We start from the raw sequence: 140,643 nt of genomic DNA on the forward strand, positions 1-140,643 counted from the left end.
CCTACTGGGTTTGGCCAGGGATTTGAAATCCATGTGCTGGGGAAGTTCAGTTCTTTGTGAACCTGTAAAACATGGCTTTGAAAAATGAGCCCATTATGCTTAGTTTAAATTCATTTTCCTGACTTCAATAGCTGTGCTTGGTGATCAGAAAAGGTTGAAACCACTAATTTAGTGTTTGATACCACACCAGTGGTTGTAGGATTCTCTTTAGCTCACGTGCTTTGGGACAGCTCTAGGTCTGGTTACACCCCTGTGTAACATTAAAGTTGTAATTCCACAGTGGGGGAGAGCTTGGAGCAGTCAAACTGAATCCAGCAGGCCAGAGAGGGAGCACTGGCCTTGCCCAGCAGTGGCCAGAAGGCAGGGAAGGGGAGGAAAGCCTGATTTAGGTTGGAATTCCTTCTTTTGTGGCATTCCAAAAGGTAACTGAGTCAGGAGGGAGGAATTTGAGGCCAGCGTGTGCTTTGTGTGCACCTGGACTGTGCACAAGTGACCTGTGCTGATGACTGGGGGTCTGCTGGGGCTTTCAGGACACTTCTCTGCAGCCAAAAACCAAGGTGTAAATAACTGTAGTACTGAGGGGTGGGTATTTGTGCTGATATGGGGTCTCTTGGCTAGAAAACTGGTTCAGGCTGCTCTGAAAAGAGCATGAGTACAGCAGGAAAAATGTCTGTCCCAGGACTGTCATCTTGGCAAATTTAACAATTCACTTAGAATTCTTTTTTTCTTAAATGTTTATCCATAAGGAAAATTTGCTTTTGGCAGTGTGAAAGGAGGTAAACAGGTACAATACCTATCCCAGGAGAAGAGAGGCCCTCATCGCCTCTCCCGTGAGCTGTAGTTAGACTGGCTGGTGTTTGGGGAGAGATCACCTCGGTAAAAGGCACCCTGATAACTTCTACTCCTCGATTCCATAGTGTTCGTTATAGTTTGCCTGTGTTGATAGAGGAGGAAATGTTTCCCTACGTGTGTTGCCTGCCAGCCACTAAAAACAGACTTAAATCTTCTCATGTAAACGACATTCTCCTGATTTTTCCCAACCTCACTGAGAAAATTGGACTTGGAGAAGAGATATGATCCTAATTCTTTCCCTGCTCCATACTGCATCTGTACCACTTGATGGTTCCACCAGGACCTCTGATGGGGTGAATGAGAGAAATAAGTTATTTTGCTGAGACAGTTGGATCTAAGTTATTTCGCTGTGGATTTGAACTCCTTTGTAGTAAAGCTTATGAGTCTTTTAGACTAGAACAGAAAACCATGGGAAAACGGTCTGGCTTGAAGGTTTTTTTCCCAGACTAGAGCTAGCTACAGAAAAGTGGATGGTCAAGGGCTTTGTGGGGTCTGGTCTTCCAGTTATGAAAGAAAGATTTGAAGCTGAAAGCTTTGCGTCTAATCACGGCAGAGGATTCAAGTGGAATTTGGGAAGAGTTTGATGGACCTTGGAGATGCGACAATTTCCAAGGTGTGAGCTCGTGTAAACAAGGAAGCAGATGGAGTCTCTCAGCTTCAAACTAGAAGTACTGTCATGAAGGTTTTGTACCACTGAGTAACTGGTGATGGAAAAGTAGCATCAGGGCTGTTAAAAAATGGAAGAGCCATCCTTCCCTTAGAAAAAAACCTGAGGCAAAGAGGTGGCCTGGTTGGTTCTGGGTTTGGAAGTGAACTTTCCAAGACTTCTGAAGAAAGGGGAGGGGTTTTTCCCCATTGTCTAGAATTCTATCATCTCATTAAGAAGAGTTGTCTGAACTCAGCGGCCTGTCAGTTCTCTGAGGGAGAAGTGGGCAGGAGTGGAAGACATTGTTTTATTTGGCCTCTAATCAATGACTGTGCCTTTGGTTTTGTTTAAAGCCACAAGGGGAGCTGCTGTCTCCAGTGAAACAAGACTCCTTCCTCAGTGCTGGGAGGTTGGGCTGCTCTTCCCCAGCTCTGTGTTTCCAACAGTGGAAGGTTTGTGTGTGCTCTTCCCTTAGGGCAGATTCTTCCTGTAGGCAGCTTCTGTCTGTGCGAGCTGTGGTGGCTTTGGGATGGATGGAGAGATCCTCAAGGGATCCTGGCCAGAGGAGGCCAGGAAGGGCCAGGAAGTATTCCAAGAGTGATGAGAGTGACAGCTGGACTGAGAGCATCACAGAGTCAGACCTAAAGACAGTCAGAATTTACCCGTGAGATTTTTTACCATGAAATTTTGCAGCTTCGGTGAAACCCACAGAGAAAGCCAAGAAGTTAATCAATGAAAGAAGATGTTCTGGACACAAGGAGAGGTTGTTCTTGTTATGGGATGTTAAGCGTGTACAAGGAAGAACTTGCAGATAATATGCAACAACTATATTTTTGCTTGTATAGCTAATTGTTTTACTGCTTGAATGGTCATTGCTTGTTAGACAGCCTTGTCATTGTTTGCTAAGCAGCCAATCTCAATAAGCCACAGCAACTATGAAGAGGTGTAAGAGTAGCAGTAGAGAAAATAAAAGAACTTTTACGGCTTTGGATTACAACAAGTGTCGTGCTGTTACGTCAGTCTCGACAAAGTGACACAAGAACTGGAGCATTACACAGGTAGGCTGGGAGAGCTGGGAATGTTCAGCCTGGAGAAGGCTCCAGGGAGCCCTTAGAGCCCTTTCCAGGGCCTAAAGGGGCTCCAAGAGAGCTGGAAAGGGACTTTGGGCAAGAGCCTGGAGTGACAGGGGGAATGGCTTCCCACTGCCAGAGGGTGGGTTTAGACGGGATATTGGGAAACTCCTGTTCCCATTGGAAACTCTTGTTCCTAGTTCTGTGAGCTACAAAATTTCACTTTAACCAGCTGATATTTTCACGTTAGATCAAAATCCAGAGGGGGGAAGGTAAAGACGGATTAGTCCAATTCTTCCAATTATAATGGAAGGCGTCCATGGCCATAGCCGGGCAACTGGAACTACAGCATCTTTAAAATACCTACCAAGACAAGCTGCTCTGGGATTCTGTGATTCCCAAGCTGAGAGAAAAACTACAATTCTACGCAAGTTCTCAGCTGCTGAGCAAACATCGCAGCATCAAAGAAGTTTTAGGACTCCAGTTTATCCTTCTATAGTCACCACACCAACTGCTCAATCCCAAGTTCAGCATCTTTATTGCCACTGCAGACTCTGGAATTGGTGTCTTTGTCCTACTGCTGACCTTCGGTGTGCCCAGCAAGACCTTTAACTCCACAATGTGAAACTGGACCTTCATGGAAGGGACCTTTCCCGCCTGATCTCCCCTAGTTTGTCTCTGCACAAAACACAGCACAGAAAAGAATGGCAGGATGGGGCCTGTGTGCTCCAGGGCTCAGGTTTTGCTCCACTTCAGCTCCACAGAGACACAAATAAGGTGAAGAAGCTGAAATGTTTATTAATGGAAAGCAAAGCAGAGGGATGAGCTGGGAGCAGGAGAAGGGAACAGGCAGGGTCTGAGGGCTGCAGGGAGGGAGCAATAGAGAGGGAGGGAGAGGCCAGGAGCCACCAGAGTTTCCAGGCAGGCTCAGGTATGCCCAGCATCAGCTGTGCCTGGAGCTCCAGCTGGTCTCCTCTTGCATGGGATCTGGTGCTGTCCTGGTTGTCTCAATCCAGAAGATGAACTTAGTAGCTCAGCTCTTTCATTTAACATGACTTGAACAATCAGGTTTGTGTTAGAAGGGCTGTCATCTGTGCTCAGGGCTTGAAGGGCTGGAACAGAGAACAGACCCAGGGTCATTGTGAGGAAACCCCCTGAAAAGACCGTCCCCACAGCACTCCTGCCATGGCCTGGAGAGAGCAGGAGACAACAAGATCAGCTGGAAGGTGCTGGCCACAAATCCCCCACAGACCCCTGAAATGTCTCTGTGCTCTGCCCATGCTGCCCCTCATCCACACAAAGGAGCAGAACCCTCTGCAGCCAGGGCAGGGATTGCAGCTGCCCCTGCCAGCCCACTGGCCTCACTCACCCTCACAGATGAGCTGCAGCTCTTCTGGCTGCCCTTTCATGAGCATCCCAGTGATCCCTGGAAACACAGAGCCTGTCATGGCCCCTAGCCCGGATCCTGCTGCAGTGGGGCAGGGAGGGACCAGGACCCCGGATGGCTGGCTCACCAATGGACCTGATAGCGGCCTCTCGAAGGGGCTCCTGTCGGCTCTCCAGGTATGGCAGGGCCTGCCGCAGGTGCTCGGCTGCTCGGCTCCTGTCCTCTGCCAGCTGCAGAGAGCGCCAGGAGGGAAGGGTTGGCGCGGGCTCAGCCCCTTGGCCGGGCGCTCCCTTTGCCCGGCCCTGGCCTCCCCTCCCGCACAGCCCCAAGGCCCGGCCAGCAGCCGCTGTCACCGGGCTCTGGAGAGGGCAGAGGGTCGGGCGCTACGCAGCTGGGCCAGCACTCCATCGGCTCCTGGCTCAAGGCCAGAGGAGCCTGGAGAAGAGCCCGCGTGGCCCAGGGAAGGGAGCAGCGTGTGGGGCACAGGCTGGCGCCCCTGGGTGCAGCATTGGACGGGGAGCACAGCTGCCGGCCCTGCACACTGAGCGCTGGGGGCAGGGGGCTTCTCCAGGCTGGGGCTGGGGCTTCCAAGCTTTCCTTACCAGACGCTCGCAGAAGCTCCATAAGTCCTCCATCTTCAGCAGCTGCTTGAGATCCCTTCTCTTCAGAAACCTTACTGCACAAAGCAGCGTTTCCCGAGAAGCCTGGAGAGCAGCAGAGACCCAGAGATGGCACCGCAGCCCAGGGCACAGGACGCGCGTCCCTGTGCCAAGGCCAGGAGGAGACTGCAGCCCGTGAGGTGCCAGGGCAGGAAGACACTCAAGCTCCCTCCCGGGGGGACACCAGCAGCCCAAGAGTCCTCACCTCTGCCACACGCCGGTTCTCATCGTGGCAGTGGAAGAGCAGTGGGAGCAGGCTCTGCCTCACATGCCTCTTCAGGGGTTTTTTTCCCTTTTCCACTACCAATTCCATCACTTCTTGGAAGAGCTGAATGGAGAGCAACTGCACAAGGCTGTTGTCCTGTTGGAAAGGAAAAAACTCAGCACTGCATTCTCCAGGCCCCCTGTGCACAGGCCCGAAAATGCACAGGGCACCACATTTCCAGGCAGCAGCCCAGTGTCAGTGGCTGGGGGCACAGAGCCTTACATTGTTGAAGAGTGGCCGGAGTGCCTCAGCCAGCCTTGGGGCCGTGGGGCTGGATATTAGGATATCTTTGTTCAGGAGTACATTCAGGAACACTGAGAGGGTCATCCTGACCACCTCTCCATCTGCATTCCTCAGTAGCTCCATGAGGCTTTCAGACAGGCTGCACATTTTTTTGGCCTGTGTGGAACACAAGGCTGTGCTATGCATCCATGAACGGCTGCACCGCCAACACTGCTCCAATAGTGTAACCCCACCCTGCTGCCATGGAGCCCAGAGGCCAAAGGCCTGTCCCGAAGCACTCAGGCAGCTGACCAGCGACACAGGAGAGCTGGGAGCAGCTGCCACAACTCCCAAAGCCCAGCTAGCTCCAAGTGATTGAGTTCCCCAGCCCCGATGCTGCCAGTATGGCTTCAGCCACTGCCTCCTTCTCACCATCGAGGGGTTCTTGCTGAGCACCATGAGGCCTCTGATTGCCAGGCGATGCATCTCCCTGGACTCGCTCTGCAAGTGCCTTGTCATGATCTCCAGGACACTGTCACCCCATTCACTCAAGTCCAGGCACTCGAGGACCTGAAAGGCACAGAGCAGTGACAAGGGAGCCATCAGGCAGGAGCCCGGAAGCGCCCAGGGCTGGGCCCAGGCAGCAGCGCAGGGCGCGGGCACCGTCCCAGGCAGCTGCGGCTACAGGAGGGCAGAGAGCTGGGAGGCAGCTCAGCGAGGCAGCGCTGGCCATCAGGCTCACCTCCACAAGGAATGCTGTGGCAGGCAGATCCCAGCGTGGCTCCTCCCTGCTGAGCAGCCCAAGCAGGTGGAGTGCAATGCAGGAACACAAGGGTATGGAGACACGGTGCATCTCCCTGGCAGGGGGAAAGAGGCACCATCAGCCCTGAGATGGGTGGGCAAACCTCTCCCATGACTGACTCACAGAGGTCTGGTCTTTCCCCACCACCCTGCGAGGGGACATGGGTACTTTAGGAGGCAGCTGTTCCCAGGCACTCTCTTCTCCTGGCCTTTTCCAGTCTGCTCAGCCGTCCCTTGGTGACAAGGCCCTCTGGCCCATGACCACGGCGACTCTGTGGGGTGTCCCGGGCACAAAGAGGAGGAGCAGTGGGGAGAAGGGGCTCTCACCTGGCCAGCAGACCCACGGCATAGTGGTGGGTGTCAGCACAGAGCAGCGTGTCCCAGGCACGCTTGCGCTCCATTGCCACCAGTAAATCCAGACACTGCAATCGGCGGAGCAGGGCCTTCAGGGTCTGCACTGCAAACCTGTGTGCAGAGGAAAGCCCAGGTCACGCTGGGAGCCCAGGCCTCAGCCCTGGGGACATGGGAGTGACAGGAGGACTGGGATGGAGCACCTGTTGATGCTGGTGGGAAGGCCATGTTCCTTCTGACATCTCCTCCAGAAAGTACTGATCTCCTCTGGCATCTGCTCTGTACTGATGAAAACTTGGAAGAGCAGAGCCACGAGGAGATGGGGGGAATATTCCATAAATGGCTCTGGGCACCAGGGCAGGCGGAGAATCTCCCAAACCACCCTGGTTCCCTGCAAAGGACAAACCACCCAGAGACAGCGCTCAGTGCTGAGTGGCAGGGCCTGAGCGTGCAAGAGAGACGCCAGGGGAGATGCAGGGTAGCACCAGGCCTGGTGTCCCTGAACCTGCCTCCAACCCAGGTTTCAGCCCAGATCCTGAGGCAGGGAGATGCAGTGGGGGAAGGAGGATGGGGAGCTGCTGGAGCAGCAACCCAGGGGTGAGCAAAGGCCAGTTCCAGAAACTCACAGCCAGCGCAAAGACATCCTTATTGTCCCCATCAGAGGTGTACATTTTGTGCAGTGGCCAGTCCTGCATCACAAGGAGCAGTGTTGGCAGCACCTTGTCCAGTGTTTCTCCTGATGAGGCTATGGTCTTCCACATGATTGCAGCAGCTCTGCAGGACCAGAGATGTGTGTCGGACGGTCTCAGCCAGAGCACTATGGCCTGGGCAGCCACAGGGGCCCAGGTGACAGAGCCACAGTGCTCTGAGGGGTAGGGAAGGAGCATAGCAGCAGGCTTAGGGGCTGACATCCCAGAGCTGGGAAACAGAGGGTCTGGTGGCTCCTGGAACTCTCTGCCTGTCTAGCAGACCCCATTGGACTGGCTGTACAGAGTGATGGGCCCTAAAGGCTGGTTAAACCTAAGCCCTCAAGGCAGGTGGGCCCTGTACCTGTCACATGATGGGGCACAGCGCAGGAGGGTCACTGCAACGTCAGTGGGGTGTGCATCAGTCAGCCTCAGGATGTCCATGAACAGCCTGTCATCTGGAGGCACTTTGGACACAAGCCTCTGGTGGATGTTCCTAACAAAGCCTGGCACCTGGAGAAGGCACAGAGAGATTTGGAGAGCTGTCAGAGCAGGCACTTCCCCAGCTTCCCCTGAGAAGCGCTTCCCTTCCCACCACACTGGGCTGGCCTCAAAGGCTGAGGAGGCCCAGTGGACCTGGCTTGGGGCCCCACACGATTCCTGGGGGGACTCAGCCCTGGGCACAGGCTGCTTACTTGACTCGGACTGGACACAACTCTCTCCCCAAAAAGATCCAGGCTGGGAGCAGAAGCTATGCTCTGAGTGGACATGGGGTCAGACTCTGCCGCAGCCCTGGTCAGCATGGTGATCATCTCTCGACACCTAGTGCCTGTAAGGTTTGTAAACATCTGCAAAAGAAGGAACAATAGGGAAGAGAGGGATGATCCATTGAGTGCTCCAGCCATGATTCTTGGCTGAGAAGGTGGGGATGGCTCTCAGTACCTGGCCTATAAAGCGCCAGCACCTATGGGCAAAGTTCTGCTCTTGTGTCCGATCCATGGCTGCATCTGGCAAAGAGCAAGCACAGCCAGAGCTGAGGAGCTGCAGGAGAGGCCAGAGAACACAGCCCAGCCCTGCGCCCCCCAGGCAGGGACAGCCCTGGAATAGCCAGGGGTTGGAGCACGGGTTCAGGGGGTTCAGTCCCAGTGCCTCTTCTGTCCTTTCCAGGGGAATGTCCACAGGGGATGGGATGGGATGGGATGGGATGGGATGGGATGGGATGGGATGGGATGGGATGGGATGGGATGGGGCCAAGCTGGCTGCAGGCACCAGCCCTGTGGCCCAGCTCTGTCACTCACCCTTCTGCAGCAGTTGGAACTGCTCCATCTCATTACGTTGCTGAGGTGGGGCAGCACCAGGGCCTTTTTCCACCTTCTTGGGTATGCTGGGGGGTCTCTGTTCCATGTCAATGTCTGGATTTATGGCTACTTGCCAGAGAGATGTCTTAGAAAAGTTCTGGGTGAGCAAGTGCTACAGCAGTGCCTTGAAGGGACCTACAACAGAGAAGCCTTGGCAAGGTTGCAGGACAGTAAGTCCTGCAGTCTGTCCTCGAGGGCTCCTGCCACAGTGACAGGAGACATTTTGTAAAGGCTCTCGGTCAGCAAGTCCTGCAGACTGCCCTCCAGGGCACCTGCAAAAGAAAAACCTTGGGAAGGCTATGGGTCACCACGACCCACAGTCTGGCCTCAAGGTCACCTGCAACAGTAACACCCTGGAAAAGCTCCAGGTCAGCAAGGAATGAGTTGGCTGTGTGGGGGCTCCTCACGGCACCGCTCTGTCCCGTCCTGTCCTGTTGTGTGCTCCAAGCACTGTGGCGTGGCTGCATTTCTGCCAGCCCCTATGTCAGCATGTGTCACAAAGGGCCCTGGGACACCCTGTCCCATTCCGTCCCATGGTGACCATGCTGCACCACGTCACAAAGAGCCCTTGCACACACTGGCACGTGCCCTGGCAACACCCCCTCCCCACCCAAGCTTCCCCAGCTTGCAAGGAAGATGTTCCCTCGAGTGTCTAAGACAGCCGTTGAGGAATTTCAGGAACAGTTAAAACAATAAGCAGATGCTCCTATGGTCTGCCTGCTCAGGGCAGCAGAAGGAGCCCCCACAGCTGCCGACGCAGCTGCAGCAGGAAGGGCACAAGGCCTTCCACAGAAGCCGAACATGCATTGGGGTCTGTGCTCCTTCCTGCAGGCGGCTGTTGGCAGGAGCACCTGGAGCAATTGATGGCAACACTTGGTATCTGTCAGAAGGCAGAAGCTGTTGCTCCTTCCTGGAATGATTTTTGCTTGGAAGTGATTATCTGCAGCACAAAACCACCATCCACTGTTGACTCTCAGAGGACAATTAGATTCTTACAGAGATACTGTCAAGTTTCCTTGTGTTCTTCTGACTGGTTTTCTTACTTTCTGGAAAAAAACATCAGCCCAGTCTCTGATGCTCAATGCTCCACTTGCTGCCTACCTGGCTGCGGCCAGCAGCTCATGCCCAAACACAACTGGGTGCCTGCTGGGCAAGGGAATGGACAGGCATGAGCAGTGATTTTCCCTGGTGAACAAGGGAGGTACCTGGGGAGGTGCAGAGGATAGGGATAACTCTGTGATGTGAGAACCTGCTCTGTGTCTCTAATTATGGTGCCAGCACCATGAAGAAGCAGCCAAGACAAGCACTGGTAGCAGACATGTCCTGCCACTTTCTGCTGTTCGAAGGACATGGAAAACACCTGTTCCCACGGCTCCAGAAGACTCAATCCAGGCACAACAGAGGGCTGTCCAGTGGTAGGGAACGGCCTCCAGCAAGACCAGAGCAGAATCCTCTACCAGCAGAGCCTGAGCTTGTGACCTGGGCCATCTGTTCAGCAGACACCAAAGTGCTTACTTCCCTCCAGCCCTGAACCTCAGCCACGAGTCCCTGCTTTTCTTCAGCATTTTCTTCTGCTGCTTATTCCTTTGTTCTGAGGAAATTCTGCATTTAGAGTTTAGAAGCTCATGCATGTGTCTTTAAGGTGCCTGAATGGAGGAGAGGGTCAGCAGCTGCAGCGCAGGGCTCGTGTCCCACCAAAGTCTCTAGCGATGGCACCAATGCCGGTGCCTTGGGACACCTGACTGTGGAAGGTGAGTCTGCCCTCAAGCACGGCCATTGAAGTCAGTCAGGGGCACAGGCTGCAGCTGAAGCTGCCAAACATCGCTGTGAGGCTGGCAAGGCAAGAGAAAGCCATTGTGGCCAATTCTGCTGGAGTCTTTTGCCAAGCCACGTGCAGCTGTGCCCACAGAACTCCTGTTTGGCACCCCAGCTGGTGCAGATGCCTCGTTGAGCTGGTGCCGGTGCTCAGGCTCCTGCTGTTCCTGTGCACACTCTGCTGCTGTTTCTCTGGTGTCCAGAGCTGCTTTGGCAGCAGCAAGAGCAGCCCTGCTTGAGGAGACATCGCCGTCCTCCCCATGGTGGCAGCAGCTGTGTGGGCCCAGAGCTTTGTGTCGGGGGGCCGCGGTCACAGCACCGTGGCCTTGGCAGCCACGGGGGCCCGTGCTAGCCATCAGCCCTGCCTCTGCCAACTGCCCCTTATTGGCAGCAGCCAGGGGCCGTGCCCTGGCAGGGCCCCCCTGCCCTCCTTGTCCCCAGCCAATCCAGCCTGGGCACCTCGGGGTGGTCCCCACCTCCTGCTGAGGCCTGGCCTCGAGGGCTTCTGCCACAGGCGTGGGAGACGCTTTGGGAAAGCGCCAGAGCAGCCGGATGGCAGGAACGAGGTGGCTGCCTGGGGGCTGCTTCTGGCTTCTGACACCCAGTTGGTCAGACTTTCCCACCACCTTGGCCCCTCAGGCTCTCCCCCAGCTCAGCCAAGCTGCCTGACAGCAGCACAGCCCCAATGGAGCTCCAGGCGAGCCAGATCAAGAGGCACCTCGGAGCCCTCAGCAATGATGCCAGCAACACATGGGCAGGAGGATACAGACGGCGGTTCCTGCCTGGGACAGGGCTTGTGGCCATCTCCAAGCACCAGTCCCACAGGGATCCCCGCAGCTCCGGCCCCTGCCCACCCGCTCTGTCGGCACCGTTAAGGCTTCAGCACAACCACCAAAGGCCAAGGGGCTTCTGGCCATTTTCCCTTCAACACTGCACGCCCAGGCAACCTGTTGAGCACAAGCACCTCTTCCAGGGCGCTCCCTATGCCCTGCAGACACTGGGCACCAAAAGAAAACTCCTGGGAGTCTGCATATTATAACATATTCTATATTTACAAACTAAAGAAAAATGAAAAGAAGAAAAGAACAATCGTAAAGAAAAGGAAAATCCCCGCTGGCTCAGGTGGCCCCATCAGACAGAGCCTCCCAGATCAGTTCTCTGCAGAGCTCATGCAGCACAGCAAGCCACAGCCTGACAGCCGAGGCCGTGTCTTCCATGCCCTGCGGAGTTGATCCTGCAGCCTCCGGAATATGGAGTATCGAGACGTCTCTAGTGACCGGAGAACGTACAGTGTTTGAAGTGCCAGGCTTCTGATGGCAGGGCTGATGTCCTCTGACAGGTGTTCAAGGGCTGCAAGAGAGAGGAACAGAGCCATGCTCAGATTCCGGATCTGCAGGGAGCCAAGGAGCGCCCCCTGCCACAGCCATCCCAGCTCGCTCTTGCCATGGCCAGGAGGGAGCAGGGACAAACGGGATCAGCCTGAAGTTGCTGGCCACCAATGCCCCACGTGCCCCTGAAAAATCTCTCTGCTCTGTCCAAGGCACCCCTCGCCCACACAGGGAGCAGAGCCCTCCACAGCCGGGGCAGGGATTGCAGCATTGCAGCTCCCTCTGAAAACTCCTGTTGACGCCTCGCTGCCGTCACTCACCTCCACAGATGAACTTGAATTCTGCCGGCTGCCTTCTAAAGCGCCGCCCGGCGATCCCTGGGAACACAGAGCCTGTCACGGCCCCAGCGGCACAGCTCCCTCCCAGCAGCGCTGCCAGCCCTGCGGCCACACGCTCTCCTCCCCCCGGCAGGGCTCAGCCCGGGTCCTTGCAGCATCCTGACATCCGAGGGCAGGCGGGGCTGCACGGCCGGGGCAGCAGCCGGGGCCGGGGCTGAGCTGCGGTGGGGCGGGGAGGGGGCCCGGCCTCGTGGCTCACCAATGAACCTGACGGCCGCCTCTCACAGGGGCTCCTGTGGGCTGTACAAGTATGGCAGGGCATACAACAAAGGAAGATGCAGCTGGCACTGAAGAAAAGCAGGGAGTGGCTGCAGATGTTCAGGGGTGGAGGGAACGCTTGGTTGTGTGTAGAGGAGATGGCCCGGTTCACAAGCTCTGGCTTTGCTGCTAGAGGATCCTGCTTTGCTCTTGCTGGAGGCCATTCCCTACCAATGTATGGCCCTCCATTGTTCCTGCATCACGTCTGCTGGACCTGTGGCAACAAGTGTGTTCCATGTCCATGTGACAGCAGAAAAGGGAAGGACATGCCTGCTTCCAGGGCCTGTCTTGGCTGCTCCTTCAGGGTGCTGGCACCATCATCAGAGACACAGAACAGCTTCTCCTCCCAGAGCTATCCCTATCCTCTGCGCTTCCTCAGGTGTCTCCTTGGATGTTCCCTGGGGAACCTCCCTGTTTTAAGCCACCCATTGCCCTGCTCAGCAGGGACGCAGTTGTGTTTGGACGTGAGCTGCCACAGCCAGACACACAGCAACTGGAATGTTGAATATCAGAGGCTGAGCCGATTCTTTTATTTCCAGAATGCAAGAAAGACAGAAAAGTACAAGGAAACTTCACAGTGTCTCAGTAGAATCTCTTTGTCCTGCGAAACTCAGCAGCTGATGCTGTTCTGGTGCTACTGCTAATCCCTTCCATGATAAAATTCATTCCAGGAAGGAGCAATATCTCGTGTCAGATGCCAAGTGTTGCCCCCAGTTGCTCCAGGTGCTCCTGCCAACAGCCCCCTGTAGGAAGGAGCACAGCCCCCAATGCATCTTGGCTTTGGCTGCCCTCTGGCACAGAAGCCCCCCGGGGACACAGGTCTCTGGGGCAGGAGACGGGCACCAGCGCTGCCAGGGCTCAGGGGGTGGCAGGTCTGCTTCGGAGGGGACTCTGCCACACCTGCTGATTTCAGTGCTCCCCGGGGCCCCGGGGTCAGAGCAGCATTCGCGCCCTGACCCACATGTTCCTTGTCTGTGTCACAGCCCCGGCTTTAGGATGGCCACCAGCCGGGACGTGTCCCAGGGAGGCCGTGCCAACTTCTGTGGAAGACTGTGGGGTATGCCCAGCCCCTGCCCTGGAGGGAGACCTGCTGATAAGGAGATTGCATAACCTCCCAGCAAGACCCCCTTGGAAAAGCCAGCACTTCTCAATGAAGGTAAGAGAAAACAAGAACCATGATCCTCTGAGAAAGAAGGTACCCTGCTGCAGTCTGTTGTGCTCAGCTTCAAGGCTGCTAAGAGAAGAAGGTACTGTAAGAACCCCTTCTCTTTTGACGCGTCCTTCTGTGTGAGCTCTACCTCGTCGGACTCTGCAACACTGAAGGTGTACAAAAGGGTTTTTCTCCACGTAGTGTGAAGGAGTCCAACCACTGAACGTTCCTTTTGGAAGCAGCAACAGCATTCTCAGCTGCCTCTGATCGTGAACGAGCTTTTGCTGGACTTCTGCAATTCGGTACACTGCACACACAAGCCCGGTGCTCTGCGGCTTCCTTCTTCACCTTTTGTAACACATCGCGCTTTCCTTCTCCCGGAGGCAAATCGTCGTCTACTTCTCGCACAGAACACTGTGCTGGCAGCATGCTGCCTCTGCCAAAAGACGCCGGTGTCATGCACTTTCCTTCGCAGAGCTATGTACCACCACATTCTGCCTCTCTTGCATTCTGAATCAAAAGGGAAAGCTGCTCGCCTACGTCTCGCACAGAGAACTATGCCAGGACAACAAGCTGGACGGGAGCTTGCTTGTGGAAACTTGTATTTGCACCACAGTCATGGGGCAGCCCTGGTTCCTTTACAACCTGCAAAGCGCCGTCAGCTCGTGCTGCTCTCTACACGGCCCTTCTCAGCTCCAAGTACCACCGCCCCCATTACAGCCTCGCAAGGAGCAAAGATCCGGATAGACGTCTCACACAGAGAGAAATGTGTGCCAGGGCAAGAGCGTGTTCTTCATTACCCCCTCTCATTGCCCAGATTGTGGTGCTCTGTTGAAAGCCTGCCACTTTGAAAGGACTAATACAGCAAGTGCGTCTCTCTTGGCACATTTGCCTGAGTGGCAGCTAGATGGACAGTTCAGACCCTGTGAATCTGAAAGCATATGATTGCACACAGAGCTGAGGAAGAAGCGTGCACAGCACACTGTGGATGTGTGCAGCATTTGCGCTGAAGAGTGGCAAAGTTGAATGTTTCAGCAGAAGCAGCGCGCCAGGGCTCTTCGCTGCTGGCCATGCATTCTGCGCGAGAAGTAGATGATGATTCGCCTCCGGGAGAAGGAAAGTGCAACTTGTTACATAAAGCGAAGAAGGAAGCTGCAGAGCACTGGGCTTGTGTGCGCAGCGTACAGGTGGCAAGAAGAGCGTGCTTGCAACTTGCTTGCCTGCCGAATACACGGTAGCAGCCGCAAGAGAAAAGTTCAACGACAGCTTCTTGTGCTCCTACCCATTGGTTGTCCAGCGCCCCCTGGGAAAACAATGCGCTTAAACTTTTCCTCATCAGTCTGGGACTGTAGGACCGAATCTTTGCAATCAAGAGACAAGAGAGTTGTCATTAACACTTAAAGCAGGTTTCTGTGTGTGCTTGAATTATTTGTGCAGTTCAGAAGCTGTACATTCCTGGACTTACCTTCCTATTCCCAGCCTTGCCTACAATGTCTGGGTCTTCTCTCACCTAACATTCCGCTTGCTTTCCCCCCACTGGTCTTGCCTTCCCTACATCTCCCTTGACTTGCCTAGAATTGCCTACACTTCGATTGCATTGCCTTGCCTGCATGAAAGGCAAGGCAAGGCATAGCAAAGAGCAATAGGCAAGTCAAAGCAAAGCAAGGGAGTAGTAGGCAGGGCAGTGCAAGGGAGATGTAGGCAAGGGAGAGGTAGGCAGGGGAAGGTAAGATGTGGCCAAATGGCTCAGAGTGCCTTTCCTTGGGAAGCAAAGGATATAGTGCCAGTGTTGGTGGAGCAGATGTTAAGTTACCGTGGGGAGGAGTAGCCCAGTAAGACATTTCTGTCTTGGCACGTTCTGTGTAGGAGCAATTGTTAGATGTATTGGATCCTGGAGGCAGTATCTGACTTTTGGTTGGTAAGTACCTGAACAAGGATGGCAATGCTTTCCCATGGGAAGGAAAGCACTTAGCCCCAGTGTGCAGATAAGAAGCCGCCTCGTGGAAGTCAAAGGTGGCAGCAACTTTCTGACCTGACATACCTGGTGGGGAAGCACTGCCTCAGTTTGTACAGTTATAGAGTCAGTCTCCATCTTTTGAAAGTGGTCTCCTGAGAGGTTCAATTTGGCATGTGGCTTCCACTTTGGAAGAGGTGGCCTTCAGAAATTCTGGCAGTCCACTTCTTTTGGACAAGGTAAGCAGCTATGCTCAGTCTTGACGTGCAGCTGATAGAGTGACCAGGGCAGGTAATGACCAGTTACGGTGTTCTGGCACCTTTGTATGGGTTCAGTCCCTGGATGTTTTTTCTTTTGGAGGAGGGGATTCCATTTCTTTTGAGATGGGGTCATAGTTCTTCTCTTTGATGGGTGTAGTTCAATGGATGCAGCTGAAGTTGTAAGCAGCAACAGCTTTCTCAGCTGGCACTTCAGGGAGCTTTGTTTTTACTGGATGTTTTCAGGTTTGTAACTGGAGTCTGCGAGACTGCAAAGACTTCTTAGCACTAAGGAGTTCGTGTTGTCGTTTGGGTGTGGTGCAAGTAAGAGTTTGTATGTGGAAGGGGAACACCAGCAAAATCTTTTTTTCCTGACTCAAATGATTTCAGAGCCAGGGACGTTTTCAGCTTGGCTCTGTCCGTGGGGTGCTTTCGAGCAGGGCTTGGTGCCATTTCCTTCTTTTGAGAGTCGACAGCGCCATCGAGTGGTTGTCTTGATGCGTGGGAAGCGCCCGGCCAAGGGGCTGAGCCCGCGCCAACCCTTCCCTCCTGGCGCTCTCTGCAGCTGGCAGAGGACAGGAGCCGAGTGACCGAGCACTTGCGCCGGGCCCTGCCGTACCTGTACAGCCCACAGGAGCCCCTGCGAGAGGCGGCCGTCAGGGGCCCCTTCCCACCCTGCCACAGCTCGGCCCCGGCCCCGGCTGCTGCCCCGGCAGCGGGATCCGGGCCCGGGGCCGTGGAGCCCCGCCTGCCCTCGGGCGTCAGGATGCGGCAAGGACCCGGGCTGAGCCCTGCCGGGGGGAGGAGAGCCACGGGGCTGGCAGCGCTGCTGGGAGGGACCTGTGCCGCTGGGGCCGTGACAGGCTCTGTGTTCCCAGGGATCGCCGGGCGGCGCTTGAGGGGGCAGCAGGAAGAGCTCGAGCTGATCTACAAAGGTGAATGAGGACCGCGGGCTGTCAGCAGGGGCTGGCGGGGGGAGCTGCAATCCCTGCCCCGGCTGCGGAGGGCTCTGCTCCCTGTGTGGGCGAGGGGTGCCTTGGGCAGAGCCCAGAGATTTTTCAGGGGCACGTGGGGCATTTGTGGCCAGCAACTTCAGGCTGATCCCGTTTGTCCCTGCTCCCTCCTGGCCATGGCAAGAGCGGGCTGAGATGGCCCTGGCAGGGGGCGCTCCTCGGCTCCCTGCGGATCCCGGATCTGACCATGGCTCTGTTCCACTCTGTCCCAGCCCTTGAAGATGCAGCAGAGGACATCAGCCTCGCCATCGGTAGCCTGGAACAAGAAATGTTGCACCTTCTCAGGCCAGTAGAGAGGGCTCTGATCTCCATCTTCTGGAACCTGCGAAATCAGCTCCTTGGTGCATGGAAGACACAGCCTCAACTGCGGGGCCGTGGCTGGCTGTGCTGTTGGAGATCTGCCGAGAGCTGAGGTCTCTACTCTGTCTTCTGGGCCCACCTGGGCCAGCAGGGATTTTTCTTTTCTTTAAGATTGTTCTTTTCTTCTTTTCATTTTTCTTTAGTATGTAAATATAGAATGTGTTGTATAATACACAGAGTCCCAGGAGCTTTCTTTTGGTGCCCAGTGTCTGCAGGGCACAGGGGAAGAGGGGAGAAAGGGTGCTTGCATTTAGCAAATTGCTTGGGTGTGCAGGGTGGAAGGGGAAATGGCCAGAAGCCCCTTGGCCTTTGGTGGTTGTGCTGAAGCCTTAACAGTGCCGACAGAGTGGGTGGGCAGGGGCCAGAGCTGCGGGGATCCCTGCGGGACTGGTGCCAGGAGATGGCCACAAGCCCTGTCCCAGGCCAGAGACACCATCTGTGTCCTCCTGCCCGTGTGTTGCTGGCGGCATTGCTGAGGGCTCCGAGGTGCCTCTTGCTCCGGCTCCTCTGGAGCTCCATTGGGGCTGTGCCGCTGCCGGGCGGCTTGGCCGGGGTGGGGGAGAGCCTGAAGGGCCGGGGCAGTGGGAGGCCGTGAAGGGATGAGGTGCTGCAGAGTCCCTGATGGGACAAGGCAGTGGGAAGGCACAAGGGGGATGTTGAGGGAGTGGGTGGCAGGAGACTCCAAGGGGACAGAAGGCTGGGGTGGTGGGAAGGCCTGAGGAATTGGGTGTCAAGAGGCCCCCAGGCAGCCGCCTCGTTCCTGCTGCCCGGCTGCTCTGGCGCTTTCCCGAAGCGTCTCCCAGGCCTGCGGCAGAAGCCCTGGAGGCTGGGCCTCGGAAGGAGGGTGGGGGCACTCCCGAGGCCCTGAGGATGGGCTGGCTGGGAACAAGGAGGCCAAGGCCCCCTGCTGGGGCACGGGACAAGCTTGTGGGAAGTCAGATAACCTGAGATTTTACCCCCAAAATGTTCTTTCTGTCCCCTAAAGTTTACCTCAGGTTTTGTCACAAAATTTTCTCTGGGCTCTCTACAAATTACCTCAGACTTTTCCTCAAAAGCAATTTTATTCCCTAGAGATCACCTCAAATTTTCCCGCCAAAACGTCCACCACATGTGCTCCACAGATTACCTCTGATTTCATTCTCCCAGTCCAGTGATTACCTCAACTTTAACCCCCAATTATTCATTCTGTTCCCTACAGGTGACACCAGGTAATTCCAGCATTCCTCCGCTATGAAGTTCTCTCCCTTTAAGCTCCTTCAGGTTTACCTTCCACAAACTGAAACACCCTCTAGTCCTGTGCAAACACTGCCCCATCGCCCTCTGTGTGGCTCAGGGCAGGGCTGCCCCAGGGCCTCTCCCACACCGCTTATGGAAGCCTGCCCGGCGCCTCGCCGAGAGGGGTGGACACAGCGGGTTCGAGTTCCCGCCCCGTGGCTGAGGGGACGGCGGGGTGGGAAACCACCCCCCTTCGGCACGGAGGAGGCGGCGCCAGCGCAGTGGGGAACCGCCCACCCCTCCCGTGTCCCTCAGGGCGCGCCCACGTCCCTTCAGCGGCCCTCGCGTACCTTCAGCGACCGGCACGTCCGCTCAGCGACACACGGCATGCCCGTCTCCCCCTCAAGTGACCCTCATGTTCCCTCAGTGACTCCGACATACCCTCAGGAACAAGCCAGACACCCGCATCCCCTCAGTGACCCCCACGTCGCCTCAGTGGCATGCAGGGCACCCGCACGCCCTTCAGAGACCTTCATGACATCTTTAGTAGTTATATTTTCAAAAATTAGTTGGCTGCAGAAATATTAATTGCTCCCTGGTATTTAATGCTTCACGCTGCTTCTGTGGTAAATCACTACAGCAAATGGGTTCAGCCTTGATCTGATGGAGCAGCAGAACTGAAGAAGCAGCAGATGCTGAGTAAAAGTAGGGACTCCTGTGGCTGAGGTTCAAGGCTGGAGGGAAGCACTTTGTTGTGTGTAGAGGAGATGGCCCGGTTCACAAGCTCAGGCTTTGCTGCTAGAGGATCCTGCTTTGCTCTTGCTGGAGGCCATTCCCTACCAATGCATGGCCCTCCATTGTTCCTGCATCACGTCTGCTGGACCTGTGGCAACAAGTGTGTTCCATGTCCATGTGACAGCAGAAAAGGGCAGGACATGCCTGCTTCCAGGGCCTGTCTTGGCTGCTCCTTCAGGGTGCTGGCACCATCATCAGAGACACAGAACAGCTTCTCCTCCCAGAGCTATCCCTATCCTCTGCGCTTCCTCAGGTGTCTCCTTGGATGTTCCCTGGGGAACCTCCCTGTTTTAAGCCACCCATTGCCCTGCTCAGCAGGGACGCAGTTGTGTTTGGACGTGAGCTGCCACAGCCAGACACACAGCAACTGGAATGTTGAATATCAGAGGCTGAGCCGATTCTTTTATTTCCAGAATGCAAGAAAGACAGAAAAGTACAAGGAAACTTCACAGTGTCTCAGTAGAATCTCTTTGTCCTGCGAAACTCAGCAGCTGATGCTGTTCTGGTGCTACTGCTAATCCCTTCCATGATAAAATTCATTCCAGGAAGGAGCAACATCTCGTGTCAGATGCCAAGTGTTGCCCCCAGTTGCTCCAGGTGCTCCTGCCAACAGCCCCCTGTAGGAAGGAGCACAGCCCCCAGTGCATCTTGGCTTTGGCTGCCCTCTGGCACAGAAGCCCCCCGGGGGCACAGGTCTCTGGGGCAGGAGACGGGCACCAGCGCTGCCGGGGCTCAGGGGGTGGCAGGTCTGCTTCGGAGGGGACTCTGCCACACCTGCTGATTTCAGTGCTCCCCGGGGCCCTGGGGTCAGAGCAGCATTCGCGCCCCGACCCACACGTTCCCTGTCTGTGTCACAGCCCCGGCTTTAGGATGGCCACCAGCTGGGACGTGTCCCAAGGAAGCCATGCCAGCTTCTGTGGAAGACCTTGCGCCCTTCTTGCCACAGCTGTGTTGGCGGCTGGGGGGGCTCCGGGTGCTGCCCTGAGCCCACAGAGCAGGGGAGCGTTTGCTTATGGCTGGAGCCAATGCTAAAGTCCCTGTCGGGCTGCCTTAGACACTTGGGGCAAGGGATTCCTTCCAACCTGGGCCACTTGGGGTGGGCTGGGGGCAGCCCCAGGGCAGGTGGCAGTGTGTGCAAGGGCCCTTTGTGACATGGTGCAGCATGGTCACCATGGGATGGAACGGGACAGGGTGTCCCAGGGCCCTTTGTGACACGTGCTGACATAGGGGCTGTGGCAACGCGGCCACGCCACAGTGCTCGGAGCACGCGACGGGACAGGACAGGAAAGAGCGGTGTCGTGAGGAGCCCCTGCACAGCGCACTTGTTCTTTGCTGACCCGTAGCTTTTCCAAGGTGTTACTGTTGCAGGTGACCTCGACGCCAGACCACAGGACTTGGTGACCTGTGGCCTTCCCGAGGCTTCTCTTCCGTAGGTGCCCTCGAGGGCAGACCGTGGCACTTGGTGACAACAATCCTTGACGAGGAGTCTCCTGTCTTTGTGGCAGGAGCCCTCTGAGACCGGACTGCAGGACTTGCTGACCTGTAGCCTTCCTGAGGTTTCTCTGTCACCGGGGGCTTCAAGGCACAACTGCATAACTTGCTGACCCAGAGCTTTCTGAGGCATCTCTCCTGCAAGTACCCACAAATCCAGTCAGAGACATGGAGCAGAGACCCCCGACCATGCCCAAGCTGGCCTGGGTGAATGAGGAGGAAGAAGGCCCTGGAGCTGTCCCAGAACAGCAGCCTGCAGAGGTGGAGCAGGCCCAGCCGCTGCAGGAGGGTGAGTGACAGAGCTGGGCCACAGGGTTGTTCCAGCAGACGGCTTGGCCCCGCCCCGCCCCGCCCCATCCCATCCCATCCCATCCCATCCCATCCCATCCCATCTCATCCCATCTCCTGGGAAAACGCCCATGGACAGGACAGGAGAGGAGCCAGGCCAGACCCCCCCACAGCAGTCGTGCTCCATCCCCTGGCTATCCCGGGGCTGACCCTGCCTGGGGAGCGCAGGGCTGGACTGCGTTCTCCAGCCTCTCCCGCAGCCCTCAGCTCTGGCTATGCTCGCTCTTTGCCAGATGCAGCTGTGGACCGGACACAAGAGCAGGACCCCACCCGTGGCCGCTTCCGCAGAACAGCGCAGGTACCTGCAGCCATCCCCACCTGGGCTGGGCCTGATGTCGCTGCTCAGCCGAGCACCGCACTGACAGCACCCCTTGGAACATCCCTCTCCTCTTGCCCTTTTCCTACAGATGGTTTCCAAATTCATCAAGAGAATTCGGGAGGAAGAGACCAGCATCATGGGCACTGGGGTCAGAGCATACTCCCACATCTTCAAAACCAAGACCAGTGCTGCCCTGCTGGATATGCTTGTGGAGGAGGGCATTTCCAGTCCAGAGAAAGTAAGTAGCCTGTGGCCAGGGCTCAAGCCCCCCAGGAGTCACTTGGCCACCCAAGCCACGCCTGCTGGTCACTTTAAGCCTTTGAGGCCATCACAGTGTGCTGGGAAGGGAAGCACTTCCCTGGGAAGTTGGGGACATTACTCCCTCTGGCAGCTTTGCAACTCTCCCTGTGCCTTCTCCAGGTGCCTGCCATGGTGAGGTACATCCACCAGTGGCTCCTGTCCAATGAGTACAATCCTGAGTACAATCTGTCCAGGACCCTGCTGGATCTGACCGAGGCCTACCCCACTGATGTGGTGATGACTCTGCTGCGTGTGGCCCCATCATGTGACAGGTATGGGGCCCACCTGCCCAGACGGCCCAGGGCTCACCAGCCCAATCACCCTGTGGAGCCTGTCCCAGGTGCCTGACAAACGCAGAGTTCCAGGGCCCTCTGTCTCCTCCCATTTCCCAGCCCTGGCATGTCAGCCCCTGAGCCTGCTGCCATGCTCCCTCTCTGCCCCTCAGGGGCCAGTTCCCACAGGGGTGGGCTGCCTGTGTGCTGCTGGTGAGGAGCAGTGCGCAGAGGCAAGGCTGACAGCGAGCTCAGGTCCCCGCTGCTGCCCAGGCCATGGTGCTGTGGCCAAGATCTCCCCTGAGACAGAGCTCTGACCCCACAGAGCTGCTATGACCATGTGGAAGACACTCATGTGCTCATTCAGGACTGCAAAGACAGTCATGCTGCTACTCCTCGATGTGCTGGGGAGCTGGCCAGAGCACAGCACGCGCACCTCCGATGGGGATGCCACAGATGTCTTTGCCCTGGCTGTGAGTTTCTGGAACTGGCCTTTGCTTGCCCCTAGGTTTCCGCTCCAGCAGCTCCCCATCCTCCTTCCCCCACTGCATCTCCCTGCCTCAGGTGCTGGGCTGAAACCTGGGCTAGGGGCAGGTTCAGGGACACCAGGCCCTGTGCTCCCCCTGCGTCTCCCCTGGCCTCCCCTTCCATGCTCTGGACCTGCCACATGGACACCTTGACACTGAGTGCTGTCTTGAGGTGGTTTGTCCTTTGCAGGCAACTGTGGTGATGTGGAAGATCCTCCAGGTGCCCTGTGTCCCACATGTAGTGACAGTGTATTTGCCCCGCCTCTTTGTGAATCTGCTCTTCCAAGTGTTCTTCAGCACAGTGGAGATGCCAGAGGAGATCAATAACTTGTGGAGAGTATGCCAGGAGCAACACGGCCTTGCCACCGACCCCAACAGGTGCTCCATGCCAGTCCTCCTGTCCCTCCCATGTCCCCAGGGCAGGAGCCAGTGCTCTCAGCCTGACCTGGGCTTTGCTCTGCACACAGGTTTGCAGTGCAGACCCTGAAGGCCCTGCTCTGCCAACTGGACTATGAGGATGTGGTGGTGGCCATGGAAAACAAGTGTGGCTGGGACATGCTGCTTTGCGCTGACACCCAGCATAACGCCATGGGTCTGCTGGCCAGGTGAGATCCCCTTCTCCCCACTGGCCTCGACATTTGTGCCCTGTGCCCCGGGTGCCCCACAAAGTCCCCGTGGTCGTGGGCCAGAGGGCCTCGTCACTGGGGGACGGCTGAACAGACTGCAAAAGGCCGGGAGAGCAGGGTGCCCAGGAGCAGACACCTGCCAAAGGGCCCAGGTCCCCTTGCAGGCTGGTAGGGAAAGACCAGACCTGTGTGAGTCTGTCCCAGGAGAGGTTTGCCCCCCCTGGCTCATGGCCTTGGTTCCTTTTTCCTCTTGCCAGGGAAATGTCCTGTGTCTCCATACCCATGTGTTCCCGGATCGCACTCCACCTGCTCAGGCTGCTCAGCAGGGAGAAGCCACGCTGGGATCTGCCTGCCACAGCATTCCTTGTGGAGGTGAGCCTGATGGCCAGCACTGCCTCGCTGAGCTGCCTCCCAGCTCTCTGCCCTCCCGTAGCCGCAGCTGCCTGGGATGGTGCCCGCGCCCTGCGCTGCTGTCTGGGCCCAGCCCTGGGCGCTTCCGGGCTCCTGTCACTGCCCTGTGCCTTTCAGGTCCTCGAGTGCCTGGACTTGAGTAAAAGAGGTGCTAACAGAGTCCTGAAAATCTTGTCAAGGCACCTGCGGAGTGAGTGCAGGGAGAGGCATCGCCTGGCACTCAGAGGCCTCCTCGAGCTCGTTGATTATCCCTCGATGGTGAGAAGGGGGCAGCAGCTGAAGCTGCGCTGGCAGCGTGGGGCTGGAGAATGCAGTCCCTTGGGCTTGCCTGGGCTTTGGGCACTGAGGCAGCTGCTTCCAGCTCTCCTGCCTCCCGGTTCAGCTGCCCGAGTGCTTCAGGACAGGGCTTGGCCTCTGGGCCCTGCACCTGCAGGGTAGGGGTTCACAGCCTTGTGTTCCGCACAGACCAAAAGGATGTCGAGACTGACTAAAAGGCTCATGGAGCTCCTGTGGGACACAGACGGAAACATAGCTTTGATGACGGTCATGGTACTCAGCTCTTTAATCTTGGACAAGAACATGCTGATATCCAGCCCCATCGCCCTGCAGCTGGCTGAGGTGCTCCTACCACTCCTTGACAATGTAAGGCTCTGTGCCCCCAGCCACTGCCACTGGCTGCTACCCGGAGATTTGTGCCCTGTGGATTTTCAGGCCTGCGCCCAGGTGAGCCCCAAGCAGCTGATGCTGATGTCTTTTTTTGTCTTTTCATACAGGATGATAGCCAGGTGCAGCTACTCTCCATATTGCTCTTCCGAGAATTGGTGACTTTTCTAATGGAAAAGGAAAAAAAGGTCCTGAGGAGGATTGTGAGCCAGAGCCTGCTCCCACTCTTTTTCCACTGCCATGATAAGAATCGGCGCGTGGCATGGGTGAGGACGCGTGGGCTGCTGGAGTCGCCCTGTGAGGGGGCTCGGCTGCCTCCTGCCTTGGTGTCTCGCAGGCTGCAGCCTCCTCCTGGCCTTGGCACAGGGACACAGGTCCTGTGCCCTGGGCTGTGGTGCCATTTCTCAAGCTCTGCTGCTCTCCAGGCCTCCCGGGAAACGCTGCTTAGTGTGGCCAAGTTCCTGAAGAGCAGCGATCTCGAAAATCTGGTTAAGAACAAGAAGCTGTGGATGTTTGGCGAGTGGCTGGTAAGGATGGCCTGGAAGCCCAAGCTGCAGCCTGGAGAAGCCCCCTGACCCTGCTTCCCAGTGTGTGGAGCTGGCACCTGTGCCCCTGTCCAGTGCTGCAGCCAGGGGCCACGCGGGCTCTTCTCCATGCTCCTCTGGCGCCGAGCCGGGCGCCGATGGAGCGCCAGCCAGCTGGGCTGTGGGGCGGGGCGGCACCGCAGCTCCCCGGGCAGCACCCGGCCCTCCACCCTCTCCAGAGCCCGGTGACAGCGGCTGCTGGCCGGGCCTTGGGGCTGTGCGGGAGGGGGAGGCCAGGGCCGGGCGAAGGGAGCGCCCGGCCAAGGGGCTGAGCCCGCGCCAACCCTTCCCTCCTGGCGCTCTCTGCAGCTGGCAGAGGACAGGAGCCAAGCGGCCGAGCACTTGCGCCGGGCCCTGCCGTACCTGTACAGCCCACAGGAGCCCCTGCGAGAGGCGGCCGTCAGGTTCATTGGTGAGCCACGAGGCCGGGGCCCCTCCCTGCCCCACCGCAGCTCGGCCCCGGCCCCGGCTGCTGCCCCGGCAGCGGGATCCGGGCCCGGGGCCGTGGAGCCCCGCCTGCCCTCGGGCGTCAGGATGCGGCAAGGACCCGGGCTGAGCCCTGCCGGGGGGAGGAGAGCCACGGGGCTGGCAGCGCTGCTGGGAGGGAGCTGTGCCGCTGGGGCCGTGACAGGCTCTGTGTTCCCAGGGATCGCCGGGCGGCGCTTGAGGGGGCAGCAGGAAGAGCTCGAGCTGATCTACAAAGGTGAATGAGGACCGCGGGCTGTCAGCAGGGGCTGGCGGGGGGAGCTGCAATCCCTGCCCCGGCTGCGGAGGGCTCTGCTCCCTGTGTGGGCGAGGGGTGCCTTGGGCAGAGCCCAGAGATTTTTCAGGGGCACGTGGGGCATTTGTGGCCAGCAACTTCAGGCTGATCCCGTTTGTCCCTGCTCCCTCCTGGCCATGGCAAGAGCGGGCTGAGATGGCCCTGGCAGGGGGGGTCTCCTCGGCTCCCTGTGGATCTGGAATCTGAGCATGGCTCTGTTCCTCTCTCTTGCAGCCCTTGAAGACATGGCAGAAGACGTCAGCCCTGAGGTCTCAAACCTGGCATGTCAAACATTCTACATCCTCCAGGCAGCAGAGAGAGCTCGATTTTCCGTCTTCCGGAGGCTGCAATACCGACTCAGCTGGGCATGGAAGACAAGGCCTCGTCGGTCGGCTCTTGGCTGGCTCCGCTGCTGGAGATCTGCCGAGAGCTGATCTGGGAGGTTCTGTCTGCTGGGGCCAGCTGAGCCAGCGGGGACTTTTCTTTAAGATTGTTCTTTTCTCTTCTCTTCGCTTTTCTATTTTTCCTTTAGCATGTAAATATAGAATGTGTTATAATACGCAGCGTCCCAGGAGCTTTCTTTTGGTGCCCAGTGTCTGCAGGGCACAAGGGAAGAGGGGAGAAAGGGTGCTTGCATTTAGCAAGTTGCTTGGGTGTGCAGGGTGGAAGGGGAAATGGCCAGAAGCCCCTTGGCCTTTGGTGGTTGTGCTGAAGCCTTAACGGTGCCGACAGAGTGGGTGGGCAGGGGCCGGAGCTGCGGGGATCCCTGCGGGACTGGTGCCGGGAGATGGCCACAAGCCCTGTCCCAGGTCGGAGCCACCATCTGTGTCCTGCCCGTGTGTTGCTGGCGGCATTGCTGAGGGCTCCGAGGTGCCTCTCTGTCCAGCTCCTCTGGAGCTCCATTGGGGCTGTGCTGCTGCCGGGCGGCTTGGCCGGGGTGGGGGAGAGCCTGAAGGGCCGGGGCAGTGGGAGGCCGTGAAGGGATGAGGTGCTGCAGAGTCCCTGATGGGACAAGGCAGTGGGAAGGCACAAGGGGGATGTTGAGGGAGTGGGTGGCAGGAGGCTCCAAGGGGACAGGAGTCATAGCTTTTCCGAGGCGTTATTTCTGCAGGTGCCCTCAAGGGCAGGCCATCAGACTTGGTGGCCCAGAGCTTTTCCGAGGCACATCCCATCCCTGCAACCGGTGCCCTCGAGGGCAGACCGTGGCACTTGGTGACAACAATCCTTGACGAGGAGTCTCCTGTCTTTGTGGCAGGAGCCCCCTGAGACCAGACTGCAGGACTTGCTGACCTGTAGCCTTCCTGAGGTTTCTCTGTTACAGGGGCCTTCAAGGCACAACTGCACGACTTGTTAACTAAGACCTTTCCTGAGGCATCTCTCTTGAAGGTGCCCTCGAGGCCAGACTATGGGATGGCGGGCAGATTCCTTGGCCTGTTCAAAGAGTTCAGGGGGAAAAAAATGAAAGGCCTTGGAGCTGCCCCAGCACAACCGCCCGAAGAGCTGGAGCAGTTCCAGCCACTGCAGGAGGGCGAGTGACAGAGCTGGGCCACAGGGCTGATGGTGGCAGCCAGCTTGGCGCCGTACAATCCCACCTGCTGGGGACATGCCCATGGACAGGACAGAAAAGGGGCCAGGCCAGACCCCTCCGCAGCAGCCAGACCCCCTGGCTATGCCAGGGCTGTCCCTGCCTGGGGAGCGCAGGGCTGGACTGGAGAGGCGTTCGCCGTCCTCTCCCGCAGCCCTCAGCTCTGGCTATGCTCGCTCTTTGCCAGATGCAGCTGTGGACCGGACACAAGAGCAGGACCCCACCCGTGGCCGCTTCCGCAGAACAGCGCAGGTACCTGCAGCCATCCCCACCTGGGCTGGGCCTGATGTCGCTGCTCAGCCGAGCACTGTGCTTGGAGCACCCCATGGAACATCCTTCTCCTCTTGCCCTTTTCCTACAGATGGTTTCCAAATTCATCAAGAGAATTCGGGAGGAAGAGACCAGCATCATGGGCACTGGGGTCAGAGCATACTCCCACATCTTCAAAACCAAGACCAGTGCTGCCCTGCTGGATATGCTTGTGGAGGAGGGCATTTCCAGTCCAGAGAAAGTAAGTAGCCTGTGGCCAGGGCTCAAGCCCCCCAGGAGTCACTTGGCCACCCAAGCCACGCCTGCTGGTCACTTTAAGCCTTTGAGGCCATCACAGTGTGCTGGGAAGGGAAGCACTTCCCTGGGAAGTTGGGGACATTACTCCCTCTGGCAGCTTTGCAACTCTCCCTGTGCCTTCTCCAGGTGCCTGCCATGGTGAGGTACATCCACCAGTGGCTCCTGTCCAATGAGTACAATCCTGAGTACAATCTGTCCAGGACCCTGCTGGATCTGACCGAGGCCTACCCCACTGATGTGGTGATGACTCTGCTGCGTGTGGCCCCATCATGTGACAGGTATGGGGCCCACCTGCCCAGACGGCCCAGGGCTCACCAGCCCAATCACCCTGTGGAGCCTGTCCCAGGTGCCTGACAAACGCAGAGTTCCAGGGCCCTCTGTCTCCTCCCATTTCCCAGCCCTGGCATGTCAGCCCCTGAGCCTGCTGCCATGCTCCCTCCCGGCCCCTCAGGGCACCGGGGCTCTGTCACCTGGGCCCCCACAGCTGCACAGGGCATGGGACTGTGACTGAGACGCCCCTGACACTGAGCTCTGATCCCACAGAGCTGCTGCAATGATGTGGAGAACCATTGGCTCATCGGGACCAACAGTGGAGAAGGTGCTGCCGACACTGCTCTGTGTGATGGAGCACTGGCCACTGTACAGCATGTGCACCTCTGATTGGGACAACAAGGACATTTTTGCCCTGGCTGTGAGTTTCTGGAACTGGCCTTTGCTCACCCCCAGGTTGCCTCTCCAGCAGCACTCCATCCTCTTTGCCTCAGGCTCTGGGCTGAATCCTGGGCTAGGGGAAGGCTCAGGGGGCACCAGGCCCAGTGGTCCTCCTGCGTCTCCCTTCAGGCCCTGCCACATGGACAGCTTGGCACTGCGAGCATTCTTGGTCTGCTTCTTCTGCAGGCAACTCTGGTGCTCTGGGTGATTGTCCAGGTGCCTCGATGCCACGAGGCGACGATCCTTTATTCAGCCCACCTCTTTGTGGCTCTGCTGTTCCAAATTGTCATCACCACCCAGCAGATGCCAGAGGAAGTTGTTAACTTCTGGAGAGCATACCAGGAGGAGCATCGCCTTCCCACCAACTCCAACAGGTCCCAGTCCTTCTCTCCTTCCCATGCCCTTGTGACCAGCAGCAGTGCTCCCAATGTGACCTGGGCTTTGGTCTGCACATAGGTTTGCAGTGCAGGCCGTGAAGGCTCTGCTCTGTGGTATAACAGAGAGCTGGTGGCAATGGAGCCCAAGCGTGTCTGGGACATGCTGCTGTGTACTGACACCCAGCACTATGCAGTGGGTCTGCTGGCTAGGTGAGACTCCCTTCTCCTGAACTGCCCCTGGCATTTGTGCCCTGTGTCCGAGGTGCCCCACACAGTCAGTGGTCATGGGCCAGAGGGCCTTGTCACTGAGGGACAGCCAAGGTCACAGGAAAAGGCTGGGAGAGAAGGGTGCCCAGGAGCAGCCACCTCCCAGAGCACCCACATCCCCTCCAGGGATGCTGGGGAAAGACCAGACCTCTGTGAGTCTGTCCTGGGAGATGTTTGCTCCCCTACCTGAGGGTCTTGGTGCCTTTTTCCCTCTGCCAGAGAGATGCACCGGGTCTCCCTCCCCCTGTGTTCTGGGATTGCACTCCACCTGCTCAGGCTGCTCAGCAGGGAGGAGCGACACTGGGATCTGCCTGCCACGGCATTCCTTGTGGAGGTGAGCCTGATGGCCAGCGCTGCCTCGCTGAGCTGCCTCCCAGCTCTCTGCCCTCCCGTAGCCGCAGCTGCCTGGGACGGTGCCCGCGCCCTGCGCTGCTGTCTGGGCCCAGCCCTGGGCGCTTCCAGGCTCCTGTCACTGCCCTGTGCCTTTCAGGTCCTCGAGTGCCTGGACCTGAGTGACTGCGGTGACAGCATTCTGGAGATGATGTCAAGGTACCTGCAGAGCGAGTGCAGGGAGAGATGTCACCTGGCACTCAGAAGCCTCATGGTGCTCAGCAAGGATCCCTCAATGGTGATGTGAAAAACGAGTTCACTTTTGTAAAATTTAAAAAAACATTTAATAAAAGGGACAATTAGGAGATAATAGCAAAAAGGGTATTACGGCCAGGTGCTTTGGCAGAGAGCCAAAGGCACACCTCTACATCCGAGAGATCGTCTTTAAAAGTACGTCTCTTATTGCATATTCATCACAATTATGCATGATTCATAAATTCTTTGGAGTTTCTGTGTATCATCCCATCAGCCTTATCTTCCTCCTTGGCTCCATTATGTCTCTGCTCCCTCCATAAATTCTTCTCTCTGGTTTCTGGTTGTCTTCTTCTCTGATAAGATACTCCAAGAATGTGAAGATTTTCTCTGCCTATCTTTTCTAAATTGACTACATGAACAATAGACATCCTATATCATGTATTACATTACAGAACCTAGGTAAAGTTTTTCTAACATTATGGAACATGCGAAAAGCCAACATCACAATACATTCATAACAATATCTTTTTTTCTTTTTTTTACAGATCATTTGGCTTGAGCAGTATCCCTTGTTTTCTAGCCTTTATTATTTGCTCATTTTTCTCCCAAATCAATCTTGCTTCTTTGAAGGGGTCTTTGAGATCATTTTGCATCTTCAGCATCATGATTTTTGTGCCGTTCCAGATGTAGCCAATTTTGGTTCCACAGGCATTGGTACTATTTGCATGCCTTGGACTATGGTAGATATTAATCGAATAAAATGGGATCAGGCAAGGGAGAAATATCAAGCCCACAGTGGCACATAAAAGGAAAAAACCTACCTTCTTCCACCATTCTATTCCCAATACATTATCCCACCAGCTAAGTTTTAGTGCGGATTCCCACTTTTGGACCAGTACATGGGCTATTTTTCTGATATTTTTGGCTATATCTAGGATGGCATCCCTATGGTCATCTATCTTCAAACAACAATCTGATGTATTAAATTTTCCACAAACACCTCCTTCTTCAGCCAATAGATAATCTAAAGGCAACCTATTTTGATACACCGCAGCTCTTGTTTGGCTTTGTTGGCTAGCTAGTAATTCCAATGCCTGACCAGTTTGGTTCGTTATTATTTCTACAACTGCTTGGAGTCTTATAATCCGATTCAGCATGTAAATTGGGGTTCGATACCCACAACTCCCATCTTGTGCCCAGGTGGCTGGCCCATACGTTTCAATTATGCGCTCAGCGGGCCATTCCTCATCTCTCCATTTTTGAGATCCTCCAATCAATTCTCTTTTATTTCTTTTTAAATCCTCATACACTGGTATTCCTACTTGATCTCCGTCTGGCTCTGGTAAAAGAAAGAATCCTGGGTGTATGATTCCCAGGGTACAACTCCCTTTCCACCAAGAGGGGAGCTTTGCATATGCCCTTTTCCACATATCCAAATTAGACCGTCTGGTGCCTTCCAGTAATCAAATTTTTGTTGATTTATATTTTCCCAAAATTTTTATATATCTGGGATCCCAAAACAAGGATTTTTGTTTGTATCATTGCATTGAAAGAGTTTGATCTTATTACTGTACTTACAATTCTCTTCCTTTGTTTTTCTCCGAGTCCAATACAGAGCTGGTTTCTCAGGAACTCACCATGCAAAAGTTCCATTACTGACTGTATAACTCTTACAGGGAGTATTTCCTACTTCGTTGAGGAAATTGTTCCCGGTACACCAGAGACACTCCTCTCCTATCACTGTTGAACTCAGTACCCACCCTTCTGGTCTGTTTTCTCCCCTTATCTTTGTCCGATTTCACTTAAGGAGTTCTACTGGGCCTAAGCTATTGCCTTTCCATGGCCATTCCTCTGTCATCAGAGGCCCTCCACAGACCCAACAGTTGGTTACATTAAGCTCCTTACCTATCCTTTCCCCTAATTCCACAAACAGGTTTTCTCCAAATTTGAGATATCCTTTTCATTTTCTAATTGTCGTTTGAGTTTCACATACATGTCTTGACTTGGGGTCGATACAGAATTAGATTGCAGTGCTAGATTTGCCTTCTTGTTTACCAGTTGTTCTTTTACTAAGCCTGAGACTTTACTCCCAACAATATATGTGAAACAAATCCATCTTTCCCCTTTTGGACATTTACTTCCCAACCTGCTACCACTTGTTCCTAAGTTTTCTACAATCAAGTATTTTTTTCCATTTTGCATACAGTTTCCTAATTTGGATGGGTTATAACAGTGACTGTTGACATGGGTATGCGCAATGAAAATGGAACCTCGGTGGTTTTCCATATACAGCTTTTGGTAATACCTATGGTATGGCTTTGTCGGTATCCCCAGAGGGAAGAGACAAAAGAGGAGTGACAGATAAAGGAATAACAGAAGTCCGATATGGCTTATACCTCCACCTTCCATGCCTATGGGGTTGCTACCCACAGCAGGGGTATATGATCTTCTTGGTGGCAAATACAGTGGTCAATTCGGTCTTGCCCTCTATTTCCTCGTCACTTCCTCTTTGCTAATTTCTAAGCAAGTTGCTTTTGACCCTTCTTAATTGTAGCTTCCCACTGTTCCTCAGGTATCTCCCATTCAACAGGCACTAGTAATTCCCATCCACAAAGCAGGGTTACTATTTCAGCTGTTTTTGCTCTACCTGGATGGGGAATAGATCTGGCATTCGACACTTCATGCAATGAGAGTGTCATTTTAGTGAACTACAATACCAATATTTTTTACAGTCTAGACCTTTACATTTAACCCAGCTAGCATGTCCAGTACTGGGATGAATCAGACAGGGTATATGGTATGACACTGTTAAAAGTGACAATTCCTCCTCTTTTTTAAATAAGTCACAGGCTAAGGCCAGAATATGAGGACTCTCTGACCGAAATAGTCCTGATCCTCCCGTTTGGAGTGGAAGTATTCCTCCCCAAGGGGGGTATTGGAGGTGTCTCAGGACCTGTCCAGGCAACACTTGAAACCACTGATATAAGCTTGGCCTTATTTCCCAATCAGGTGTGATTCTTGGTGCATCCCTTGGATCATTTGGGTCTTCCCAGTGCATTACCACACAGTTCCTGCTTAAGAGTCAACTTGGTATCACCAGGCTTAGATGTTATAGTCCACTCCTTAGGTTCTTCCACAGGTCCTTTGATTCTGCTGGCGTGGAGCCACCCTTGCTCCTTGGTCCGGATCACTGCCTCAGTTGTCAGTAGTACCTGGAAAAGACCTTCCCATTATGGAGTTAAAGATTGCTTTTTCCATGTTTTTACTTTGTACCCACTCCCCTGGATGTATATTATGGATTTTAAAGTCTAAATGTGTGGTTTGAGAGATTATCCCTTTCAACCGCTAATCTTCAAGGGTCCTTGCAATTGCGCTGACATACCCTTTAACACTCATTTCCCCTACTTCATAGGTAGCAGTTTCATGTTGAGTGGTCAGAAAAGGTAACCCAAACATCATTTCGCAAGGTGACACTCCCAGGTCTGACCTGGGTTGTGTCCGCACCCTCAATAAAGCCAGAGGTAGGCATTTTACCCACGACATTTGAGTTTCAATTATTAATTTAGTTAAGGTTCTCTTTAAAGTTTGGTTCATCCTCTCTGCCCATCCTGAATTCTGTGGATGCCATGGGGTATGTAGTTCCCATTTTATTCCCAAGGCTTGAGTTAGTTGATGCAGAACTTTTGATGTAAAGTGTGTCCCTCTGTCTGAGTCTATCTTATTAGTCATTCCATACCCAGGAATAATTTGTTCTAAGAGGATTTTACATACTACATTGGCTGTGACTCTGACAGTGGGAACAGCTTCCACCTAATGGGTAAGATGGTCTGTTATTACTAACAAGAATTTCCACCTCTGTACTTGGGGAATTTCAGTAAAGTCCACTTGGATGCTTTGAAATGGTTGGAGAGCTAACTCGTGACCTCTTGAAGTTGTTTTTCTCATCACCTTTTTATTTACTTTTTGGCAAACTATACATCTCTCCTGACATAAACTTTTTGAGCCTCTTTTAATAAATCATTTAATGATCTCTCTTGCCAGTCTTCCAATTTTTCTAGTTTCTTCCTAATATCTGGCCAAGCATGAGTGACAAAATTGACTCTTAGTAGAGCCTGCCCAGCTACTGTCTCGGGATCTATCCCAGAAAATTGTTTCATATTTCTCCTAAGTCTCCCTAACCATTCAGTTGGAGACTCTTCCTTTCCCTGCTGTCCTTCAAAAGCCCTTTTTAAATTCTGCCCTCTAGGTGCTGCCTCTTTTACTCCTTTGATTATTAAATTACGATAATCATTCATATTCCTTTGCCCAGCCTCTTCATTGTGATTCCAAGCAGGGGGTGTCAATGACATCTTCTGGTCCCCTGGTGGTCCCTGATGGTTTTCTCTTTCCCAGATTCTCATACCCACAACTCTAATCATTTCTCGTTCTTCTTGAGAAAATAATATCTTCATTATGGCTTGCATCTCTTCCCAAGTGAAAATGTTTGGACCTAAAAATTGATCTAATTGTTCAGCTGTACCTATAGGATCGTCCAATAGTCCTTTGATCGCTTCCTAAAATTTCTAACTTCTGCAGAAGTGAGGGAGATGTTTACAAATCCTGTTCCCCCAGCTCCCATTGGAACTTCCCTTAAAGGGAACAAACGGACCTCCCCATTCCAATTCTTGTGTCCTTTTTCTGTTATGATACTTCTTTCTTGTTTTGGGGAGGGGGGGGTCGGGAGAGGGCTGTTCTGTAACTGAGCTCCTTGTACTTTGGTATGTTGCTTCCTCCCTAAGAGGAACAGCAGAAGTGGTTGTTGCCAGGGGAACGGTGACACAGGCGAGGGGGTGGGGGTAGGGGGTAGGAGTCCTCTCCAAAGCTGATTCCTCCAGGAGTGGGGGGGCGTAGGCAGGGACTGCCACCGGAACCGCCAAGGGACAAGTTCTTCCGGCGGATACCAGACCCCAGCGTGGACTCTCTGCACGTGGCCCACAGCAGTCATGGCAGCAGGACTCCGTGCCACCAGTGGACCCAGCGCAGCCGGGTTCAGTGGAGCCGCGGCAGACAACGCAGCGGGGGCAGGAGCTGGTGAAATGGCCGCGGACATTGGAACCGGGGCCGGAGCCAGGATCAGGGCCGCCACAGGGGCCGGGGAAGGGGCAAGGGAGGAGGGAACCCCAAAAGCGGTGGGCTGGGCTGCCATGGAACAGATACCCGGACTAGGGACGGGCAGGATACCGAAAGCGGCGGGCTGGGCTGCCGCGGAACAGATACTCAGACTAGGGATGGGCAGGACACTGAAAGTGGCGGGCTGGGCTGCTGCGGAACAGATACCCGGGCTAGGGACGGGCAGGACACTGAAAGCGGCAGGCTGGGCTGCTACTGGACCTGCGGGAGCTGGAGGGGGAGGCGGGAACGCCGGGGCCACTGGCAGAGCAGTGGCAGACAACGCAGCGGGGGCAGAGGTTGGTGGAACGGCTGCAGACATCGGAACCAGGGCCAGAGCCGGGACTGGGGCTGGAGCCAGGACCGGGGCCAGGGTAGGGGTAGGGGTGGGGGGAACCCCAAAAGCAGCGGGCTGGGCTGCCACAGAACCCGCGGGGGCTGACGGGGGCGGCAGGAACACTGGGGCCACCGGCAGAGCCGCTGCCGCTGGGACAAGTGGTGGAGCTGCAGGTGGTGCCATAAGAGCCAGGATGAGCAGGACTGTGGGCCCCGAGACTGGCGGTGCAGCTGTGAGTGGCGCAACAGGAGCCTGGGCCTGGGGTGGGGGGGCAAGCGGGAATTGAGGGGGCAATGCTTCCAGGGGGTCCCAGCCCTTCTCTTTCTTGTTTCCCCTTTTCTCCTTTTCTGGGTGTTGGGTTTCCTCCCCCCTGGCGTGGGGTCCTGGGAGAGGGGACCCTGGAGTAGAGGCATGGCCTACAGGGTTTCCCTATTCCCTGGTCAATCCTGTTCCCCATTGGTTGTTTTGTGTCCCCCTGCCGGGGGAGGACCCTGGTTGTCCCGTGATTGCTCAGTTCTTCAGCAGTCCCCTGGCCATGTGGCTGGAAAATAAAGATCTCTGAAACTTCTATCAAGAATCGGTCCACAGGCTTCACTGTCTGATGCATGTTGCAGGAGACCCCACTGCAACATCTGGGGTCTCTGACGACTTAAAACTTCTTACCCCCTTAGGCTCTATGTTTCCCACCCAGCATGAAGCATACATGCCTTCTTCTGTGTTAAAGGGTTCTTTTGAATTTATGAATACTTGTAAAGCCTGACAGATCCAAACTTCAAAAGAGCCATATCTAGGCAAATAAACACGGTCAGATCTTGTTTCTTTCTCAGCCCAATCAAACATACAAAACTGTATCATTTTGACTTTGCTCTTTTTTTCTTTTACTTGGATTACTATTCCAGTTAGCTAACATAACTCCCAGAGGGCTTTCCTGAGGTATCTCTGCTGGCATGCCTCTATTCCATTTTTTATTTCCTGATTCTTGCTTCCTGGTTTTATGTCCCATTTTCTCAGAATCTTATCTACCCTTCCCAGGCTTTTGTTTCCCACTTTTTTTTTTTTTTTAAACAATCCGGACCCCAACTTCCATTTCCCCTTTCCTCACATAAAACACAGAAGTTCCCTCCTCTTAATACAATATGCCTCCTTCCAGAAAATAAAGTTATACTTCAGGGTTTAACATTTCTATTACATACATTTTCATTCATTCTCACTCACTCCTTTTTATTGTTCCAACATCTCTTTCTCAAGCACTATCAGTCACAACAACACAAGATTAAGGTACCTTTTAATTTCAAATTGTTGGCTAATATCCACCCGTGGGCCCAACGCTCCAGGTTTCTTGGATTCAATCCTCAACTTGGCAGAATTAAGCCCGAATTTCTTTGATTCAATTCTCAATTCAGCAGTCTTAAAACCCAAATTTCTTTGATTGAATTCTCAATTTGGCAGAATTAAGCCCAAATTTCTTGGATTCTATCCTCAATTTGGCCATCTTAAAACCCAAATTTCTTGGATTCAATCCTCAACCTGGCAAGTCTTTAGGGGCCCTCTTACTTTTTGTCTCATTTCCTCATGGTTTGTACTAGGAAACTCTTGGCTCCCTTTCTTCAAGGGATCCAATCCCTCCCCTAAAACCCAGTCCCAGTTAAACTGGGGGTTCTTTCACTCCTTGTATCTTTCGCTTTGCTTCTTTACTGACTGCTTCCCTCGTGAAAGAGCAGAACTGCAGCTTCAGAAGCTCCTCACTCGCTTTGCAGGTCTGGGGGTAACCAGCCCGCGTCTCATACACACATATTCATCCCCTGTATCCGCTCCCCACCCCAAGAAGAAGAGAAAAAAAATACTCACTTTTCTCCGAGTCTTTGTGCACAAGATTTTTTATGTGGCTAACTATCACGGTATCTTAGAGAGCCTTTATCTTCCCTTTCTTTTTGCTTTATTATCTCCTCTCGTCCTCCGGGTGTTTGACCTGCAAACCCTCAGACCCATGTTGGGAAACAAAGCGAGGCTGCCAAAAGCGGGCGAGGGTGCCTCCCAGCTCTGGGTTCCCTGGGAGATCTCAGAGGCGGGGTCTTTTTCCCCGTATGGGCCACCAATTGTGAAAAACAAGGTTCACTTTTGTAAAGTTTAAAAAAATGTTTAATAAAAGGGACAATTAGGAGATAATAGCAAAAAGGGTATTACGGCCAGGTGCTTTGGCAGAGAGCCAAAGGCACACCTCTACATCCAAAAGATCGTCTTTAAAAGTACGTCTCTTATTGCATATTCATCACAATTATGCATGATTCATAAATTCTTTGGAGTTTCTGTGTATCATCCCATCAGCCTTATCTTCCTCCTTGGCTCCATTATGTCTCTGCTCCCTCCATAAATTCTTCTCTCTGGTTTCTGGTTGTCTTCTTCTCTGATAAGATACTCCAAGAATGTGAAGATTTTCTCTGCCTATCTTTTCTAAATTGACTACATGAACAATAGACATCCTATATCATGTATTACATTACAGAACCTAGGTAAAGTTTTTCTAACATTATGGAACATGCGAAAAGCCAACATCACAATACATTCATAACAGTGAGAAGGGGGCAGTGGCTGAAGCTGCGCTGGGGAAAACAGCCTCTTGGGCTTGGCTGGGCTTCAGGAGCTGAGGCAGCTGCTCCCAGCTCTCCTGCCTCCTGGCTCAGCTGCCTGAGTGTTTCGGGACAGGCCTTTGGCCTCTGGGTCCTGCGGCAGCAGGGTGGGCCTGCAGGGCCAGGGTGGTGTTGGTGGTGCAGCCGTTCATGGTTTCACAGCACAGCCTTGTGTTCCATACAGGTGTCACGATCCGCTAATACAAGCGAGGGTCATGATGGTTCGTTTATAGATCTCAGAGTGCAAAAGGACACAAGGGATTTCAGTCTTAATCAGAACTGAGCACCTTTATTAAGTGCCCACAACACAGTAATGCGATAGAGGAGAGAAAGAGATAGAGAAAACAAAATAAAAGGGTAGAGAGGAAGAAAAGCAGGGGGAATAGCTACCAACGGATGAGACAAAGTCCTCTTGGTCTTCTGCCAATAGATTTGCCTTCTTTCCGTGGGGTGATATCGTCTTGGTTAATTTAGAAAGTCCCTTTATAGTCCTTTTCAAAAGCAAGGGGCAACTGGCCAAGAGGTGGGGAAATCTCCAACCATCGTTATGAGGCCTGTTGTTTTGGGAAATGGGTACAGGACAAGTGTACAGGACAGGTCATTCCTTTTCGCTTCAGCGCAGTCCTTCCCGCCTTGGCAGCAAGAACAGCGCAGTCCACTGTGACCTGCACTAATTTCCTCAGGAATGTGTACCAGTTCCCAGGGGTACACCTGCAGGCAGCACTTGGCAGACATCCCACCTCAGCCAGGCCAGGACTCCTGTGTTCAGTCTCTGTCCTTGGCGATAATCATGAGGCAGATGAGGGATCTTCAGACTGTCTCTTACACCACCCCGTGACTCACGATTGTTGTCTAGAGAGCTCTATCAGCACGATTTCGTAGTGTTGTTGCAAAGTGTTCAGGACTCATCAATGCTGGTAGCACATCTCAGAAAACAGAGAAAAGAAGAAATAAAGAGAGAAAGCAAAGAAAAAAAGAAGAAAAAAAGAAGGAATAAGTAGTTTTATCTCGGTAAACAGAGAAAAGAAGAAAAGAAAAAAAAAAGAAAAAGAAAAGGAAAAGAAAAAAGAAAAGAAAAGAAAAGAAAAAAGAAAAGAAAAGAAAAGAAAAGAAAAGAAAAGAAAAGAGAAAAGAAAAGAAAAGAAAAGAAAAGAAAAGAAAAGAAAAGAAAAAAGAAAAGAAGGAATAAGTAATTTTAATCAAAATACACCTCTAATTTCTTATCACGTCTTATTTCAATACTCATGTAGTTCGTCTCGTGTCAATAACCTTAGGGGTGTCCACAGTGGATGGGATATTGACCAAATTGTGGACATCTATTACAGATGTCAATTGTGTTAACCGTTTCATCATTCTCCAATTCATGATGTATAAGATTGCTGATAAAACAAAGCCAATCAAAACTAAAATCAAGAGAACAAATATGGGATGACACAATTTGTTCAGGACACCTGTAGCAGTAGCTGACCACCCAGGAAAAGTATCCCATCACCCGTGTTCAGCATCTTTCTTTACTCTTTCTAGAACACGATGTATTTCTTTCACATTGTGATGAACAGATACCAAGGTTTTCTGTTGGTGTTTCTTGATCTTTTCCAAAACTTCGATTAAATCTTGGTGAAGCAACAATTGCTTTACCAAAGTAAGGTTCATCCCAATGGAGGCAGGCAATAGTTGGTGGATCAGTGTGTAACTGGATTGTAAAAGGTGGTAAGAAGTAACTGGGGCTAAATAAGAGAAATCACATCCTGTGGTTTTAGTAAAGTTAGAAACACAAAAATGTGAATGATTTTTAGTATCTACTACTACATTTTCTATAAATACCTTATCACAAGCAGTTCTTAAGCATGCACATCCAGTGCCTATATACACAAGCACTGTTTCAGGAATCTTGTTAGGATGAATTTCAAAATGACATATTTAGTTCTGTGTCTAAACAAATGTCTTGAGCTCTAATTGCATTACTTTCACAGATGAAGCCTTGTTGTTCTCGAACAATACAAGTTTCCAAATTAACAGTTTGCCACTTCTCACCAATTTGATGGGCCCATTCTCTGTGCTCGAACAGCTAGAGAATAGCTCCATCATGATTCAGCCCTAATGCAACGATAGGGAATATCGAATGCACTAAAGCATTATGTATGGTTAGTACAAAGGCTGTGGCTCTGTTTGTGATGGGATTGTAGGTAAAATCCCCTAAGTTCCACCAGGATTGGAATTCTCTTTCAAAATCAGTGGCACTGTCCCAGATGATTTTCTGAATTTCAGTAGGAGAAGTGCCTTCTTTGCCTTCTTGTATAATTGAGGCAGCAACTGACTGCATCCACAGTTGAGCCTGGATGCAGCTGAGAGCCAAAGAAATGTTGTTTTGTGTAGCACCGAGTGTGTCAATTATCAATTTGTGGTCATTCACATTTACCTTTTCCCAATTTGGTGATATGTTCGATAACAACCACTGATGGTTTCCCAAGGCTAATAAGGACGACTGCAGTGGTGGTTGTATTTTAGTCAAATCTCTAGTTGTGGCAGCCAATTTATTCATTAGTACTTCTAAATCAATACTATTTAAAATTCCCAATCCTGTTCCCACAACACTGGTTATGTCTCTTTGCATTCGTTTCTTAGAAGGGTTCCGCTTTCGCAACCAGGTTGTCCATCCCTCAAAGGAAGTTTGCAGAAAAGGTGAACAAGCTGGCTGAATTTCTGAGACATTGTTTTGCATCAGCAATTTGACTTGCTTAAGGGACCATGCTGGATTGAACAATATTTGTTGTTGGCCTGTTTTCCTGATTATATATGGTCCAATTTCAAAAATTCTCGGGCTCAGCATAACCAGTGGTTGGGTGTTAAGTATTACAACATCAACTTCGAGTTCCCCTCAGTATTTTGTATTGTTTTTACCACATATGTCTTTATGGGAAAATTGTAGAGCAGTTAATTTTAGCCAACAATCTTGATTTTGAATTTCAGTAAACAAAACACAGCTGTGAGGTCCAATGCTATAACTGTGTATAGGTTTGGTACCATAAAGGAAGGGAAAACATTATTCTTGTCATCTAACATAAGGGGGGTGCTTATACCATGGTATGTGACTACTGCTCTCAGTATGGGCTTTGCTACGGCCTTTATTTTGAATTTATAAGTTAAACCTTTCAGACTTGGCTGATCTGCTGGGTTATTTTGCCAATTGCAGGTTACATAGGTTGGTTTGGTTAAGGTAAAGTTACACCAGCAGTCGGTTTGTTCGTTTTTGCAAAGCTTCGTGATTTCAACATTTTTGGTACTGGGGTCTAAGGTGTAGTTACCGACATTCTTCTGACGACAACACAGGATGAAGGGGGTTTGTTTGTCACACACACACTCCGTTGTAGGGCAGAGTTTGGCTGTAATGTTGGGGTGCAAATCACTTTTCCCATCTGGTTTTAGAAAATTTCCAGCTATTGCAATGGTGGAAGCTTTCTCGTAGAGAGATCTTTCTACTTTTCTGCATCCTACCTTAATTTTTTCACTGATTGTTCCATTTAGGATTCTAGTCCAATCCTTCAAGTCCCATGCCCATTCACTTGGACGGTATACCTCAGAGTTGTACAGTACTACAGTCGCTAGGTTTGGGTGACGATCTCTGGGATAGGATCCTAGCGCACTAGTGTACCTAATGGTAGCTTCAGACCATGGCCACTCAGCTGGTTTTTGGCCATGGTGTTGTGGTAGGATGCAGATAAGTATTACTCGTCTTATCATGGTTTATGTGGTCTTCATGTCCCTCGGAGTTCTTCTGTGAAAAGTAAACACAACAGAGTCTGCCACCAAGAGGCAGAAAATTAAAATGATGGAATTATCCAGCATGTATGCATCCAATGCTCTCTCCCTAGGGCATCAGAGGCTACCCATGCATATTTATTCAGAGGGCTTTTTAGCACTTGTGGTACTCCTCCTCCAGTAGGGAGGTCTACCAAAACAGGTTGCCCAGGGTAGCGTGCAGGATTCTTAGAATCATTTGGTCCCCGTAGTGAGGGAATTATGCTTGGAGCTGTTGGGCAAAAGGCAGTGATTTTGGGACACGCGTTTACCCCCCACCTATCATTCACACCTTTCACAGCTTCCCATAGCTGAACATCCCAATTTCCCTCCTGTGTTTTCAAAAGTCATTTCAAGAGACCATTGGTCCTTTCTACAATGCCGTTAGCTTGAGGGTAGTAAGGGGTGTGAAAAGTCCATTTAATCCCTTCGCTTTTTGCCCAATCCTGTACAACTTTGGCAGTAAAGTGAGACCCATTATCAGATTGAATTTCTTGTGGTTGTGGGAAAGTTCCAAACCATCCCTGCAATGCTTTAACAGTATTATCTCCTGTAGCTCTTTTAAATGCATCGGCCTGGACTAACCCAGATGTAATCTCTACTCCTACCAGCACAAAGTGTTCACCTCCTGACTTTTTAAAGGGGCCGATATAATCTACCTGCTACGCATCCCACAAGCCTTTATCCTTTCTTAAATGCAGAGGATCATCTTCCAAAGGGTGTCTGTCATAGGTTAGCAAGCATAGTCCCGGAAGGGACGTCCTTGCTAAGGGGTGCTTACAGTTTCCTCTGGGAACTGATAGAACCTATCAGCTGGCCAGTTTGAATATGGACAATTCTCTAAGCCACTTAAAGTTGTGATCACCTCTGTGATCCACATTTAAGAATAGGCAAACTCCCCCTCCAAGCTCTCTCTCGTTTCCGGCGCTGGGACAGGTGGCTGCGGGCCCCGTGTGGGGGTCAGCGGGCCCGGCCAGGCCCTGCTCGGGCCAGGCCGGGCCGGGCCACGGCCATCCTGAAGCCATGGACCTGTTCCAGCCATGGACCTCCCCCCCACTGCCTTGCCGTGGGCAGCCGGAGCGGCTCGGCTCTCTCCCCTCTCCACTGCGATAAGAAAAATTCAACATTCCAGCTGCAAAGCTGCAAGGCCGAGGTGAGAGTAACCCTTTTATTGCTGTGAAGAGCTGAAAACCTGAGGGAAGAGAGAGAGGAGATGCTTAAAGCTGAAATTCTGTTGTGAAGCTATGATATATCAGAGTATCCTGTTGTAATTTCATGAAGATACGGGGGGTGGAGTGTTCAACTCGTAAGCAAAAGCACCTGCGTTGAGATAGGCAGATGCTGACGCAGCTGTAATTTCATGAGAAGTTTGGACAGGGAGAGATGAACCAGATGAGGACTTTTGCTCCAAACGGGAAAGGAGAAAACCTCAGTCCGTAGAGATGAACCAGATGAGGACTTTTGCTCCAAATGGGAAAGGAGAAAACCTCAGTTCCTAGAGATGCTCCCAGAGATAGTCCTAAAGATGAAGATGATGAAGACCCTTTGCTCCCAGGGAAGGAGAAGGGCCTCTGTTTTTGTTTCTGAACGGCTCAACCTTAAAATTGTACCCCAAAAAACTTCAAGAGTGGACCCTCGAAAGCAGTTGCGGGAAAAGCTGCAAGTTGGGGGAAAGGACTCACACGCAGGCAGAGAGACTCCTCTTCCTAAATGGACTGAACAATATTTGGAAGTGGGCGGCTGTCTCGTTGTGATAATGTTTTCATAGCATGAGCAAGAAGAGACTTCTCTTTCTAAATGGACTGAACAAGGTTATTATGGAAGTGGTAAACAGACTGAACATCTTAAGGGTTGTCTTTTCACATTGTCAGTGGGAGAAGGGAGGAAGGTGGGGGGAGGAGGAGAGTTCTGAAGGTGGTATAATTTTTTTTTTCTTCTTTTAGGTCTGTTAATAAACTTCTTTATATTCTTTCAAGTTTGGTGCCTGTTTTGCATTTCTCCTAATTCTTATCTCACAGCAGATAAACAGTAATGAGTATTTTGGACCAAACCACTACACTAAATTGGTGTTTCCGCCCGGTTACAAACCGAACCCGCGACAGTGTCTTTCTAGCCGTCTGCAGCATTGCTCACAGGCTGATATGCATGTTTTACACATTTCTCTGGTAACAGGCCAACCATGAGCAAGGGCTTCTTTGTACAAATCTTTTGCACCTGTGTGTTGTCTTTTTACATGCAACCATTCTAGGAAGTGCTCCCAGTCCTCTGTAATTTGATCTTTCTTCACAGGACTTAGTCTTGCTAACTCATCAGCTTTATTGTTCCACTCTCCTGCTGGATTTCCATCTGTCTGGTGAGAGGCTACCCACCCCACAGCAAAATTCCCTTGACTTGCAATATTTAGAATTTCTTGCCACTTTGCCATACTGGGATTCTGTTAACTTCCCAGTCATTTTGCTGCCGAAAAGGAAGCCACTCAGTACATCCCTTAAAAACAGCATAGGAATTGGTGTAGGTACAGACAAGAGAACTATTCTGCGCCTCACGTTGGAAAACACTCCAAACAGCTATCAGCTCGCCAACTTGGGCGCTGCCTTCCCCCTCTGTGACAATTCATTATCCTGGGGAAGTGTGGAGGGCTACAGCCTTATATTTCCACACCTTTCGCTTGGCTGAAGCATCTGTAACCAAGAATTTGCTGACTGTTTGGGGGAAAAAGGAGGGGCTACTTTAATGACTGAGGCAGGTTTGTCTTGGCTGCAACCCAAGTTTTCAGTTTCTTGGATTGCCAGATCTTTTACAGCTCCTTCAGTTATTGAGAAGACGCTACAATAATGTTCAATCTGAGCATACCACTTTCTTACTGAGGCCCTCTGGGCCACCCTGTCAGGTGAGGGCGTCCCAGTAGAGACTGTCTTAATAACTTTGAAAGGGCCTCTCAAAACAATTGGTTGTTATCATGCAATACTCTCCACTCCTAGGAGAGCTAAGCTAACCACAAACAATCCTTTTGCCCAGGCAGTGCATCTTTTTTCAGCATCTTTGAAGCCATGGGAGTAAAAACCAACAGGCCTCGTCGGACCCTCAGGACCACGCTGCCATATGTGTCCTGACAACCCTGAGGAGGCAAACCCCCATTCCACCTGGAAAGGATCTGTAGGATGAATAGGGCCCAGGGCTTGGTGAGCTGTTGCTTCAAAAACCAACAATTGCAATGCTTCTTCCTGAGAAGCAGTCCATTCCCATTTTATCCCTTTTCTCAACAAGTTATAAAGAGGCCTAGCAATTATGGAAGAATATGGGATATGTTTTCTCCAGAACACTAATAAGCCTAAAGCATGTTGGAGATCTTTTTTGGATTCAGGCATTTTAATCTGATCTAAAGAGGTTAGGGTATCAGGCAGGATACATGTCATACCTCCCTTCCACCAAATTCCCAAAAATTTCACTTCATGTGAAGGCTTTTGGATTTTTTCTGAGGGAATTTGCAAATCAAGGCTTTCTAAGTGGGAGATTATTTTCTGTTGGGTATCTCTCACTTCTTCTATTTCATCTCCTCCCACAAGGATATCGTCAATGTATTGATAAGCAGCTACATTGTCAGCTTTGGGTATTTTTTCTAACTCTTGGGCTAAAGCGTGATGAGCCAGGGTAGGGGAATGTTTGTAGCCTTGTGGAAGCCTAGTAAAAGTGTATTGCTGACCTTCCCATGTGAAAGCAAAACGGTCCATATCTTCTGGCTGTAAAGGTAGCATAAAAAACATGTCTTTGACATCTGTAGTTGCCATGATTGAATGAGCCTTTTCTTGAATCAATGTTATTAATTCGGCCAGGTTTGGGACTGCTGCTGTAAGAGGGTCTGTGTTGGCATTTAGCCTGCAAAAATCTATTGTCAGCCTCCACTTCCCATTAGGCATTGGCACTGGCCATACCGGAGAACTGAAAGGAGAATGAGTATTAACTCACTGCTCCTTGTTCTCACAGCTCCTGTATCACTGGTTTGATACCCTCTTTGGCACCCAGGGGGAGGGGGTATTGTTTCACGTTAATTACTTTGCTGAATGGTAGGGAGGGTGCAGCTTGGAGCAGTCTGATGTTAAAACGTGGCATGCCAAAAGACCACAGAAGACGCTCCGAGTCCTCCCACTGCCTCCCAGCAAGGGCATTCATCCCTAATAAATTGGTTGGAATATCTCCAATCACCAGATTAACAGAAAGTTGGTTTTCCTCTCCAGGCAAAGTGAGTTTGACTAAGGCCACATTCATAGATTCTGTTGTTCCCAAGGCATTTAAAACACAGTATCAGTTCTTTGTTGGAACAATTCCACACCTCTGGGCATCTTTCTTAGCACAGAAATTTATGCCCCAGTGTCAATCAGAAAAGTTACAAGTGCCTGTTTAGGGCCTGTAATAGCTGTGATCATTATATCTCCTGTTTTATTTTTAGTGAGCATTCTCAGGTATACCCACGCTCCGTTTCTTCTCCCACCTGTAAGAAACGGAGAACCTAGTTTCCCTGGTTTTGAGGAAGAAGCTGTTTTGGCCCATTGCTCGGACCTTGAGGGAGAAGTGGCTTTGACTCACTGCCCAGATTCTGAGGGAGGAGGGGTGCACTGGGTTGAACTGATGGGTTTGGTAGAATGGGTTTTTGGCAGTGCCAGTTAGACACTACCTTGCTCAATTTATCAAGGGGTAAGCCATCCATCACATCTCTGGGGACCCCCTTTTTGATACCTAATAACCACCAATGCTGACGGTTAGAGATCTGTTTTACATTCTCTGGTTTTTCACTATGAGGAGTCCTAATGTACCTCACACTTTTTGTTTTTTCTGATTTTTCCTCTGGGATTTTTATAGGCCCATATTTTCTACTGTTATTAATCAGATCTTCTGCAACCTCACTCCATGTCCAAACTTTGCGATCACCAGCAGGTGAATTTGATTGTGAACCTGGCGGCTGAGAGGGGGTTGAAAATGGAGTAAACCCAGGATCAGTAGATCAAGTTTGGTCACTCGGGTTTCCTAGGAATCTATCCAGCCTCTCTACGGGACAAAACAAAAATCCAAAGCTACAAACTCAAATCACTCCGCCGGTCGCCAAAGTGACGCCGGACATAGTTTCAAACAGCTCCTCTCGCTCCTTTAAACACAGATTTAACATCTTGCAAACACACAATTACCACTTTTTCACTAATACCTTAACCAAATTTCACCACCACCATTCACACAACTTAAAGCTCATGCACACTACTTAATTCTTTTCTTGCAACCCACTCTCTAGACACAAAAAAAATCTCTTCACTCTCTCAAGCACAAAAATCCTTTCGCCAACTCCACTAAACACAAACTTTTATAACTTTTTCACACAAATAGGTGGCTAATCCGCTCCAAATACACACAAATCAAAACACATACACTACAGACTCTCACAAACTAAACACACACACGCACAACGCGCTGCTAATTCACAGTTCCAAATAACCCTTTTGGCATAACCCAGCCACCATACCCATACAGCGCTTGAGCAGCCTAGGGGGTCCGTACTCTTTGACCCAAAGAGTCCCGTGTAGACCTCTGGCACTTCTCTAACGAATGCACACAGCACTCAAAATAGAGTTAGTCTCTCTCTCTGTTCACCACTCGTATCCCAAACTACAAGCCAATGCTGCTTTAATGCTCCAACCGGACCAGAGCCAACAGTGCTCCCGCTGCTACCGCCCGTACTCCTCCGGTGTGCAGCCGTGCGGTCCTCGCTCCCCTCTACGGGAACGAACCAAGCCGGAGTTCTTGCAGCCGCTCGAACTCCGGAGCCACGCGCGCCGCACGGCCACCCACACTGCGTGCCCGGCTCTCCTCCACGAGAGACCAAGGCAGCGCCCCTGTACCTCGTTCTCCTCCCTGGGAAACAGCGGCAGCTCTACTCCCATTACGGGAGATGAACCTTTTGAGCCGTTACCCACTCTGTTAAAAAATTACTATATTTTCGCGGATACTTACAACCGAATTCTCCCAGGCTTCTGCTTCACACGGGGCGTCCCACTGTGTCTTACAAGCTGCCTTCTTTAAGGTACCCCTTTAATTTTAAAACATACCTCTTTGTCCGTGGTTCTGGCAGGTCCTCATCTCTCCCCGGGATGTCAGCGGATCAAGGAGCCCTCTCTCCTCAAAAATGAGGGGCGGGCACCTGAGGGGAGTCCCCGGACCTCTGGCCCCTCGGCCAGATAGAGCAGGGTCCCACCAGAGTCGCCAAAATGATTTACCAAAATATGAATATCGATCTAATATCGATATCCAACTGAGACAGACAAAAACTCTCTAACAGTTTAGAGTTAGAAAGTGTATGTTTTATTTGGTGCCAGGCACTGCGTGGGATAGCTCCCTAAGATGCAGGGCCCCGATACAAGCAAATGCGACACCTTTTATTTCCAAATATTATGAATATCCAAAATATAAATGCATATTCATAACATTAATACCTCCCATTCTCTGCTTCGTATGGAAATGAGCTTAAATGTCATTAAGCATGTGTAGTGTGTGTCCTGAATTGAGTTGGTGGTCTTGAATTGGGTCAGTGGTCCCAAAAAGGATGAAGTATGCTCATCTTCCTCATTTTGACCTTTTCGCCTTTCTGAACTTTAACAATCCTAATTACTTTAGTGACCTCTAAGTTTCCTCTTGCATGACTTTTGAACGGGTTCCCACCAAGGGAGGAAATTGGTAATTGTCCTTGTTCCCTACACCAACTTATCAATGTTTCTGCTCCTCATTCTAAGCACAGCTAAGCAAACATACAAATGACAGATCATCAGTTATTTGGTAATCAGTAACTAACATCTTCAAACCCATTTCAGGTCCAGCTCTCTTAACTATTTTAATTAACTCTAGCTGGGCCCAAATTCCTTCTTATTCTAACTAATTTCAACACAGCTAGCCTATAACTAAAATCTTTATGTTTCTTCTAAATCTATGTTTCATAGGTTCAGACATGCAGCCCCAGGCCCTCTACAAACACAAGCTGCCCACTGCCTCTTCACCTGCCTCAACTCCTGCCTGCGGTCACGGCAGCAAAACCAGGCTGTTCCCAGACAGAGACCAGAGCCCTGTTCCCGCAGGATGCTCTTGTGAACCCCTTCCAGGACTCTCGGCTGTGCACACAGCACTTTTCATGCCCACTCTGAGCAGTCTTTGGAACAAGAGCACAGCAAACCAGTGCAGGACATCTACACCCACCACAGAAAATCTTATCTCTTCTATCAGCTGGTGTGGTAATTCCAGGCATTCTGCCCCTCACATGAATGGGTGAGTCAACCCAGGCCAGACAGGAATCTGCTAAAGGAGTTATCTCTGACACCAGAGAGATGGGATACAACAAACATCCCCGCTGACAAGGAACAACTTGCCTTGAGAAAATGATGTGGGGAGGTAAGCTGGAATTCCTGACTGACAGACACTTCACTTTACAAACTATAAAAGCTACACAAACTCTCACAGAGGCAGAAGTCTCCTACACACACCCTGGAAACATGTAGGGCTTCTCCCCAAAGTTTGGACGCGTCTTTGTGGGTGCTTTTAAGGAAATTGAGGGAAAGGACTCGATGTGTACTCCATCATCAATTAGGTGGAAAGTCACATTAACTCCTGCTCTATACTATTTCTTTGCTACCTGTAACAGAGCTACCTTCCATTGTGCACTGTATTTCTTATCAACGAGTAGTTCTTTTTGTTTAAAGTCTTACGTCTATTAATCTTCTGCCTATTAAAAAAATAATTCACTTTGTAATAGACCTAATCGGCCATTCTTAAGAACTTGTGAACGAGACACATTTGGGGTGCAGGCCGCCTCAAACAGAGCTACTGCCAGAAATCTGAGCCAAAGGCAGGACTTGTCTAAACTCGTCTCCATCCGTAACACAGACCCCAAACATAGGCGCAGGAAGAACAAGCAGGGGCTCTTTTGCAGCCATGCCCAAGAGAGTCTGGAAGGGTGCCCTCCCTCTGGTCTCACTTTGTTGGGTTTCTGACTGGCTCTGAGGCAGTGATGCCTTAGGTTTTAACTTTCATATTTTTCAAATCCTGTACTGCCTCGCGTGTAACTCTGAAGTTTCTTGTAGCCTGTTAACTTCTGCTCTCTCATGCTAGGCAGACATAACAAAGCCTCTCCAGGCCTGCTCTCCAAGGACACTCAGACCATCCTAGGCCCAAAAGTATAAACCAAAAGCTTCTAAAGGGGGGGCAAGCTTAGGGAAATTACATCATTAACTGAAGCTTTACCTGGAGAATTTATGCTGATATGCAAATGAACCAAACTTATAAAAGTGTGAAGAACTCTTGACCTGTCGTCCATCTTGGGGTCCATCTTGGCAGTAGCCTCTAGCTCCCCAGGGTGTACCTCTGAAGGCCTTTCAAATAAATACCTACCTTTATTCCCTTATTCTTGTCTAGTTTCTGTTTTTAGGTGGCCTCTCAAGGCATCATCAGGGGCTGCAATTCCTCAGTGTTGGGGACCAGAACCACACCCAGGATCCTGGCACTGCCTGACAGTGCTCTGAACACCGGGATGGTCACACATCCAAGTCTCAGTCACTGTGCTGCTGCTTCGTTTGCTCTTACGCACACTCAAAGCTCACTGTTAAGCCCAGATGGTCTCTGGTTCTGCCTTCTTCCTGATCCTGTGCAGGGATGGAGCACTGCTGTGCTTTCAGGAAGTTATTATTGAAAACTTCCAGCATTCCAAGCTCCTTTGCCCTCTGTGGAGGCTTGCTGTGGAATCCCTCACAGCTGCCTCCAGAGCATACTCGAGTTGGCTCTTCTAAAATCCAGAGCCTTCAGGGTGCTCAGCAATACCTCTAACTCCACAGTGCTGTGGAACTGGACCTTCAGGACAGGGACCATTCCAGCCTGAGCTGCCCTCGTTCCTCTGTGTCTCTGCACAAAACACGGCACGGAAGAGAACGGCAGGAGGGGCCTGTGTGTCCCAGGGCTCAGGTTTTGTGCGGCTTCAGCCCCACAGAGATGCAGGTCAAGTGAAGAAGCCAAACTGCTTATTAAGGAAGGTGAAGCGAAGGGATGAGCTGGGAGGGAAAAAAGGGGATGGGCAGGGTCTGGGGGCTGGAGGGATGGAGCTGTCAAAAGGGAAGGAAAAGGCAGGAGCTATGGGAGCTTTCCATGGGCTCAGCTGTGACCAGCATCAGCTGTGCCTAGAGGTCCAGCTGTTCTACTCTAGTCTCCAGGTGGTCTCATCTTCCATGCTATCTGGAGGTCTTAAAGGGACTCTGGTTCTTCTGAGCCAGCAGATGAACATAGTTCTGCAGCTCTTTTGTTGACTATCTGTTGAACTACTATGTTTGTCTGGGAAGGGCTGTTGTCTCTCCTCAGGGCTTGAAGGGCTGGAAGAGACAGGAATAGAGCCACGGTCAGAGCCTGGATGTACAGGAATCCAAGGAGACCTTCCTGCCAGGGCCATCTCACCCAGCTCTTGCCATGGCCAGAAGACATCAGGGGCCAAGTGGATCAGCTGGTCCAGGAATGTGCTGGCCACGAACCCCCTCCCCTGCCCCGTGTCCCTGAAATCTCTCTGTGCTCTGCCCAAGGCACCCCGTGTCCACACATGGAGCAAAGACCCCCATAGCCAGGGCAGGGATTGCAGCTCCCTACCCAAATACAGCAGCCCCCACTGACAGCCCGCTGCACTCACTCACGCTCAACTGAGGACCTGGAGCTTTTCCTTCTGCCCCAACATAAGCACCCCGGCGATCCCTGGGAACACAGAGCCTGTCACGGCCCCAGCGGCACAGCTCCCTCCCAGCAGCGCTGCCAGCCCCGTGGCTCTCCTCCCACCGGCAGGGCTCAGCCCGGGTCCTTGCCGCATCCTGACGCCCGAGGGCAGGCGGGGCTCCACGGCCCCGGGCCCGGATCCCGCTGCCGGGGCAGCAGGCGGGGCCGGGGCCGAGCTGCGGCGGGGCGGGGAGGGGCCCCGGCCTCGTGGCTCACCCATGAACCTGACGGCTGCCTCTCGCAGGGGCTCCTGCGGGTTCTCCAGGTACGGCAGGGCCAGGCGCAGGTGCTCGGCCGCTTGGCTCCTGTCCTCTGCCAGCTGGAGAGAGCGCCAGGAGGGACGGGTTGGCGCGGGCTCAGCCCCTTGGCCGGGCGCTCCCTTCGCCCGGCCCTGGCCTCCCCTGCCCGCACAGCCCCGAGACCCGGCCAGCAGCCGCTGTCACCGGGCTCTGGAGAGGGTGGAGGGCCGGGTGCTGCCCGGGGAGCTGCGGTGCCGCCCCGCCCCACAGCCCAGCTGGGCCAGGGCTCCATCGGCGCCCGGCTCGGGGCCAGAGGAGGGTGGAGAAGAGCCCGCGCGGCCCAGGGAAGGGAGCAGCGTGTGGGGCTCAGGCTGGCACCTCTGGGTGCAGCACTGGGCAGGGGCACAGCTGCCAGCTCCACACACTGGGCACCAGGGGCAGGGGGCTTCCCCAGGCTGCAGGTTGGGCTTCTCCCGTCCGTCCTTACCAGGCACTTGGCAAACTTCAACATCTTCTCCGTCTTCACCAGCTGCTTGAGATTTCTCCTCTTCAGGAACTCGGCTGCACAAAGCAGCGTTTCCCGAGAAGCCTGGAGAGCATCAGAGACCCAGAGATGGCACCGCAGCCTAGGGCGCAGGACCCGCGTCTCTGTGCCAAGGCCAGGAGGAGGCTGCAGCCCGCGAGGCGCCAGGGCAGGAGGCAGCCGAGGCCCCCTCCCAGGAGGACACATCAGCCCAGGAGTCCTCACCTCTGCCACGCGCTGGTTCTCATCATGGCAGTGGAATAAAAGTGGGGGTAGGCTCTGGCACACAATTGTCTTCAGGGGCTTTTTTCCCTTTTCCACTACCATCACCTTGCAGAAGAGGTGCATGGAGAGCATCTGCACGTGGCTGTTGTCCTGGAGGAAAGAAAAAACCTCAGCACCAACTTCTCCAGTCCATGTGGGCAACAGCCTAAAAATCCACAGGGCACAAAGTGTCCAGGCAGCAGAGAGAGTCAGTGGCTGGGGGCACAGAGCCTTACATTATCAAAGAGTGGCAGGAGCACCTCAGCCAGTTCTGGGGTGGTGGTGCTGGATATCAGGATGCCTTTGTTCTTGAGCGCATTCATGAACACAGAGAGGGACATCCCGACCACCTCTCCATCTGCATCGCCCAGCAGCTCCACAAGCCGTTGAGACAGGCTGCACATTCGTCTGGCGTGTTGTAAGAGATGGTCCAAAGATCCCTCATCTGCCTCACGATCATCACCGAGGACAGAGACTGAACACAGGAGTCCTGGCCCAGCTGAGGTGGGATGTCTGCCAAGTGTTGCCTGCAGGTGTGCCCCCTGGAAACTGGTATGCATTCCTGAGGAAATCAGTGCAGGTGTTCCGGTTTGATCAAATTTAGAAATATATCCTCTGAGAGAAAGCATAACCACCCCTCCCCCCACCAGGTTTGGGAAAAAAAAAATTTTCCTCGAAGGAAAGTGAAAGTGAAAGAGATAAAAGGTATTTATTTAACAAACACACGGGGAAAGGATAATAATGCTAAATAATAATATTTGGCTATGGAGAAAAAACCTGGGAAAGTGTTAGAGTCCTCCCTTTGGTCTCCTCAGAGCTGGGGCTTGTCCCAGGGCCAGGCCCTCTGTGCTCGGTGGAAAGTCCTCCCAATGTGTTCTGATATTGAAGCAGTCCAGCAGAAAAGGCAGAAAATCTGAAATTCCAGGGAAGGAAAAAAGTCCAACTCTCAGTCTCTCTCCGGAGAAAAGGAAACTGAAAAACTGGCCAAAAGCTGACTGGAAAGCAGCAAGCCGGGTGCTTCCTCGCTCTCCTGCAACAGTTGAAAAAAAAATCTCTATCTCTGTATGTCCTTGAACAAGCTTCAAACTGCTTTGAAGAAGTTTTGCTCAAGTTTTCCTCCCCTCCTTTCAGGCTCAATTTAAAGGCATAAAAAGGCACAAAATTAATTCCTGGGCATAGGCAGCGATATGGGATACACATCATAAAGTAACCCCCAAGAGAGCAGGTCACGGTGGACTGCGCCGTTCTTGCTGCCAAGGCGGGAAGGACTGCGCTGAAGCGAAAAGGAATGACCTGTCCTGTACACTTGTCCTGTACCCGTTTCCCAAAACAACAGGCCTCATAATGATGGTTGGAGATTTCCCCACCTCTTGGCCAGTTGCCCCTCGCTTTTGAAAAGGACTATAAAGGGACTTTCTAAATTAACCAAGACGAGATCTCCCCACAGAAAGAAGGCAAATCTATTGGCAGAAGACCACGAGGACTTTGTCTCATCCGTTGGTAGCTATTCCCCCTGCTTTTCTTCCTCTCTACCCTTTTACTTTGTTTTCTTTCTCTCTCTCTCTTTCTCTGCTCTATCGCATTTCTGTGTTGTGGGCACTTAATAAAGGTGCACTGTTCTGAATGAACCATCATGACCCTCGCTTTTATTAGCAGATCGTGACATTAAACTGGCGTCACGGACAGAATGTCTGACAGACTGAAGGGGTTGCAAGGTTGTGTGTAGTCTGTAATAGGGAAAGGACGTTTCGCTCCAGCTGCACCTAGCCCGACACCCCAAAAAGGGTGGGCGGCGTCTAGAACGCAAGGGGGGTGCCTCGAATTTCCTGCAAACTGCACACGCCTAGGTGAAAAGCACCCCATACTCAGCTGAGGGCTCTGTCTTCAGATTTTTCCCAAAAGATCTCTTAGTGTAAAAGGGAGAACCGTTTTTTGGTGTGTGTGTGTGTGAATTTGGACTGCTTGGTGTAGTGAAGAGACAACAATACGCAATTTAAGGAGTACCTCCCAGGCAGATTTTGGTCTCTTCACCCACCCAGGGAAGCAAAGGGAGACAAAGCGAAGCTGTGTGTGTTGCAGTGTGTAATTAAGTTTTACCTCCCTGTGGTGGTTTTGATCCCTTCATAAAATGACTGAGAACCCTAGTGCGAAAGATAAAGCTGCATTTTATGCTCTGCTAGCAAAACATAATGCTGGGCCCTCTCCAGGAGGAGAAGAATGGGCTCAAAAAAACTGGTTTAATTTGGAGTGTGTGACTGCTAGAGTATGTTCTTTACAACATGAGACAAAATTTAAATTTGGCCGAGATAAGGCCATAATGTGCTCTGTTTTAGGAGCATGCCTTTTGGCAGCTATACATCACCGTTTTAAGCGGTGTAGTAAAGAGAAAGCAATCATAGATTCCCTTCAAAACCTAGTGGAAATTTTACAGAAACAATTAGATGAAGAAAGGAATGAAAATCATTTGCTGCGGGCTGCTTTGAGGGAGGAATAGTTTAAGAATTCAAAGAATGCTGACTCACCAAAAGAGACAGAGGAAAAGGAAACTCCTCACATTAACCAAGTATACCCCCAGAAAGAACTAGTGCTAGTGAAAAATTGTGGGGAAAACTGCTGCCCTCCTATGAGACCTCTAATTAAAACAGGATATAATTATATCAATGATGAAGATTTTGAATTGCATATCACCACTAAACAAATACCATACACTGCTACTGAATTGACTAAGTTAAAAAAGGAGTACAGGCGGCTCCCCCATGAATCTGAGACGGAATATGTCTTCCGAGTGTCTCTCACTGGAGGAGACCAAATTCAATTAACGGAACAGGAGGCCACTGGATATTGGGGACATGGAGTTTTCTTAACAACAGGAGACAAACGTGGCACATGGTCCCTGACTCAGCATGCAGCTTTCTGGGCCGGGGGACTCAATCCTTTAGAAAGGGGAGACCCTTTAGCTACAGTTGCTACCCCCGAACAACTTCTAGAAAGCGTCCACAAAGCCACCTGTCTGCAAATGATCCATGAAAGGAAATTGACTCCTGGATATGAATCCCCAATGCAATTACCTGTGAAGCCTGAACTGATGATCCCTTTAATTTGAGGCCTTCCAGAATCACTCAAAGCTACAGCAATTGTCCTTCAAAAAACCATAGCGACTGTAGGTCCCGTAGAGAGGCTGGACAGATTCCTGTGAAACCCGAGTGACCGAACTGGATCTACCGATCCTAGGTTTACTCCATTTTCAACCCCCTCTCAGCCGCCAGGTTCACAATCAAATTCACCTGCTGGTGATCGCAAAGTTTGGACATGGAGTGAGGTTGCAGAAGATCTGATTAATTACAGTAGAAAATATGGGCCTATAAAAATCCCAGAGGAAAAATCAGAAAAAACAAAAAGTGTCAGGTACATTCGGACTCCTCATAGTGAAAAACCAGAGACTGTAAAACAGATCTCTAACCGTCAGCATTGGTGGTTATTAGGTATCAAGAAGGGGGTCCCCAGAGATGTGATGGATGGCTTACCCCTTGATAAATTGAGCAAGGTAGTGTTTAACTGGCACTGCCGAAAACCCATTCTACCAAACCCATCAGTTCAACCCAGTGCACCCCTCCTCCCTCAGAATCTGGGCAGTGAGTCAAAGCCACTTCTCCCTCAAGGTCCGGGCAATGGGCCAAAACAGCTTCTTCCTCAAAACCAGGGAAACTAGGTTCTCCGTTTCTTACAGGTGGGAGAAGAAACGGAGCGTGGGTATACCTGAGAATGCTCACTAAAAATAAAACAGGAGATATAATGATCACAGCTATTACAGGCCCTAAACAGGTACTTGTAACTTTTCTGATTGACACTGGGGCACAAATTTCTGTGCTGACAAAGAAAGATGCCCAGAGGTGTGGAATTGTTCCAACAAAGAACCGATGTTGTGTTTTAAATGCCTTGGGAACAACAGAATCTATGAATGTGGCCTTAGTCAAACTCACTTTGCCTGGAGAGGAAAACCAACTTTCTATTAATCTGGTGATTGGAGATATTCCAACCAATTTATTAGGGATGAATGCCCTTGCTGGGAGGCAGTGGGAGGACTCGGAGCGTCTTCTGTGGTCTTTTGGCATGCCACGTTTTAACATCAGACTGCTCCAAGCTGCACCCTCCCTACCATTCAGCAAAGTAATTAACGTGAAAAAATACCCCCTCCCCCTGGGTGCCAAAGAGGGTATCAAACCAGTGATACAGGAGCTGTGAGAACAAGGAGCAGTGAGTTAATACTCATTCTCCTTTCAGTTCTCCGGTATGGCCAGTGCCAATGCCTAATGGGAAGTGGAGGCTGACAATAGATTTTTGCAGGCTAAATGCCAACACAGACCCTCTTACAGCAGCAGTCCCAAACCTGGCCGAATTAATAACATTGATTCAAGAAAAGGCTCATTCAATCATGGCAACTACAGATGTCAAAGACATGTTTTTTATGCTACCTTTACAGCCAGAAGATATGGACCGTTTTGCTTTCACATGGGAAGGTCAGCAATACACTTTTACTAGGCTTCCCCAAGGCTACAAACATTCCCCTACCCTGGCTCATCACGCTTTAGCCCAAGAGTTAGAAAAAATACCCAAAGCTGACAATGTAGCTGCTTATCAATACATTGACGATATCCTTGTGGGAGGAGATGAAATAGAAGAAGTGAGAGATACCCAACAGAAAATAATCTCCCACTTAGAAAGCCTTGATTTGCAAATTCCCTCAGAAAAAATCCAAAAGCCTTCACATGAAGTGAAATTTTTGGGAATTTGGTGGAAGGGAGGTATGACATGTATCCTGCCTGATACCCTAACCTCTTTAGATCAGATTAAAATGCCTGAATCCAAAAAAGATCTCCAACATGCTTTAGGCTTATTAGTGTTCTGGAGAAAACACATCCCATATGTTTCCATAATTGCCAGACCTCTTTATAACTTGTTGAGAAAAGGGATAAAATGGGAATGGACTGCTTCTCAGGAAGAAGCATTGCAATTGTTGGTTTTTGAAGCAACAGCTCACCAAGCCCTGGGCCCTATTCATCCTACAGATCCTTTCCAGGTGGAATGGGGGTTTGCCTCCTCAGGGTTGTCAGGACACATATGGCAGCGTGGTCCTGAGGGTCCGACGAGGCCTGTTGGTTTTTACTCCCATGGCTTCAAAGATGCTGAAAAAAGATACACTCCCTGGGCAAAAGGATTGTTTGTGGTTAGCTTAGCTCTCCTAGGAGTGGAGAAGATTACATGACAACAACCAATTGTTTTGAGAGGCCCTTTCAAAGTTATTAAGACAGTCTCTACTGGGACGCCCCCACCTGACAGGGTGGCCCAGAGGGCCTCAGTAAGGAAGTGGTATGCTCAGATTGAACATTATTGTAGCGTCTTCTCAATAACTGAAGGAGCTGTAAAAGATCTGGCAATCCAAGAAACTGAAAACTTGGGTTGCAGCCAAGACAAACCTGCCTCAGTCATTAAAGTAGCCCCTCCTTTTTCCCCCAAACAGTCAGCAAATTCTTGGTTTACGGATGCTTCTGCCAAGCGAGAAGGAAAGGTGTGGAAATATAAGGCTGCAGCCCTCCACACTTCCCCAGGATAATGAATTGTCACAGAGGGGGAAGGCAGCGCCCAAGTTGGCGAGCTGATAGCTGTGTGGAGTGTTTTCCAACGTGAGGCACAGAATAGTTCTCTTGTCTGTATCTACACCGATCCCTACGCTGTGTTTAAGGGATGCACTGAGTGGCTTTCATTTCAGCAGCAAAATGATTGGGAAGTTAACAGAATCCCAGTATGGCAAAGGAAAAGTGGCAAGAAATTCTAAATATTGCAAGTCAAGGGAATTTTGCTGTGGGGTGGGTAGCCTCTCACCAGACAGATGGAAATCCAGCAGGAGAGTGGAACAATAAAGCTGATGAGTTAGCAAGACTAAGTCCTGTGAAAAAAGATCAAATTACAGAGGACTGGGAGCACTTCTTAGAATGGTTGCATGTAAAAAGACAACACACAGGTGCAAAAGATTTGTACAAAGAAGCCCTTGCTCATGGTTGGCCTGTTACCAGAGAAATGTGTAAAACATGCATATCAGCCTGTGAACAATGCCGCAGACGGCTAGAAAGACACCCTTTGGAAGATGATCCTCTGCATTTAAGAAAGAGTAAAGGCTTATGGGACGCGTGGCAGGTAGATCATATCAGCCCCTTTAAAAAGTCAGGAGGTGAACACTTTGTGCTGGTATGAGTAGAGATTACATCTGGGTTAGTCCAGGCCGATGCATTTAAAAGAGCTACAGGAGATAATACTGTTAAAGCATTGCAGGGATGGTTTGGAACTTTCCCACAACCACAAGAAATTCAATCTGATAATGGGTTTCACTTTACTGCCAAAGTTGTACAGGATTGGGCAAAAAGCAAAGGGATTAAATGGACTTTTCACACCCCTTACTACCCTCAAGCTAACGGCATTGTAGAAAGGACCAATGGTCTCTTGAAATGACTTTTGAAAACACAGGAGGGAAATTGGGATGTTCAGCTATGGGAAGCTGTGAAAAGTGTGAATGATAGGTGGGGGGTAAACGCGTGTCCCAAAATCACTGCCTTTTGCCCAACAGCTCCAAGCATAATTCCCTCACTACGGGGACCAAATGATTCTAAGAATCCTGCACGCTACCCTGGGCAACCTGTTTTGGTAGACCTCCCTACTGGAGGAGGAGTACCACAAGTGCTAAAAAGCCCTCTGAATAAATATGCATGGGTAGCCTCTGATGCCCTAGGGAGAGAGCATTGGATGCATACATGCTGGATAATTCCATCATTTTAATTTTCTGCCTCTTGGTGGCAGACTCTGTTGTGTTTACTTTTCACAGACGAACTCCGAGGGACATGAAGACCACATAAACCATGATAAGACGAGTAATACTTATCTGCATCCTACCACAACACCATGGCCAAAAACCAGCTGGGTGGCCATGGTCTGAAGCTACCATTAGGTACACTAGTGCGCTAGGATCCTATCCCAGAGATCGTCACCCAAACCTAGCGACTGTAGTACTGTACAACTCTGAGGTATACCATCCAAGTGAACGGGCATGGGACTTGAAGGATTGGGCTCGAATCGTAAATGGAACAATTGGTGAAAAAATTAAGGTAGGATGCAGAAAAGTAGAAAGATCTCTCTACGAGAAAACTTCCACCATTGCAATAGCTGGGAATTTTCTAAAACCAGATGGGAAAAGCAATTTGCAGCCCAACATTACAGCCAAACTCTGCCCTACAACAAAGTGGATGTGTGAAAAATAAACCCCCTTCACCCTGTGTTGTTGTCAGAAGAATGTCGGTAACTACACCTTAGACCCCAGTACCAACAATTGGCAAAATAACCCAGCAGATCAGCCAAGTCTGAAAGGTTTAACTTATAAATTCAAAATAAAGGCCGTAGCAAAGCCCATACTGAGAGCAGTAGTCACATACCATGGTATAAGCAGCCCCTTGTGTTAGATAACAAGAATAATGTTTTCCCTTCCTTTATGGTACCAAACCTATACACAGTTATAGCATTGGACCTCACAGCTGTGTTTTGTTTACTGAAATTCAAAATCAAGATTGTTGGCTAAAATTAACTGCTCTACAATTTTCCCATAAAGACATATGTGGTAAAAACAATACAAAATACTGAGGGGAACTCGAAGTTGATGTTGTAATACTTAACACCCAACCACCGGTTATGCTGAGCCCGAGAATTTTTGAAATTGGACCATATATAATCAGGAAAACAGGCCAACAACAAATATTGTTCAATTCAGCATGGTCCCTTAAACAAGTCAAATTGCTGATGCAAAACAATGTCTCAGAAATTCAGCCTGCTTGTTCACCTTTTCTGCAAACTTCCTTTGAGGGGTGGACAACCTGGTTGCAAAAGCGACATAAGAGACATAACCGGTGTTGTGGGAATAGGATTGGGAATCTTAAATAGTATTGATTCAGAAGTACTAATGAATAAATTGGCTGCCACAACTAGAGATTTGACTAAAATACAACCACCACTGCAGTCGTCCTTATTAGCCTTGGGAGCCCATCAGTGGTTGTTATCGAACATATCACCAAATTGGGAAAAGGTAAATGTGAATGACCACAAATTGATAATTGATGCACTCGGTGCTACACAAAACAACATTTCTTTGGCTCTCAGCTGCATCCAGGCTCAACTGTGGATGCAGTCAGTTGCTGCCTCAATTATAAGAGAAGGTGAAGAAGGCACTTCTCCTACTGAAATTCAGAAAATCATCTGGGACAGTGCCACTGATTTTGAAAGAGAATTCCAATCCTGGTGGAACTTAGTGGATTTTGCCTACGATCCCATCACAAACAGAGCCACAGCCTTTGTACTAACCATACATAATGCTTTAGTGCATTCGATATTCCCTATCGTTGCATTAGGGCTGAATCATGATGGAGCTATTCTCTAGCTGTTCGAGCACAGAGAATGGGCCCATCAAATTGGTGAGAAGTGGCAAACTGTTAATTTGGAAACTTGTATTGTCCGAGAACGACAAGGCTTCATCTGTGAAAGTAATGCAATTAGAGCTCAAGACATTTGTTTAGACACAGAACTAAGTATCTGTCACTTTGAAATTCATCCTAACAAGATTCCTGAAACAGTGCTTGTGTATATAGGCACTGGATGTGCATGCTTAAGAACTGCTTGTGATAAAGTATTTATAGAAAATGTAGTAGTAGATACTAAAAATCATTCAAATTTTTGTGTTTGTAACTTTACTAAAATCACAGGATGTGATTTCTCTTATTTAGGCCGAGTTACTTCCTATCACCTTTTACAATCCAGTTACACACTGATCCACCAACTATTGCCTCCCTCCGTTGGGGTGAACCTTACGTTGGTAAAGCAACTGTTGCTTCACCAAGGTTTAATTGAAATTTTGGAAAAGATCAAGAAATACCAACAGAAAACCTTGGTAACTGTTCATCACAATGTGAAAGAAATACATCGTGTTCTAGAAAGAGTAAAGAAAGATGCTGAACACGGGTGGTGGGATACTCTTTTGGGGTGGTCAGCTACTGCTACAGGTGTCCTGAACAAATTGTGTCATCCCATCTTTGTTCTCTTGATTTTAGTTTTGATTGGCTTTGTTTTACCAGCAATCTTATACATCATGAATTGGAGAATGATGAAACGGTTAACACAATTGACATCTGTAGTAGATGTCCACAATTTGGTCAATATCCCATCCTCTGTGGACATACCCAAGGTTATTGACACGAGACGAACTACACGAGTATTGAAATAAGATGTGATAAGAAATTACATGTGTATTTGGATTAAAAAATTACATGTATATTTTGATTTAAAAATTACTTATTCCTTCTTTTTCCTTCTTTTTCTTTTTCTTTTCTTTTTCTTCCTTTCTTATTTTCTCTACCCTTTTCAGGGATATGCTACCAACATTGATGAGTCCTGAAGACTTCACAACAACACTACGAAATCGTGCTGATGGAGGTCTCTTGACGACAATCATGAGTCACGGGGTGCTGTAAGAGATGGTCTGAAGATCCCTCATCTGCCTCACGATCATCACTGAGGACAGAGATTGAACACAGGAGTCCTGGCCTGACTGAGGTGGGATGTCTGCCAAATGTTGCCTGCAGGTGTGCCCGTTGGGAACCGGTACGCCTTCCTGAGGAAAATTAGTGCAGGACACAATGGACTGTGTCGTTCTTGTTGCCAAAGCAGGAAGGACTGCGCTGAAGCGGAAAAGAATGACCTGTCCTGTATGACCTGTCCGGTACACCTGTCCTGTACCTGTTTTCCCAAAGCAGCGGGCCTCATAACAACGGCTGTAGGTTTCCCCCACCTCTTGGCCAGTTGCCCCTCGCTTCTGAAAAGGACTATAAAGGGACTTTCTGAAATAACTGAGATCGAGATCTCCCCACAGAAAGAAGACAAATCTATTGGCAGAAGACCACGAGGACTTCGTCTCATCCATTGGTAGCTATTCCCCCCCTTTCTTCCTCTCTACCCTTTTACTTTGTTTTTATCTCTCTTTCTCTCCTCTATTGCATTACCGTGTTGTGGGCACTTAATAAAGGTGCACTGTTCTGATTAAAACTGAAATCCCTTGTGTTCTTCTACACTCAGATCGATAAACGAACCATCACGACCCCTGCTTGTATTAGCGGATCGTGACAGATGGCCTCCAGCTGGAACGTCTCCTAAGGAGGCTGTGCCAGCTTCTGTGAAAGACCCCGAGCCCTTCCTGTGGTGGCTGTGGTGGCAGCCGTGGGGGCTCCGGGTGCTGCCCTGAGCCCGCAGAGCAGGGGAGCGCTTGCTTATGGCTGGAGCCAATGCTAAAATCGCTGTTGGTCTGTCTTAGACACTTGGGGCAGGGGATTCCTTCCAACCTGGGCCACTTGGGGTGGGCTGGGGGCAGCCCCAGGGCAGGTGGCAGTGTGTGCAAGGGCCCTTTGTGACATGGTGCAGCATGGTCACCATGGGATTGAACAGGACAGGGTGTCCCAGGGCCCTTTGTGACACGTGCTGACATAGGGGCTGTGGCAACGCGGCCACGCCACAGTGCTCGGAGCACGCGACGGGACAGGACGGGACAGAGTGGTGCTGTGAGGAGCCCCTGCAGAGTGCACTCGTTCCTTGCTGACCCGGAGCTTTTCCGAGGCGTTATTCCTGCAGGTGACCTCGGGGCCAGACCACAGGACTTGTTTACTTGTGGCCTTCCTGAGGCTTCTCTTTTGCAGGTGCCATCAAGGCACAACTGCACGACTTGTTCATTCAGAGCTTTCCTGAGGCATCTCTCTTGAAGGTGCCCTCGAGGCCAGACTTTGGCATGGCGGGCAGATTCCTCGGCCTGTTCAAAGTGTTCAGGGGCAAAAAGAGGGAAGGCCCTGGAGCTGCCTCAGCACACCAGCCTGAAGAGCTGAAGCAGTTCCAGCAGCCACGGGATGGTGAGTGGCAGAGCTGGGCCACAGGGCTGATGGCTGCAGCCAGCTTGGCCCCATCCCATCCTATCTCCTGGGGAGACATGCCCATGGACAGGATGGAAGAGGGGCCGGGCAAATCCCCCCGCAGCAGCTGTGCTCCATCCCCATGGCATCCCGGGGCTCTCCCTGCCTGGGCAGTGCAGGGCTGGGCTGCATTCTCCAGCCTCTCCCGCAGCCCCTCAGCTCTGGCTGCGCTCGCTCTTTGCCAGATGCAGCCATGGACCGGACACAAGAGCACAATCTGCCCTGCAGCCGCTTCCGGAGAACAGCGCAGGTACCTGCAGCCATCCCCACCTGGGCTGGGTCTGCTGTCACTGCTCAGCCGAGCACTGCACTTGGAGCGCCCCATGGAACATCCCTCTCCTCCCTGTCCTTTGTTCTCCTGCAGATGTTCCGGAAGTTTGTGCGCGTTCGGCGTAGAAAGACCAGCACGACAGCAACTGAGGGCACAGCTGAGCCTGACTCTGGGCTGACCGAGCTCCAGGCAGAGCCTGATGTCAACACAGATTCACCTGAGTGCTCAGAAGACTCTGACAGTGCAATGAATGATCAAATGGTGAAGACACTCATGGTACTGACTGAGGACCTGGTCATCACAAACACCGACATCGGAGACACTCAGGGCATTGCAATTCCTGACACCACGCCCACTCCCACTGGGATTCATGCTCCCAGTCTGGGTTTTTTTGAGGAGAGTGCTGTTTCTTCTCAGCAGCAGGTAAGCAGCCTGGGGCCAGGGCTGGAGGCCTCCAAGGATCGTGTGCCCCCTCAAGCCATGGCTGCTGGGCCCCCTCAGACTTTGAGGCCAGCACATTGCAGTGGGAAGGGAAGCACTTCTTGGGGGAAGCTGGGGAAGTTGCTCCCTTGGACAGTGCTCCAAGTCTTCCCCATGCCTCCTCCAGGTGCCAGCCATGGTGAGGAACATGCACCAGAGACTCGGGTCCCATGTCACTGTGGATGCCAGGCTGTCCATTAACATTCTGAGGCTGGCTGAGGAACACCCTGTTGATGTGGTGCTGACCCTCCTGCGCTGTGCCCCATCGTGTGACAGGTACAGGGCCCACCTGCCTTGAGAGCTCAGGGCTCACCAGCCCTTAGGGCCCATCGCCCTGTGCAGCCTGTCCAATGGGGTCTGCCAGACAGGCGGAGAGCTCCAGGACCCTCGCGCCCCTCTGTTTCCTGAGCCTGCTGCCATGCTCCCTCCCGGCCCCTCAGGGCACCGGGGCTCTGTCACCTGGGCCCCCACAGCTGCACAGGGCATGGGACTGTGACTGAGACGCCCCTGACACTGAGCTCTGATCCCACAGAGCTGCTGCAATGATGTGGAGAATCATAGGCTCGTCAGGACCAACACTGGAGAAGGTGCTGCCAACACTGGTCCGTGTAATGGAGCACTGGCCTCTGCACAGCATGTGCACCTCTGATGGGGACAACAAGGATGTTTTTGCCCTGGCTGTGAGTTTCTGGAACTGGCCTTTGTTCACCCCCAGGTCGCCTCTCCAGCAGCACTCCATCCTCTCCCTGCCTTAGGCGCTGGGCTGAAACCTGGGCTAGGGGCAGGCTCAGGGGGCACCAGGCCCGGTGCTCCCCCTGCATCTCCCCTTGGGTTCTGCCACATGGACAGATCAGCACTGAGCACATCCTTGGGCTGCTTCTTTTGCAGGCAACTCTGGTGCTTTGGATGATTTTGCTTGACTGCCACAAGGCAATAATCCTTTATTCTGGGCGCCTGTTTGTGGCTCTGCTCTTCCAAGTTGTCATCACCACCCAGCAGATGCCAGAGGAAGTTGATCACTTCTGGAGAGCATGCCGGGAGGAACACCGCCTTCCCACCAACCCCAACAGGTCCCAGTCCTCCTGTCCTTCCCATGCCCTTGTGGTCAGCGCCAGTGCTCCCAGTGTGACCTGGGCTTTTCTCTGCACATAGGGTTGCAGTGCAGGCCATGAAGGCTCTGCTCTGTCGACTGCGATGTGACAGTGAGGTGATGGCTATGGAGCGCAAGAATGGCTGGGACATGCTGCTGTGTGCTGACACCCAGCACGATGCAGTGGCTCTGCTGGCCAGGTGAGAGCCCTTTCTCCCCGCTGCCCCCGGCATTTGTGCCCTGTGCCCGAGGTGCCCCACACAGTCCCTGTGGCCATGGGCCAGAGGGCCTCATCACTGAGGGACAGCCAAGGACACTGGAAAAGGCTGGCAGAGGAGGGTGACCAGAAGGAGCCACCTCCCAAAGCACCCACATCCCCTGCAGGGATGCTGGGGAAAGACCGGACCTCTGTGAGTCACTCATGGGACATGTTTGCACCCCCACCTCAGGATCTTAGTGCCTTTTTCCTCCTGACAGGGAAATGCACCGTATCTTTATCCCCTTGTCTCCCCTCATGGCATTCCACCTATTCAAGCGGCTCAGCAGGGAGGAGCCACGCTGGGATCTGCCCTTCCTGGCTTTCCTTGTGGAGGTGAGCCTGATGGCCAGCGCTGCCTCGCTGAGCTGCCTCCCAGCTCTCTGCCCTCCCGTAGCCGCAGCTGCCTGGGACGGTGCCCGCGCCCTGCGCTGCTGCCTGGGCCCAGCCCTGGGCGCTTCCGGGCTCCTGTCACTGCCCTGTGCCTTTCAGGTCCTCAGGTGCCTGGACTTGAGTAAACACGGTAACAGCGTCTTGGAGATCATGTCTAGGTACCTGCAGAGCGAGTGCAGGGAGAGGCATCTTCTGGCACTCAGAGGCCTCGTGGTGCTCAGCAAGGATCCCGTGTTGGTGAGAAGGAAGCAGTGGCTGAAGCTGCACTGGGGAAAGTAGCCACATGGGCTTGATTGAGCTTCAGGAGCTGAGGCAGCTGCTCCCAGCTCTCCTGCCTCCTGGCTCAGCTGCCTAAGTGCTTCAGGACAGGCCTTTGGCCTCTGGGCCCTGTGGCAGCAGGGTGGGGTTGGCAGGGCCAGGATGGTGTAGGCAGTGCAGCCGTTCATGGCTTCACAGCACAGCCTTGTGTTCCATGCAGGCCAGAAGAATGTGCAGCCTGTCCCGACGGCTTGTGGAGCTGCTGGGTGATGCAGATGGATATGCCATCAGCATGACCCTCTCTGTGCTCACGAATATGCTCGAGAACGAGTACATCGTGATATCCAGCACCACTGCCCCGAAGCTGGCTGAGGCACTCCTGCCACTCTTTGATAATGTAAGGCTGTGTCCGCAGCCTTACAAAGTTTCTGCCCGGGAACTTTGTGCCCTGTGGATTTTCAAGCGTTCTCCCAGCTTTGCCTTGAGAAGTTGATGCTGAGGTCTTTTCCTTTTCTCCAGGACGACAGCCATGTGCAGCTGCTCTCCATTGACCTCTTCTTCAAGGTGATGGACTTGGTAGTGGATGAGGGAATAAAGCCCCTGAAGAGAATTGTGAGCCAGAGTCTGCTCCCACTCCTCTTTCACTGCCATGATGAGAACCGGAACGTGGCAGAGGTGAGATTTTGCGTGATGCTGCTGCATCCCTGGGAGGTGGCTCAGCTGCCTCCTGCCCTGGTGCCTCCAGGGCTGCAGCCTCCTCCTGGCCTTGGCACAGGGACATGAGTCCCATGTCCTGTGCTGCGGTGCCATCTCCCGGTCTCGGTTGCTCTGCAGTCCTCTCGTGAAATGCTGATTTGTGTGACCCGGTTCCTGAAGAAGAGGAAACTCAAGCAGCTGGTGAAGAAGGAGAAGATGTTGAAATTCGGCAAATGCCTGGTAAGGACAGCCTGGAAGCCCCAGCCGCAGCCTGGAGAAGCCCCCTGACTTCGGTGACCAGCTGGCAGCTGTGCCCCTGCCCACCCGGCGCCAGCGGCTGCTGGCCGGGCCTTGGGGCTGTGCGGGAGGGGAGGCCAGGGCTCGGCGCAGGGAGCGCCCGGCCAAGGGGCCGAGCCCGCGCCAACCCTTCCCTCCTGGCGCTCTCTGCAGCTGGCAGAGGACAGGAGCCGAGCGGCCGAGCACTTGCGCCGGGCCCTGCCGTACCTGTACAGCCCACAGGAGCCCCTGCGAGAGGCGGCCGTCAGGTTCATTGGTGAGCCACGAGGCCGGGGCCCCTCCCTGCCCCACCGCAGCTCGGCCCCGGCCCCGGCTGCTGCCCCGGCAGCGGGATCCGGGCCCGGGGCCATGGAGCCCCGCCTGCCCTCGGGCGTCAGGATGCGGCAAGGACCCGGGCTGAGCCCTGCCGGGGGGAGGAGAGCCACGGGGCTGGCAGCGCTGCTGGGAGGGAGCTGTGCCGCTGGGGCCGTGACAGGCTCTGTGTTCCCAGGGAATGCCAGGGTGTTCTTGAGGGGGCAGAAGGAAGAGCTCCAGGTCCTCAGTGAGGGTGAGTGAGTGCAGCGGGCTGTCAGTGGGGGCTGGGTGGGGTGAGCTGCAATGCCTGGGCATGAGGCTCCAATCCCTGCGCCAGCTGTGGAGGGCTTCCTTCCCTGTGTGGACTCGGGGTGGCGTGGGCAGAGCACAGAGGGGTTTCAGGGACACGGTGTGGATTTGTGACCAGCACCTTCGGGCTGATCCCGTTTGTCCCTCCTCTCTTGTGGCAAGAGCAGGCTGAGATGGCCCTGGCAGGAAGGTCTGCTTGGATTGCCACAGATCCGGGCTCTGACCATGGCTCTGTTCCTGTCTCTTCCAGCCATTCAAGCTTCGAAGAACGACGCCGGGCCATTCTGCTCTAACCGGAAAATTCAAGCCCACTTTGCCCAAAGAGCTGAAGAATTAGGGTCATCTTCTGGATCCAGTGAAACAGTGTCCCAAGAGCAGCACCAGTAGACAGTGAAGAGGACACCAGCTCCAAATGCTGCTGGAGCTCCAGGCACAGCTGATGCTGGGCACAGCTGAGCCTGTGGGAAGCTCGAGTGGCTTTAGCCCTCTCCCTCCCTGTAGATAGCTCCATCCCTCCAGCCCCCTTAGACCCTGCCCATCCCCTTTTATCCCTCCCAGCTCATCCCTTTGTTTCGCCTTTTATTAATAAACAGTTTGGCTTCTTCACTTGACCTGTGTCTCTGTGGAGCTGAAGCGGCGCAAAACCTGAGCCCTGGGACACACAGGCCCCTCCTGCCATTCTCTTCTGTGCCGTGTTTTGTGCAAAGACACAGAGGAACGAGGGCAGCTCTGGCTGGAAGGGCCCCTGTCCCGAAGGTCCGGTTCCACAACACTGTGGAGTTCAAGGTCTTGCTGAGCACCCCGAAGGCCAGTAGTGGGACAAGGACCCTGCGTGTCAGGGACCGAAGTCGGGTCTAAGGCCCTGCCATATTTGGTCCACTGTTGTGCATGGCGACAAGATAATGAAGAACAAACGATGAAGGAAACCTTCTTGTTTAACGGGTGGGAATTTGACCCTTAAGAGAAACAATGGATTGGTCAGTTGGTGGGAAGTTACCCTGTGAAAGAGGAACAATACACAATGGAGCTGTTGTTGGCGTGGAGCTGGTATCATAAGCCATTGTGGCCTCATCTCACGTGCTGGCCACGTGTGAGATGATGTCGTAATTGGAAAAATTCCACACCAGAGGAGGAGGTATCAGTCCTGGGTATGGGGTGGATGGGCGAGAAGGACAAAACGCACACCCTTTGGATGCAGGGGATACCCTGAAGGTGCAGGGCCTGCCTCCCCTCCCACCTGAGCACCATGCTCCATGTCCTTCTCCTGCTCAGCGGCTTCTCCCGAATCCAGGGGTTGGTATGTATTATTTCCTACAGCAACTAATCAAATAAAAAACTTGCTTTGCGATCACAGGTGCGTTTCAGATCTTTTGTGCATGGGCATCCTCAAGAACCTGTGACATTAGTGGTGATGAGGATGGGATGCCCAGAGCACAAAAACTGATGGTGTTTTGGACGTGTGTGAGTGCAAAACTAACGCATGTTTGAGATTGGGTAAGAGAACATGGGCGGGGCTGGGGCAGTGGAGCGCGTGGGTGCCCCATGAACGTGGGCGCGTAGCTGCAGCAAGAAACGCTGTGCCGTGTGTGCGTGTGTGCCAGGAACAGGCCCTGGTCGGTGGGGCGCGTAGCTGCTCCAGGAGAGGCTGTTCTGTGGTCAGCGGGTGGCGTGGTTGCACCAAGAGAGTGAAACGCGTAGCTGCACTGAGAGACGCTGTTCCAGGGGTGCGTGTGTGTCTGTGTGTGGCATATGGGAGGTCAGGATTTAGTCCAGGTACCCAGTTGTGTGCGGGGTCTTAGCGATATTCTTCTGTGTCCGCTGTGTAATCCGTGTGATCCATTTCTTGTTGTGCAGTGTGGACATCGCAAAGGTAGCTCAAGTAGTTTTCAGATTCTGTTAGGAAGGACTTTGAGTCGTTCGTGTTTGTGCTGTCATTGGCCAATTTCATTAGAACAGAGTTATCAGCCTCACTTTTTTTGTGGTCCTTATGGTGTCCTTGTGCAAGTGCATTGGTGATAATGTCCCATACAAAGGAGCCTCAGGCCGTGGCTCTGTCAGTGGAGCGACCGGGCTGGATGCAGGAACCGCGGAGCACGTTATGGCATGAGCTAGAAACTTGGACAAGGATTGGGCCCGAACCACGGGAGGCCAAGGACCCCGTGGGGGTGTTGAAATACTGCCAAGAATTTATACAAGCTCCTCAGACACGCTCTAAAGAGTGGCTGATTCCTGTTGGTCGGATGGCTGGTTGCCTCTTATTTGCACACGAATTTGCTGTTGAAGAGAATGCAGAGCTTGACAAACAGGTGAACAAGATGAAAAAATAGAACAGCTACGAGCTGATATGAAGTTACAGTGTCGAGCGTTTGTGACTGCTGTAGAACAGGGTGAGCAACTCAGGAAGAAGTGTGCTGTTTTGGCAGAAAGATGTGCCCTTTGGGTTGCTAGGCGACGAGGCAAAAAGATAGAAAGGCAGCTGGGCCAGGGCTCTGGGCTACTGTTCCAAATCCAGAATGGGACTCCGAGAGCTGGGACAGAAACGTTTGGAGCACTAATGAATGTGATTCCACTCCTGAGGATGAATCAGAAATAACGAAGGAAGGTACTCATGCAGCTCCTGTCTTTGAACGGGAACTGGTGACTGGGGGGAACGGACCGCCTGTCCGGACCGATGAACTCACTGATTATAGCTCTGAGGAAGTTAAGGAATTACTGGGCAAGTACAAGCGGAGGCCAGGGGAGAAACCTGAAAACTGGCTAGTGTGCCTTATGGAAGAAGGTGCTGACACTGCCTTATAAGATGATGGAGATGCTAAGAAGTTTATGGGACTTACATCTGATACGAACGTGCAAGCAGCGTTACGCCATGTTGGGGCAAATAATGTCACTATGGTAGCAGTTGTTGTGGCAGGGTTTTCAGGTCTGTACACCAATGATGCTGCTTGGCTGCCTTAAGTAAAGTAGGCCAAAGAATGGCCTACTTTAAGACGGGCGTGCAATCTGCTTAAAGGAGAAGGAATGAAAATTAGTGTCATGACGGTGTCTCCCGAGCTTCATATGGCCCAACCCTTAAGCCCCGGGATAGGGAACATTCTGCTAGAGGGATGCTCGAAGGGATGGAAAGCCTACCTTCTCCCCTTACTCTTACCTGAGCAAGGTAACCCAGTTGAACAGGAGATTGAAAAATGAAGTCAGTTAGGTGATTTGCCAGGATTAGAATCAGAGAAATCAACTCAGGGTCAGGGGAGAGCAGAAAAGCTCCCGTACTGGACTGCTGTGAGTTGCAGCAGAACCCTTGTCCTTTTAGCCAATGTATTATTTGGTGGTCAAATGCAAATAAACAAGGAATTTGTGCTTCAGTTGATACGGGGGCGGTGGTCACTCTCCTTCACGGCAACCCAGAAAAATGATGGGGAACTACTGCTCCCGTGTGGGGATTAGGTGAAGAACCTGTGGTGGGGAATAACGCTGTCCGCGTCATTAATTGTTGTCTTCCCTGATGGGGGAGACGTTCAGACTTTTTCCAGGAGGAAAAAGGAGGCGAATGGGACTTCATGCTTCTCAGTCTCCAGATAGGTGTTTATTAATTCTTATCTAAGGAGTACAAGCCACTGGCATGGCTTAGACATAGCACAGAGCAGAGAATGCAGCAAGAAGACAACTTATCAAGATTTCACAGCCTTTTTAAAGGTAAATTACCCAATGAAAGCTTAAAATGCAAGATATTTTCACTTTTTTACCATTGTCCAACAAGTTCCTAAACCACGTAGACAGGAACTGCGGAATTCTGTATCCAATCATCCCAAACCACTATTGCTGCAAAATATGAAGTTAGTGAAGAAGGAGAAAGAAGCTTTTAACTACAACTTATCCTCCATTTTGAGGTTTTCTACTTCTATCTATTTACTATGCAAATAGACCTAAAAACTCTAAATTTTTCACCCTGTGATAGTATCACATAGTATTCTATCACCTAATTCACACCACTGTAGATTCAAATTCTTCCCAGAGGCTAGGCAAATTTTCCCATGGACAAAGGTCAAAAACAGTACTGTCCAGGGGGTTAAAACCTTTCAAAACAGGCAGAGAAATATTCTCTGCAGTCTAGGTTCCCACAGGGAAGATTACTAAATTGAAATTACAAATTGGAGATTGGCACCCTCATACATATTCTGTCATGGCTGCTTCCATTGGTGAATGCATTTCAGGTATGGATGGTTTGCAGGGTCTCCATCAGAAATGAATTGTACATATTGGGCTTCTGATACCACGCGGTGGCTACGTGCCAGAGTTATCACTGTGGGACTTACCCAACAGGTAGCAGAAATCGCCGTAACTACAGAAATTGTCAGTATAAAGCAATATAAAATTCCAGGAGGTGGTGCAGTAATTTGAGCATCTATGAATGATTTGTTACAAGCAGGTGGTGTTGATTACACACAATCTCCTTTTAATAGTCCTGTCTGGCCTGTAAAAAAGCCAGGAGCCAGCTGCTGGAGAATGACTGTAGATAATGGGGCAGTGAACAAGAAATCACCCCCCATAACTGCTGCTCTTCCGGAGGTTGCTATGCTGGCACACCAAATTCAGGCACATCCAGGGACACGGTACGCTCTGCTTGAGGCGGCTAACGTGTTTTTCACGATTGCTGTTCCCCATATGGCTCAAGATCAGTTTGCATTCACCTGGGGAGGAAACCAGTGCACCTTTACGCATCTTCCCCAAGGCTATCAGCATAGTCCCCCTTCTTGTCTCACCAGGCCAGACATCGCACTGTAGCGCAACATTCAGCACCAGCTGAAGTACCAATTTTACAATACACAGATGACATTCTCGTTCAGGGACCCTGCATGGAACAGGTGCAACAAGAGCTGGATGCCATTTTTGAGTTATTGTGACATTGTGGATGGGCAGTTAATTCTACTAAAATACAGGGTCTAGCCCAGGAAGTTAAATATTTAGGCATCACCTGGACCTGAGGAGTTCATAAAATCCCAGAGAAAGCTGTAGCCAGTAATCAAAGCAAGCCCACTCCAGAGGGTAACATGGAGGTACCGCACTTTTTAGGTGCTGTTGGGTACTGGTAATCATATGTACCTGGTTTAGCACTGCTAATCAAACCATAATACAAAGTTACCCAAAGAAAGGCTCATTTTCAGTGGGGGTCAGACGATTAAACCCAAGATGCCATTCAGGAATACGTGGAGTTGCATCCAGTGCCTCCAGGAGCAGTAGAACTACACGCAATCCTGGAAAGGGACATGGCCCTGAGGAGCCTTTGGCGACTCCAGGAGTGTGGAAGGTGACTGTCTTAGGTTACAGTGTAAGATGTAACCAAAAGTACGTGTTCTAGCACATCTGTTAAAACCAGGTGGGGCAGTGTTATCTTTTCCCTGACACATCCCCATTGCACTGGCCAGGGTAAGCCATACATTGGTTCTCAGCTGATTAACAGGCCAAGAAAAAACAGCAGGCACTAAGCTGAGCAAAATTGAAGAGCACCGTATTGGCACAAGCGTTCTTCTGTTATTCGCTGCCATTTGTACTCCAGTACATCCCAATGCCAAGGCACTGAGTAATGCCTCCCACATTCAAAAGCACAAATCTCAATGTTCGGATCGTCAGCTGGATTCAGAGAACCACGGCGATGAGGATTACACTTAGGGCATAAAGAACTTCTGCGATAAGATACACAAAACCACTTCTGCTCACAGGAAATACATTGATCTAAAACCCATGCAGAGTGCTCCTTTGTGCAGCATATAAAGCAAGGTATTACCTCATGTCTTGATCTCTCTAAGGGTTAACTCCCTATTTGAAGGATCGAGATCCTGCCAATCTAAAGCCAATACTCCTTGATCATAAGGATATACAGCGCAATACAGTCCTTCTCGGTCACCAGCGTTCGATGCTTTCCAGACTCTAGTATTCGAAGGTAGCTCGAACCACGCTGCCAAGATCATCAACCTGTGTTGCTGTTATCCTCAGGATCTGGCAAAACAGGTGGTGGGATATTCTGCCACAAATCAGGACGCACACACCTTGCTGGCACCCACCATGGTCCAGTATCTGTGGAAACACAAGCATATCAATGCCCCCAAGTGACAAGGTCCCAGGGGCCTTCCCGCTGGCTGGTGAGCAAATTTATTACCCATACTTTAGCTCGAGGCAAATGTGTTTCACTGGTGGACTGCTGACGCATACTGCATCTTAATTGTGTCTCCCCTGATGGGGGAGGCTTTTTAGAGTCTTTGCCAGGAGTCAGAGACGAACGAGACTTTAACCTTCTCTTTCTTCTGTAGTTGTTTATTAAGTCTTATCAGAGAAATACAAGCCACTGATGTGACCCAGACATAGCATGAAGTACAGAATGCAAGAAAAGCCAAATTGTCAAGATTATACAGCCTTTTTAAAGGTAGATCACCCAATGAAAACTTAAAATGAAAGATATTTTCACTTTTCTAACAATGTCTAAAAAATTGTCTAATCACGTAGACAGGAACTGCGGAATTCTTTATCCAGTCATCCCAAACTACTTTTACTGCAGAATATGGAGTAGTAGAAGGAGAAAAAGAAGGTCTGGAGAACAACAACAATCCTCCATTTTGATGGTTTTTTGCTTTTATCTATTTACTATATTAATAAACCCAAAACCTCTAAGTTTTTCACCCTGTGACAATCTTACATTGTATTCTATCACCTAGTTGACACCAGTGTAGGTTCTAGTTCTTCCCAGAGAGTAGGCAATTTTCTCCATGGAAGAAGGTCAAAACCAGAGTTGTCCAGGGGAGGAGAACCCTTAAAAACAGGCAGAGAAATATTCTCTGCATTCTGGGTTCCCACAGACTGCAAAGAATAAAAATGATTTAAAATTGAGGGATTGTTTGAATGAGCCGGTTTGGTCAAGTGATTTATGGTATATACAGCTTTCAAAAGTCTGGACTGTGTGGTTCCCCCTTGCATTCTCCCTTTTTGTTTTTCTAAAACAGTTTTAAGTGTGTGATGAGCACATTCAAGAACAGCTTGACCAGTGGGAGAAGGAGGAATACTAAATTTGTGAGAGATACCCCACAGACATAAAAAATCCTTACGTTTCTGAGAGGCGTAGGCTGGCCTATTGTTAGTTTTCACACAGGTAAGTATGCCTAAAGCAGCAAAGGCTTGCTGCTAGTGCAAAATGACATCACGGGCCTTTTCTCCAGCATGAGCAGAAGCCCATATAACAGAGGAAAAAGTGTCAATAGATACACGTACATGTTTAAAATGACCAAATTCTGAAATGTGTGTAACATCAGGCTGCCAAAGCTGTAGGGCCAAAAGACCACGGGGATTTACTCCTAAGGGTAAAGGTCCGTTTAAGTTATGACAATCTGGGCAAGCACTAACAATAGCACGAGCTTCTGTAGGTGTTAGTGAAAACTGTTTACACAATTTGCGTGCATTTCGATGAAAAAAGGTATGAGATGTTTTAGCCTGGGCTAGTTTATCTGGCTGAGGAACTGCCCAAACAGGATTAGCTAATGCATCAGCACGGGCATTACCTTCTGCAAGAAATCCTGGTAGGTTTGTATGGCTTCTGATATGCAAAAACATAAAAAGGATACATGCCTTGCAAAACAGCTGTCCATAAAGCCTTTAGCAAAAGAAACAATTCAGCATTATTAACTTATTTCAAAAGGGAACAATCTACTCATTGTACAACATCTGCAACATAAGCTGAGTCAACAATTAGGATAAAAGGTTCATTGAAATGATGAAAGGCCATAGTTACTGCTTTTAATTCAGTTGTGCGGATCCAGTACCTTGACCCTGCAAAGTCTGCCATCTGTCTGCATTTTTCCAGATAACAATTGCTTTACCTGATTTCCTGACCCATCTATAAATACTGTAGGCCCATTTACAGGAGTATGACTTAATTCAGGTTTTGCTGATAATGGGGTGGTATTCAGTGATTGTAGTAATTTATGACGAGGAAAATGGTAATCAGTTTGTCCTGTGTAGCTCTGCAGTGGGCTCTGCAGTGCAGAACTATTGGCCAAGGACCACTCAAAATAATCTTGCTGAATAGGAACAGTAAATTTAGCAGGATCTTTGGCAGCAATTTGCAGGCATCGGTGTCGACACTTAATAATTAACTGAGCAATCAATTCAAAAATTGTAGTGACTGTTTTTCTAGGCTTGTGAGGTAAAAACATCCATTTTAAAATATGCAGTGGGTCAGGGGACCAATGATCAGACCGTTGTGCAATAATACCTGTTGGATGAAATTCTGGAATTACAACAAAAACAACAATATCAATGTCAGGGTCCACACGGTGTACACATGGTGATTGGAAATAGTTTGTTGCACTTTATCTAAGGCTTGTTGAGCCTCAGGGGTAATCTGTCTTGGTGAGTTTAAATCTGAATCTCTTGCTAATATATTGAACAAAGCAGAAATTTGTGCGGTGGTGAGTCCTAAATAGGGATGCAGCCAATTAATGGTTCCTAACAATTTCTGTGCATCATTTAGAGTATGTACTCTAGTGTCAAATTGAACAGTTTGAGGGCATATGGTACATTCAAATATTTTTAATCCCAAATATTTCCAGGGTGCTTCTGTTTGGACTTTTTTCAGGTGCAATCTGTAATCCATATTTGTCCAGAGCCTTTAAAAACTCCGGCTGTATGTTTTGCAGATGCCGTTTGCAAGGAGATGCTATCAGTATGTCATCCATATAGTGATAGCAATAACTGTTAGGAAATTGTTCTCTGATAGGTGATAGAGCTTGGGCCACATACATTTGACAATAGTTGGACTGTTTTTCATATCTTGTCGTAAAACTTTCCATTGATATCGTTTTACAGGTTAACAGCATTGTTAACAGCTGGCACTGAAAATGCAAATTTTGGTCTATCATTAGGATGTAAGGGAATTGTGAAGAACCAGTCTTTTAAATCAACAACTAAAATGCCCCATGTTGCAGGAATCATAGTAGGAGATGGCATGCTTGGTTGCAGTGCACCTAGACTTTCTATGACTGCATTAATGCGTCTCAGATCGTGCACCAATTGCCATTTGCCTGATTTCTTTTGAATCACAAATGCAGGAGTATTCCAAGGGCTGACAGATGGCTCTATGTGCCCTTGCGATAACTGCTCATCAACTAAATTTTTCAGGGTGGCAAGTTTCTGTTGTGTTAAAGGCCATTGTGCCTGCCACACAGGTCGGCCAGTTAACCATCGTTGGGGTGCTACTGGGTGGCAACCGCCCTGCTGCACAGTGACCCCTATTAAAAATTTGTGCCAATTGTAACTTCCCGAGTGGCCAAAATGTCACATCCCCATAAATTTAAAGGTGCAGCAGTCACATATGGGCAAACTGTAGCAACCTGGTTGTCTGGATTTTTTATGCGCACAAAATGTGTACTTAAATAACTTTGTGTCATTCCCCCAAGACCCGCAATTGAATTTCCCACTGCAGTGACAGGCCACGAGTTTGGCCAGTCGTGATGTGAAATCACCGTGACATCTGCTCCCGTATCAATCATCTCCTTAATCTTAACAGTCTGTGGCTGTGCCCCCTTCAGTGTTATCTCACAAATCAGTTGCGGTGTCTGCTCGGAAAGTTGTTGAGTCCAAAAAACCTGAGGTGCGCCGGTAGAACCAAAACCTTGGTCTCCTCTCTCTTTAAATCTGGCCCTGGGAACACAAGACTTGAAAGGTACAAGTTGAGCAATATGAGTATGAGCAGGTATGACTGCAGGAGGAGTGGGTGTAGAAACCCATATGTACATATTTGTCCTGTAAAGTCTGCATCAATGTACTAGTTTGAAAACAAACCAGTGGGAGGCACCAAGTCAGAATAACAATTTAATGGAAATTAAAGAAAAGGAAGAAAAAAGTAAAAGAAAACACTGTCAAACTGACAGAGTCAAGGTACAACCTGACACCCTGTTAGGCACGGTGGTGGTAGCAGTCTGGTAGAATGGTGGCTGCAGTCCTCTGAAGCAGTGATCCTGTAGTAAAAGAGTCTGCTCTTCCTCAGGAAGTCCCATGGTGGCTGTGTAGCTCCTGTCCTCTGGAAATCCACCGGGAAGGGTGTCTCTGGTGGTCAGAGTCCCACCTTATATCCACGACGGGATGCTTGGTTCCTCCCTCTGGGTGGAGCATCTCACAATGGGGTAATGAGTCATGAGGCAAAGTGTTGATTAGGCTCATTAACAGAAGATAGTCCGGAGGGAGTTACCTCTGAGTCAGGCGGCAGGACAATGATGGGCCATTAACAGAAAGATAGTCTGGGGGGAGGAGGCAAGGAAACACTGCCCCACCTGGTTTCAACAGCTCCTGAGGATGGTAATAGAATACACTGCAACCCAGGACATTATCCACCCCTTATTCTATTACCATCTACATTATCCCAAATCAATACCTTCTTAAACTCTAAAACACACATACATATATATATATATATATATATACACAGTGAAATCTACACACCGTTCTCACCTAAGATTAGGTCTCCTTGTGGTACACAACGGGTTTCCCCATCTTTCTGCATTACCCACCAAGTGCAACCAGGTCCTTGAGCAAAGACAATCCCACGGATGGGTTTGCCTTTGCCTGAGGTGGGATTAATCCAAACAGTCTTTCCTAAAATACCTCTCAGGTGTACCACAGGGACTCTATCTCCATCCACTGTGTGCAAGGGTTCAGACTCGGCGGGACCAGCTCGATTGATGGACCCTCGGGTATTGACTATCCAGGTGGCCTTTGCTAAGTTCACTTCCCAATTTTTGAAGGTCCCCCCACCAAGTGCCTTTAGGGTAGTTTTAAGTAGTCCATTGCAGCGTTCAACTTTTCCGGCAGCTGGTGCATGATAAGGAATATGATATATCCATTCGATACCGTGTTCTCTGGCCCAGGTGTTGATGAGGCTGTTCTTAAAATGAGTCCCGTTGTCCGACTCGATCCTGTCAGGGGTGCCATGTCTCCACAGGACTTGCTTTTCCAGGCCCAGGATGGTGTTCCGGGCTGTAGCATGAGGCACAGGGTAGGTCTCCAGCCATCCAGTGGTTGCTTCAACCATGGTCAACACGTAGTGCTTGCCTTGGCGGGTTTGGGGAAGGGTGATGTAGTCAACTTGCCAGGCTTCACCATACCTGTACTTTGACCATCGTCCACCATACCACAGAGGCTTCATCCGCTTGGCCTGTTTGATTGCAGCACAGGTCTCACAACTGTGGATGACCTGTGAGATGCTGTCCATGGAAAGGTCCACCCCTCGGTCACGGGCCCATCGGTATGTTGCATCTCTCCCCTGATGACCAGAGGCATCATGGGCCCAACGAGCTAGGAATAATTCTCCCTTGTGCTGCCAGTCCAGATCCACCTGTGATGCTTTCACCTTGGCAGCTCGGTCCACCTGCTCGTTGTTGCAATGTTCTTCATTAGCCCGACTCTTGGGTACGTGCGCATCCACGTGTCGAACCCTCACGGTCAGCTTCTCTACTCGGGCGGCGATGTCCTGCCAAATCTCAGCGGCCCAGATGGGCTTCCCTCTGCGCTGCCAGTTGGCCTTTCTCCAGCGATCCAGCCATCCCCACAGAGCATTAGCTACCATCCACGAGTCGGTGTAGAGATAGAGCCTCGGCCACTTCTCTCGTTCAGCAATATCCAAAGCCAGCTGGACGGCTTTAAGCTCTGCAACCTGACTCGATCCACCTTGTCCCTCGGTAGCTTGTGCAACTCGTCGTGTGGGGCTCCATACTGCAGCTTTCCACTTTCGATTAGCGCCTACAATTCGGCAGGAACCATCAGTGAAGAGGGCATAACGTCTTTCAGTCTCCGGTAGCTCATTATATGGTGGGGCTTCCTCAGCACGAGTCACTTGCTCTTCCTCTTCTTCAGAAGATAATCCAAAAGTCTCACCTTCAGGCCAGTTTGTTATAATTTCTAGAATCCCAGGGCGATTCGGGTTTCCAATATGGGCACGCTGTGTGATGAGGGCGATCCACTTGCTCCATGTGGTGTCGGTGGCATGATGCGTGGAAGGAACCTTTCCCTTGAACATCCAACCCAGCACCGGTAGTCGGGGTGCCAGAAGCAACTGTGCTTCAGTGCCAATTACCTCTGAGGCAGCTTGGACTCCTTCATAGGCTGCCAAGATTTCCTTCTCTGTGGGAGTGTAGTTGGCTTCAGACCCTCTGTAGCTTCGGCTCCAGAATCCCAGTGGTCGGCCACGAGTCTCACCAGGCACCTTCTGCCAGAGGCTCCAGGACAGACCATTGTTCCCGGCTGCAGAATAGAGCACATTCTTCACCTCTGGTCCTGTCCTGACTGGGCCAAGGGCTACCGCATGAGCGATTTCCTGTTTGATCTGGGCGAAGGCTTGCTGCTGTTCAGGGCCCCAGTGGAAATCATTCTTCTTGCGGGTAGCCAGGTAGAGAGGGCTCACGATCTGGCTGTACTCGGGAATGTGCATCCTCCAGAAACCTATGGCGCCTAGGAAAGCTTGTGTTTCCTTCTTGCTGGTCGGTGGAGACATCGCAGTGATCTTATTGATGACCTCAGTGGGAATCTGACGTCGTCCATCTTGCCACTTTACTCCCAGGAACTGGATCTCTTGGGCAGGTTCCTTGACTTTGCTCCTTTTGATGGCAAAGCCAGCTTCCAGGAGAATCTGGATGATTTTCTCTCCTTTCTCAAACACTTCCTTTGCTGTGTTTCCCCACACGATGATGTCATCGATGTATTGCAGATGTTCTGGAGCCTCACCCTTTTCCAATGCAGTCTGGATCAGTCCGTGGCAAATGGTGGGACTGTGCTTCCACCCCTGGGGCAGTCGGTTCCAGGTGTATTGCACACCCTTCCAGGTAAAAGCAAACTGGGGCCTGCACTCTGCTGCCAAAGGAATGGAGAAGAAGGCATTGGCAATGTCAATAGTGGCGTACCACTTCGCTGCTTTGGACTCCAGCTCGTACTGAAGTTCCAACATGTCTGGCACAGCGGCGCTCAATGGTGGCGTGACCTCATTCAGGCCACGGTAGTCCACCGTCAGCCTCCATTCTCCACTGGACTTACGCACTGGCCATATAGGGCTGTTGAAAGGTGAATGGGCCTTGCTGACCACCCCTTGGCTCTCCAGTTTGCGAATCATCTCATGGATGGGAACCACAGAGTCTCTGTCAGTGCGGTATTGCCGGCGGTGCACTGTTGCTGTGGCGATTGGCACCTGTTGTTCTGCAACTCTTAGCAGTCCCACGGCAGAGGGGTCATCTGAGAGGCCAGGCAATGTACTCAGTCGTCTGATATCTTCTGTCTCCACAGCAGCTATCCCAAAAGCCCAACGATGTCCTTTTGGGTCCTTGAAATATCCATTTCTGAGATAGTCTATGCCGAGAATGCACGGGGCCTCCGGGCCAGTCACGATGGGGTGTTTCTGCCACTCGTTCCCAGTTAAACTCACTTCAGCTTCCAGTACAGTCAGCTGCTGGGATCCTCCTGTCACCCCAGAAATAGAAATGGGTTCTGCTCCCACATACCTTGATGGCATCAGAGTACATTGAGCACCGGTGTCAACCAAAGCCGTGTATCTTTGTGGGTCAGATGTGCCAGGCCATCGGACCCACACAGTCCAAAAGACCCGATTCTCCCTTTCCTCTACCTGGCTAGAGGCAGGGCCCCTCTATTCCTGGTCATGTTGCATGTTGCTCCCTTCCGGTGAATACGTTCCTGAGGTCCCTTCAAGAGGATCAGTCATATTATCATTCCGGTACCATCTGGAGTTCTGTGTGCGGGAGACCGGGGAAATGTTGACTCTAGATGCGCTTCTTGTGGTAGTTGTCCCTCTTTTTAGTTCACGTACCCGAGCTGCTAAGGAGGAGGTGGGTTTTCCATCCCACTTACTCATGTCTTCTCCATGTTCCTGAAGGAAAAACCAGAGGTTACCTCGTGGGGTGTATCCTCTCTCCCTGGTCGGGGGTCGCCGGCTCCTAATGGCAGAGACTCTTGTTGGTTCTGGTGGGATGTGGTAAATCTCTTCCTTAAGTTCCTTTTTCAGTTTTTGATGGCCTTCTTCAATCAAGCTCCGGACTTGCTCAGCCAAAAGACTTGTTTCCACGGATGAGACATGGGTGCGAAACGGGGCTGTGACGGTATCCTCGTAAATCCTCAGTTTGTTCACCAAGACGCCCACCCTGTCCTCGCCTTCCCTCCATTGCAGCGTTGCCAGGTAACGGGAGTATATCTCTGGTCCAAGGCGTGCAAACCTCAACCACATCTGTGACGTGCACTGGACACCATCTGGGCTCTTAGGAAATCTCTCATCTTCTGAGAAAATGATCTCCAGCACAGCCAATTCCCTCAGGCACCGGATACCTTGTTCCATTGTGCTCCATTTTCCTTGGTGCACCTGGAGGTCTTCTTTACAAAGGTACCTGTCCCTTACACTTGTAAGCAGTCGCCGCCAGAGGCTGAGGGTTTCTTGGGTTCTCCCGATCCCCTGGTCAATGACCACATCCCGGGACAGAGATCCCAGTTGCCTGGCCTCACTTCCGTCCAGAATGGTGTCATTGGCTGCAGCGTCCCAGATGCGGAGCAGCCAGGTCAGGATAGACTCGTTCGTCTGGTGGGTGAATTCTCTCCGCAGGTCTCGCAGCTCACCCAGGGATAGCGACCGAGTGATGATCTCTGGCTCTGCCTCTTCTGCTGGGTGCGAAGGTCCTGCTGCATCCTCGTCAGTCACTATGCGGACTGATTTGCTTTTTGATTTCTTCTTCTGCACGGGGGCAACTGCAATCGGTTTAGGCTGTTCTGGTTCAGTGATGGTTTGCATGGGGACGCTGACAGTGCTTTTGGTTCCCTTCTCCTCTGTGTCAGTCTGCGTGGACATGGACGCTGTTGTCTTGCGTTTGGGTTCTTTCTCCTCTGTGTCAGTCTGTGTGGACATGGACGCTGTTGTCTTGCATCTGGGTTCTTTCTCCTCGGTGACAGTCTGCGTAGACATGGACGCTGTTGCTTTGCATTTGGTTTCTTTCTCCTCTGTGTCAGTCTGCGTAGGCATGGTGTTTGTTGCTCTGCTCTTTTTCCCTCCCTCATCCTGAGGATGCTGTGCCATAGCTCTGATTCTAAGCATGGTGTACATGGTGCAGGCTGTACAGAGAAGACAAAGCAGAACTGACAGCAAGTTTATGCCGTCTTTGACATCCAGAGGGAATTCAATATTTTCAAAAACTGCTGTGCCTGGCCTGAAAGGCTGGAAGAAACCACTCTCTACTCCTCCCACCAGGGGCTGGGTGCGATTGTTGAGGAGATCCCAGACATAGGAGCCCAGAGTAGGACAGCCAAACAAAACCGAGTATATACTCCGAATGGTATTCATCGCCTCACAGGTTATTATGCTGTAGGCATAATAAACCATTAAAGCAATTCTCATACCATTCCCTGGTTTTAACAGGAGTAATACTACAGGCAGGTAGTTCCCCATGTGAGGAAAAATATAGAGAGCAAGATACAGTACCCACGTAGACAAGCTGAGCACCATGGTGAATAGGTTTCCGTTAACACAAAATTGTGATTCTGACTTTCTCTCAGAGCCGCCCCACATTGGGCGCCAAATTATGTGCTAGTTTGAAAACAAACCAGTGGGAGGCACCAAGTCAGAATAACAATTTAATGGAAATTAAAGAAAAGGGGAAAAAAAGGTAAAAGAAAACACTGTCAAACTGACAGAGTCAAGGTACAACCTGACACCCTGTTAGGCACGGTGGTGGTAGCAGTCTGGTAGAATGGTGGCTGCAGTCCTCTGAAGCAGTGATCCTGTAGTAAAACAGTCTGCTCTTCCTCAGGAAGTCCAGTGGTGCCTGTGTAGCTCCTGTCCTCTGGAAATCCAGTGGGAAGCCGGTGTCTCTGGTGTTCAGCCTCAGATTATATCCACGATGGGATGCTTGGTTCCTCCCTCTGGGTGGAGCATCTCACAATGGGGTAATGAGTCATGAGGCAAAGTGTTGATTAGGCTCATTAACAGAAGATAGTCCGGAGGGAGTTATCTCTGAGTCAGGCGGCAGGACAATGATGGGCAATTAACAGAAAGATAGTCTGGGGGGAGGAGGCAAGGAAACACTGCCCCACTTGATTTCAACGGCTGATGGGGATGGTAATAGAATACACTGCAACCCAGGACACCCGCCAAGGCAAGCACTATGTGCTCACAATGGTAGAAGCCACCACTGGATGGCTGGACACCTATCCTGTGCCTCACGCTACAGCCCGTAACACCATCCTGGGCCTGGAAAAGCAAGTCCTTTGGAGGCATGACACCCCCTGAGAGAATCGAGTCTGACAATGGGACTCATTTCAAGAACAGCCTTATAAACACCTGGGCTAGAGAACATGGCATTGAGTGGGTGTACCACATCCCTTACCATGCACCAGCAGCTGGGAAGGTTGAGCAGTGTAACGGACTGCTTAAAACCACCTTGAAGGTACTGGGTGGGGGGACTTTCAAAAACTGGGAGATGCATTTAGCAAGAGCCACCTGGTTAGTTAACACTCGAGGCTCCACCAGCCGAGCAGGCCCTGCCCAATCCGAACCCCTACAAACAACAGACAGGGATAAGGTTCCAGTGGTGCACATGAGAGGTATGCTTGGAAAAACTGTTTGGGTAAAGTCTGCCTTGAGCAAAGACAAACCCATCCGTGGGGTCGTTTTTGCTCAGGGACCAGGTTGCACCTGGTGGGTGATGCAAAAGGATGGAGAGACCCGATGCTTACCTCAAGGGGACCTTGTTTTAGGGTGAACTACCCATGGCTCTGTACTTAGTATCAGCATGTATATTTGTATATAATTTGGGTGATGCATAGATTTATATGGTTAAAAAAGTTAAGTTTCATGTAACATGTTAGTATGGGAAAAAATTCGGGGTGGATAATGTTGGGGTTTTAGTTTAGTCTTAGTTTTTTTCCTGTTAAAGGAATTTTCTCCCATATGCATGTTGCTAGGGGACAAATAGCTGTACTTAAGAAAGACAAAAAGGGAAGTGGGGCGGGCCTGGCTACTCCTTTGTCTACACCTGGGTGTGGGGTCAGTTCGCTCTGAGCGTCCGGAGAGAGAAGCTGCAGAGAAAGGAGCTGCTGCTTCTTTCTTTTTGGCCGTTCTTTCTTCCTGCTGGAAACAACACCGGGACCCCAAAAGCCGCTTTCCCTGCCCTGCTGGAGACCGGGCTGTGGCTGCCCTGCCCCGCTGCTGCTTCGAGCTTTCACTACGCTGTAGCCCTGCTCGCCCTGCCTGCCTGGGCCTCCGTGGGGTTCTCCCATCTGGATACATCTCGCCTGCCACCCGGGATTTGCGTTCGTCCCTGCTGCTCCAGCCTGCCGTTCCAGCCTGCCGCTCCAGCCTGCCGTTCCAGCCTGCTGTTCCTGAGAGTCCGGGATCGGCTGCCCAGGGGTTTGTGAAGCTCCTTTGTTCCATCCTTTCCCGGGATCCCAGGGCACTGGTGCCGCGTGTTTCCCGAGCTCGCTCCGGAGCGCCCCCTGCAGCTGCGGGGGAACCATCGCACCTGCCCTGCTCACCAGGAGCCGCCAGCGCCCCTGCCCGCTGCGAACAGAACTGCACCCGAGGGGAAATAGCCTGACAGCCAAGAAGGCTGGCACTGGGTTTGTGTTTGCTGTTACTGCCATAGTTGTTGTTGTTGTTTTGTTTGACTGGTTATATACATATATATATATATATATATATATATATATATATATAGTAAAGAACTGTTATTCCTATTTCCCACATCTTTGCCTAAAGGCCCTTGATTTCAAAATATAATAACTTGGAGGGAAAAGGGATTATATCTGCCACTTCAAGGGGGGCTTCTGCCTTCCTTAGCAGACATCTGTCTTTCAAAACCGAGACACCCTACAAACACTGCTCCTACAAACACCAACAAGAACTCTCCTGAATCAAATACAGGACCTTACCAAAACCAGACCAGCTCTGCATGGAGACGAAAACGTCGCCGAATGCCCACCAACCAGGAAAAAGATCATCCCATCACACGGGAGCAGACGAAACAAAAAGCTGAACAAGAAGCTACTGCAAAAATCAAGCCATAGGCCAGACACAGCCAGAAAACACTGATCCTTAGTTTCTATGTTATCACCCCTTGTTACCCCAAAATATCCCCTTCCCTCAACCCTTGTCAAACCTCCCTAAACCCCAAAACTTCCCCTCTCACCACAAAGCTAACAAATCTCGCTTATATTCCCTCTCAGAAGCCCCATCCCTGTCCAAAGATGAAATGTATCTACGTTGATGCTGTCATCAGGGACAGAGAATTCCTCACTGCTGCCTCGGTGACCTAAAAGTAGATAAGAGCCTAGACTGGGTCAGTGACCTTTTTGGACGATGGGGAATAACGGGATGGATTGCATCTTTGATTAAGGGGGCTTTGTGGGTATTCATTGTAATTATTACTGTGTTACTTATGTTCTCTTGCCTCCTACGTTGCTGCAGAAAGGCTGCTGGGAATGCCTTTTTAATAAATACAGAAGGGGGAGTTGTGGGGTATGCCCAGCCCCTGCCCTGGAGGGATCTCTGCTGAGATAAGAGATTTCGCAATCGCCCAGCAGGACTCCCTGGAAAGGCAACCACTTCTTTGGTCACGGCGAGAAAAGACAGACCCACAATCTTTTAGGAGACCCTATGCAGATCCCTTGTAACCCATTGGCCTTCACCCATCCCCTGTATCCCTATAAAAGCTAAGGCCTCTGCCCCTGTAGGAGAGAGCTCTCGTCCCTGGCTTTCCCCTTCGCCGGAGTACAGACTGACAATAAAGCTACCTTCCGTGCAGAACCAGCCACACGAGCCTCTCATCTCTCTCTCTGGTCTGGTCTGGCCTGGAGGCTGCCCTGCAGAGCTGAGCTGGAATCACGAGCTGATAATCACTAAAGAGCTGACAGTCTCTGCAAGGGCCCTCCTGGCCAGCAGCTGAGGGAAGACATCGGGCCTCGGGGAGGCGATTCCTTTCAGGACCATCTCCCCAGACCGGTCACCTCTTCCTGGGTCAGAGCTACTGACCCCATCACCAGCTGTAATACAGAGGAGGCTGTTGTTATGCTAAGTTTTTTATTTCATAGTCTCATAGCTTCTTGAAGGCAGAGTTCAAAGCGGTTACATGATAAGGCCAAGTAGCAACAGTAGCAACAGCAGGCAAACAGCAGGCAGAAAACCGCTTCTTCTTCTAATTCTTGTTTCTTGATTCCTTCTTACAGAAGTGTGGATTATATTTATTAATTGACCAGTGAAATTAACACATGATTCTAGTTTTTCTTTTCTTAACCTATCCTGGTCTAATTCTAACAGTCGTAAATCTTACACAAGTATTACATAGGTATTAAACAAATTTGCATACATAGTTTATATCAGTTCTTATTGCTTATGTGAACACTCTATCTAAAAAATGTGAACAGTACAGTTCTATCTATATTTTGTCGAAAGAAATGCTGTGAAAAGGTAACACTGCTGCAGTAAGAACTGTGTTTTAAGGTCTCTGCGGCAGCTTTTTAATGTTTAAGGCTCTTAGCATATATTTCTACTAAAACTTAAAAATCTATATTTTGCGGGGGGGGGAGGGGGGGTGGCCTGACTGCAGGGGAGCCGGCCAGAGACATGACACGAACACCGATACAATTTGAGCATTGTGCTCCCTTTATTTTTTTCTTACACCAACTTATAGCTACTTTGCAAAGATTCACGCCCTATTCCCACGAGACGGTCTCTAAGCAGCAGGGGAGCCGACCAGTGTATAACTTTGCCAAAGATTTTCAAGGCTGCCTGCTGACAGGTGTTATCCAGGCCTGCCTGCAGCCAGGGGCTAGTTCAGGGGTTTTTCCACAGCCACCCTGGGTTGGCCAGACTTTCCTGGGGTATCATATGTCAGTGTTCCACAAGGAATCCCTCTACACATATATTTCTGTTTCACTTTGGTGTGACTTCATGTCAGCTTATCCAAAGGTTTTAATTCAACCCCTGTGCTTCAGCTTTCCTCTGGGCCCGAGTCCAGAGAAGCTTTCACTCCAACAGGTGACCATGATGCACCGTGTCACAAAGGGCCCTTGCACACACTGCCACCTGCCCTGAGGACGCCCCCAGCCCACCTCAAGTGGCCCAGGTTGGAAGGAATCCCTTGCCCCAAGTGTCTAAGACAGACTGACAGGAACTTCAGCAACAGCTCGAAACATAAGCAAGCACTCCCCTGCTCTGTGGGCTCGAGGCAGCACCAGGAGCCCCCACAGCCGCCGACGCAGCCGTGGCGGGAAGAGCATGGGGTCTTCTGTTGCGGCCGGGTTGGGGTCTGTGGCTCAGACCCAGGAAGCCATGACCAACCCAGAGAGGGTGTTCCGCAAGGGACAGTCTTCCAGAGGTCTACAGCGTTCCCTCAGCCGCCAGGCAGAAAGGTGCCTGTCTCAGCAGGCTGTCAGCTCTCTAGTGGTTTCAGCAAGAGTGATTTTCAGCTCTTGTTCTGCATGGCAAACCCCACGCTAGACCGGGAGGAGAGAGACAAGAGGCTCGTTTAGCAGTTCCGCATGAGGCAGCTTTATTAGTCTGCACCCTGCGAAGGGGAGGCTAGGGACGGGCTCTCCAAACTCAAAGGGGGAGAAGGGCAGATCTTATAAGGATATAAGGGTGGATGTGAGAGGGTAGGTGCCAATGGCGTACAGAGAATCTACATAGGGTCTCCCTGAGGATCATAGTTCTTCTTTTCTCTCACCCTCATCGAGAAGTGCTGGCTTTTCCAAGGGGATCTTGCTGGGAGGTTATGCAATCTCCTTATCAGCAGGTCTCCCTCCAGGGCAGGGGCTGGGCATACCCCACAGTCTTCCACAGAAGCTGGCATGGCTTCCTTGGGACATGTCCCAGCTGGTGGCCATCCTAAAGCCGGGGCTGTGACACAGACAAGGAACGTGTGGGTCGGGGTGCGAATGCTGCTCTGACCCCAGGGCCCTGGGGAGCACTGAAATCAGCAGGTGTGGCAGAGTCCCCTCCGAAGCAGACCTGCCACCCCCTGAGCCCTGGCAGCGCTGGTGCCCGTCTCCTGCCCCAGAGACCTGTGCCCCCGGGGGGCTTCTGTGCCAGAGGGCAGCCAAAGCCAAGGTGCGTTGGGGTCTGTGCTCCTTCCTACAGGGGGCTGTTGGCAGGAGCACCTGGAGCAAGTGTAGCTTCCAACAATCTCCTCTCCATTTCCAAATGCAAATATCAGCAAACACATGTTGGAAAAGTCAAATGACCTGTAAGGGCCCATCTTCCCTGAGAGGGTGGTGAGGCCTTCGTACAGGTTGCCCAGAGAAGCTGTGGCTGCCCCATCCCTGGAAGTGTCCAAGGCCACTCTGGATGGAGCTTGGAGCACTGTGGTCCAGTGGAGGCCCTGCACAGACACCCCACCAATCCCAACCTGTGCATCCCTGACAGTGTTGTCCAAATGCTCCTTGGGCTCTGTCAGCCTGGAGCCATGACCATTCCCTGGGGAGCCTGTTCAGTGCCCCAGCACCCTCTGGGGGAAGAATCTTTTCCTGATATCCCGCCCAAACCTGCCCTGACACAGCTCCAGCCATTCCCTCAGGTGCTGTCCCTAGCCACAGAGAGCAGAGATCCGAGCTATCCCTTGGGAGGAAAACATAGGCCATGATGAGGTCTCCTCTCTCTCCTCCATCTCCTCTTCTCCAAGCTGAACAAGCCAACTGACCTCGGCTGTTCCTCATACAGCTTCCCCTCTTGTCCCTTCATCATCTTCATGCCCTTCTTTGGATACTTTCTGCTAGCTTTAAATCCTTATGATACTATCAGAAAGGTTGCTGCTCTTTTCTTCATGCATCTCATGACCAAACAGTACTGTATGCTGTGCAGGACATGATCCTGGGGGATCCAGCACTACCAATAGCACTGGTATTTGTTTACATGTGGAAATACTTGTGGTTTCCTGCTGAAAAGTTTCTAAAGGAGCCAGGCTTTCAATGATTCACGTGGCACTTAGTGTGTGGGGCTGACAGCTGCGCCCCTCCTCAGTGCTGCACCCAGGGGCCATGTGGGCTCTTCTCCAGGCTCCTCTGCCCCCGAGCTGGGTGCTGATGGAGCGAAGGCCCAACGGGGCTGTGGGGCGGGGGCGGCACCGCAGCTCCCCGGGCAGCACCCAGCCCTTGGCCCTCTCCAGAGCCCGGTGACAGCGGCTGCTGGCCGGGCCTTGGGGCTGTGCGGGCAGGGGAGGCCAGGGCCGGGCGAAGGGAGCGCCCAGCCAAGGGGCTGAGCCCGCGCCAACCCTTCCCTCCTGGCGCTCTCTGCAGCTGGCAGAGGACAGGAACCGAGCGGCCGAGCACTTGTGCCAGGCCCTGCCGTACCTGTACAGCCCACAGGAGCCCCTGTGAGAGGCGGCCGTCAGGTTCATTGGTGAGCCACGAGGCCGGGGCCCCTTCCCACCCTGCCGCAGCTCGGCCCCGGCCCCGGCTGCTGCCCCGGCAGCGGGATCCGGGCCCGGGGCCGTGGAGCTCTGCCTGCCCTCGGGGCCGCTGCCGCCCTCTTGCAGCCGTGCCCTTGGGTGTAGCTGTTGTCGAGGCAAACATAAAAGCCACACTAGTCGTAATCCATAGTTGAGAAAGGTAGAAAGATTTTTTCTTTTATCTACTGCTATTCTTATACCTCTTCACAGTGGCTGTGGTCTAATTTAAGATTGGCTGCTTAGCAAACAACGACAAGGCTCTCTAACAAACAATGACCATTCAGGCAATAAACAATCAGCTATACAAGCAAAAGTACAGTTGCTACATATTATTCACAAGTTCTTCCATGTACACTCTCAATGTCCCATAACAAGAACATCCTTCCCTTGTGTCCAGAACATCTTCTCTTATTAATTATCTTCTTGGCCTTCTCTGTGAGTTTTACTAAAGCTGCAAAATTTCACTGTAATATTCTCACAGGTAAATTCTGACTGGTTTCAGGTCTGACTCTGTGAGATTGTCAGCGCAGCTGTCAATCTCCTCACTCGAGCATCAGGATGCACCAAGGGCCCGGGCTCAGCCCTGCTGGGGGGAGGAGAGCATGTGGTCGCAGGGCTGGCAGTGCTGCTGGGAGGGACCTGTGCCGCTGGGGCCGTGACAGGCTCTGTGTTCCCAGGGATCGCTGGGTGGAGCATGAGGGGGCAGCAGGAAGAGTTTGAGCTGATCTACAAAGGTGAGTGAGGACCGCGGGCTGTCAGCAGGGGCTGGCGGGGGGAGCTGCAATCCCTGCCCCGGCTGCGGAGGGCTCTGCTCCCTGTGTGGGCGAGGGGTGCCTTGGGCAGAGCCCAGAGATTTTTCAGGGGCACGTGGGGCATTTGTGGCCAGCAACTTCAGGCTGATCCCGTTTGTCCCTGCTCCCTCCTGGCCATGGCAAGAGCGGGCTGGGATGGCCCTGGTATGGAGATCTCCTCAGCTCCCTGCAGATCCGGGATCTGACCATGGCTCTGTTCCTCTCTGTTCCAGCCCTTGAAGATATGGCAGAGGACATCAGCCTTGCCATTGGAAGCCTGGCAAAAGAAACTTTCTACCTTCTCAGGGAGGTAGAGAGGGCTCCGATTTCCATCTTCCGGAGGCTGTGAAATCAGCTCCTTGGTGCATGGAAGACACAGCCTCAACTGCGGGGCCGTGGCTGGCTGTGCTGTTGGAGCTCTGCAGAGAGCTGAGCTGTCTACTCTGTCTTCTGGACCCACCTGGGCCAGCGGGGACTTTTCTTTTCTTTAGGATTGTTCTTTTCTTCTTTTCATTTTTCTTTAGTATGTAAATATAGAGTGTGTTACAATACACAGACTCCCAGGAGCTTTCTTTTGGTGCCCAGTGTCTGCAGGGCACAGGGGAAGAGGGAACAAAGAGTGCTTGTGCTCAGCAAATCGCCTGGGTGTGCAGTGCGGGAGGCAAAATGGCCAGAAGCCCCTTGGCCTTTGGTGGTTGTGCTGAAGCCTTAATGCTGCCGACAGAGCGGGTGGGCAGGGGCCAGAGCTGCGGGGATCCCTGCGGGACTGGTGCCTGGAGATGGCCACAAGCCCTGTCCCAGTCAGGAACCACCATCTGTGTCCTCCTGCCCATGTGTTGCTGGCTGGATTGCTGAGGGCTCCAAGGTGCCTCTTGATCTGGCTCTTCTGGAGCTCCATCAAGGCTGCGCTGCTGCTGGGTGGCTTGGCCAGGGTGGGGGAGAGCCTGAGGGGCCAGGGTGGTGGGAAAGCCTGACCAACTGGGTGTCAGAGGTCAGAAGCAGCCCCCCAGCCATCAATGCCCTGCCACATGACTCATAGATAACTCCCTTCGGACTATCTTCTGTTAATGAGCCCATCAACGCCTTGCCTTATGACTCATCATCCCATTGTAAAATGCTCCACCCAGAAGGAGGAACCAAGCATTCCATCCTGGATATAATCTGAGATTCTGAACACCACAGACAATCTTTCCACTGGATTCCCAGAGGACAAGAGCTACATAGCCACCACTGGACTTTCTGAGGAAGAGCAGACCCTTCTACAGGACCACAGCTTCAACAGAACCACATCCACACTTCAGGAGGACTGCAGCCACCATTTTATCGGACTGCTACTGCCACCGTGACTAACAGCGCATCAGGTTGTATCCTGACTCTGTCAGTTTAACCCAGTGTTTTCTGCCTTTGTTTTTTTGATTTCCCTAGTAAATTGTTATTCTGACTTGGTGCCTCCCACTGGTTTTCAAACTAGTACAATCTCTCTTCAGAAGTCGCCTTAAATCCAATCAGTGACATGGAGCAGAGACCCACAAGCGTGCCCAAGCTGGCATGGGTAGAGGAGGAGGAAGAAGGCCCTGGAGCTGCCCCAGAAGAGCAGTCTGAAGAGGTGGAGCAGTTGCAGTGGGGGAGACCGAGCTCTGTGGCTTTAGGCAAGAGTGAGTGAGAAGTGCAGCAGCTTGGAGCCCAAGAGGGGCCACAGAAAGGCCCTCTGGGCAAAGGGCATTCCTGCCATTCCCAGGGCACAGATACGTGAGAGTGTGCTGGGCACCTTCAGGGTGCCACGGTTGGCTTTGCGCTGGGCAACGTCCTTGCAAGCAGGATGTCTTGGGGTGACTTTATGATGTTGTATCCCATATCGCTGCCCTATGCCCAGAAATTAATTTTGTGCCTCTCTATGCCTTTAAACTGAGCCTGAGAGGGGGGAGAGAAAAAAAAACTGAGCAAACTCTTCAAAGCAGTTTACAGTTTGTTTCAAGGACACAGAGATAGAGACAGTTCTCTGCATTCAGCTGCAGCAGCAGAGAGAGAACGGAGGGAAGCACCCTGCTTGCTTTTTTTCCAGCCAGCTTTTGGCCAGTTTTTCAGCTCCTTTTCCTCCGGAGAGTTGAACTTTGTTTTCCTGGGACTCTAATTTTTCCCTCCTTCTCTGCTGGACAGTTTCAACATCAGAATACATTGGGAGGACTTTCCACCAAGGCCTTGGCCCTGGAGGTGGGCCCACCACCCCATCCCAGCTCCAAGGAGGAGGGGAGAGGCTACCTACAGAAGGACTCTGAAATTTTCCCAGGTTTTTCTCTCCATAGCATTATTATCCTTTCCCTGTGTGTTTGTTAAATAAATAGTTTTTATCTCTTTCACTTTCCTTTGAGGAAACTTTATTTTTTCCTGAACTTGGTGGAGGAGGGGTGGTTGTAACCTGCCTTCTCTCAGAGGATATATTTCCAAATTTGCCCAAACTGGCACACAGGGCTGGGTCTTTTCTTTGCTGTTGTTGGCCTTTTGCTGTCGTGCTCCTTTGGCTGCCTGGAGACAGGAGGGTGAGAGCCCCTGTCTCTGAAACCTGAGGGGGGAAATGGCGCTCTCCCAGCTCTCAGCCCCCCCTGGATGCAGGGCAGGGCCTTTTCCCCAGCCCCAGCAGCTTTCTGGCTGCTGGTGGCCCCTGCCCAGCACAACCGCTGTACTTGAGGCACATCACTGCGGTGTTGGCTGCTGCCCCTCAATTTTTTGACGGGACATGAGGGTCACTGAGGGAAAGCTGGGTGCCCCAAGTGATGCTGAGGGGACATGTGGGTCACTGAGGGAATATGAGATTCACTGAGGGGACATCCACCAGTGCTTCATGGCCAATGAGTCTGCTGAGCACAGGCTGGACAGGACCCTGCTGGGGCTGACCGAGGCACATCCAGCTGACGTAGGGATAACTCTGCTGCATGTGGTCCCATCATGTGACAGGTGTGGGGCCCACCTGCCCAGAGGGCTCAGGGCCTACCAGCTCTTCACCCTGTACAGCCTGCCTCAGGTGTCTGACAAAAGGAGAATTCCAGGCCCCTCTGGTTCCTCCCTTTCCCAGCCCTGGCATGTCAGCCCCAAGCCTGCTGCCATGCTCTCTTGTGCCCTGTGCATTTTCAGGCCTGCGCCCAGGTGGACCTGGAGCAGCTGATGCTGAGGTAATTTTTTCTTCCTTTCATACAGGATGATAGCCAGGGGCAGCTGCTCTCCATGCTTGTCTTCCGGTCCTTGATGTCATTTCTAGTACAAGAAGGAAAAAAGCCCATGAAGTCTGCCGGAGCCTGCTCCCACTCTTATTCCACTGCCATGATGAGAACCAGCGCGTGGCAGAGGTGAGGACGCGTGGGCTGCTGGAGTCACCCTGGGAGGGGGCTTGGCTGCCTCCTGCCCTGATGCCTCGCGGGCTGCAGCCTCCTCCTGGCCTTGGCACAGGGTCATGTGTCCTGTGCCCTGGGATGTGGTGCCATCTCTGGGTCTCTGCTGCTCTCCAGGCTTCTCAGGAAATGCTCCTTTGTGTGGCCGAGTTTCTGAAGAGGAGGGGCTTTGAAAAGCCGGTGAAGAAGGAGCAGCTGTGGATATTTGCCAAGTGCCTGGTAAGGATGGCCTTGAAGCCCAAGCTGCAGCCTGGAGAAGCCCCCTGCCCCTAGTGCCCAATGTGTGGGGCTGGCAGCTGTGCCCCTGCCCAGTGCTGCACCCAGAGGTGCCAGCCTGAGCCCCACACACGCTGCTCCCTTCCCTGGGCCACGTGGGCTCTTCTCCAGGCTCCTCTGGCCCCAAGCTGGGTGCCAAGCCCCGGCCCAGCTGGGCTGTGGGGCGGGGCGGCACCATAGCTCCCTGGGCAGCGCCTGGCCCTCCGCCCCCTCCAGAGCCTGGTGCCAGCAGCTTTACAGTGCCCCTGTAAAAGTCAAGTGCTTTTCTGGCCTGACCCCATTTGCATGGCAGCAGTTGGTTTAAGAGCTTCATTGTGGATCCTGGTTCTTCGAGTCTGAAACAACATGATGCTGCATAGAGCTGGAAAGGAAGATGAATCGTCTCATTGGCTGTGCAGCTTGTAGGCCTTTCCTGTGGGATCAGTTGCTAAATGTTTCTAGCTTTGTAAGTGGACCGTGGGAGCCTGAAAGTGCATGAGGGTCCATAGAGCTGAGCACACAGAGCTGTGTTTGCTGCACTTTATAAGCTGCGAGGAGAAAGTGAAGGTCAGCGCTTACTTTTTGTTCAAGGAGCTTTGGTATGGGAGCTGGACATAGTAAGTTTTGAAGCTGGACTTGGCCAGAGTGAAGGAATGTGATGGGACGTGTAGCTGAGCAGGAAAGTGCGTAACTCCAGAGTGTGTTGCTTTTCACAGAATATGAGTTAAATGTGGAGACAGCAACAATTTGATGAGCAGGCACCTTTTTGTGACCAATATTTACAGTTGATACAGTTAGTTTAGGTTCAGGAGCTCCGCATGATTGAAAGAGAAATGTGATCATACTTTTAGTTTGAAAGGTAAGCTCATAGTCCTGGTTCGCATGGTGTTGCTATCCTTCAAAGTAAATGTGAAACCCAGGCTATTGTTTCCAGACGAAAATCAATGGAGCTGGGCTCAGTGAGAGAGCAAAAACCTAAAGGCACATCAGCTGAAATGAAGAAGCAAAATACAAATTTGTGTTGTGCAGTTCAAAGCTGCATAAGAAAAGTGATACCCAGCACTGCCTCTTTTGTTCTAGGAAGTTTTGTTTAAGGCAGTGGATCCTGAGGGTCTCTAGGCAAGATTCAACATGCCACTCAGAAGAAACTTCACCTCCTATTTGAAACCCTCAATTAGCACCACAATCCAGGGCCAAGATGAATTCATGTGCCAGGAAAGAAACAGTTGCTGGATCACCCCTTTTCCTGGCAACTTTTGAACTAGACACCACAGCATTGCTCTATGTGTGTTTCTTCTCAGGAAGGAACATCCGAAGCCCAGGGACAAAATTGCAAAAATCCAGCAAAAAGCTCTTTCACAATCAGTGTCAGTTGAGAACATTCTTGCTGGCTTAACGTGTAACTCGCAACAACTGAACTGCATCAAACTCTTTGGCGATATGCATTTTCCTGCAATCTCTCACTCTTGGAGATCCCAAACACCTTCTAAACTTCCATCAGCTGGTCCCATACAAAATGTCCTAGAGCCAAAAGCCAGTGCTGGCCTTCATCTTCCCTTTGAAGTCTGTAAAGCAGACCAAACACACTAGTGATTTGCACCTTCCTTCTCAATTATATTTAGCATCACATTCTCTCAAATTGGCAAAGTCCATCGCTAAACCGAAGAATTTCCAGCTTCAGTTTGGAGGACTGAGAGATGTGCCAGGACAGAAGGTGCTTGCTGACCTTCCCTCTTACCTGTGAAAACTTATACTTGCAGTGCAATCACTTTCACATACCTTCAGCATCACAGATTCCAAGCAGCTATGTCTCACAGAGAAGTAAGTGTCAGGACAGAAGGCCTTCCTAATTTACCCCCTTTTCCTAGCAGCCTTTGAACTGCATGCAACACACTGAAGCTAAGCACCTTCCTTCTGACATATATGTGCCATCACATGTTTCCACTCTCTCAGGTCCCTTTCAAATGTCCAGCATCTGCTCTAGAAGAAAACACCAGTGCTGGTCTGCACCTTCCCCTTGCCGCATACGAGCCGCATAAAACTCACCCATGCGCTGTGTATTTCCTTCTCCGTTAAATATACCATAATATTCTTTGGATCTTGGAGGCTAAAGTTAGATAGGATTATTTCCACTAGGCCTCAGAGAGGAGTATGTGCCAGCACAGGTAGCTTTCTTTCACCTTCCCACCTACAATTGATAATTTGATTTTGGCAGGCAACTGAGTGGCAGCCTTGCTCTCCTTGCAGCCTGTACACTGTGCACACAACCACGGTCCTCTGCAGCTTCATTCTTCGCTTTATGTAAGAGCCATGCTTTCATTCTCCCAGAGTGTGAAATGTCCATCCACTGCTTGCACAGAATGCTGTGCCAGCAGAGAAGCATTCCAGTGCACTGCTTCTGGCAAAACATTCCAGTGCCATGCACTTGCCTTATTAGCATTAAGTGCCATCACATTCTATCAGTCTTGTAGTCTGAATCTAGACAGAAAAGTTTTCAGCTAAGTCTCACACAGATAACTGTGTCAGGACAAGAAGCTTGCTTGGAGCTTGCCCCTTATGGGTGGAAACTCGTATTCACACCACAATAAAGTGGCAATCCTCTATCCTTTACAACCTGCAAACTGCTGTCAGATTATTTTGCTCTGCACATTCCCTCTCTGCTGTAAGTATCATCATGCACTTTCAGCCTTGTAATGACCAAAGATGTGGATATACCTGTCACACAGAAAAATGTGCCAGGACGAAAACAGTTTCTCATCGCCAAGATTCTGGTGGTTTGTTGAAATCTTTGGATATTGAAGGACTAATTCAGCAACCGCTTCTCTCCTGGCCCAGGCTGTTGAAATGCTGCCGTGACAAAGACATACCTAGCTTGTGTTCTGGCACACATTTGTGTATGAAAGGACATTGACATGTTTGGTTTCTGCAAATTTGAAAGTGCATGACCTTACCTGAAGCTGAGCCAAAAATTTCAGAGCAGCAGAGTGTGACTGCGGTTCCTACAATGCAATAGGGAGAGAGGACTCCACTTACGGAATGAGTAATACAAGTTTCCACAAGTAAGTGGCATGGTCCAAGCAAGCTTCTTGGCTTAGCATATTTATCTGTGCTAGATCCACCTGAAAAATGTTCAGTTTTGATTCAGACTACAAGAGAGATAGGATGCGATGGTATGTAGACTGACAAAGAAAGTGCACCGCTACAGGTGTGTTTCAACACACATAGTACGCTGAACTGCTTTTGTGCTGGCACAGTGTTCTGTGAGAGAAGTAGGTGGACATTTTGGACTCTGGGCTAATGAAAAGATGTGATGCTTCAGGAGGCTGAGAACAATCCTGTGGAGCACCATGGTTGTGTGCCCTGTATATAAGATGCAAGAGGAGCGTCACTCAGTTGTCTGCTGAATTCAAGTTATCAATATTAAGTGGGAAGGTCAGTGACAGCTACCTGTGCTGGTACATATTTCCATCTGAGCCCTATATGGAAACAATTCTATTTAGCTTTAGACTCTACGATTCAAATAATATTTTGGCAGAAGATGCTGAGAAAGTAAGTACATAGTGCAGAAGTGTGTTTGGTGTGTCTGACATGCAGCAAATGCAGACCAGCCATGGCTTTTACTTTTTAGAGCCTTTTCTATGAGAGCAGCTGCTGGATGCTTGCAACAGAGCTGTGAGAGTGAAAACGGTGACAGCTCGTACATCTGAGATGGAAAGTACAGAGCCACAGTGTATTATGTGCAGCTTAACAGCTGCTAAGAGAAGGGGGTAATTTAGGAATGCCTTCTGTTCTGACACTTACTTACCTGTGGAGAAGAAGCTGGTTGGATTCTGTTACCCCGAAGGTCCATGAAGGTGCATATTTCCAGGTTTTGTGATGGAGTTTAATGAGTGTGAGTTACATGTTGAACTAGCAAGAGCATCCTCAGCTGACACTGATTGTGAAAGAGCTTTTGGCAGGACTTTTGCAATTCTGTCCCTGGGCTTTGAATGTAACACTACAACTAGCTGAGAAGGAATGCGTGTAGACTAAGACTGAGGTGTGTAGTTGAGATGTTGCAAGGATAAAGGGGTGAATGAATTCATGGTGCTCCCTGACTGTACATACAAAAATTTCTTCACCTCTGGACCTTTCAGGACTGCATGGTAACAGTGCGTCCAACCCACTACAATTGCTTCTTAGAGTCAGTTAAGATGTGAGCATTGGAGGAGGGTAACTGGAGGTTATTTGAAACACTTGGAATGCCAAACAGATTTGAGGATTCTGGCGGTAATCGGGAAGCTGTTTCACTCCATCCACAGGCTGTGCCAGAAGTTCAGGATGGTACTGACTCCCCAAAAAGGGAGATCCAAGCTTTCCCAGTGTATAAGGCTCTCCCAAATTCAGGGGAGCATGACAAACACGAGGTGATTGCTTGGAAGGTTGCCCAGGATCTGCAATCCAAGGTGGCACAACATGGGCTAGGTTCTGCTGAGGTTATGCAGATAATAAGGGTGATAAATACAGATTTACTTGCTCCGTTTGATATCAGACACTGAGGTCAAATTCTATTTCAACCTGTACAATTTACAGTTTTTGAGAAAACCTGGAGAAAGCTGGCCGACAAGGCTGCATTAGGGACTACGCAGCTCCCAGCTGCTGATCCTAGATGGACAGCGGGAACGGATGCTCTTATGGGAACTGGTCCCTTCTCTGATCCCAGCCTACAGGGTACCTTGTCCTCTAGCATCCTGCAGCAAGCTCAACAGGTCAGCATGGCTGCCCTGTTGAAAACCATAGAGTTGTCTGTGCCTAGAAAGCAATATACGGAAATAGTTCAAGGGAAATCAGAGTCATTCCTTTCTTTTGTAGAGAAAGTCGCTGCTTCTCTCAAGAAGCAGGTTGAGGATAACGGGTTAAGGCAGATGTTGTTAAGGCAGTTAGTGAGAGATAACGCAAACGAGGAGTGCAGAAAAATCATAGATGCTTTGCCAGGGGATCCTGAGGTAACAGACATGGTCGAAGCCTGTGCTAAGGTGGGATCTGGGAACCAGAGAAGGTCTGCTTTGGCTGCATTCCTGCAGCCTGTTCACACATCTCCTGATAGTGAACCAAAGCAACCAAAACAGGCGAAAAAACAGAAGTGGCCTAAGCCGAGCCAAAAGGAAAACACACCGATCCCTCACTGCAAGAGGTGTGGCAGGCCAGGGCATTGCTCGGACTATTGTAGATCTCTGACTCATGCCGATGGTCGGCCTTTGTCGGGAAACTTCCTCCGGGGTGCAAGGAGGGGGAATTGCTCTCCAATGCAGTCGCTCCCCCAGAGAGTGGCACAGGTACAGGCACAGGCCTACTCCACCACCCTAGAGACAGCACCCAGGGATCAGACAATTTTGACGTCCACACCGCAGCCGCAGTCGTCTTAGACTCTAGCGGTATTTATAAGGCTCCCTTGGATGCATATGGACCCTTAGCCCAGGGATCCAGTGTGATGCTGGTGGGAAAACCTGACGTTGCCCATCAAGGAATCTTAGTGCACTCAGGAATTATTGACACTGACTTTAAAGGTCAGATTTGCGCTATGGTCTCCACGCAAAAACCCCCTGTAGCTATTCCTGAAAAGACCTGCTTTGCTCAATTAGTGCCTTTTAAGTCTTGTGTCCCCAGGATAGAACAACAAACTCACGAAGATAGCAGCAGTGGATCTATGGGACTTCCGCAGGCCTTCTGGACTGCAGACATGTCTGATCGAAGGCCACAGATGACATGTACTCTGATCCTGCCGAACGCCTGTCCGCCCTGGACTCAGCTTTGAGGTTTGATTGATACGGGTGCTGATGTAACTATCATCTCCTTCTCTGCGTGGCCTCCTTCATGGCCTTTAACCCCAGTAGGATCGGCCATCGCAGGATTAGGAGGAACCACACAGAGCTATTTAAGCGAACAGCCTGTGATGGTGAAGGACTCAGAGGGGCACACAGCTACAATTAGGCCTTATGTTACTACCACTTCCCTTAACCTTCGTGGACGGGACGTGTTGGCAGCTTGAGGCGTACGGATTGGGACAAATTTTTAGCAGGGGTCACTGTGCGCAAGGGTGCACAGTATCCTACACTGCCTTTGCAGTGGTTGATTAACACAGCAATCCGAGTCAGACTCTGCTCAGTTAGTTGAATTAAGGGCTGTTTCTCACAGGAACCTTTGAATTTGGTTACTGAAGCCAACTACAAAAAGCTTTGTATACAATTAATCACCTTACAGTACCACAAAATTCAAATAATCCTGTTGTTCTGAATCATTTTCTCTCATTGCAGTCTGCAGGCGACAGACAACTGCCCTGGGCAAAAGCCTGGGTACGGAATTTACTCACTAACCAGTGGCAAGGCCCGCATGAGCTTATCGTTTGGGGTCGTGGGTATGCTTGTGTTTCCACAGATACTGGGGTACGGTGGCTACCTTCAAAATGCGTTCGCCCTGACCTACGGCAGCAGAGGCAGAACAGGCAACCTCCAAATGATGACCAGAACGCCAACCATCCAAATGGCAACCAGAATGTCGATCATCAGCCTAATGACTCTTCTGATGATGACCAAGATGTCAACCATCAGGCAGATGGTCCTTCTACAAGCAGAGACTGGGATGGTCCTTCCACAAGCCGAGACTGAACTTTAAATTTCTTGTTATGGAGTCAGATAGTTAAAGCCTTAAGGACATATTTAGAATTAATAACTGATGTAAATTTCTATTTAGGATTAATAGTAGAGTTGTTATCTTATCAAAAAAAATGGGGGAATTGCAGATACAAAAATGCTGCTAGCGAGGATTTTCTTGCTATTTTCTAAGTCTGTGAGAGACTTTTCTCTCTCACAGAAGAGGTAGCAGAGTATGTAAACAACCAAGCCACCTGCAACCTTGAAAAGTCTTGTTTATGGTATAGTAGAAAAATATATTGACAATGGATGTTTTAGGATTTTAGCCAATCACCCCAAGAGGTGGCTGATCCTTTGTCCAATTAGACTATGAAGAAAAAAGTCTATAAAAGAATTTGTAAAATAATTAAATGAATCAATCTTGCTGCACAATTCCTGCCTGCTGGATCTTCTCTCCTCCTCCTCCCTATGGCTGCAGGACACAGTGATATACCGTAGGACCCAGGCCTGCAGTAATACCTGACTGCAGTGCTAATCACAGGTTTCAAATGGAAGGTGAAGTTTCTTCAAAGATGCATGTGGAATCCTTTCAGTCTTGTCTAGAAACTTCAGAATCCACTGCCTTAAACAAGAAGTCCTAAAACAAAAGAGAGAGTGCTGGGAATTACTTTTCCTGTGGAGCTTTAAACTGCACAATACACATTTTTTATGATGTTTCTTTTTTTTTTTTTCAACCACCTGCACCTTTACATTTTTGCTCTCTAGCTGAGCCCAGCTCCATAATTTTAGTCAGGAAAAAACAGAAAAGAAAGCAGTTACTGGATTTAGCATTCACTTTGAAGAATATCAACACCACCATGAGAAAAGGGGCTAGGAGCTTTTCTTTCAAATAAATGCACTATCACCTTCTTTCTTTCAATCATGCAGTTGCATGCTGCTGTCTTTTAATTTACTGTTCAGCTTCAGGTAACCTCATGGACTTTCAATTTTGCAAAGACCAACGTATTAATATACTTTTGTGCACAAAGATGTGCCAGAACAGAAGCAGTTGCTCAGTATGTCTTTGTCACAGCAGCATTTAAACAACAGACAATTCACACTGGGGTATTCACCTTCCTTCTTAGCTAGATGTACTCTCACATTTTTCACTCTTGCTGAGCCTAACTGTAGAACTAAAATATCCAGGAGCTGCTGCCATAAGAATGGACTAGGAACAAAATCTCAGCACTGGCCTGCCTATTTCCCTTGCAGCCTAAAACCCACAAAAACCACTGCTGTTATTTAGTTTTCTTATCAGCAATCACATCACATTCAATTGCGCAGATTCTGAAGCTAAACTGAATAGATTTTAGCTAGACCTAACATAGGAAAATGTGCTTGCACAGAAAGCTTTTACTGACTTTCCCCATTACAATTGCTAACTTTCACTCAGAGGGCATTCAAGTGGCACTCACTGATTTCTTGCAGTCTGTAAATGGCACACACCCAATGTTGTTCTGCAAGTTCAAACTCAGCCAGCTGAGTACCATCCTGTGATTTTAGTCACCTAAAGTGTCCATTTCACTAGGATAAAAACACTTCAGGAGAGAAGCACTTACTGGTGTGAAAGTGATGGTTCAATGAATACCAGTTTTAACAGGTAAGAGGGAAGGTCGACAAATGCTTTCTCTCCTGGCACATTTATCAGTTCAAACTGCTGCTGAAAACCCTTTGGTTTAACAGTGGACTCTGTAACATGTGATGCTATATATAGTTGAGAAGGAATGTGCGAATCACTAGTTTGTTTGGTCTAGTTTATAGACTGCAAGGGGAAGATGAAGGCAGGACTGGGTTTTGGTTCTCGGACTTTTTCTTTGGAGACAGCTGCTTCCCCTCTGTCTTGGTTTGAAAGACAGGTGTCTGCTAAGGAAGGCAGAAGCCTCCCTTGGAATGGCAGATGCAACACCCTTCCCTCCGAGTTATTATAATTTTGAAATCAAGGGCTTTTAGGCAAAGATGTGGGAAATAGGAATAACAGTTCTTTACTATTCTATATGTGTATAACCAGTCAAACAAACAACAGTAACTATGGCAGTAACAGCAAACAATCACAAACCCAGTGCCAGCCTTCTCGGCTGTCAGGCCCTTTCCCCTCGGATGCAGTTCCGCTCGCAGCCGGCAGGGGCGCTGGCGGCTCCCGGTGAGCAGGGCAGGTGCGATGGTTCCCCCGCGGCTGCAGGGGGTGCTCCGGAGTGAGCTCAGGGATCACGCAGCACTGGTGCCCTGGGATCCCGGGAAGGGAAGGAACAAAGAAGCTTCAAAAACCGCTGGGCAGCCGATCCCGGTGTCCGGCCGGACTCTCGGGAACAGCAGGCTTGAACGGCAGGCTGGAATGGCAGGCTGGAACGGCAGGGATGAACACAAATCCCAGGTGGCAGATGCAATGTATCCAAATGGGGAACCTCCCGGAGGTCTGGGCAGGCAGAGTGAGCACGGCTACAACATAGCGAAGGCTCGAAGCAACAGCAGGGCAGGGTGGCCACAGCTCGGCTCCGAGTGGGGCAGGGAAGGCGGGCTTGGGATCCCGGGGCTTCTCCAGCAGAAAGGAAAAGCAGCTGAAGAAAGCAGCTTCCCTCTCTGTCCGAACGCCGGAGACCGAACTGCCCACACACCCAGGTGAAACAGAAAAAAGCAGCCAGCTCTTTTGTTTTCCTTAACTATCCGGCCATTTGTCCCCCTGGCTACATGTATGGGCAAAATTCCTTTAACAGGAAAAAAAAAGAAAACAAAAACAGGAGAGCTCCTAAAACCCCAACACATTCAAACCTTTCAAACCACCTAAATGAGGTCATGTTCAATAAAAGTTACAGTTCAGGGCTGGTGGGAAGGAAAGAATGGCACCACGACTTTTCATGTCAAATCCAGAAGGGAAGGGACGGCTATTGTGGCACAATCTCACCTAGCCAATGGCACAAGGCTGGGAAGGTCTTTTCATGCAGTTGTTTTGCTTCAGTAAGGGAGGGAGGGAGGCAAGGAGGGAGGGATGGCGGGAGGAAAGAAGGAAGGGCAAAAGGAAAGGCAGCAGGAAGGAAGGGGGGAAGGAAGGAAGGGTGAAAGGGTGGGAGGGAGGAAGGAAGGAATTCGGAAGGAAGGAAGGAATGAAGGAAGGAATTCGGAAGGAAGGAATTCGGAAGGAAGGAAGGAAGGAAGGAAGGAAGGAAGGAAGGAAGGAAGGAAGGAAGGAAGGAAGGAAGGAAGGAATTCGGAAGGAATTCGGAAGGAAGGAAGGAATTCGGAAGGAATTCGGAAGGAATTCGGAAGGAAGGAATTCGGAAGGAAGGAATTCGGAAGGAAGGAATTCGGAAGGAAGGAATTCGGAAGGAAGGAATTCGGAAGGAAGGAAGGAAGGAAGGAAGGAAGGAAGGAAGGAAGGAAGGAAGGAAGGAAGGAAGGAAGGAAGGAAGGAAGGAAGGAAGGAAGGAAGGAAGGAAGGAAGGAAGGAAGGAAGGAAGGAAGGAAGGAAGGAAGGAAGGAAGGAAGGAAGGAAGGAAGGAAGGAAGGGAGGGAGGGAGGGACTGGTGGTTGTGGCATCACAAGGTGTGGGGCTGGGTGTGGTGTGCTCTAGAGCCTCATATATCACATGGGGCAGTCCTGGCTGTGAGGCACTCTGCTGCCTGTGACATCAAAAGGGGCAGGGCTGTCTGTGATAAACTCTGGTCCCTGTGACATTACAAAGGGCAAGACCGGTTGTTATGCACTCTGCTTCCTGTGGCATCACAAGGGGTTGGACTGGATGTGATAAACTCTGGTGCGTGTGACATCACTAGAGGAAGGGCTGGCCCTGATGCACTCTTATGCCTGTGATATCACAAGGGGATGGACTGGTTGTGATGAGATCTGCTGCCTGTGACATCACAAGGAGAGGAGCTCTCATGCCTTTTCACATCACAAGTGGCCTAACTGGATGTGATAATGCGATACACTCTGGTGCCTGTGATGTCACAAGGAGTGGGGATTGCTGTGATGCACTCTGGTGCCTATGACATCACAAGAGGCCTGATTTATGCACTCTGTTTCTGTGACATCACAATGTGGCAGGGTGGGCCATGATGCACTCTAGTGACTGGGAAATCAGAAAGGACAGGGGTGGCTGTGATCTGCTCTGGTGCCTGTGAAATCCCAAGGGGAGGGACTTCTTGTGGAGATCTGCTGCCTGTGACATCTCAAGGGGCAGGGCTGGTTGTGATATACTCTGCTGCTTCTTACATCACAAGGGGCACGGCTGCCTGTTAAGCGCTCTCAGGCCTGTGACATCACAATGGGCTGAGCTGGCTGTGTTGCAGTCTGGTGCTCTGACATGACAATAGGCAGGGTTGGTTCTGATGCACTCTCTTCCCTGGAATGTCACAAGGGACAGAGCTGGCTCTTATGCTCTCTGGCTCCTGTGACATTACAAAGGGAGGGACTGGCTGTGATGCACTCTGATGCCTATGAAATCAGAAGAGGATTGGATGTGATAAGCTCTGGTGCCTGTGACATTGCAACAGCTGGGGCTGGCTGTGAAGCAATATACTGCCTTTGACCTCACCAAGAGCAGGGCTGGCTGTGATGTGCTCTGCTGCCTTTGAAATTACAAAAATGGGGCTGGCTGTGATTCACTCTGGTGCCTGTGACATCATAGCCACATCACAGGTGGCAGGGCTGGCTGTGATGCCATGTTGTGGCTGTGACTTCACATGGGGAGGGTCCACATGTGATGCCATCTGGTACCTTTGATATCAGAAGGGGCAGGGCTGGCTTTAATAGGAACTCCTGCCTGTGATATCACAATGGGCAGGGCAGGATGTGAGACTCTCTGCTGTCTGTGACATGACAAGGAGCGACACTGAGTGTGAGGAGCTCTGGTGCCTATGGCTTCCCATGGGGCAAGGCTGCCTGTGATCTCCTCTGGTGCCTGTGACATTACAAGAGGTGGGGATTGCATGATGCCCTGTACTGCCTGTGATACAAGGGCAGGGCTGGATATTATAAGCTGTGGTGCCTGTGACATCACATGGGGTGGGGTGATCTGTGATGTGCTGTGGTGCCAATGAAATCCCAGGCGAAGCAGCTGTCTGTCAGGCACTCTTCCGCCTCTGACACTGTAAGGGGTATGGCTCAACCTGATGCCCTCTGGTGCCTGTGACAAGTGTCAGTGCTGGCTGTAATGCACTCTGGTGCCTGTGACATCACAAGAAGTGGATCTGGCTGTGATGCACTCTAGAGCCTGTAACATCAAAAGGTGTGCACCTGGCTGTGATACACTCTGCTGATCCTGACATCAGAAGGGGCATAATTGCCCTTTAAGCACTCTGGTTCCTATGACATCACAATGGGTGGGGCTGATTCTGATTTCACTCTCTTTCTTGGAACATCACAAGGGGCAGAGCTGGCTCTGATGCGCTCTGGTGCCTGTGACATCACAAGGGGCTGGGTTGCATGTGAAGCACTCTGGTGCCCGTGGCATCTCAAGAAGCAGAGTTGTCTGTGATGCGCATTGGTGCCTGTGATATCACAAGGGGTGGGACTGGGTGAAAAGCAGTATGATGCATGTGACATCACAAGGGACTAGAGGGCATATAAAGCCAGTGACATCAGATGGGGAGGGGCGGGTTGTGGTGCACTCTGGTGACTCGGACATCACAAAGGGCAGGGCTAGCTGTAATGTGCTCTGGTTCCTGTGACCTCCACAGTGGCAGAACTGGCTGTGATACTATGTGGTGCCTGCCACGTCAAATGGGGTAGTGATGCCCTTAATATGTTTGACATCACAAGGTGGTGGGTGTGCCTTAGTTCCAGTCTTATGTCTGTGACATCACAAGAGGTCAGTCTGGCTGTAATACGCTCTGGTGCCTGTGATATCACAAAGAGCGGAGCTAGCTTTGATGCTCTCAGGTGCCTGTGACATCACAAGTGGCATGGTTGGCTGTGATGCCCTCTGGTGCCTGTGACATCAAAGGGGGTGGGACTGGCTGTGATTGTGGGAGCAGCTGGACTGGAAGCATGGGTCTGCTGGATGATTAAAGAAAAATGACTAAATTAATTATAATTGTATCTTTTGTACAGATCATGACCAGCTGAATAAGATGTTTCTAAGGGAGTTTGTGTCCTTGGGCTGGAAGATCACCATTAAGGAATGTTATGTGTGTGCCAACTTGGAAGACCAGTTGGCGTGTGGATGGGCATGAACGTATGATATCTTATTTGGCTGCATAGTCGGATCTGCCTGTGTAACCTTATCAAAGAGCTAATCAAGAAAGTAAAGTTAGTTAGTGTTGCATCCAATACTGACTCGAGCTTTCTCAGTTGTGCTAAATGGTGCTCTGCGTGAGGACTACTTGGAATCTGGTGGTGACCCTCTAATCCAGCGGTGAAACTAAGTGGCCACAGCCTTCAATCAGAAGGCCAACAATAACCCCTGTTGAATGGGTGAGTTGTGGGATTAGAGCAGTAATGTGGGGCAGTCTGCCTTGCAAGAACATAAGCTTTACTTACCTATTTTGCAATGGCTTTTGCAACCTCCTTGCTATATACTTCCAGATGCTAATTGTTCAGCTGTTAATGTGGATTCAGGAACATTGTACTTGGTTCCCAAGGAGGAACCAAGTCCCCTCCAAGGAGGGGACATTTGATGGTAATGTTTGGAAAAAAGTGGGGGAGGAGTTACAAAAAGAGATTTAAAATTTGCTGTGCTGGATGAACTGTTTGCCACCTGGTACATTGTATATACTGCTTTAACTGCCTTACAACCTGGAGAAAAATTTTAAAATTTCAAACCTCAAGGGCTACAGAAAATACTTATAGTGAAATTAATGAAGGTCAGGATTTAATGCCATCAGAAGATTGTGGGGATGATGATAATCCTACAAACTCAGGTCCAGTTGCTCCTGAAAAGGAACCAGATTTTTGTCCCTTGCTGACTCGGGTTAAGACTATAGGTGCTGTTACTCCTGGTGCTGCTTTGTTTTTGCATGCCTCAATCCATCCTCCTGTTTCTCCATCAACATCTCTGTTTCCTGATACGCCCATACCAAATGAATCCCTCATGCAAAAAATTTGCTCTGTGGCTATTGAGCAGGGTGATAGCAAAGCTTTACATGCTCCTCCTGTGATATATAGACCTTGACGTCCCGTGGAGTGGGATTCGATTCCTTACAATATGATTAAGGAGATGAAAAAGTTGATATGGGAGAACAGGCCTCAAAATGCATTCACAGTGAACCTATTGGAGGCTATCAGTGATTCTCATGTGATGACTCCATATGACTAGAAAATAGTGCTTACCAGAGGTAGTACGGCAAATGGAATATCATGATCTGGTAACTGAACAGTCCTTGGAAAATTTAACACAGGGGAATGGTATTCAACCTCAACATTAAGAAGGTACAGGGCAGTTTTTAACTCCCCAGGCACAGGCTGGTATGCAAAGGGAGGTGTTTAATCAGGCAGTGTGACCAACTCTCATGGCCCTACGCTGAGTTCCTTAGGCAGGGCAAAAGCAGTACTCTTTTGTGTTGATACAACAGGGTCCACAAGAATCTTATGTTACATTTATTGACAGATTACAAACTGCAATAGCTAGGCAAATCAGAAATGCAGAAGCTGCAAAAGTCTTATTGTTTCAATTGGCTTATGAAAATGCAAATTCCGATTGTCAGGCAGCTTTAGCTGCCATGAAGGGTAATGTAGGAACCCAGAGTGCCGAGGATATTTCTCTGCCTGTTTTTAAGGGTTTTTACCCCCCTGGACAACACTGGTATAGCTTTAAACCTTGGAAAAAATTACCAACAGTCAGACAACAACTAGAAAATACAGTGGTGTGAATTAGGTTATAGACTACTATGTAAGATTGTCACAGGGTGAAAAATTTAGAGGTTTTAGGCTTCTCTTTATAGTAAATAGATAGGAGTAAAAATATCAAAATGGAGGATTGTTGTTGTTCTCTAGACCTTCTTCTCCTTCTTCTACTACTCCATATTCTGCAGTAAAAGTAGTTTGGATTGATTGGATAGAAAATTCCGCAGTTCCTAGTCATGTCACTGAATAATTGGTAGGAAAGTAAAAATAATGTACGTTTTTAGTAACTATTGGTTAAAATATCTTTAAAAGGCTGTGTAAATCTTGATAATTGCTCTCTCTCGCTCTCACTCCTACTTTTCCTCCTTCTATGCTGTACCTGGGTCACGCTAGTGGCTCAGTTCCTCTGAAAGACTTAATAAACAACTATCTAGAAGCATTGAAACTACAGAAGACGTCTCGCTTTATCTTTTAAACTCCTTGCAAGGGCTTTCAGCAAATTCTCTCCCATCAAGAGAGACTCGATTTATGGCACGGTAAAGTGTTGAGGTAAAGCAACTGAATTGGGGAGTATGTTAAGATCCGTCAGAATGTTGGCACTGAAACTCATAGAGCGAATGTTCTTGTGTCCTGGGTTGCAGTGTATTCTATTACCATCCTCAGGAGCTGTTGAAACCAGGTGGGGCAGTGTTTCCTTGCCTCCTCCCCCCAGACTATCTTTCTGTTAATGGCCCATCATTGTCCTGCCGCATGACTCAGAGATAACTCCCTCCGGACTATCTTCTGTTAATGAGCCTAATCAACACTTTGCTTCATGACTCATTACCCCCTTGTGAGATGCTCCACCCAGAGGGAGGAACCAAGCATCCCATCGTGGATATAATCTGGGACTCTGACCACCACAGACAACCCTTCCCACTGGATTTCCAGAGGACAGGAGCTACACAGCCACCACTGGACTTTCTGAGGAAGAGCAGACCCCTTTACTACAGGATCACTGCTTCAGAGGACTGCAGCCACCATTCTACCAGACTGCTACCACCACCCTGCCTAACAGGGACTCAGGTTGTATTTTGACTCTGTCAGTTTGAACCAGTGCTTTCTTTTACATTTTTTCCCTTTTCTTTAATTTCCATTAAATTGTTATTCTGACTTGGTGCCTCCCACTGGTTTGTTTCCAAACTAGTACAGCTTGCTATGACACTTGCTCAACAATGGACCTTGAAATCAATCTGGTAAATGTTTTAACTGCGGGCAAAAAGGGCATTTTAGCAAAACATGTTCTGAGAAAAGGAGGACTAAACAAAAAAGAAGTTCTTTACAATTATATCCCCAATGTTGGAAGGAATATCATTGGAATAATCAGTGTTGCTCAGGGTATAATAATCAAGGCAACCCCTAGCAGGGAAGCTTCTGGAGGGGCTTGAGAGCTGGTGCCCCTCAAACCAACAGGGTCAATGTGGTTGGTCAACCTCAAATGCAGCTACAGCCATGGCCAGCTCAAAACGTACTATGACCTTATCCCAACCACAGCAGGCAGCACCAGTCTTGACTTGGCCACCTTTGATGAGATCTTAATTGTGGGACCAAACACTATTTTACTGGGGACAAACATATATGGACCTTTACCAAGGAAACCCGTTGGGTTGTTAATTGGTCAATCCAGTGTTACAAAACGTGGAATTTTGGTCCTACCAGGAATTATTGATTCAGGTCATGAAGGGGGAATTAAACTCATGATAATTGCTAATAAAACACTGTGTAAAATTTTGAGAAATGAACGTCTTGTACAATTAATATCACTCCCCTATTGGGTCCCCTCAAGCTCCAGAAAACGGGAGGGGAATAGGAGGATTTAGTAGCTCTGGAGTGCCGCAAGTTATGTGGGCATAGGAAATAGAGCAGCAACAACTTTTTCTTACATTAACAATTAAAACCAAAAAATTTAAAGGCTTACTGGATACTGGTGCTGATGTCTCTATAACAGCACAGAAGGATTGGCCTAAGGGGTGGTCTCTTGAACCAGCGTGTCTTGGTTTTGAAAGACAGGTGTCTGCTAAGGAAGGCAGAAGCCTCTCTTGAAGTGACAGATATAACCCCTTTCCCTCTGAGTTATTATAATTTTGAAATCAAGGGCCTTTAGGCAAAGATGTGGGAAATAGGAATAACAGTTCTTCTTTACTATATATATATATATATATAACCAGTCAAACAAAACAACAATAACTATGGCAGTAACAGCAAACACAAACCCAGTCCCAGCCTTCTCGGCTGTTGGGCTATTTCCCCTCGGGTGCAGTTCTGCTCGCAGCGGGCAGGGGCGCTGGCGGCTCCCGGTGAGCAGGGCAGGTGCGATGGTTCCCCCGCGGCTGCAGGGGGCGCTGCGGAGCGAGCTCGGGGAGCACGCGGCACTGGTGCCCTGGGATCCCGGGAGGGATGGAACAAAGGCGCTTCACAAACCCCTGGGCAGCCGATCCCGGACTCTCGGGAACAGCAGGCTGGAACGGCAGGCGGGAGCGGCAGGCTGGAGTGGCAGGCACAAACACAAATCCCAGGTGGCAGATGAGATGTATCCAAAAGGGGAGCCCCCCGGAGGTCCAGGCAGGCAGGGCGAGCACGGCTACAGCGCAGCGAAAGCTCGAAGCAGCAGCGGGACAGGGCGGCCACAGCCTGGCCTCCAGCAGGGCAGGGAAAGCGGCTTTTGGGATCCCGGCGTTGTTTCCAGCAGAAAGAAAAACGGCCGAAAAAAAGGAACCAGCAGCTCCTTTCTCTCCAGCTTCTCTCTCCAGACGCTGAGAGCGAACTGAACCCACACCCAGGTGAAACAAAAGAGTGGCCAGGCCCGCCCCACCCCTCTCTTTTGTCTTTCTTAAGTACAGCTATTTGTCCCCTAGCAACATGCATATGGGAAAAAATTCCTTTGACAGGAAAAAAACTAAGACTAAACTAAAACCCCAACATTATCCACCCCGAATTTTTTCCCATACTAACATGTTACATGAAACTTAACCTTTTTAACCATATAAATCCATGCATCACCCAAATTATATACAAATATACATGCTGATACTGATACAAGTACAGAGCCATGGGTAGTTCACCCTAAAACAAGATCCCCTTGAGGTAAGCATCGGATCTCTCCATCCCTTTACATCACCCACCCGGTGCAACCTGGTCCCTGAGCAAAAACGACCCCACGGATGGGTTTGTCTTTGCTCAAGGCAGACTTTACCCAAACAGTTTTTCCAAGCATACCTCTCATGTGCACCACTGGAACCTTATCCCTGTCTGTTGTTTGTAGGGGTTCGGATTGGGCAGGGCCTGCTCGGCTGGTGGAGTTAGTGTTAACTAACCAGGTGGCTCTTGCTAAATGCACCTCCCAGTTTTTGAAAGTCCCCCCACCCAGTGCCTTCAAGGTGGTTTTAAGCAGTCCATTACACCGCTCAACCTTCCCAGCTGCTAGTGCATGGTAAGGGATGTGGTACACCCACTCAATGCCATGTTCTCTAGCCCAGGTGTTTATAAGGCTGTTCTTGAAATGAGTCCCATTGTCAGACTCGATTCTCTCAGGGGTGCCATGCCTCCAAAGGACTTGCTTTTCCAGGCCCAGGATGGTGTTACGGGCTGTAGTGTGAGGCACAGGGTAGGTCTCCAGCCATCCAGTGGTGGCTTCTACCATTGTGAGCACATAGCGCTTGCCTCGGCGGGTTTGAGGCAGTGTGATGTAATCAATCTGCCAGGCCTCCCCATACTTGTATTTGGACCATCTCCCACCATACCACAGAGGCTTCACCCGCTTGGCCTGCTTGATCGCAGCGCATGTCTCACAATCATGGATGACCTGGGAGATACTGTCCATGGTTAGATCCACCCCTCGGTCTCGTGCCCACTTATAGGTGGCATCTCTGCCCTGATGACCTGAGGCATCATGGGCCCATCGAGCTAGGAACAGCTCTCCTTTATGTTGCCAATCCAAGTCTATCTGGGACACCTCTATTTTCGCAGCCCGATCTACCTCTTTGTTGTTATGATGTTCTTCATTAGCCTGGCTCTTGGGGATGTGAGCATCTACATGACGGACCTTCACGGATAGCTTCTCTACCTGAGTGGCAATGTCTTTCCACTCCTCAGCAGCCCAGATTGGTTTTCCTCTGCGCTGCCAGTTTGCCTTATTCCACCTTTCCAGCCAACCCCACAGAGCATTGGCTACCATCCATGAATCAGTGTAGAGGTAGAGCTTTGGCCACTTCTCTCTTTCAGCTATGTCCAGAGCTAATTGGACAGCTTTGAGCTCAGCAAATTGGCTCGATCCACCTTCTCCTTCAGTAGCCTGTGCAACTTGTCGTGTGGGGCTCCATACAGCGGCTTTCCATTTCCGGCTAGCACCTACAATTCGGCAGGAACCATCAGTGAAGAGGGCGTATTGTCTTTCACTCTCTGGTAGCTCGTTATATGGTGGGGCTTCTTCGGCACGTGTCACCTGCTCCTCTTCTTCTTCAGAAGATAACCCAAAAGTCTCACCTTCCGGCCAGTTCGTAATTATTTCCAAGATCCCAGGGCAACTTGGGTTTCCAATTCGGGCGCGCTGCGTGATGAGGACGATCCATTTGCTCCAAGTAGCGTCAGTGGCGTGATGCGTGGAGGGAACCTTTCCTTTGAACATCCACCCTAGCACCGGTAGTCGGGGTGCCAGGAGGAGTTGTGCCTCTGTGCCGATTACTTCTGAGGCAGCCTGGACTCCTTCATAAGCTGCCAGGATTTCCTTCTCTGTGGGAGTGTAGTTGGCTTCAGATCCTCTGTAGCTTCGGCTCCAGAATCCCAGTGGTCGGCCACGAGTCTCACCAGGCACCTTCTGCCAGAGGCTCCAGGACAGACCATTGTTCCCGGCTGCAGAGTAGAGCACGTTCTTCACCTCTGGTCCTGTCCTGACTGGGCCAAGGGCTACGGTGTAAGCGATTTCCTGCTTGATCTGGGTGAAGGCTTGCTGCTGTTCAGGGCCCCAGTGGAAATCGTTCTTCTTGCGGGTAGCCAGGTAGAGAGGACTCACAATCTGGCTGTACTCGGGAATGTGCATCCTCCAGAAACCTATGGCACCTAGGAAAGCTTGTGTTTCCTTCTTGTTGGTCGGTGGAGACATTGCGGTGATCTTATTGATGACCTCAGTGGGAATCTGACGTCGTCCATCTTGCCACTTTACTCCCAGGAACTGGATCTCTCGGGCAGGTCCCTTGACCTTGCTCTTCTTGATGGCAAAACCAGCTTGCAGGAGAATTTGAATTATTCTCTCTCCTTTCTCAAACACCTTGGTTGCGGTGTTCCCCCACACAATGATGTCATCAATGTACTGCAGATGTTCTGGGAAAGGGCCTCACCCTTTTCTGGTGCAGCCTGGATCAGTTCATGGCAGATGGTGGGACTGTGCTTCCACCCCTGGGGCAGTCGGTTCCAGGTGTACTGCATGCCCCTCCAGGTGAAGGCTAACTGAGGCCTGCACTCTGCTGCCAGAGGAATGGAGAAGAATGCATTGGCAATGTCAATAGTGGTGTACCACTTCACTGCTTTCGACTCCAGCTCGTACTGGAGCTCCAACATGTCCGGCACAGCAGCGCTCAGCAGTGGAGTCACTTCATTCAGGGCACGATATTCCACAGTCAAATCTCCATTCCCTGTCAGACTTGCGCACAGGCCAGATGGGGCTGTTGAAGGGTGAGTGGGTCTTACTGACCACCCCTTGACTCTCCAGCTCGTGGATCATCTTGTGGATGGGGATCACAGAATCTCGATTTGTCCGATACTGCCGGTGGTGCACTGTCGAGGTGGCAATTGGCACTCGTTGCTCTTCCACTTTCAGGAGCCCAACTGCAGAAGGATTCTCTGATAGTCCAGGCAGGGTGTTCAATTGCCTAATGCCCTCTGCCTCCACAGCAGCAATCCCAAATGCCCACCTGAGTCCTTTTGGGTCTTTGTAATAGCCATTCCGGAGGAAGTCTATGCCCAGAATACACGGGGCCTCTGGGCGGGTCACAATCGGATGCTTTTGCCACTCCTTCCCAGTCAGGCTCACCTCAGCTTCCAAAACGGTCAACTGCTGTGATTCCCCGGTCACCCCAGCCATGGATACAGGTTCTGCCCCCACATGTCCCGATGGCATTAAAGTACACTGTGCCCCAGTATCAACCAATGCATCATATTTTTGTGGCTCTGATGTGCCAGGCCATTGAATCCACACCGTCCAGAAAACCCGGTTCTCCCGTGCCTCTTCCTGGCTAGAGGCAGGGCCCCTCTAGCCCTGGTTATCATTCTTTCCCTGGGCGTACATGCTCGAGGTACCTTCAAGGGGATCCGACATATCATCTTCCCTTCTGTAATACCTGGCAGCTTGGTCACGGGAGGCTGAGGCTACTTTCACCTTAGCGGAACCCCCTCGGTTAGTGCCTCCCTCCTTGAGTTCACGCACCCGCGCTGCCAGGACAGAGGTGGGTTTCCCATCCCACCTTCTCATGTCTTCCCCATGCTCACACAGGAAAAACCACAGCTCAGCTTGTGGGGTGTACCCTCTCTCCAGCAGGGGGACGACGGGCTCTGACTTGGGGGCCTGTGACTCACACTGGTGCCACACTGACCTTCCTCATCTCCTCCCTCATCTCCTCCCTCATTTCCTTCATCTCCTCTTTGAGGTCCTGGACCACAGCAGAGACATGAGCTTTCAGCGGGCCATTGACCATACTGTCATAATTCCTGAGCTTGTTGGCAACAGAGCCCACTGTTTCTCGGGTATTGTCAGCATCAATCGTCGCAATGAAGGTGGTGTATTGCGATGGCCCTAGCCTTGCCAGGTTCCACATCATCTGTCCTGTGCACCTGACTTTATCAGGGTCATTATCATGCTGTCCATCCCTCCCAAAGAGTACCTCTAATACTGCCACCTCTCTTAGCTGTTGGATCCCTTCCTCAAGTGTCTTCCACTGCATTCTATGATGGTACTCCTGCATTCTTTCTTTGTGAATGAGCCTTTCTCTCACACTCCTTAAGAGCCGCTCCCAGAGAGAAAGGGGCCCTGGCTCCCTCACAAATATCTGGTCCACACCTGGGTCCTGGGTCAACGATCCCAGATACCTTGCCTCACCACTATCCAGTTGCACACTTGTGCCCATAAGGTCCCAAACCCGAAGCAGCCAGGTGGTATAAGGCTCACACCCCCTTCGCACAATGTCGTTTCTCATAGCACGGAGACTGTCGTGCGACAGGGACTCAGTGATGATTTCTGGCTCTGGCTCTCCTGCTGGTTGTGAGGGCCCTGGCTGCCCATCATCATTAACTGGTTGTACTGATTTGGTCTTCCACTTCCTCCTTTGCACAGGGGCGACTGCTGCTGGCTGTGGTTGTCCTTGTGGTTCAGCTGAAGCCTGGATGGTTGTAACATCCGTGGGTTCCACTGCTGCACCATCGGACTCACCCTCTTTGGGGCAGGGAGAGGGTTTTTCACTAGCTGAGGAGGTGTATTCCCTTAGCAATTGGCATATCTCCTGGCGCACCTGGCCCATCTCCTGGCACATCTCCTGGCGCACCTGGCCCATCTCCTGGCATATCCCCTGGCGCACCTGGCCCATCTCCTGGCATATCCCCGGGTGCACCTGGCCCATCTCTTGGCACATCCCCTGGCGCACCTGGCCCATCTCCTGGCATATCCCCGGGCGCACCTGGCCCATCTCCTGGCACATCCCCTGGCGCACCTGGCCCATCTCCTGGCACATCTTCTGCATCCCTTTTGCCAGTACCCCCACCCAGTTTGGGTAGTCCATTTCTGAGGTGGACTGTTGGGCGGTATCAGGCTGTGGGGCAGGGGCTCTAGTGTCTGGGGCTGTGTCAGGTTCTGGGGCAGGATCGGGCTCTGGGGTAGGATCTCTAGTGTCTGGGGCCGTGTCAGGTTCTGGGGCAGGATCAGGCTCTGGAGTAGGATCTCTAGTCTCTGGGGCTGGTGTCGGGGTAGTCATCCAAGCCAATCTCAACTTACCCTTGAGTGCTAAATAGAGTAGGCCTGCCAGCAGCAGATGGTTAGTATTCAGAGGGAATTTAAACCCTTCGAAAATTGATGGGGTGGGCCCAAAGAACTGGTTGAGGGGTTGGGGGAAAACTTCCCCTGGTGTCATTTCCTCACAGAAGGTACCATTGTTAACATAACCCCAAAAACATGTGCTCAGTGTGTGATAGCCGTTTATCCATGTGCCCACATTCCGGAGAAAGTTAAAAACCCATGAATTCCTCACCTTCTCGACCCATAACGCAAGCTGGATAACAGCAATGGTAGCCTTAGTCAGAGGACCCATATTCAAGTAAGGAGCTGCAAAGGGGAAGAATATAGCCACGGCCACATGCCACCCGAACCAGGGTAAACTAGACCACATAGTGCTGCCTAACAAGGTTCCTATATCCAGCACACAAAATTAAGTTATCCAGGAACTGTTATTCCTTTTTCACCCCTCTCTCTTAATGCCTTCGTGCCCCACATTGGGTGCCAAGATCTGTCTCGGTTTTGAAAGACAGGTGTCTGCTAAGGAAGGCAGAAGCCTCCCTTGAAGTGGCAGATATAACCCCTTTCCCTCTGAGTTATTATATTTTGAAATCAAGGGCCTTTAGGCAAAGATGTGGGAAATAGGAATAACAGTTCTTCTTTACTATATATATATATATATATAACCAGTCAAACAAAACAACAATAACTATGGCAGTAACAGCAAACACAAACCCAGTGTCAGCCTTCTCGGCTGTTGGGCCCTTTCCCCTCGGGTGCAGTTCTGCTTGCAGCCGGCAGGGGCGCCGGCGGCTCCCGGTGAGCAGGGCAGGTGCGATGGTTCCCCCGCGGCTGCAGGGGGCGCTCCAGAGCGAGCTCGGGGAGCACGCGGCACCGGTGCCCTGGGATCCCGGGGAGGGATGGAACAAAGGCTTCACAAACCCCTGGGCAGCCGATCCCGGACTCTCGGGAACAGCAGGCTGGAACGGCAGGCTGGAGCGGCAGGCTGGAATGGCAGGCTAGAACAGCAGGCTGGAACGGCAGGCACAAACACAAATCCCAGGTGGCAGATGAGATGTATCCAAAAGGGGAATCCCCTGTAAGTCCAGGCAGGCAGGGAGAGCACGGCTACAGCACAGCGAAAGCTCGAAGCAGCAGCGGGGCAGGGCGGCCACAGCCTGGCCTCCAGCAGGGCAGGGAAAGCGGCTTTTGGGATCCCGGCGTTGTTTCCAGCAGAAAGAAAAACGGCCGAAAAAAAGGAACCAGCAGCTCCTTTCTCTCCAGCTTCTTGCTCCAGACGCTGAGAGCGAACTGAACCCGCACCCAGGTGAAAACAAAAAAGTAGCCAGGCCCGCCCCACCCCTCTCTTTTGTCTTTCTTAAGTACAGCCATTTGTCCCCTAGCAACATGCATATGGGAAAAAATTCCTTTGACAGGAAAAAAACTAGGACTAAACTAAAACCCCAACACAGCGTCAGCTACAATACCTAGCATGGGAGGCAGTCAGACACCCATGAGAAGTGCCGAACAGCTACCAGTTGTATGACCTGAAGAACAAACAGGGTGGATACAGCCATGTGTTCTCAATACATCTCTTAATCTTTGGGGGCAGGATTTGTTACAGCAATGGCATGGCACTGTTACCACTGGCCACAAAATTTATCCTGATGGGCACTGATACAAAGCCCCTGCTCAAACTTATGTGATTAACAGACCAGCCTGTTTGGGTTGATCAGTGGCCTTTGAAAGGGGAAAAATTAGTCCAGGTGCAAAAACTGGTACAAGAGCAGCTACAATTGGGACATATTGTGCCATCCACCAGCCCCTGGAACACACCCATTTTTGTGATTCCAAAGAAAACTGGCAAATGGCGTTTGCTACAAGACCTGTGTGCTGTTAATGCAGTTATGCAACCTATGGGAACAATGCAACCAGGGTTACCAAATCCTCCTTTAATCCCAATGATGCCTTTTCCTGGTCTTAAAATCAAGAGTCATACATGGTTAGAAGGGGAAAAGAGATTTTACCTTGGTATTTATTTTAAGGATCCTTAGGTGCACACATCCAGGTCATGTGCGTTGAAATGCACCCCGCCGAATCCCCCCACAAAAGATCGGGTATAACATTATAGGTTTTACTAATTAGCATATCTATCAAAGATTCCCCAATGAGAGGCTCAAGTGAGCCCCCCTCCCCAAGGAGCCTTCCCCTGGATGGTTCTATCTTAGTTTACAGAATATGTTCTGGAGAGGACCTTGGAGTCTGGGGCACACTGATGCCTAGCTACGAAGCTTCTAAAACATTTAGTTTCTTAGCTTGACAAACAAGTCCAAGAATGTAGGCAAAAAGCACTAGGAATACAGAAGTTGTAAAAAAGGTGTAACAGCGGTATAAAAGGCAAAAAAATCTTCATGGCATCACCAAAGCATTGGCAGCTATAGATTACAGTGCTTTTTTATGATACCCTTGCACCCTAATGACTGTAATATTTTGCATTTTCTGTGCCTGTACTGAACAATGCTGGTCCTATACCCCACTGTGAGTGGATTGTCCTACCACAAGGCATGAGGAATAGCCCTACTGTATGTCAAGGACTAGTTACTATGGCTTTACAACCTAGCCACTCTACTTATCCAGAGGCCTTAATTTACCATTATATGGATGACAGTCTAATTGCCACAGAACAACCTATGCAATTACAAATGGTGCTAGAACATGTGCTGTTATCTTTAGCCCAATTTGGGTTACAAACTGCACCTGAAAAAATTCAAACAATGCCTCTATAGAAATATGTTGGATGGCTCTTGTCAGAGACATCAGCGTGTCCTCAAAAATCAAAATCTCTAACAAAATGGAAACTTTGAATGATGTCCAGCAACTTTTGGACACAATAAAATGGGTCTGACTTTTGTTAGGCATTAATATGCCTTAATTAACTATTTTGTTTTCTTTGTTAAAAGGTAATTCAGATTTGTCTTCCTCAAGGCAATTGACAGATGCTGCGGCACAAGAGTTGGAATTAATTGCACAAAAAATTGCCAAAGGTTCAGCACATCATGATGATCCCTGTACTCTTGTGACTGTATTTGTTCTAAATGCTTTACAATTTCCTTTAGCCCCCATTGGACAATGGTCAGTGCTGCATAACAAGAGTTTTTTGTTTGAAGTGGATATTTTTACCTAATAACCAGCACAGAATCCTAATTTCTCATTTGGAATTAGTTGTAAATCTACTTATGAAGGGGTGATTGCGTGTGCAAGTTTTATTTGGCAGAGACTCTGATTTTATTTATTTACCATTACAGCGCCATGATTTTGAGTATTGCTTAGCACAATCTGAGTCATTACAAATTGCCCTAGGTGATTATATCAATCCAATTCTCCACAGTCTAGCCAGGGATAAGATATTATCCTCTTTATGTTTTTTGGATATTCAGCCTGCATCATTATGTTTAGAGAAGCCCATTGCTCGTGCTCAGACTGTGTTTGTAGATGGATCAGGAAAATCCCATGAAGTAGCTATTGTATGGCATGACAGTATTGACTGGGCACATTCTGTCACTCGAGTTATGGGATCTACACAGTCAGTCGAGTTGGGAGACATTGTTCACACATTTTCACTTTTTCCCCAGGAGCCTATTAATAGAATTTCTGACTCTGCTTATGTTGTTGGAGTATTAAAACAAATGTGTTTTATTTTTATAAAAGAACTTGATAATGAACCCTTGTTCAGTTGTTTTTATAATTGCAGGATTTGCTGCTCCAACAGCAGCATCCCTTTTTTGTCTTACATATCCGCTCTCATACAACCTTGCCTGGGTTTATTATTGAAGGCAATGCACTGGCAGACAGTTTTACTGTAAATTTTGCTCATCCAGTTAACACTTTTGAATCTGCTCATGCTTTGCATTCCTTTTTTAATCAGAATGCAGCTTCTTTACAAAAGGCTTTTGGGTTGACAATGTCCCAAGGAAAGGACATTGTACGGACATTCCCTGACTCTCAGCACTTTGTTAATATATCTTCTGCTGCAACTGTTAACCCTAGAGGTTTAAAAACAGATATTATTTGGCAGCCTGGTGTAATTCATGTGTCTGCTTTTGTATGCCTGAAATATGCACATGTTTCTGTGGATACATTTTTGGGCCTACTGTGTGTCTCAGTCAGCCCTCACCAGGGGGCAGGCCAAGGATGTCCGACGACACTGGCTTTGCTATTTTGCAGTTATGGGTGCCCCTGATGAAATAAAAAGGATAATGGGCCTGGATACATGGCGCAGTCCACTCGACTGTTTTTACATCAATGGGGAATATGGCACACTTTCTGTGACCCCTACCAGTTGGGCAATTGTGGAACGTATGCATCTCACATTGGAAAACATGTTGTTAAAACAAAAAAGGGGGAATTGTATCCCTCAAGAACTATTAGACATGGCCACATACACTTCAAATTTTTTGAATCACACTTGCCAGCTGCATCTTCCGATGGCTGTTGAGCGACTTTTTATGCTCCCTTAAACCTTTTCCAAAAACCCAAAGGTCTTGTGTACAGACCCTGCTAATAGGCTAATGGAAGGGTCTGGGAAAGTACTAACTTGGGGGAAAGGGTATGCTTGTGTTCTGCCTCCCACAGGACCTTTTTGGATTCCAGCAAAGTTCATCAAACCCTGTCATGAGCTCTGGCTTTGTCGAGACGGACATAACAGCACGACACTTGTTGTAATCCAAAGCCGTAAAAGTTCTTCTATTTTCTCTACTGCTACTCTTACACCTCTTCGCAATTGCTGTGGCTTATTGAGATTGGCTGCTTAGCAAACAATGACAAGGCTGTCTAACAAACAATGACCATTCAAGCAGTAAAACAATTAGCTATACAAGCGAAAATATTGTTGTTGCATATTATCCGCAAGTTCTTCCTTGTACACACTTAACGTCCCATAACAAGAACATCTTCTCCTTGTGTCCAGAACATCTTCTCTCATTGATTAACTTCTTGGCTTTCTCTGTGGGTTTCACTGAAGCTGCAAAATTTCATGGTAAAAAATGTCACGGGTAAATTCTGACTGTCTTTAGGTCTGACTCTGTGAGGCTTTCAGACCAGCTGTCAGCCTCATGAATAATCTGGATCAATCAAGGCAAAAACCCATTACTGCAGATGGTGCAGATGTCACTGCAGCACAAGTGAACCAGGAAGAGAGAAGCAACTGAACCTGCTACAGAAATAACCTGGGGACAACTGAAGCAATTAGATCAAAATGCAAGTACTATGATAGCTGCTTCAGGAGCACCATAAACACCTACAAATGTCTTTCTTGCTTACCTTGCTATTTTCTCACCAATAGCAAATTGAGTGGCTTTTTCCTTATAATGTTGCTTTTGTCTTTTACTAATCCATTACATCCTCCTGATTTTGTGAGTGGTACATATCTTTCAATTTTACATGAAAATAATACTTTTAAGATAACAATTTCAAATCCCTATTATTTTAGCTGTCTAACAAATCAAAATGTTAGAATACATGATCTTTACTTTGCAATGATATTAATACAGAGGACTGAAGTTTGGATGCCTATAAACGTAACACACACTTGGGAAAGTAAATCTGGATATAGTAAACTGGCAAAAATTCTTACACAAACATGTTACTAATTGAAACAGTTTTTAAGCTACTTGATTGCTTTTATTATTTTTGCAATTATTATAGCTGCCACAGCTGCAATAGCTATCACTGCATTAGCACACTTGGTGAAAACAGTCCATGAAGTTGTTGAAATATCGGGCAATGGATTGGCAAACATGGAAATGCAAACAACTATCAATCAGCAAATTTTAGCCAGTTTAGATGCCTTAGAAGCTGCAGTTATTTGGCTAGGTGATCACCAAGAGGCTTATAAAACCAGAATGAGTTTGCAATGCGATTGTGAACATCAATCCCATGGCCTATGTGTCACCCCACTGCCCTGGAATAATAACATAAATAATTGGAAAGATGTTAGGGCATACTTACAAAGGGCATTTGAATCAAACATTAACAGTGCCCAATGTATCAAACAACAAATGAAAACCACTCAAACTCTAGCACAACAGAGTGTATGGGATGAAATTTCAGATAATGTGAAATGGTTGAATCCAAAAAACTGGTTCTCTGGGTTAAATTTACTTATTTGGATTTTTGTTAACTTTGGAGTTGTTCGTGCATTGTTTTTTATTATAGTCTTGTGAGTCTTCTAGGGAATAATTAGAGTATGCACTGCAGAAGCACAATTCCTAGCTCCCCTCGTCATGTGTCCAGTGTTCCAGGACAAAAAAGGGGAAGTGTGGGAGCAGCTGGACTGAAGGAATGGATCTGCTGGATGATTAAAGAAAAATGACTAAATTAATTATAATTGTATCTTTTGTACAGATCATGACCAGATGAATAAGCTGTTTCTAAGGGAGTGTGTGTCCTTGGGCTTGAAGATCACCATTAAGGAATGTTATGTGTGTGCCAACTTGGAAGACCAGTTGGCGTGTGGATGGGCATGAATGTATGATATCTTATTTGGCTGCATAGTCGGATCTGCCTGTGTAACCTTATCAAAGAGCTAATCAAGGAAGTAAAGTTAGTTAGTGTTGCATCCAATATTGACTCAAGCTTTCTCAGTCACCACATGTGATGCGCTCTGGTGCCTGTGACATTAGAAGGGCCAAAGCTGGCTGTGAGGCACTCTGATGCCTGTGACATTACAAGGGGTGGGTCTATTGTGATGCTTTCTATTGCCTGTGACATCTCAAGTGGTAGGGCTTGCTGTGATGCAACCCTTGGCCTGTGAAATCCCTTTGGGCAGGGCTGGCCATGAGGCACTCTGCTACCTGTGTGATCACAATAGACCGTGATGGCTGTGATGTGTTCTTCTGCCTGTGATATCACAAGGGACAGGAGTACTACAATGTGCTATGGGCCCTGTGACATCACAATTGGCAGGGATGGCTGTGTGGCACTCTGGTGCCTGTTACTACACAAAGGGTGGGGCTGGCTGTAATGGCCCATTCTGAATTAGACATCACAATGGTGGGGGCTGGCTCTGTTTCGCTCTGGAGTTTCTGACATCACAAGGGGCAGGACTGGTTGTGATGCGCTCTGGTTCCCTGTGACATCAGAAGGGGTGAGGCTGGCTGTGAGGCACACCGCCACGTGTGAAACCACAATGGTCCACACTGGCTGTGAGGCTCTCTGCCGCCTCTGACATCAGAGGGAGTGGGATTGGCTTTAATGCGCTCTGGTGCCTCTGACATCACAAAGCTCAGGGCTTGAGTGGTCTCTTCCCCCAGTACTGGATTGATCTTTGGTTGACAGTTTCTGCCTGTTCCTTTATTGTCTTGATTTTGTTCTGTCTCCAGGTACTGGAACTGGGTATTTTTCCATAAAAATGAAGCCCTCTGTCTGCATGGCCCCTTCCCCAGTCATATCTCGTTCTTACTTTTTCCCCAACAGTCTTTGCTTGGCTCTTGGTGTTTGAGATATCCCCATCAGCCCCTTCTTTTCTGGGCTCCTACACATGCCAACCATAAGTTGCTCCTAAGTGATCTTGGTGTCAGTTAATAAACAGATCTTTGAAAGGGTGTTACTAATTTAGAACGTAAAGCCTGACAGCTTTGTCTTCAGCAAAGACATGTGAGTAAAGACAGTGCTTGTGTCAAGCAGTATAGAGCTTAACACTGGATGAATTTACAAATTCCTCTGCACCATCCATGCACCCCGGATTTCTTTGAAAAGCATTTCTCATTAAAAATGTAGCACAATATTAGTCTCTAGGACATCCTGACCCCAAATGAATAACTATTGATATTAATAATATCAATTATAGATGCAGCAACTGATTTTATCCTCTCTACCTGACCATCCAGTTTAGCAGTCGCATTTGGAATATTCACCACGAGTATTGGTGTTTAAATTCAAGTAACCACATACTCCATGTTCATGTAACAGCAATAGGTCCAAAGCCAATCTGTTTATAAGGTCCTGGCTTGCAACTGTCCAGGTTAATTGAACTTTGCATCCAGAGGTGGGACTTTCCCATTCAAAAAGCAAATACTGCTTTACTATTTTCCACCAAGAGTATGCAGAAAAAGGCATCCTTAAGATCAATCACTGGTAACTATTTATATTCCCTTTTCAGTTCTGTCAAGTGTGTGTACGGATTAAGTACTATTGGATGAGTATCTGGTACTATTTTATTAATGGCCCTTACATCTTGTACTAATCTATATTCCCCATTCTGCTTTTTAGCTGGTAATATTGGTGTGTTATATTCTGATTCACACTCTTTCAATAATCCATATTCTAAAATATTTTCTATAAGCATCTCCTACCCTTTTCTTGCCTCCCACCTAATAGGATATTGGTTTTGCCTTACCAGTGTGGCTTCAAGTTTGAGAGTACTCCCCACTGGTTTAGCCACCTTTGATACTCCTGCATCTCAGTTGCCCATACTAGCAGGGTTACAGGATTCTCTACCTCCTCTAGGACTTCTTCCACCTCATTTAATTACTGTAACATAAAAATCTTTACCTTGACAGCTTTTGATTCCGTTATTTGAATTTGTATTTCCCTGTCCTGGAAATACATCCATTTATTTTCCCAATAAATCTCCCCCTAAAAAGAGCATTGGACATTCAGGTTTATATAGAAACTGATGAGTAATCCAATTCTTTCCTAATTTAAATTTCGTGGGGTGTAAAAAGGACCAAGTTTCACTTTTTCCTGTAGCACCAATTACATTTACCATATGCTTACTAAGTTTTCCTTTACTTGTATTCAATATAGAATAAGTTGCCCCTGTGTCTACCAAAAATTCCACTTCTTCTTTCCCCAACCTCAGTGTAACCAGGGGTTCAGCTGGGGTAGAATTCCCCAGTTCCCTTCAATCTTCACTTTCTAATGTAACAGCCTGTAAGACCAGCTCTTATTACCGCAGGCCTGGGTCCTACGGTATATCACCGTGTCCCGCAGCCATAGGGAGGAGGAGGAGGAGAAGATCCAGCAGGCAGGAATTGTGCAGCAAGATTGATTTATTTAATTATTTTACAAACTCTTTTATAGACTTTTTTCTTCATAGTCTAATTGGACAAAGGACCAGCCACCCCTTGGGGGTGATTGGCTAAAATCCAAAACATCCATTGTCAAAATATTTTTCTACTATACCATAAACAAGACTTTCCAAGGTTGCAGGTAGCTTGGTTGTTTATATTCCCTGCTACCTCTTCTGTGAGAGAGAAAAGTCTCTCACGGACTTAGAAAATAACAAGAAGATCCTCACTAACAGCATTTTTGTACCTACAAGCTCCAGCTTTCCAGCCTATGGCAGTCTCGCTTCCAATGCCCCTTTTCCGTACAAAATGCACTCTGGTCTTTCCATAGTCATTGTCAGGGAAATGGTGGGACCTTACTGCCTGCCCTTCCCCTTGCTTCCGCCCCACTCCCAACCCCCTCTTTCCTCTCCCCTTAGAACCCTCTGGAGGTCCCTTAGCACACCCTGGAGTTGCAAGGAGGTTCATGTCTCTTATTTTCCCTTCTAGCTTGTTGTATTTCTTTTTCTTTATCCTTGTTGTGATACGCTTTCCAAGCTTCATCTAACAACTTTCCTAAGTCACTGTGCATGACTGCACTCCTTCCATTTTCTGGAGTTTCCTTCCAATATCTGGGGCCGACTGCCCTATAAAGATAGTTGCTAACTGTATGGCCTCCTCTGGATTCTCAGGAACCAGATTAATATATTTTCCGGCAGTCACTTTTAATCATTCCATGAAAGTCATGGGGGATTCAGTACTGTCCTGCTTTACCTCATGCAGTTTTGACTAGTTCATGGCTTTCAGTATAGCATGCTTTCACACCAAATAATACCTATTTCTGATATTTTGTTAAATGATCTCAGGGCCCAGGTAAATTAGGGTCCAACCTTGGGTCTGGTGAAGAAAAATTCTGATCTACAGTTCCTTCTAAGTCCCTCTTAGCGTATGCCCTCTCCACCTCCTTTCTGGCCATGATCAACACTATCTTTTTTTTCAGCAATATATCTAACATCACTTGTATATCATTCCGGTCAGAGCCCTGAGTCCTAATTGTGGTTTCAAACACTTTAGCAGTTCCATCTGGGTCTTCTCTATAAACCCCCACTGCCTTTTTCCATGACATTAAATCCACTATTGAAATTGGGGTTTTCACAATTACTAGACCATGATTCCCAACCACCTGCCAGAGGGGAGCCGTAAGAACTTCCCTGTCATCTCCTCGTCACCTTCTAGTGTGTCCTGCAATTGGACTAAAATTCTCCAATCCCCCAAAACTTTCTCTCTGTTCCGGTCCACTTTCCCACAACCTACTCTTATGTCTAAACACGTTTCCTGGCAATTCATCATCCCCACCATTCTTTGTTGAGGAGCAGCCATCAGTTGTCTCAGTTTGAGACATGTTTAGGAGGAAACGCTCTGGAAGGAACGTCTCCTCCCCAGAAGACAGGTTTCAGCACTCCCTCCCCCACCAATATGAAAGGAATTTCTTGGATGAAAGTGAAAAAAACTATTTATTTAACAAGCAGAGTGCCAGCAGGCAAAGAAAAAAATGAGTAATGTTAGGTAATAAACTTCCTCGCTGTGGAGGAAGCTGGTGGTTTTAGAGTCCTGTCTGTAGCTGGCTCGGCCCCTCCCAAGGCCCAAGGCCAGGATGCAGCATCCCTGCAGCCTCCCTGCCAGTCCACAGGGTCCAATGATCTGGTTCTCAGATCACAGCTAGGCTGAACAGTTCCAGAAGAAGATGAAGAAATTACGAGAGGATTTCAGTGTGCAGTCCTGGGAAAATTTCTTGCCTCAGCTAACAGGCTGGCTAAAAGCAGGAAGGTGCTCCCTCAGCTCTACAGCGGTGAGAACGCGGGGGAGTGTGTGTGAGTCCTTGAACACAAACCACACTGAAGAATTCGGCTTCTCTCCTTCCTCTCCTGGACCCAGCTTAAAGCTGTGGAATCCATTTCTGGGCAATAAGCAGATGATAGGGGAATACAGTATTATCATAAAATCACCCCAAGACATTCCACCCCTTATTCCATATCATTGGCTTAATGCCCAAACTAATATATTCCAACTCTAAACACACACATTTATACATATATACATATATACAGCTATGTACAAATAGTGGCAATGACATTCAGAAAGCAGTGGTTTATAGGCATTCCAACACTACATGTGGTTCTGACCCAACATCAGATCTCCCTACGGTACACAACATGTTTCTCCATCCCTCTGCATTATGCACCATGTGCAACCCGCAGATGGGTTTGTCTTTACTCGAGGCAGAATTAATCCAAACAGTCTTCTCTAACAGACCTCTGACATGCACTACTGGGACCTTGTCTCTGTCTACTGTATGCAGGGGCTCAGATTGGGCAGGGCCTGCTCAGTTAGTGGAACCTCGGGTGTTAACTAACCAGGGGGCCTTTGCTAAATGCAGCTCCCAATTTTTGAAAGCTCCCCCACCCAGTGCCTTCAAGGTGGTTTTTAACAAGCCATTGTACCACTCCACTTTCCCAGCAGCTGGTGCATGATTAAGGGATATGGTACATGCACTCAGTGCCATGTTCTCTAGCCCAGGTGTTAATAAGGCTGTTTTTGAAATGAGTCCTATTGTTGGACTGTACCATGCCTCCAAAGGACTTGCTTTTCAAGCCCCAGGATGGTGTTACGGGCTGTAGCGTGAGGCACAGGGTAGGTCTCCAGCCATCCAGTGGTGGCTTCTACCACTGTGGGCACATAGTGCTTGCCTTGGCGGGTTTGAGGCAGTGTGATGTAATCAATCTGCCAGGCCTCCCCATACTTGTATTTGGACCATCGCCCACCATACCACAGAGGCTTCACCCGCTTGGCCTGCTTGATCGCAGCGCATGTCTCACAATCATGGATGACCTGGGAGATACTGTCCATGGTTAGATCCACCCCTCGGTCTCGTGCCCACTTATAGGTGGCACCTCTGCCCTGATGGCCTGAGGCATCATGGGCCCATCAAGCTAGAAATAACTCTCCCTTGTGCTGCCAATCCAAGTCTATCTGGGACACCTCTATCTTTGCAGCCTGATCTACCTGTTTGTTGTTTTGGTGTTCCTCATTAGCCCTACTCTTGGGGACATGGGCATCTGCATGGCAGACTTTCACAACTAGCTTTTTTACTTGGGCAGCAATGTCTTTCCACTCTTCAGCAGCCCAGATTGGTTGTCCCCTATGCTGCCAATTAGCCTTTTTCCACTTTTTCAGCCAACCCCACAGAGCATTGGCTACCATCCATGAATCAGTGTAGAGGTAGAGCTTTGGCCACTTCTCCCTTTCAGCAATCTCCAGGGCCAACTGAACGCCTTTAACTCAGCGAGTTGGCTTGATCCACCTTCTCCTTTCAGTAGCTTCTGCAACCCATCGTGTGGGACTCCATACAGCTGCTTTCCACTTTCAGTTCATCCCTAGGATGCGACAGGAACCGTCAGTGAAAAGAGCGTAGCGTGTTTTTTCTGCTGGCAGTTGGTTGTACAGTGGAGCTTCTTCAGCACTTGTCACTTGTTCTTGCTCCTCTTTGTCAGTGAGACCAAAGTTTTCACCTTCTGGCCAATTTGTGATTATTTTCAAGATCCCAGGGCAGTTCAGGTTCCCAATACGGGCGTGCTGTGCCTTAAAGGGCAATCCCCTTGCTCCATGTGGCATCAGTGGTGTGGGTAGAGGGAACCTTTGCTTTGAACATCCACGCCAGCACCGGTAGTCGGGGTGCCAGGAGGAGTTGTGCCTCTGTGCCGATTACCTCTGAGGTGGCTTGGACTCCTTCAAAGGCTGCCAAGATTTCCTTCTCTGTTGGCTTCGGACCCTCTGTAGCTTCGGCTCCAGAATCCCAGTGGTCAACCCCGAGTCTCACCAGGCACCTTCTGCCAGAGGCTCCAGGACAGACCATTGTTCCCGGCTGCAGAGTAGAGCACGTTCTTCACCTCTGGTTCTGCCCTGACTGGGGCCAAGGGCTACCGCATGAGAGATTTCTTGCTTGATCTGGGTGAAGACTTGTTGATGTTCAGGGCCCCAATGGAAATTGTTCTTTTTGCGGGTAGCCAGGTAGAGAGGACTCACGATCTGGCTGTACTTGGGAATGTGCATTCTCCAAAAGCCTATGGCACCTAGGAAAGCTTGTGTTTCCTTCTTGTTGGTTGGTGGAGACATTGCTGTGATCTTATTGATGACCTCGGTGGAAATCTGACGCCATCCATCTTGCCACTTCACTCCCAGGAACTGGATCTCTTGAGCAGGTCCCTTGACTTTGCTCTTTCTGATGTCAAAACTGGCTTCCAGGAGAATCTGGATGATTTTCTCTCCTTTCTCAAATACTTTTGCTGCTGTGTTCCCCCACACAATGATGTCATCGATCTACTGCAGATGTTCTGGAGCCTCACCCTTTTCCAGTGCAGCCCGGATCAGTCCATGGCAGATGGTGGGACTGTGCTTCCACCCCTGGGGCAGTCAGTTCTAGGTGTATTGCACACCCCTTCAGGTGAAGGCAAACTGAGGCCTGCACTCTGCTGCCAGAGGAATGGAGAAAAATGCATTAGTAATGTCAGTAGTGGCATATCCCTTCACTGCTTTGGACTCCAGCTCGTACTGGAGCTCCAACATGTCTGGCACTGCAGCACTCAGCAGTGCAGTTACTTCATTCAAGCCATGATAGTCCACAGTCAATCTCCATTCCCCTTCAGATTTGCACACAGGCCAAATGGGGCTGTTGAAGGGTGGGTGGGTCTTGCTGACCACTCCTTGGCTCTCCAGCTCACGAATCAACTTGTGGATGGGTGTAGGAAACAGAGGAGTAAAAATTCCTGCAATTAGGGGAGGATTTGATTTACAACCCTGGAAGAGATTAGGTGTGGCATAATTGACAGAGATTTATAGACCTTAAGCAAGAAAACTACAAACCTATGTTTTCATAGTTATAAGTAAAAATATGCACTGGGTGTTGTGGTGAAGGGTTTTAAGTATAATAATGTGATTTTATAGGTTAAGTTAAGAATTTAGATGCTGTAAAAGTAGTCTCTGTATGGACGTGAGATGACAGGCTATTGGGTAAGACACAATCGCACTGCGGTGAGAATACCACAGGTGATAGGTCATAAAGTCAAAACAAAGTTTTAAGTGTCTATTAGATTAGAAAGTTATAAATTACGATGTAACCTTGGATCTTGTGACTATTTCTTGTTATGGCGACTTGTTACTAAATCTCACGCCTCTGAGACGGATGCTTGTTTGTTATTTTAAGTAATAAATAGTGTATAACTGCAATAGTCCCATCTCTCTTTAATAAGAACTCTGACGATGGTGAAAGCGACACAAATTAGGCGTAAATAGATGGGAATCACAGCATCTCAATTTGTCTGGTACTGCCAGCAGTGCACTGTCGAGGTGGCAATTGGTACTCGTTGCTCTTCCCCCTTCAGAAGGCCTACTGCAGATGGGTTCTCTGATAATCCAGGCAAGGTTTTCAATTGCTTAATGCCCTCTGTCTCCATGGCAGACATCTCAAACGGCCACCTGAGTCCCTTTGGGTCTTGGAAATACCTGTTCCGGAGGAAGTCTATGCCCAGAATGCACGGGGCCTCTGGGCCGGTCACAATGGGATGTTTTTTCCACTCATTTCCAGTCAGGATCACCTCAGCTTCCACCAGGGTCAAATCCTGCGATCCCCCCGTCACGCCAGCAATAGAAACAGGTTTTGCCCCCACATGTCGTGATGGGATTAGCATGCACAGCGCACCAGTGTCGACCAAGGCCTCATATTTTTGTGGTTCTGATGTGCCAGGCCAATGAATCCACACAGTCCAAAGGACGCGGTTTTCCCTGGCCTCTACATGGCTAGAGACAGGGCCCCTCTAGTCCTGGTTATCATTCCTTCCTTGGTGTTGGGGTTTTAAGAGATCTAGTTTTTTTTCTGTTAAAGGAATTTTCCCCCATTCTGTTACTAAGATGATAAATCGCTGGGTGCTTAAGAGAAGACAAAAGGGCCTGGCCACTCTTTTGTTTCACCTGGGTGTGGGTTCAGTTCGCTCTCAGCGTCTGGAGAGAGAAGCTGGAGAGAAAGGAGCTGCTGGTTCCTTTTTTCGGCCGTTTTTCTTTCTGCTGGAAACAACGCCGGGATCCCAAAAGCCGCTTTCCCTGCCCTGCTGGAGGCCAGGCTGTGGCCGCCCTGCCCCGCTGCTGCTTCGAGCTTTCGCTGTGCTGTAGCCGTGCTCGCCCTGCCTGCCTGGACTTCCGGGGGGTTCCCCTTTTGGATACATCTCATCTGCCACCTGGGATTTGTGTTTGTGCCTGCCGTTCCAGCCTGCTGCTCCAGCCTGCCACTCCAGCCTGCCGCTCCAGCCTGCCATTCCAGCCTGCTGTTCCCGAGAGTCCGGGATCGGCTGCCCAGGGGTTTGTGAAGCCTTTGTTCCATCCTTCTCCGGGATCCCAGGGCACCAGTGCCGCGTGCTCCCCGAGCTCGCTCTGGAGCGCCCCCTGCAGCCGCGGGGGAACCATCGCACCTGCCCTGCTCACCAGGAGCCACCAGCGCCCCTGCCGGCTGCAAGCGGAACTGCACCCGAGGGGAAAGGGCCTGACAGCCGAGAAGGCTGGCACTGGGTTTGTGTTTGCTGTTACTGCCATAGTTATTGTTGTTTTGTTTGACTGGCTATATATATATATATATATATATATATATATATATATAGTAAAGAACTGTTATTCTTATTTCCCACATCTTTGCCTAAAGGCCCTTGATTTCAAAATTATAATAACTCAGAGGGAAAGGGGTTATATCTGCCACTTCAAGGGAGGCTTCTGCCTTCCTTAGCAGACACCTGTCTTTCAAAACCAAGACACTTGGGCATACATTCTAGAGGTTCTGTCAAGGGGATTGGACATACCATCTTCCATTATGCCTGGCAGCTTGGCTACGGTCAACAGGAACTACTTCCCTTCTGGTGGAACTTCCTCTCTGACTCTTGCCCTCCTTCAACTCAACGCACCCATGCTGCCAGGACACAAGTGGGTTTTCCATCTCACCTCCTCATGTTTTCCCCACGGTCACACAGGAAGAACCACAGCTCAGCTTGTGGGGTATACCCTATCTCCCTAGCTGGGGGACGTCTGCTTCTGGTAACAGGGCCTCTGGTCTGTACCAACAAGATTTGGAGAAGGTTCTCTTTAAACTCCTTCCTGAGTTCCTGGTGAGCCTCCTCAATCCTATCTTCCATTTTCTGCATGTGCTCTGACAGACTTGTTTCCACATGCACTTCTTGCATGTGTTCAGCCATGCATGGTATCTGCATATGCCCGGAGCTTTCTCGCCATAGCAATCACAATCTCATCCCCCTCATTCCACTTCATCATTGCTAAAGCAGAAGCATATTCTTGTGGCCCAAGTTGTTTGAGTTTTAGCCACATCACTGGTGTACATTTTACCAGGTCTGGACTCTTAATTGTTTGGTTATCTGAGAAAACGATCTCTATCACTGCCAGTTCTCTCAAGCACTGAATCCCTTGATCTATGGTCTTCCACGCAGTTTGCTTCACCTGGAGATCTTCTGGGCACAGGTATCTTTCCTTCACACTTCTTAAGAGCCATGTCCAGAGACTGAGAGCTTCGGGCTCCCTTGCCATCCCTTGGTCGATACCCACATCACATAACAGGGATCCCAAATTCCTTGCTTTGGTACCATCCAGAATTGTATTATCGCCTGTGGCGTCACAGATATGGACCAACCAACTTAATATAGATTCATCAGACTGTCGGGTGTAATCCTTTCTTAGGTCATGAAGGTTTTCTATGGACAGAGATTCAATAATGATTTCTGGTTCTGATTCCTCTGCTGGCTGTGAGGATCCTAGCTCCCCATCATCATCCACTGGGTGAATGGATTTGGTTTTGTGTTTCCTTTTCTGGACAGGAGCAATTACTGTTGGCTTAGGCTCCCTGTCTGGTTTAGCTGCAGCCTGAGTGACTGGGGTGTCTGCTGATTCATCCTCCTGCCCCTCTGGCTGTATCTGCTGCCCTACAGTACCTAGCAGTGTATGATAAGCATTAGCCAGGGCCCAGCATATTGCAATGAGTTTCTTCTCATTAGAGTTGTCACTGCACTTCTGTTTCAGATATTTCCCCACCACAGCTGGGTTTTGAATTTGTTCAGGGGGAAAGTTCCAGGCCATTGGGGCAGAGAATTCCTTCAGGGTTTGGCCTACGTCCTCCCATACCCCACACAACTCAGAATTTTCCATGCCTGGGGCAGGTGTCTTGTCAGCCCTGCTAGAAATCTCAGCCCTCATTCTAGACAAGCTGCAGACTGTATAGAGGAAACTGACCAGATAAAACACCAGGAAGGTGGTATCTTTAACATCCAGGGGAAACCAAACATTCTCAAAAGGTGACGTACCAGATTGGAAGGGGAAGAAAGAGATGAAGGGCTGGGAAACATCATCCCCTACTTTTTCCCTACCAGACTGGGTGTAATTACTAATAAACCCCCAAAGCAGGCTACCAAGACTAGGATGGAGAAACAACAGAGCATACACATTTTCAACAGCTCCCAGTACCTCTGCTAACCTTCTATAAACCATTACTACCAAGCACATCAGTATGCCAATCCTGATTCGTATCCCTGCTCTTTATATGCCAGGGACAAAATTGCCCCTACCTGTGGATAGGCAAACATGCCTAGGGACCAGGTACACATTATTACATCAAACAGCATGGTGAGTACTGACTACTGTACCCCAATACAAAGTGTTTAAAACCAGAATGTAATTATTATTGTTTTTTTCACTTTCTCCTGCCCCACCTTGGGCACCAAATTTTGTCTCAGTTTGAGACAAGTTTAGGAGGGAAACGCTCTGGAATAAACATCTCCTCTAAAGAGGAGGTTTCGGCATTCCCTCCCCCACCAATACAAAAAGAATTTCTTGGATGAAAGTGAAAAGAACTGTTTATTTAACAGAGTGCCTGCAAGGCACAGGGAAAAAAATAATAATGTTAGACATTAAACCTCTTCATTGTGGAGAAAGCTGGTGGATTTAGAGTTCTTTCTGTAGCTTGGCTTCTCCCAAGGTCTCGGCTGGGATGCGGTGTCACTGTGGCCTCTGCCCTTCTGCGGGGGGGGGAGGTCCCAAGTGCTGGAGAGCTAGCCAGAGTAACGACACAGACATCGATACGATTTGAGCATTGTCCTCTGCCTTATTGTTTACCTATACAAGCTTATATCTACTTTGCAAAGATTCACACCCTAGTCCCTCTAGATGGCCCCTAATCCATGGGGGAGCCGACCAGTGTATAACTTTGCCAAGTACTTTCAAGGCTGTCTGCAGCCAGGTGTTATCCAGGCTTGCCTGCAGCCAGGGGCCAGTTCAGGGGTTTTTCCTCAGCAACCCTGGGTTGTCCAATCTTTCCTGGGGTATCATATGCCCCTGTTCCACAAGGAATCTCTCTACACATCCCCCGTTTTCTTTTTGGGCAACCCAGGCCTGGTCGATGATCTTTCGCAGCCTCACTTTAATGCAAGAAAAAATGCACCCAAATACTGTTAAGCCTATTATAACTACAAATAGCAATCGGCAGCCTTCTACTACCAAGGTACGCAGCCATCCAGTGATACCCAGACCCTTAAGCCAATCTCCAACAGGGTCGTCTGTCTCCCGAAGGTTGTGCAGGCCCCTCTGGAGGTCAGAGAGGTGCTTGTGAATTGAAACAGAGTGGTCAGAAAGATTCATACAGCACATACTTTGGAAATCTTCACAGCCATGGCCGTGGGCTAATAGTAGAAAATCAATGGCTGCCCTATTTTGTAATACTGCATGCCTAACACTAGTGACATCTGCGCTTATCTCGTCAAGCATCTGCGAAGTTATGTTTAGCTCATCCCTCGCCCAGCAAGCAAGTTTATGTAATGTTGCGTGTGCCCTAGCTGCTGAAGCACCAGGTAAAAACATAGATGCTAGCCAGATTGTACTACGACTCCAAAAGATGGGGTCTTCAGTCCTTTCACATTTGAGCTCATGGACTGAACGCCGCACCCTGGTTTCAGTGCGGTGGGTGATATTTAAGAGTTGATGCAGGCTTGGATGGAACAGGGTGAGTTTCTCTAAGTAGCACGGTCCCCCATGTGGGCTGGTGGGAACCCCCATTCCATGCACGGTCCCCGCATATTAAGAATGTACCACTGGGGAGGCGTTTTGGGGCTTGACCCATGAGGTTGATTCAGTAGTAAATTGCTTCGGACTCGTAGTTTCTCAGAAACCAGTCTGGAAGAGGGTCAACAGTGGCCCAAAGGCGCCTATTAACATTCAATTGACTGGTAGTGGGAGGCTCAAATGTCATGTAACCATCCCCAGTTTGGTTTGTGGAATCCAGTAGATCTAACTCTTCTGGTGTCCCCATGGTGACATTGATGCTTTTCAAGAATGCACCTTGCCAGCAGGCACACTGCTGCGCAGGCTTGAGTCTGATCAGCCCTGAACAATTGCCATTGCTTGTGGTGCTCCCTATCAGGGAGCTGTTGCCTAGCATCCCTCGGAAGTCTTGCGAGTTAAAATATGGGACCCCAATTAAGCAGGTGCGAAATGGGTCCCCAGGCGTGGCCAGGCTCAGGCACATGGAGTCTTGCCTCGTTAAACAAGCTAGGGTGACCCACATGTTTTGTCTCTTTTGGATTGCTGTCAACATTGCGTGGGATCCGGTTAGGAAGCTTACGAGAAGCAAACCTCTCAGAATGTTTGCAGGCCCAGCGCTGCTTTGTCACTTCCCAGTGCTTGGGGGCTACCACATGCTGCTGTGGGACATAAACTTGTGTGCTACACTCTTGCCCTAACACTGCCACACTCCGTACTGCCTTTGCTCGGTCTAAATGGGCGGACAGCATATCAAAAATGTCCACCAATGCCCTTGTCTCAAGACAATCAAAAACAATTCCCCACTCTACCTCTGTGTCTGGTGCTATACCCAAGAATTTACGGAACTCTGTTTCTTGGTTCTGCCTTCGATCACGGTCCGCACAAGACGGGCACGTATACCACCCGCTTTCTAACGTTAGCTGGTGTATCCAGAGGGTCCACCGACAACCACCACAAGTCACTAGCAACCACCGAGGGCAGCCGTTACATTCGCCACAGGGTCTCACTATTTCCCCCACTACAGAGAGTGGTGGACCTGGCAAGTTCTCAGTCCCCTCAGACACGTCTGCAGCCTCTCCCAAGGCTTCTCGGGACAGATGTCCCAGAGTTCCAGCTGCTGTAGTAGTGGCGTTACTTTCCTCAGGAGCCAATGCTGACTGCGCCTTCTCGCTTCGGGGTCCTGCATGCGTAGCATGGCACCACTTGCTGGGCACCCACAGCGGTCCCTCTGGGGAGGAAACACACATATATCCTCGGCCGTTAAATAGCACTGTGCTGGGACCTTCCCATTCGGGGGTTATGGTACAAAACACTTATTCCTGGAAGGGCCCGCTCGATTCCCCTACAAACCATCTGATGATGGATTGCCACTGGAGGCTCCTCCCTATCCCCAGCCAGAGAGAGGAAGTTCAATGTAAACAGCACTTTGCTTAGCTGCTTACTTGGTTCCATCTCTTCCCCTTTCTGTCGGCCCAGATATTCGTTTAGTGTACGATGGGCTCTCTCTACCACTGCCTGACCGGCAGGCGAGTGTGAGATTCCTGTGATATGTTCTACCCCACACTGCTGCATAAATCTGGCTAGGCGATCGCTGGTGTATGCTGGCCCATTGTCCATTTTGATCTTTTTGGGTACCCCCATTACTGCGAAGCAAGAGAGCAGATGCCGCTCCACATGCAATGCCTTCTCTCCTGTCTGAGCGGTAGCCCACAGGAAGTGTGAAAAAGTGTCAATTGTTACATGGACATAGCGCTGTCGGCCGAACTCGGACATGAGTGACGTCCATTTGCCAGAGCTCGAGGGCTTTCAAACCCTTGGGGTTAACTCCCACACCCAACCCCAGGCCGTGGTGGCTACAGTGGGGACAAGCCCACACTATGCCTTTCGCTTCTATCAGTGGGATCCTAAACTGTCTCTGCAGGGATTTTGCGTTTTGGTGGAACAAATCATGACTACATCTGGCTTGCTCAAAAGTGCTCGCGGGCGGGAGATGCACTATGGGGGCACAGGTCACCACCTCATCTGCACGGGCATTGCCCTCTCCCAGCCCGATGTTCCACTGGTGGCTCCGAACATGCAGGATACAGTAGGGGTGTGTCTGTTATTGCAGGATGTGCCGCAATGTGATAAGCAGTCTGCCCAAATGTTTGTTGTTAGTACGCCGGATTTCTGCATCATGGATCCATTAGGCTACTCCAATGACATATAGGGAATCACTGACTACATTCACCGTTCCTTCGACCACTGTTGTAAGGCCCATATGATGGCGCGCAGCTTGAGTGTTTGCAGACTGTCAGCCGGTTCTCCTGCTATGACATGAGTCTTCCAGTGGTCGTTCTCTTTCCATGCACAGGTGGCCTGCTTCGTCTTCCTCCCCGCATCCGTGAACACTGTGCGCTCTAGTACTGGCCATTCTACATTCAGCAGGCAGTCCAGCCACTCATAGAGCCCCAGCAACTGCGCCAGCCTTCCCTGTGGGTGCTTGTTATGGACCACACCGGTGAATCCGAGCAGAGCTTCTTGCAGTGCCTCTGCATGGCGTAGCATCCACTCCAAGTCCCCTGTCCGGACCAGTATACTGATGTCCTCTGCCTCCCTGCCGTCCAACTCCACCACTCAGTTGCGACTCTTTCGGATTAAAAGCGCTACCATCTCTACCCTGGACTACAGTCTGAAGCGTGGCTGAGTCGGCGGGAAGATCCATTTGAGAATCCGGATGTCCTCCCCCTTTTTCTTTTGCCATTGGTGGATGATGGCATGTGAACCTGCCGCGCCGATCAGGGTGATGAGAATGACGAATGGGAATCTTTCTTCTCTGCGACCTTGGTGACAGCTGCTGCTTGGTCCGGGGAGCATTCTCGAGGTTCAGCAGCGTTCGTCCCATGCAGCCATGGCAGGAAAGGGGTGAGGTCGGCATTCGTGATTCCCGTGACTCTGTGGACCCATTGCAGATCTCCTAGCAGCCGTTGCGCATCATGGAGCATGGTGATGTCTGTGTTTAGCTCGATCTTTTGGGGCCTAACTTGCGATTCTGATATGAGCCAGCCCAGGTACTTCCATGGTGCAGTCCACTGGATCTTCTTGGGGGCGATCTCTAATCCAGTCTCATGCAGTTGCTCTCTGACCCATTGCATCTCTTTATCTGGGAGCTCTTTAGCAGTAGCTATCAGGATGTCATCCATGTAATGGTAGATGAGTGCTTCTGCGTAGCGTCATCGAATCAGACGTAGAGCCTAGTCAACATATAGCTGACACAGAGTGGGGGAATTTTTCATCCCCTGGGTTAGGACAACCCACTTGTAGCACTTAGTAGGCTCACTGCGATTCTTTGTGGGCACTGTAAAGGCAAAACATTCTGTGTCCTTTGGATGCAATGGGATTGTGAAAAAGCAGTCTTTTAAGTCAATTACAGTGATTTGCCATCCCGCTGGAATCATTGTAGGAGCTGGTAGCCCAGGTTGCAGCGCCCCCATAGTTTGCATGCGCGCATTCACTTGTCAAAGGCCATGAAGGAGGTGCCATTTTCCTGACTTCTTTGGGATCACAAAGATGGGGGTGCTCCATGGGCTGACCGAAGGCTTGAGGTGTCCTGCCGCTAGCTGTTCTGCAACAAGGTGTTCTACTATCTTCAGTCTTTCGTCTGTTACCAGCCACTGCTAGACCCAGACAAGGTCATCTGTTAACCAGGTGAGAGCCCGTATGGGCGGCTGATCAGCAGCAGCCGTCAGCATAAATGCTGGTCTGTGGTGAGCATGAGGCCTAGCTAAGCAAGGATGTCACGTCTGATCAGGCCTTGCAGGGTCTGAGGCAGCTTCATGACATAGGAGCGACACACAATGGTTTGATTGTCCTCAAACTCTAGGGTAATTGGGGTTGCACTTACTTGGGGGATTTGTGTTCCTCCTACCCCACCAGTGTGGCTGCTTAACATAGTTCTTGGTGCCCGAAGCACGAGCTCTAGCGTGCCCCAGGTCAGAGACAGTCCAGCTGTGTTACTTCTGCCCGTTGCAGAAGCAACTTTGGCGTCAGGAAAAGAGCTGCTTGCTGGGCTAGCTATCTGGCTTCTTTGCAGAGGGAACACAGCAGGAGCCGATGGCATCGGCTCACGTTAGCTCAGAGACAAAGGAACAGAGAGCTGTTCAGGTCTGGCTTCTAACAGGTTTATTGTTAGAAGTTTCGCGACCCGAACAAGCTCGGAGGGATGGAATCCAATGGGAAGGGATGGGATGGGATGGGATGGGATGGGATGGGATGGGATGGGATGGGACGGGATCCTCCCTTGAGGCTTGTCCTCAGTTTTATAGGGAATTTGAAAACCCCGGTGAAAGGGGAAAACAACCAATGAGTTACAAGCCAGGGGGAGGATACAATGTAACAAGAACCACTGGGGGTGGGGGGGGGGGGGTGACCGAGAGGCGGGAGTTATAAGAGTTATAAGAGAACCAATAAACAACCGAGTAACCGAGAATTTTCCCGAACCGGGGGAGGCAGCTTGTACCCGGGCACTACACAGGGGAGGTGCAGCTTAGGCTTCTGAGCCGCCCCTCAGCCCACCCTCTGAGTCTGCCTCTTCGGGAAACTTGATCCAGGGCTGGGATTAATTGGCAACACGCTGCCCCAGCCCACTGATGGGCTGGGTCACACCAACAGCGGCTGGTTTTTCCAATCCCCAACCAGGTGGCCATAACGCCTGGTTAATGATGGTAACATCGGCCCATGTGTCAAAAACTGGCTGTATTTTGATGGCTTCTGCCCCTCTTCGCAGGATCACTTGCTGCTGAGGTCTCTGGGC

At 50.2% G+C, this 140,643-nt stretch overlaps 5 protein-coding genes and 1 long non-coding RNA gene across 6 annotated transcripts; 4 read left to right on the forward strand and 2 right to left on the reverse strand.

The window, feature by feature from the left end:
* Positions 1 to 3,400: 3,400 nt before the first annotated feature.
* Positions 3,401 to 8,793, reverse strand: LOC116446819 (maestro heat-like repeat-containing protein family member 7). The gene is made up of 15 exons (XM_032115202.1): positions 8,238 to 8,793; positions 7,882 to 7,946; positions 7,635 to 7,787; positions 7,304 to 7,452; positions 6,880 to 7,027; positions 6,457 to 6,644; positions 6,230 to 6,367; positions 5,844 to 5,958; positions 5,534 to 5,671; positions 5,102 to 5,278; positions 4,820 to 4,975; positions 4,558 to 4,659; positions 4,083 to 4,185; positions 3,938 to 3,994; positions 3,401 to 3,680 (listed from the first exon to the last, which is right to left on the reverse strand). The coding sequence occupies exons 1-15, from the start codon at positions 8,341 to 8,343 to the stop codon at positions 3,496 to 3,498; spliced, it is 1,980 nt and encodes a 659-aa protein (XP_031971093.1). The 5' UTR covers positions 8,344 to 8,793; the 3' UTR covers positions 3,401 to 3,495.
* Positions 8,794 to 11,017: 2,224 nt separating this feature from the next.
* Positions 11,018 to 12,096, reverse strand: LOC116446820. Its single transcript, XR_004241394.1, has 3 exons — positions 12,038 to 12,096; positions 11,761 to 11,817; positions 11,018 to 11,462 (listed from the first exon to the last, which is right to left on the reverse strand). It is a non-coding gene; the product is annotated as an uncharacterized LOC116446820 (long non-coding RNA).
* A 996-nt stretch (positions 12,097 to 13,092) lies between these two features.
* LOC116446547 (mitogen-activated protein kinase kinase kinase 1-like) lies at positions 13,093 to 17,002 on the forward strand. The gene is made up of 3 exons (XM_032114572.1): positions 13,093 to 13,153; positions 15,925 to 16,392; positions 16,683 to 17,002. The coding sequence occupies exons 1-3, from the start codon at positions 13,093 to 13,095 to the stop codon at positions 16,880 to 16,882; spliced, it is 729 nt and encodes a 242-aa protein (XP_031970463.1). The 3' UTR covers positions 16,883 to 17,002.
* A 2,482-nt stretch (positions 17,003 to 19,484) lies between these two features.
* On the forward strand, positions 19,485 to 25,700 carry LOC116446930. Its single transcript, XM_032115414.1, has 15 exons — positions 19,485 to 20,620; positions 20,913 to 20,977; positions 21,087 to 21,236; positions 21,419 to 21,570; positions 21,896 to 22,043; positions 22,288 to 22,475; positions 22,565 to 22,702; positions 22,981 to 23,095; positions 23,252 to 23,392; positions 23,600 to 23,776; positions 23,908 to 24,063; positions 24,223 to 24,324; positions 24,691 to 24,793; positions 25,028 to 25,084; positions 25,376 to 25,700. The coding sequence occupies exons 1-15, from the start codon at positions 20,500 to 20,502 to the stop codon at positions 25,573 to 25,575; spliced, it is 2,013 nt and encodes a 670-aa protein (XP_031971305.1). The 5' UTR covers positions 19,485 to 20,499; the 3' UTR covers positions 25,576 to 25,700.
* A 1,044-nt stretch (positions 25,701 to 26,744) lies between these two features.
* LOC116446548 lies at positions 26,745 to 27,656 on the forward strand. Its single transcript, XM_032114573.1, has 3 exons — positions 26,745 to 26,978; positions 27,088 to 27,237; positions 27,420 to 27,656. Exons 1-3 carry the CDS (start codon positions 26,745 to 26,747, stop codon positions 27,645 to 27,647), a joined length of 612 nt encoding a protein of 203 aa, XP_031970464.1. The 3' UTR covers positions 27,648 to 27,656.
* A 35,151-nt stretch (positions 27,657 to 62,807) lies between these two features.
* Positions 62,808 to 68,187, forward strand: LOC116446551 (maestro heat-like repeat-containing protein family member 7). Its single transcript, XM_032114584.1, is given in 16 exon segments — positions 62,808 to 62,925; positions 63,171 to 63,235; positions 63,350 to 63,679; positions 63,864 to 64,012; positions 64,269 to 64,416; positions 64,625 to 64,806; positions 64,889 to 65,026; positions 65,304 to 65,418; positions 65,575 to 65,712; positions 65,954 to 66,130; positions 66,253 to 66,408; positions 66,568 to 66,669; positions 66,880 to 66,982; positions 67,217 to 67,273; positions 67,580 to 67,719; positions 68,086 to 68,187. Coding segments are annotated over 16 exon segments (2,220 nt in total).
* The last annotated feature ends 72,456 nt before the right edge of the window (positions 68,188 to 140,643 follow it).

Source organism: Corvus moneduloides, chromosome 7, assembly GCF_009650955.1.
Source record: "Corvus moneduloides isolate bCorMon1 chromosome 7, bCorMon1.pri, whole genome shotgun sequence".
In the NCBI taxonomy this organism is placed as follows: Eukaryota; Metazoa; Chordata; class Aves; order Passeriformes; family Corvidae; genus Corvus; species Corvus moneduloides.

What these genes read in the sequence shown, in the direction of transcription:
- LOC116446819 (XM_032115202.1), bottom strand. Translation starts at nt 8,343, where the DNA reads ATGGAACAGAGACCCCCCAGCATACCCAAGAAGGTGGAAAAAGGCCCT. An exon ending in AGGATGTCTTTGCGCTGGCT is followed by an intron (nt 6,645 to 6,879) that starts GTGAGTTTCTGG and finishes TGTCCTTTGCAG; the next exon opens with GGAACCAGGGTGGTTTGGGA. An exon ending in GGCCGCTATCAGGTCCATTG is followed by an intron (nt 3,995 to 4,082) that starts GTGAGCCAGCCA and finishes CTGTGTTTCCAG; the next exon opens with GGATCACTGGGATGCTCATG.
- LOC116446547 (XM_032114572.1), top strand. Translation starts at nt 13,093, where the DNA reads ATGGCCACCAGCCGGGACGTGTCCCAGGGAGGCCGTGCCAACTTCTGT. An exon ending in CTTCTGTGGAAGACTGTGGG is followed by an intron (nt 13,154 to 15,924) that starts GTATGCCCAGCC and finishes CCTTCTTTTGAG; the next exon opens with AGTCGACAGCGCCATCGAGT. An exon ending in GCTCGAGCTGATCTACAAAG is followed by an intron (nt 16,393 to 16,682) that starts GTGAATGAGGAC and finishes ACTCTGTCCCAG; the next exon opens with CCCTTGAAGATGCAGCAGAG.
- LOC116446548 (XM_032114573.1), top strand. Translation starts at nt 26,745, where the DNA reads ATGCCCATGGACAGGACAGAAAAGGGGCCAGGCCAGACCCCTCCGCAG. An exon ending in GCTTCCGCAGAACAGCGCAG is followed by an intron (nt 26,979 to 27,087) that starts GTACCTGCAGCC and finishes CTTTTCCTACAG; the next exon opens with ATGGTTTCCAAATTCATCAA. An exon ending in GCATTTCCAGTCCAGAGAAA is followed by an intron (nt 27,238 to 27,419) that starts GTAAGTAGCCTG and finishes TGCCTTCTCCAG; the next exon opens with GTGCCTGCCATGGTGAGGTA.
- LOC116446930 (XM_032115414.1), top strand. Translation starts at nt 20,500, where the DNA reads ATGGAGCAGAGACCCCCGACCATGCCCAAGCTGGCCTGGGTGAATGAG. An exon ending in GTGGCCCCATCATGTGACAG is followed by an intron (nt 21,571 to 21,895) that starts GTATGGGGCCCA and finishes CTGACCCCACAG; the next exon opens with AGCTGCTATGACCATGTGGA. An exon ending in AGAATCGGCGCGTGGCATGG is followed by an intron (nt 24,064 to 24,222) that starts GTGAGGACGCGT and finishes GCTGCTCTCCAG; the next exon opens with GCCTCCCGGGAAACGCTGCT.